Below are 144179 nucleotides of genomic sequence, written 5' to 3' on the forward strand. Positions count from 1 at the left end.
ATCATTAATATTTGGATTAATTAATATGACTTAAGCTTTGGGTCATTATCATTACAAAGGGTGGGAACCAAGCATGGGAATTTATAGTGAGAAATAATCTTAGTATGGTATAAGATAGACCGTAAATGTATCATCTACTAGTGAACAGAAAAGGTAGAACTGATAAGTACATTTTATGCGCCACTTGGTTAAATGTACTCTTTTATTTGTGACTAAGTATGCTGAAAATGGAATCCACGATTTTCCATTTTCTTCTAAAAAAATCAAATGTTTCTAAAGTACGCAAGTGGTTGCTATGAACTGTGGTACTCATTCTGTCACCATAACCTACCAACTGATACAGAGGGACCATCACTTGGTCTCACCACCACGTGAATAAATTGATAATGAGGTCTCGCGCTAAGCCTCTATAGAAAATAAAAACATGCAACAGGAAATGTGATATATGAGTAGGATCGATGTGGACTTCTCTGCATTTTCACTAGATCAATGACTCCCATGTAGGCTAAGCTTTTCGTACCTACCTTCATGCATTACTAAACTACCAACTGGGTAAATTGCTTCAATTTCAGGCAATGCCAGCAAACTACAAACATCTATATAAACAACCTTGACAACCCACCTATGGTTAAGACACTCTACAATAGTGAACCTAAAGATTAGAGCCATATAGAACTGTTCGAACTTCCTGAGCAGATGCTGATAGGTTTCGTCCATGGCTGTAATTACTTCTCATGATTTTTAATCATCAAGACAAAATAAAAAAATTGATGATTTTTAATCATCATGTAAAAAAAACCAAATTTACAGAAGAGGTGGTTGAATTATGTTGTCTATTGGGAGGAATAAAATCTAAGGATGAACTTCAGGCTAAAGAGGTGATTGATGAAATACTGTTTAAATATAGAGATTGATATAAGGCCATAGCAGAAGGGAGAAGAATTCAAGACAGTTGTGTAATGGGTTCTGTTAGAGCACTGCTCGGTTGAACCCACCAAGTGTTGGTATGTCAATATTGGTTGTCATATTTAGTTCCAAAACTCGAGTCGTTTAATATGTAAACTATAGTAAACTTCGATAGGTTAGACTAGAAATGATAGAAGTATTGTGCTCCAGTTACTCACAAAGATCTGAAGATGGATTGAAGACAACAAAGACATCATCCTTCAGCTTGAGGTTAGTAACTATGACTTGACTTGTTCCATATCTATCTTGTGTCTTTCAAATCTTAGATTGAAAACATAACATGCAAAACTATATTTTGATGATCAAAGTGTCAAGGAATTTATTGAATTACGAAGTATAATGTTTATCTTTTGAACTTCGTAGATATGACATCGATATAATCTTTTAGATGCTATTATGACTATGTATATGGGTAAAGGTGAAGATTTCATCCTAAGAAACAATGTTTGCATTTGTTTAAAGGAAGTAAATTCATGAACTTGTTTTATGAATCGAAAGGGAAATCGCTAGGCTTATTGGTATTGTTATTCATTGCATATCTTTTGAACTACCAATATGTGTGATTAGTATAACCGTTCATAAACATGTTTATGTATCTTGGTAAAACTAATCATAATGCCTGACTTTTGTATTGGTATGACTTTCATTAGTGAAACCGATCTTAAGTAATCACCTGAGATGGTATGATCATGTGCAACCGAATATAAGTTTATACTATAAATATGTGGGAACCAACCCTATGGACATGTGAAACAAGGGGGAACCGATCCTATGAACATGGTGCAATCGGCCACAAGAAATCTCAACCCAATCTGAGCACGTTTTGTGTTTTTGACACAAAAATTTATCTAAAAATATCTTTTCGAATTTTCTATTATTCTAGATACCGAATATATATATGGTTAATGAGGATACGTGAATAATGTCAACATTAAGATTTGAGCATCTTATTTACAGGAATTATGAAAACCGAATTTCGTTATTTATTGCATATCTTGAGAACATTTTCGGTTTTGGAAATTCCTTGGTGTCCAAACTTCCTTGATTTATAAATACCTAAGTTTGCATATATAGCAAACTATCCTAAGATCCAGCAAAAATACCTAGTTGTGTTGTTACTGGTGAATCCGCCTATTCGGAGAGGAAAGTACCCTAATTAGGCGAAATCTCTTACGACCGTTCACTTAAAGACTTATGTGGGATCAAGAAGCTCTATTAGTACCGTTGGTGGGAAACTAGATGATTGCATTGCTATTTTAGTTTTTGATTATTGATTTGATTGATTAACGGTTGTTGAATCTTTGATTGCACCTAGTTTGTTTATTCTTGAGAACCTTCTCTTCTGATATAAGGCTCACTCAAACTAGATCAAGGATTTAACGTTTCTACGGATCTAAGCTTTTATAGATCCGTAAGATAGATTCATTGATTTTCCACTGTTAACAGACTCCGTTCTGTGTGACAAATCAATAAGGAATCAACTTTTTTGTTGCAGGTTGTTACTTTGAAGATTAAATCGAAGATTGAAGACTTTGAAGATTTGAAGACTTTTGTTCTTGAGTTTTGATCTTGGTGTAACTTTCTGTGACTTGATTTTCCGGGATTAAAGAGGTTGTTTATTTTCAATAAACATAACCCTCTTTAAGATCAACAAGTAGTTTGTGATTTTATCATAAACCTTGTAATCAAGACTGATTATTTTGGTAATCATTGTCTTGTTTGATCTTGTAACCGAGGAACTTCAGATCTGGTAGCAGGTCTTAAAAATAGAAGATCCTTAACTGTGCTTATATCATATATTTCGGTATGGTGATTTATAAAGTGATTTTTGTTACCACACAGTTTATCCTTTACTGTTTGGAATACGATCCAAAAGAATCTTGTCTTTAAAGATTGAACCATTAATAAGATATATTAGATTTAAATCCTAAAGAGAACACCTGTTATGCTAGGATATCTAGTATCAAATATCTATCGAGAACTTCGGTTCTGCTAGATATTATCAAAACAAATATCTATAGAGAACTTCGGTTCTGCTAAATATTATTAAAACAAGAATACTGCTGAAGCTGAGTAACTAGGATTTTAGTTTACTTAGTATTGTCTACACAAAGTTGCAGGTTTACTTTTTGTAGCGTCTTAATTCATTGAGTATTCAAATCTGGACTAGGTCCCGGGGTTTTTCTACAAGATTGTAGTTTTCCTCATTAACAAAATTCTGGTGTGTGTTTTACTTTATTTACGCATTATAATTGTTTTTATATTATAATTAAAGTAATTACACTTGTATGTTAACTAGGAACTTGATATTTATCTTATAAGGTTTCGGTTATACCGTACTATTATCAAGTGAACACTTTGTTGTTGTATTGTATCGATTTCATATCCATAGACAATCACACAAAGTGTATTGGTTTTCTCCACTTTCCTTTGATATTTAATTCACGAGTTAGGCCAGTCCGGACTAACCCTATATCAAGTGGACACTGTGTTGAAATATTCCTTGAGTGATTGTATCTCCAAGAGGTTTATACAAAGTGGGTCTTGTATAGGTTGTGATCAAAATAAAAGATTGTGGTGTATTTGGGTACCCTCGTCTTTTCAGGTTCAAAAATAATCTCTTAGAATATAAGAGGTTTGAATACTTATGACAAGCATATTGTTGTGAAAGACTTGATAGCTGCTCACATATGTATGGTGTGCTCTATTCAAGAAACTAAAATTCAAAACTTTTCAAGCTGGTTTGTGAGAAAACTGTGGTACGATCCTGATTTTGTATGGGAATTCATACCACCACAGGGAAGTGTTGGCAATAGTGGTGGCTTATTAACTATATGGGACTGCGCGCAGCTGGATTTACTAGACAAGAGAATGGGTTTGAATGATATCTTGTCTTTTCGATTTAAAATTAATGGTTTTAAGTTTGTTGTAACCAATGTTTATTCTCCTTGTGATTTTAATACGAGGGAAGCTTTTTGGAGGGATCCGGCTGAGATCAGAAATTGGTAATCAGAAGCTTGGTGCTTTTCAGGTGATCTGAATTCGGTGCGGAGTGATGAGGAGAGGAATAAACCAGGTGAAGACGTTAGTAATATGAACTTTCTTAATGAGTTCATTGCGGAGAAAGAGTTATTAGATTTACCTCTTTATGGTGGTCCTTATACTTGGAGCAACAAACATGCTGACCCAACTCTTTGCAGGCTAGATATATTCTTAGTGTGCTCTTTTTTTGATGTTAAGTTCAGGGGTGCAACACAGACTGCGATGGTTCGAACAATCTCTGACCATAATGCACTTATGTTGGACTTGATGCCAGACTCTCGAAGCTATTATATCTTCAAAATTGAAAATCACTGGCTGCAACATCCAGACTTCATAAAACTGGTGGAGAAATGGTGGAATTCAATGGTCTTCATGGGTACACCAGGGTATGTTTTATTTTGTAAGTTACAAAATCTGATTTTTTTTATAAAATACTGGAGTAGGGAGGTGTTAGGTAATGTCAGAAAGGAAGAAGATAATATGTTGGCGAAGATTAAGGGTTTAAACTTGATTGAAGAGACAACTCAGCTCTTAGAGGTGCATGGGTAATGATAGAGCTAGCTTGTTGGTGAAGTTGAATACTGTGAAAGTTACTAGAGCTAGAATGCCCTATCAGCGTGCGAATGTGAGGGGTTTTAAGGAAGGTGACAAGAACATGAAGTAGTTCCATAGCATTGCAAACGCGAAGAAAAGGAGGAATTGTATGACGAAAATTGAGGTTGCAGGTGCTGACGTGTTTAATCAGGATACAATAAAACTGGAGCTTCAAAACTACTATGAAAGGTTATTTACAACTTCTTCTTTGGTTTCCCCTTCTTTTGAGAATATGACGTTCAAGAGCAGTGATGAAGAGCAACATGCTTGGCTAGAGAGGAAATTTGATAAGGAGGAGGTTCTAAGTGCAATAAAGAAGTGTGGTGTGAATAGACTTCCATCATGGATTTGAGTTTTCTAAAGTCTACAAAGATGGATGGAGCTTTCTAAAGCTGAGAGGTCCAGAAGGATTTAATCTAGAATTCTACAAAGATGGATGGAGCTTTCTAAAGGCTGACTCTAACATCATGGCAGTTGTGAATGATTTTTACAACAAAGGTAATCTGGATTGGAGTCTCAACATGTCTTATATTAAACTAATTCCTAAAAAAGAAGATTCAACAACGGTGAAGGATTTTAGACCTCTTAGTCTCATAAGTACTTTCTACAAGATAATAGCTAAGCTTCTCGCGGAAAGGATGAAGGTAGTTATGTATGGTTTAGTTTCTAACGAAGAAGGTGCTTTTATCAAAAATAAACAGATTCTAGACGGCATATTAATAGCAAATGAATTAATTGACGGTAAATTGAGACAGAAAAATACCGACATTCCTTGCAAGACAGATATGGAAAAAACGTTCGATAATGTTAGCTGGCCTTCGTTGTTTGCAATTCTGAAAAAAGAATGGGTTTGGTGAAAAATGGATGAAATGGATTAGTTGCTGTGTGATAGGAGCGCAATTTTCAATTTTGGTTAACGTGACAACTACTAATAGAATTAAACCTTCAAAAGGGATTCAGCAGGGAGATCCGCTGTCACCCTTTCTTTTCCTTTTGGTGGTGGAAGTTTTGTCTATTTTGCTTAATGAGGAAGTGGCAAGGAACATGATTAGTGGATTTCAGATGATGGAGGGCGGTTCCATTGTTTCACATCTTCAGTTTGCGGACGACACATTAATTTTTCTCAATGCTTCTAAAGAGGAGGTAAGAATACTTGTCATAATTCTCTTAATTTTTGAGGTGCTGACTGGTCTTAATCTTAATTTAGAGAAAAGTTCCGTGACAAGTATAGGGGCGGATGATGTAGTTCAGGAGCTTTATTTAGAGATTGGTTTCAAGGTTGATTTATTTACAATTACCTATTTTGGCATGCCAATTGGAGAACACAGGAGGAATATAGCTATTTGAGACGTAGTCATTCAAAAAATGGAGAAAAAGATGGCGCCATGGGAATGGAAATTTCTGATTAAGGATGGTAAGGTGATTTTAATAAAAACTGTCTTGAAAGTATTTCTACATACTTTTTATCTTTATACTTTTTACCAGTGAATGTAGAGAAGAAGCTTAATAAGATAATGAGAAGATTTTGAAGGGGTGGAGATGGTCAAAATCGAAAGATGAGTTGGGTTGATTGGAATTCAGCTTGTAAACCAGTGAAGAAAAGAGGTCTGAGAATTAGAAGCTTAAGGATGATAAATAGATCCCTTTTGGAAAAGTGGCACGCTAGGTATTGCAATGAGACTACATCTTGGTGGAGGAAGTTAATGTGCGAAAAAACTATGGCAGCTAATGAGTTGGTGTTCCCAAGTCACATTAGTCAAGCAATTGTAAGAAACATGTAGTTTGAAATTTTGAAGGCTAATTAATTCAGATTTCTTTGACTCGGTTTCTATACAGGTGAAGAGTGGTAGATCACTATGGTTTCGGCATGATTGGTGGATCGAAAAGAAAGCGTTCAAAGAAAAATATTCAAGGCTTTACAAGATAAGAAGGAAGAAGAATGCAACAGTTGCAAGCATGACGAATAGTACTTGGAATTTTGAGTTTTCTAGGATGTTAAATCCGGCGGAGAGAATTGATCTTTTGGAGATTAAATTTGACCTAAGGAATGTGATTTTAGAAACTGTCAGAGAAGATAGATATGAAGGTGAGTGCACAGCGAAATCTATCTATATTAAACTTACAGAGACAAACGTGGTTTGGGAGTACAACAGAATTCTAAAAACCAAGCTTGTTCCTCCAAAGGTGCTGTTTTTTATTTGGGCTTCATTATACGACTCTATCCCAATTCGGAGTATGCTACAAATCCAGGGACTGCAACTACAATCCAATCTTTGCGTTTTTAGTAATACACAGGTGGAGACAGTCGAGCACTTTTTTTTGCATTGTAGTTGGGAAAGCCATATTTGGTGCAGTTTTCTTACCTCTCTACAACTCCCGTGGGTCTTGCCAAAAGATATTAAAGATTTGATATTGATCTGGAGTGCTTATGGGGTCTCTCAAAGGAAGAAAATAGTATGCGCAGCTTCTTCCATTCTCGATCTTTAGGGTGCTGTGGTCGGAGAGAAACAACATGGTGCATGAAGGAAGATTTAATTCCAAAAATGAATTGGTGAATGCAGTGAAGCTGAATATCTATTTGTGGAGTATGGATACGAAGATTTTTCGTGACTTCTCGATGGATCAAATCACAAATAACTGGGACGTGGTGATTCTTTTGTAATTGAAGTTTTTTTCCCTTGCTGGGTTCTTCTGTAAATATTCTTGTTTCCTTTTTCTTTTTTAATATATCCCTTTTCCTGAAAAAAAAAAAAAACAAATTAACACAATTTCTACGTTACTAAGGTTGAACACGGTAAATAAAAGATTATTCTGGTTTCACTCTTTTGTTTACTGCATGCATAATACTTGATGTGGTATGAAATAATAAGGAACACAAAGCATACTTGACTGCTTACTTGATATTTGTGGTAACAGAATCCGTGTTTGGTTCCTCTCACTTCTAGAAACCCATCAATAAAAAAGTATATATTCTTAGCCCAAAACACAAGATGTACGGTTGAGATTACTAGTTTTAGATTGAATTTAGTTTCCATATTTTATGTGAGACTAAATTAGCCTTTATCCCTTATATATTATATATACTAATAACAGAATTTTAAAAAATTTCATTGATTTACGGTCAATTAGGCGTGGGCGATATTTTTGGTAGTAGTGAAAGAAAATATTTACCAAATTTGACGGTGAATTAATTTGACTAAGAAATATATTGAAGAAAATATTTCCGCATTAATTGCTTGCATTATTTTCGGTAATGAATTGATTTTGCAGATTTATATTTCATGTTGACTTTTCTTCTTCTCAAAAATCTTTCCACTTTTCACTCCCTATATCAATCAAAAATCTTATTACGATTGTTTCTCTTCCAAATCTTCTCCGGCTAATAAATATCTCTTTCTGGTCTTGTTTTCCATTGTTAGATTTTTTTTCATTTGATCATTGAGAAGAAAAGATGTCAAAGTCTTGAATGGCTTAAGGTTTATTTCATGCTCATTGTGGAAGTAGGTCTGTTGTTTTTAAATTCTAAAGAGATCATGAATGGATATCGAATCTCTCCACTTCCAGGTTCTTTCTCCGTCTTTTGAAAATTATGTGTTTAGCGACCCAAAAGCCATTTTCATATACGCGTTGGTATTATCAGCCATACTTCTACCGTTGTTTAATTAAGAAGTGGGGAAAAAAAAACACCTTCTACGTACGACACCTAACAAGCATTTTTTGTTTTGGATCCATTGATTGAATTTAGAATCAAAACATTCATCATCGAGAAAAGGCCGTTGTTGCTCAAGTATTTTCAGCCAACATGCAGATCAGCTCCTTTTGCTACAATTATGTTCTTAAATCCTGACGTTCTTTGTTTGGATATTCTTTTATCACTCATGTTCAAGTGAAAAAAATACAACTCCCACTAGTTTACATACTCAACGACCTGATGATAATTAAAATTCTCAATAAATATATTCTGACATGTGAAAATTTCTAATTATCACTACATTGTGAAAAGTAGAATTTTCATATGTGAAAATTTGCAATTATCACTATATTCTGGAAAGTAGAATTTTTATACGTAAAAAATACAATTATCATTACATTGTGAAAAGTATAATTTTCATAGGTGAAAAATACAATTATCACTATATTCTTAAATTAGAATTTCCTTATTTTTATATGTGAAAAATACAATTATGACTATATTATGAAAACTAGATTTTCACATCTGGCCTTTAATTATGTGAAAAGAATACAATTATCACTACATCATGAAAACTAGAATTTTCACACTGAACCGGGCATGGAAATTAAACAAAAGAAGTAAAAAGGAATAATTTTGGGGATTTAAAAGGAATAGTTTTGGGGAGAGATTTTAGGGATTTTTTTGAATAAATGGAATAAGAGTCAAAGGAGTAATAAAGAATAAATTCGGGGAAACATTTTAGGTATTTTGTAGAATTAAAGGAATAATAGCCAAGAAGTTTTAATTTTTTCTCAGCCTGGGTTTAATAGCCTTGGTCCAGTATAGCATTTCAATTTTTATGTTGTTGGGCTGTGAGGGGTTTTAAGGAAGGTGACAAGAACATGAAGTAGTTCCATAGCATTGCAAACGCGAAGAAAAGGAGGAATTGTATGACGAAAATTGAGGTTGCAGGTGCTGACGTGTTTAATCAGGATACAATAAAACTGGAGCTTCAAAACTACTATGAAAGGTTATTTACAACTTCTTCTTTGGTTTCCCCTTCTTTTGAGAATATGACGTTCAAGAGCAGTGATGAAGAGCAACATGCTTGGCTAGAGAGGAAATTTGATAAGGAGGAGGTTCTAAGTGCAATAAAGAAGTGTGGTGTGAATAGACTTCCATCATGGATTTGAGTTTTCTAAAGTCTACAAAGATGGATGGAGCTTTCTAAAGCTGAGAGGTCCAGAAGGATTTAATCTAGAATTCTACAAAGATGGATGGAGCTTTCTAAAGGCTGACTCTAACATCATGGCAGTTGTGAATGATTTTTACAACAAAGGTAATCTGGATTGGAGTCTCAACATGTCTTATATTAAACTAATTCCTAAAAAAGAAGATTCAACAACGGTGAAGGATTTTAGACCTCTTAGTCTCATAAGTACTTTCTACAAGATAATAGCTAAGCTTCTCGCGGAAAGGATGAAGGTAGTTATGTATGGTTTAGTTTCTAACGAAGAAGGTGCTTTTATCAAAAATAAACAGATTCTAGACGGCATATTAATAGCAAATGAATTAATTGACGGTAAATTGAGACAGAAAAATACCGACATTCCTTGCAAGACAGATATGGAAAAAACGTTCGATAATGTTAGCTGGCCTTCGTTGTTTGCAATTCTGAAAAAAGAATGGGTTTGGTGAAAAATGGATGAAATGGATTAGTTGCTGTGTGATAGGAGCGCAATTTTCAATTTTGGTTAACGTGACAACTACTAATAGAATTAAACCTTCAAAAGGGATTCAGCAGGGAGATCCGCTGTCACCCTTTCTTTTCCTTTTGGTGGTGGAAGTTTTGTCTATTTTGCTTAATGAGGAAGTGGCAAGGAACATGATTAGTGGATTTCAGATGATGGAGGGCGGTTCCATTGTTTCACATCTTCAGTTTGCGGACGACACATTAATTTTTCTCAATGCTTCTAAAGAGGAGGTAAGAATACTTGTCATAATTCTCTTAATTTTTGAGGTGCTGACTGGTCTTAATCTTAATTTAGAGAAAAGTTCCGTGACAAGTATAGGGGCGGATGATGTAGTTCAGGAGCTTTATTTAGAGATTGGTTTCAAGGTTGATTTATTTACAATTACCTATTTTGGCATGCCAATTGGAGAACACAGGAGGAATATAGCTATTTGAGACGTAGTCATTCAAAAAATGGAGAAAAAGATGGCGCCATGGGAATGGAAATTTCTGATTAAGGATGGTAAGGTGATTTTAATAAAAACTGTCTTGAAAGTATTTCTACATACTTTTTATCTTTATACTTTTTACCAGTGAATGTAGAGAAGAAGCTTAATAAGATAATGAGAAGATTTTGAAGGGGTGGAGATGGTCAAAATCGAAAGATGAGTTGGGTTGATTGGAATTCAGCTTGTAAACCAGTGAAGAAAAGAGGTCTGAGAATTAGAAGCTTAAGGATGATAAATAGATCCCTTTTGGAAAAGTGGCACGCTAGGTATTGCAATGAGACTACATCTTGGTGGAGGAAGTTAATGTGCGAAAAAACTATGGCAGCTAATGAGTTGGTGTTCCCAAGTCACATTAGTCAAGCAATTGTAAGAAACATGTAGTTTGAAATTTTGAAGGCTAATTAATTCAGATTTCTTTGACTCGGTTTCTATACAGGTGAAGAGTGGTAGATCACTATGGTTTCGGCATGATTGGTGGATCGAAAAGAAAGCGTTCAAAGAAAAATATTCAAGGCTTTACAAGATAAGAAGGAAGAAGAATGCAACAGTTGCAAGCATGACGAATAGTACTTGGAATTTTGAGTTTTCTAGGATGTTAAATCCGGCGGAGAGAATTGATCTTTTGGAGATTAAATTTGACCTAAGGAATGTGATTTTAGAAACTGTCAGAGAAGATAGATATGAAGGTGAGTGCACAGCGAAATCTATCTATATTAAACTTACAGAGACAAACGTGGTTTGGGAGTACAACAGAATTCTAAAAACCAAGCTTGTTCCTCCAAAGGTGCTGTTTTTTATTTGGGCTTCATTATACGACTCTATCCCAATTCGGAGTATGCTACAAATCCAGGGACTGCAACTACAATCCAATCTTTGCGTTTTTAGTAATACACAGGTGGAGACAGTCGAGCACTTTTTTTTGCATTGTAGTTGGGAAAGCCATATTTGGTGCAGTTTTCTTACCTCTCTACAACTCCCGTGGGTCTTGCCAAAAGATATTAAAGATTTGATATTGATCTGGAGTGCTTATGGGGTCTCTCAAAGGAAGAAAATAGTATGCGCAGCTTCTTCCATTCTCGATCTTTAGGGTGCTGTGGTCGGAGAGAAACAACATGGTGCATGAAGGAAGATTTAATTCCAAAAATGAATTGGTGAATGCAGTGAAGCTGAATATCTATTTGTGGAGTATGGATACGAAGATTTTTCGTGACTTCTCGATGGATCAAATCACAAATAACTGGGACGTGGTGATTCTTTTGTAATTGAAGTTTTTTTCCCTTGCTGGGTTCTTCTGTAAATATTCTTGTTTCCTTTTTCTTTTTTAATATATCCCTTTTCCTGAAAAAAAAAAAAAACAAATTAACACAATTTCTACGTTACTAAGGTTGAACACGGTAAATAAAAGATTATTCTGGTTTCACTCTTTTGTTTACTGCATGCATAATACTTGATGTGGTATGAAATAATAAGGAACACAAAGCATACTTGACTGCTTACTTGATATTTGTGGTAACAGAATCCGTGTTTGGTTCCTCTCACTTCTAGAAACCCATCAATAAAAAAGTATATATTCTTAGCCCAAAACACAAGATGTACGGTTGAGATTACTAGTTTTAGATTGAATTTAGTTTCCATATTTTATGTGAGACTAAATTAGCCTTTATCCCTTATATATTATATATACTAATAACAGAATTTTAAAAAATTTCATTGATTTACGGTCAATTAGGCGTGGGCGATATTTTTGGTAGTAGTGAAAGAAAATATTTACCAAATTTGACGGTGAATTAATTTGACTAAGAAATATATTGAAGAAAATATTTCCGCATTAATTGCTTGCATTATTTTCGGTAATGAATTGATTTTGCAGATTTATATTTCATGTTGACTTTTCTTCTTCTCAAAAATCTTTCCACTTTTCACTCCCTATATCAATCAAAAATCTTATTACGATTGTTTCTCTTCCAAATCTTCTCCGGCTAATAAATATCTCTTTCTGGTCTTGTTTTCCATTGTTAGATTTTTTTTCATTTGATCATTGAGAAGAAAAGATGTCAAAGTCTTGAATGGCTTAAGGTTTATTTCATGCTCATTGTGGAAGTAGGTCTGTTGTTTTTAAATTCTAAAGAGATCATGAATGGATATCGAATCTCTCCACTTCCAGGTTCTTTCTCCGTCTTTTGAAAATTATGTGTTTAGCGACCCAAAAGCCATTTTCATATACGCGTTGGTATTATCAGCCATACTTCTACCGTTGTTTAATTAAGAAGTGGGGAAAAAAAAACACCTTCTACGTACGACACCTAACAAGCATTTTTTGTTTTGGATCCATTGATTGAATTTAGAATCAAAACATTCATCATCGAGAAAAGGCCGTTGTTGCTCAAGTATTTTCAGCCAACATGCAGATCAGCTCCTTTTGCTACAATTATGTTCTTAAATCCTGACGTTCTTTGTTTGGATATTCTTTTATCACTCATGTTCAAGTGAAAAAAATACAACTCCCACTAGTTTACATACTCAACGACCTGATGATAATTAAAATTCTCAATAAATATATTCTGACATGTGAAAATTTCTAATTATCACTACATTGTGAAAAGTAGAATTTTCATATGTGAAAATTTGCAATTATCACTATATTCTGGAAAGTAGAATTTTTATACGTAAAAAATACAATTATCATTACATTGTGAAAAGTATAATTTTCATAGGTGAAAAATACAATTATCACTATATTCTTAAATTAGAATTTCCTTATTTTTATATGTGAAAAATACAATTATGACTATATTATGAAAACTAGATTTTCACATCTGGCCTTTAATTATGTGAAAAGAATACAATTATCACTACATCATGAAAACTAGAATTTTCACACTGAACCGGGCATGGAAATTAAACAAAAGAAGTAAAAAGGAATAATTTTGGGGATTTAAAAGGAATAGTTTTGGGGAGAGATTTTAGGGATTTTTTTGAATAAATGGAATAAGAGTCAAAGGAGTAATAAAGAATAAATTCGGGGAAACATTTTAGGTATTTTGTAGAATTAAAGGAATAATAGCCAAGAAGTTTTAATTTTTTCTCAGCCTGGGTTTAATAGCCTTGGTCCAGTATAGCATTTCAATTTTTATGTTGTTGGGCTGTGAGGGGTTTTAAGGAAGGTGACAAGAACATGAAGTAGTTCCATAGCATTGCAAACGCGAAGAAAAGGAGGAATTGTATGACGAAAATTGAGGTTGCAGGTGCTGACGTGTTTAATCAGGATACAATAAAACTGGAGCTTCAAAACTACTATGAAAGGTTATTTACAACTTCTTCTTTGGTTTCCCCTTCTTTTGAGAATATGACGTTCAAGAGCAGTGATGAAGAGCAACATGCTTGGCTAGAGAGGAAATTTGATAAGGAGGAGGTTCTAAGTGCAATAAAGAAGTGTGGTGTGAATAGACTTCCATCATGGATTTGAGTTTTCTAAAGTCTACAAAGATGGATGGAGCTTTCTAAAGCTGAGAGGTCCAGAAGGATTTAATCTAGAATTCTACAAAGATGGATGGAGCTTTCTAAAGGCTGACTCTAACATCATGGCAGTTGTGAATGATTTTTACAACAAAGGTAATCTGGATTGGAGTCTCAACATGTCTTATATTAAACTAATTCCTAAAAAAGAAGATTCAACAACGGTGAAGGATTTTAGACCTCTTAGTCTCATAAGTACTTTCTACAAGATAATAGCTAAGCTTCTCGCGGAAAGGATGAAGGTAGTTATGTATGGTTTAGTTTCTAACGAAGAAGGTGCTTTTATCAAAAATAAACAGATTCTAGACGGCATATTAATAGCAAATGAATTAATTGACGGTAAATTGAGACAGAAAAATACCGACATTCCTTGCAAGACAGATATGGAAAAAACGTTCGATAATGTTAGCTGGCCTTCGTTGTTTGCAATTCTGAAAAAAGAATGGGTTTGGTGAAAAATGGATGAAATGGATTAGTTGCTGTGTGATAGGAGCGCAATTTTCAATTTTGGTTAACGTGACAACTACTAATAGAATTAAACCTTCAAAAGGGATTCAGCAGGGAGATCCGCTGTCACCCTTTCTTTTCCTTTTGGTGGTGGAAGTTTTGTCTATTTTGCTTAATGAGGAAGTGGCAAGGAACATGATTAGTGGATTTCAGATGATGGAGGGCGGTTCCATTGTTTCACATCTTCAGTTTGCGGACGACACATTAATTTTTCTCAATGCTTCTAAAGAGGAGGTAAGAATACTTGTCATAATTCTCTTAATTTTTGAGGTGCTGACTGGTCTTAATCTTAATTTAGAGAAAAGTTCCGTGACAAGTATAGGGGCGGATGATGTAGTTCAGGAGCTTTATTTAGAGATTGGTTTCAAGGTTGATTTATTTACAATTACCTATTTTGGCATGCCAATTGGAGAACACAGGAGGAATATAGCTATTTGAGACGTAGTCATTCAAAAAATGGAGAAAAAGATGGCGCCATGGGAATGGAAATTTCTGATTAAGGATGGTAAGGTGATTTTAATAAAAACTGTCTTGAAAGTATTTCTACATACTTTTTATCTTTATACTTTTTACCAGTGAATGTAGAGAAGAAGCTTAATAAGATAATGAGAAGATTTTGAAGGGGTGGAGATGGTCAAAATCGAAAGATGAGTTGGGTTGATTGGAATTCAGCTTGTAAACCAGTGAAGAAAAGAGGTCTGAGAATTAGAAGCTTAAGGATGATAAATAGATCCCTTTTGGAAAAGTGGCACGCTAGGTATTGCAATGAGACTACATCTTGGTGGAGGAAGTTAATGTGCGAAAAAACTATGGCAGCTAATGAGTTGGTGTTCCCAAGTCACATTAGTCAAGCAATTGTAAGAAACATGTAGTTTGAAATTTTGAAGGCTAATTAATTCAGATTTCTTTGACTCGGTTTCTATACAGGTGAAGAGTGGTAGATCACTATGGTTTCGGCATGATTGGTGGATCGAAAAGAAAGCGTTCAAAGAAAAATATTCAAGGCTTTACAAGATAAGAAGGAAGAAGAATGCAACAGTTGCAAGCATGACGAATAGTACTTGGAATTTTGAGTTTTCTAGGATGTTAAATCCGGCGGAGAGAATTGATCTTTTGGAGATTAAATTTGACCTAAGGAATGTGATTTTAGAAACTGTCAGAGAAGATAGATATGAAGGTGAGTGCACAGCGAAATCTATCTATATTAAACTTACAGAGACAAACGTGGTTTGGGAGTACAACAGAATTCTAAAAACCAAGCTTGTTCCTCCAAAGGTGCTGTTTTTTATTTGGGCTTCATTATACGACTCTATCCCAATTCGGAGTATGCTACAAATCCAGGGACTGCAACTACAATCCAATCTTTGCGTTTTTAGTAATACACAGGTGGAGACAGTCGAGCACTTTTTTTTGCATTGTAGTTGGGAAAGCCATATTTGGTGCAGTTTTCTTACCTCTCTACAACTCCCGTGGGTCTTGCCAAAAGATATTAAAGATTTGATATTGATCTGGAGTGCTTATGGGGTCTCTCAAAGGAAGAAAATAGTATGCGCAGCTTCTTCCATTCTCGATCTTTAGGGTGCTGTGGTCGGAGAGAAACAACATGGTGCATGAAGGAAGATTTAATTCCAAAAATGAATTGGTGAATGCAGTGAAGCTGAATATCTATTTGTGGAGTATGGATACGAAGATTTTTCGTGACTTCTCGATGGATCAAATCACAAATAACTGGGACGTGGTGATTCTTTTGTAATTGAAGTTTTTTTCCCTTGCTGGGTTCTTCTGTAAATATTCTTGTTTCCTTTTTCTTTTTTAATATATCCCTTTTCCTGAAAAAAAAAAAAAACAAATTAACACAATTTCTACGTTACTAAGGTTGAACACGGTAAATAAAAGATTATTCTGGTTTCACTCTTTTGTTTACTGCATGCATAATACTTGATGTGGTATGAAATAATAAGGAACACAAAGCATACTTGACTGCTTACTTGATATTTGTGGTAACAGAATCCGTGTTTGGTTCCTCTCACTTCTAGAAACCCATCAATAAAAAAGTATATATTCTTAGCCCAAAACACAAGATGTACGGTTGAGATTACTAGTTTTAGATTGAATTTAGTTTCCATATTTTATGTGAGACTAAATTAGCCTTTATCCCTTATATATTATATATACTAATAACAGAATTTTAAAAAATTTCATTGATTTACGGTCAATTAGGCGTGGGCGATATTTTTGGTAGTAGTGAAAGAAAATATTTACCAAATTTGACGGTGAATTAATTTGACTAAGAAATATATTGAAGAAAATATTTCCGCATTAATTGCTTGCATTATTTTCGGTAATGAATTGATTTTGCAGATTTATATTTCATGTTGACTTTTCTTCTTCTCAAAAATCTTTCCACTTTTCACTCCCTATATCAATCAAAAATCTTATTACGATTGTTTCTCTTCCAAATCTTCTCCGGCTAATAAATATCTCTTTCTGGTCTTGTTTTCCATTGTTAGATTTTTTTTCATTTGATCATTGAGAAGAAAAGATGTCAAAGTCTTGAATGGCTTAAGGTTTATTTCATGCTCATTGTGGAAGTAGGTCTGTTGTTTTTAAATTCTAAAGAGATCATGAATGGATATCGAATCTCTCCACTTCCAGGTTCTTTCTCCGTCTTTTGAAAATTATGTGTTTAGCGACCCAAAAGCCATTTTCATATACGCGTTGGTATTATCAGCCATACTTCTACCGTTGTTTAATTAAGAAGTGGGGAAAAAAAAACACCTTCTACGTACGACACCTAACAAGCATTTTTTGTTTTGGATCCATTGATTGAATTTAGAATCAAAACATTCATCATCGAGAAAAGGCCGTTGTTGCTCAAGTATTTTCAGCCAACATGCAGATCAGCTCCTTTTGCTACAATTATGTTCTTAAATCCTGACGTTCTTTGTTTGGATATTCTTTTATCACTCATGTTCAAGTGAAAAAAATACAACTCCCACTAGTTTACATACTCAACGACCTGATGATAATTAAAATTCTCAATAAATATATTCTGACATGTGAAAATTTCTAATTATCACTACATTGTGAAAAGTAGAATTTTCATATGTGAAAATTTGCAATTATCACTATATTCTGGAAAGTAGAATTTTTATACGTAAAAAATACAATTATCATTACATTGTGAAAAGTATAATTTTCATAGGTGAAAAATACAATTATCACTATATTCTTAAATTAGAATTTCCTTATTTTTATATGTGAAAAATACAATTATGACTATATTATGAAAACTAGATTTTCACATCTGGCCTTTAATTATGTGAAAAGAATACAATTATCACTACATCATGAAAACTAGAATTTTCACACTGAACCGGGCATGGAAATTAAACAAAAGAAGTAAAAAGGAATAATTTTGGGGATTTAAAAGGAATAGTTTTGGGGAGAGATTTTAGGGATTTTTTTGAATAAATGGAATAAGAGTCAAAGGAGTAATAAAGAATAAATTCGGGGAAACATTTTAGGTATTTTGTAGAATTAAAGGAATAATAGCCAAGAAGTTTTAATTTTTTCTCAGCCTGGGTTTAATAGCCTTGGTCCAGTATAGCATTTCAATTTTTATGTTGTTGGGCTGTGACGACTACCTGGGCTAAATCCCGGGTTAGCCCAGCTGTAGGTCCGTCAGTGGTCAAAGTAGTTATTTTAGGGAGACTTCCTTAAACCAGGCTAGCTTGATTTTTGGGATTTCCTAAATTATAGGTTTTTGCCTTTTTTCACTGTAGACCAAAATTGGATAATTACTAATAAAAATTAAGATTAATATTATTGTAAAAGGTAACTGGTAATTCTAAAACTAATTTTGAGTTTACAATATAGGATATCTTAACGGCGGATTCCTAATATTAAAAAGTTCAAAATTGGGCTAGAAATATTTTTCCCCATTATTTAAGTATACTGTATTTTTAATATTCCGGTGTCATTAATTAACAAAAGCATGACTCTTGTCGTGGATTTATTTTGCAAGTTATCAAACTACTCGCACTGTGTGGGCATACTTTTAGATTGAGTTTGTTGTGCATCATTTTATGTCGAAAGAAATAAGGAATCTAATACTTTAGATTCACGGACTTAGAACATCCACATCTTCATTTAACATTGGTTATGTGATTTTTTTTTGAACGGTAACATTGGTTAATCTTATTGATAGGTCTATTATACCCGTGCAACACGCGGAGAAGAACTAGACATACGATGAAGAAAAGTGAGAAATATTGGTAGAAATTGTGCATTAGAATCAGGACTGATAGTTCTTCAATAAAGAGCATATGGAAAACCATGACTCGTAGTTGGTTTATTTTTCACTAAACTTTCTCCCCTAATGGCACTTAGAGCAGACAGATTATTTTTATAATTAACAAGCCTCCGCATCAGTTAATTTAGACATCAACTACCAGGACTGTCAGATGGTTTAGTCTTTTCTCTCTAAAAACATCAAAAGTCGAAACCCAAATCAATCTTAGAAATGTGGTTTTCTGTTCGAATGATATCAAACATCAATAATATGAGAATATTTCTTGAGTTTGAATAACAAATAGATTGACGGAGAGAGATTTGAAAGAAGGCGAAGATGATGAAAGTTCCATATACAACTTCTTTCATAACGTTATTTAGTCTTGGATTATTATTTGGTTTAGGACGGCTGAGAGAGCTATTCAGAAAATTAGTTGAATGGTGGAAAGACGGTAATAATCTACATGTAGGTTTCTTTTTCTTTTTCTTCTGCATGCATGTGCAATAATTTCTTGTAAATTATAGTATTTAATTAATTATTCTAACATGTGTAGGGATACCCACCGGTTTCTTTAGGTTTCGAAGATTTCTATTTTAGACGTGTGTATCTTCGTGCTCAGGTAATTCAGTGATGGAACCGCAAATCTGTGTTCGGGTGGGCTGATTTTTTTTCTTTTCAAAAACCTTTTATTATATTCATTTTAATTGCGATGACTAAAAATGTGATTAAGTATTTCAATTGCAACTCTATTATAATGGTATCTCCAAAGTCTTGCACCTATCCCTCCATGGTTGTGTTTTCATAATTTTATTCATTCATGTAATGTCGCTTGAAGATATAAAATATGAAAATCACAAACAAAAACAAGTCCAAAAATCGAACAGATAGCTAAAAACAGTTTGTTGTGAGGTTTCATCTAGCATGTGAGAAATGAGAATGTTTGGATTGGAAGGCCATAGAGGATGCATTGCTTACTTCGTTCTTTTTTCTAAAACCTTGATATTAATAAGTTTTTTCCAAGTTATGATTAGTTTAAGCAATATCCAAACACTAGTAAAAGGTATCTGAGTGCTTGGTAACAAGCGTCTGCATGTAATACATCCGATTGGTGCCGGTAAAAATTGGAAAACTTAAAGAAAATAAAAGAAACCAGAGTATGTGAAAATTATGAAATGGCCGAATGGGCTTTGTTGTAGCTGGGCTAATACAAAACCATGCCTGGGCTAAGAGAAAAATTAACAGCAATTAACAATTACTAGTGGGTGAGCATTTGATCCGAAATCCGTGGTTTCACCCGGCCCAACCACATTTTTGCGGATGCATATCCGGACCGTTCACCAGTGGATTGGATGCGGATGCAATTTTTGGGATCCGACGGATTTTGGATCTGATACAGATGCACTCTTAAAAATTCGTTGGACATCCACATCCGTTAGAATTATTAGGCTTAAGCTAGAGAATAAAATTAAGTCATGTTCTTCTCTTTTTATTCCTTTATCGCTCAATATTTAAATCATTTTTGTTAGTTTTATTTTATTAGTTCAAAATTTTAATTACACAAAAAGTTCATTGAATCATCCGCTTCCAATCCGTGCATCCATTGGATGCAAATTTATTGGATGTTGGATTGGATGCGGATGCCAAATTTGAAATCCGTCATCTATTGGATTGAATACGAATGAGGAAAAAAAACGGCCCATAACGGCCCATCCTCACCCATAACGATTACAACGTCTCAGAAAAGGTTCTACACATTTATTTCTTTTTTACAAATTTACTCGGACTACGGCCCGGGTACGCCACCCCCTCCTTCCGTCCATAAGTCTTGGTACGTGTGTTTGGTTGGTGACTTGGTACAACTATTCTAAGGTCCTTTTTTAAAAATATATTTTTGATTTGGTCCAAATACTTATTATTTGGTCCTAAGGTGAACAATACAAAGAGCGGATGATATCATCATATGGGGTGCTAAAAGTATTTCTTTATTTCCTTTTTTCCCTTATCTTCATAAAATAACTAAAATATATGAAAAAACAAATATCTTTTCAACCATAAGCCAAAACATAATAAATTTTATATATTCAGAAAGTAACATTGTTGATAAATTATCGAAGCTTTTAATTTTTATGTTATCCTTTATTTAAGAATCAACTACAAAATGAGCTGTACAGGTTCATTATACAAAATGAATTAATTGAATAAATTAACTGTCTAGCTAGTTCATTCTACTTTTACAAAGTGAACTGCTTGAATAACTATCAAATGAGTTCGTTTCGTAAAACGAACTCATAAGATGATCTACCATGCGAGTTCATTTTACAAAATGAAGTAACATACGAGTTCATTCTACAAAATGAACTAGTATAATGAACTACGATTACGGGTTTATTCTATCATATGAAACACCATTTGGAGTCCATTTTACAATATAAACACCTATCACGAGTTCAATCTACAATACGAACTACCAATTTTGAGTTCATTTTACAATATATAGACTCCATAATGAACACTTATTACGAGTTCATTCAACAATATGAACTATCATAGTTAACAATCATTACGAGTTCATTTTACAAAATGAATTGTCATTCCTGCAATATGAACTACCATTAATATGAGTTAATTATACGATATGAATAGTATCACGAATTCATTCTACAAATAAGTTTCAATTAGGAACTACCATTACGAATTCATTCTTCAAAATGAACTATTATTACGAGTTTACTCTAGAAAATAAACCGCTACTATTACGAATTAACTATCATGTAAGAGTTCATTCTACAAATGAACCGCTAGAACTATCATGCTCTAAAATAGTGTTCCTTTTTGGATATGAACTACCATTATACGAAAAACATTAAACTGAAATTTCCCCTTTTTAAAATGGGTTTATTATATATCTGAAACGGTTACCATAGTTCCTTTGGTTCTATGATTGGGTACCAACCCAACATTATTAAGAAAAATGCTTATAGCGCATTTGTATACCAGAAGCAGAAATGCTTCAAAAAAAAGGTAAACTTTTTGCTTCTAAAAGTTGTTTTAGAATAACATAGCCAAACTGATTTCTTGCTTTTTTGATTTTTAATTAAAAGTTAAAAAGTTACTTTTGAGTACACGTGGAAACACCCTATTAGCAATCTGGGAAACTTAAGTTTGGATTTAGGAAAGATTCACGATTATGGAAAATACAAACTAGCTAGTGGTGTTTTAATAATATCAAGGCTGATATAGTTTTTGTAAAATTTCCATTATTGAAAGGATTGTGTTAGTCGGCCAATTGCAAGCGCTCCTCATGCTTGGATTGATGTGGTTGAGCGTTACTCTGATGATAGATTCAAAACACTCAAGTGAGTTTCCTACTTTTGTTTACAGACTTCTTATTTACGTCCAAGGGTTTATAAGAAAGAAACTATATATTTTGTTGTAAATGACAGTAATGCAGTCCAATTACTTGCATTTTGTGCAGACGAACCACGAACACGAGTAAATGTCTTAACTTGGGATCATACAACTACCTTGGGTTCGCAGCATCAGATGAATACTGCACTCCACGTGTTGTAGAGTCTTTGAAGAAATTTTCTCCAAGTACATGTAGCGCTCGCGTAGATGGTGGTATGTATAATAAATTACAACTTAACATTTGAATTTCTAATTTATATTTACTCGTGATGCTCTGGTTTTATCAGGAACGACAATATTACATGTGGAATTAGAAGCATGTGTTGCTAAATTTGTTGGAAAGCCAGCTGCTATAATAACTGGTATGGGATATGTCACAAATTCTGCTGTCCTTCCAGTCCTGATTCGTAAGGTTTGTTTACATGCAATTGATTAATCTTGACAGTACTTCGCGTAGTTGGCCCATCTAATACTGAGTCCTAACTATTATCAACCCAGTAATTCCCTCAACCGTGCTATTATTTTTCATTAATGTCTTCCGCAGGGTGGATTGGTTATTAGTGATTCCTTGAACCACAACTCCATTGTTAATGGTGCTAGAGGATCAGGAGCCGTAGTGCGAGTTTTCCAACACAACAGTAAGATTCTGCTTTATTTTTGGGTCACAACGCTGCTAAAGTACGTACGTACTCTTCAAATCGTTGCATGCATTTATTATTTAAGTTTTTGATCTTCACAGCGCCGTCCCACTTGGAAGAAGTTTTGAGGGAACAAATTGCTTTTGGACAGCCTCGCACACATAGGCCTTGGAAAAAAATAATTGTCGTTGTAGAGGGGATATACAGCATGGAAGGAGAGCTCTGCAAACTTCCTGAGATCATACAAGTCTGCAAGAAATATACGGTTTGTCACTCTGTGAACTATTCCGAATTTCCTTGGTGTTTTTATTTTTTATTAATGCTGTTCTGGAAGTCACCTTTGGTTACAAATGTATTGATTTGGTAATGAATGAAAAGAACAAAAAAGTTCCGCATAACTGCATGTTCATTGACATGAAATTATAAGTTCAACTGTTCCCACATGGTATGAAAACATTAAGTTAACTCCGGTAAGTCAAACTTGATACCTTCGATATCTAAAGACGAGAAATTTATCCTCAATCAGGCATATACTTATTTGGATGAGGCTCACAGTATTGGGGCAGTTGGGAAATCCGGAAGAGGAGTTTGTGAGCTTCTAGGAGTGGATACTGCTGATATAGACATAATGATGGGAACTTTTTCAAAATCCTTTGGATCATGTGGTGGTTACATAGCAGCATCCAAGGTTCCAATGCCCCTTAAATAGTTTTAAGGTTTTGTTGAGTATTTTCTGAAAAAAGTGCCTACAATGAACAGCCAGGTGTATTCTTTGTTAATCCGATATAATGTGCATCTTCAATTCCAGGAGATTATTGAATATCTAAAGTTCTCATGCCCTGCTCATCTGTATGCGACTGCAATTTCACCACCTGCTGCACAACAGATTATATCTTCCATAAGGGTTATTCTTGGGGAAGATGGTTCTAGTAGAGGTTCGAGGATGACTTGTTCTCTAAAAAAAAAAGTATTTTTTACAACAGAATATTAAATATAGATTAATCATCATCTGCTAAATTATGGCATCTGAGAATTTTGGATTTTTTGTCTGCAGGGGCTCAGAAACTTGCACGTATTCGTGAGAACAGCAACTTTTTCCGGTCAGAATTGGAGAAGATGGGATTTCAGGTTTTAGGAGACATAGACTCTCCAGTAATGTCCATCATGCTTTACAATCCATCAAAAGTCCCTGCCTTTTCTCGAGAGTGCCTTAAACGAAATGTCAGTCCCTGCCTTTTCTCAAGTTCGCCTGCTATGATCTTTGCTTACTTATATCAATGGTGGTATTGCAGGTCGCGGTTGTAATAGTTGCTTTCCCAGCAACTCCACTATTGTTGTCGAGGGCACGTATTTGGATATCTGCTTCTCACACCAGGAAGGACCTATTAAAAGCTCTAGAGGTGAATAGATTGTTCATTATGAAACAGTTAATTGGAAAGTCGCTTTCCATAACATGTTAGCCTAACTAGCAAAAAATGGTTTGGAGTAGGGTTCATATCCATTTATCTATGGAATATACATGTTTATGATTATAAATTGATTCTTGTCAGGTTATCAGCGAAGTTGGTGACCTTGTGGGCGTAAAGTACTTCCATGCTGAGCCCAAGAAGCAGGATGACGGCAGGGTAAAGATGTCACCCATGACCCAAAGCCTCAGAAAGGGAACTCGTCCCGTGAACTATAGTTTTCCCATCTTTTTGGAAGATGATTCATGCCGTATTACACTGTAATGCAACTTCATCAATACAGTTTCACGACATTTGTCATTCGGTTTACTAGCTAGTTTCATTTTAACGTTATAGGGAAATTAATACAGCTTTTAAAAAATCAGCAAATTCCATGGTCATTCGGTTTTACTAGCTTTTCTTTTTAATCTGTTATAGCATCCGACGTACCTTGGCCCTGGTCATTGTGAATATTAACATGGTTAGGCGATTGATGCCTATGTCCTTGGATGGAATCCCATAGGGAGAGATTTTATTGATATGATGATTACAATAATTCTTGAAAGGTTAGCAAACCTAGAATTCCATTCTTTAGTTGGATTTTTGGCCTCTATTTATAGGCAAAAAATCATAATCTAGTTCCATAATAACCTCAGATTTGTAGTTATCCAAAATAACTACCTAGATTTGTATTTATCCATGAAGATCCATGCCTATCTTCCACATATTTATGTTTATCTTGGAAGATCCTTGTATATCTTCACAATATTTGTATCTATCTTGGAAGATTCTTATTTATCTCCCAAGATTCGTGTCTACCTCAAAATGACTTTCAAAAGAACGATTTTTTGGGGACCATGATTTTTTTGGAGGGACCATGGTTTTATTAGGCCAACCTCCCTATACTTATAAGGGGTGTCCTAAAGTTAGGTAAATACACATTTATCCTTTATTTTAATTTAAATTAAAACTAACCTAATAACTATATAAATCTAATCATATACATCTAGTCTAAATAAATCTATTAATCAAAATCAAAAACAAAAATTAGAGGGAAATCAAAAAAATTTAGTTTTGAAAAAAAAATATTCTCTTCTTCTTCTCTCTTTCCTTGACGTTCCTCGTTCGATTGAAAAACCGATCAATCGTTTTTAATTCGTTTTTTGATAGGGTAAATTGAGTAGAAATCATCAAATGATTGGGTAAATTGAGTAGAAATCATCAAAATATGGTTTAAATGGAAGTTAAAGTGGCATGTTCGGTTAGGAATAGTTTTAAAAAAAAACTAGTTTTGTAATCGAACATTCTGAAACCAAGAACACGAAGAACACTTCGGTTATCAAGAATTTATTTTTTCGTAACCGAACTCGCAAAAAATAGTTTTAACCGAACTCCTCATTAAAAACCAATATATTGTGTTCGGTTGGTTCTCTTAATAATTCTACTTCTTTTAACAAAAAAACAATCTGATTTTCTAATCTCACTAATTATCTTTAACTTAATCATCTCACTAATCATTACACTAACTATTATTAACACTAACTAATCATTGCCCAAAATTAATCAGGAGGGTAATTTAGGTATTAATATAAATATCTAGATAAGGGGTGACCTAGATTTACTTCTAATGTCTTTACCCAAAATAAAACCATGGCTCCCTCAAAAAAAACCATGGTCTCCAAAAAAATCGTTCTTCTATAATAAACAAAGTGCATTTTTTTTTCCTGAAACAAGTGGACTTCAATAATAAGCCAACTGGACTTCTAAAATAAACCAGTTAGGCTTCTATAATAAACAAAGTGGATTTCAACAATAAGCCAATTGACTTCCAAAATAAGTAAGTTATGCTTTCATAATAAACAAATTGGACTTCAATAATAAGCCAATTGTATTTTATCAAAATAAACCAGTTATGTTTCCACAATAAACAAAATAAACCTCGATAATAAGCAAGAATCCATTTTTTATTTTATTATGGTACAAACGTCGTGCATGTCAAGTGAAATCGTTTTTGGTGAAGCATGCTTAATTCTTAAGATCCATCCACTCTTTCGGGTCATCAATCCTCTAAAGTTCGACAAATTCTATAACATCAATAAATATTAATTTAATACATTCTAGTGTTTCATGGCAGTCTTAGAATGCAGTTTTAGTGTTACATGGCCTTTTAGAATGCAGAATTGTCTGATAGCGGCAGGCGGGAGCATAGTGCCTGCGGTTTTACTAGTAAGACGTAATCTAAACTTCGTCAACATAAATAGCTGAGATTTTTGGCTACCATTTCCTAAGTCACCGTGATGCTTCATGATTCACTTGATGTTAGCTTATAGCTGTTAAATAATACCACATCTCGCCTAGGACAATCTAGGTCCCATATTTAATAAACTTCGGGCAATTCTAATCTTGCAAGCCGGTTTTCGAGGTTAGTTAGGTCCGAGGATTCCTAACATGGTATCAGAGCCAGACCCCTCTCAACGCTATCCATATCCATCAGTGTTCTCGTGGTTTCTGTACCACTCATCAGTCAGTGTAGGCCTGTCAGCGGCGTGTCATACCATCAGTTCAGCGTAGCCTTGGACAATCCTAACCTTGCGAGCCGATTTTCGAGGTTGGTTAGGCCTCGGGATTCCTAACAATAACTTCCATTGGACCCCTCATCGTGCAAGCTGTGAACAAGTATATATAATTATATAAAGCTAGCTAATTGCATTATATTTCTCAAATTTATGTTTGACATTTGAGTGAAATATGTCATTAACAATTCTTCATCATGATTTTACTCTTTCCATTACCATCTCAGCCAAAGACACATTCTGGTGTTCATCGATGGTGAGTTACTCGTTGACACTCAGCAGCATAATCTATTCTTCATCGACTTATTCTATATCTCTCTCCTAAGTCGCCTTCAACAACTAATCCTAAATTAATCACTCAATATTATCCATTTCAGTATTATTTGGTATAATGTAATAATCATGATAAACACCACTGAATTTTATTTTATTTTTTTGAAACAATCAGCTGGTTAAGTATGTATACTTGGTCATAAGGGTACAGTAACTATCATAAAGTCTATGGGGATGCAATTGAACAATTCCATATGACTGTATCTGATTCAAACCAGAAATTTAAGATCATATGTTTAGGAAAGCCAATTCAGATATTATATATATGCCAAAAATATCAACTCATTGATCTATCTGTTCCTCCAGAGTTGATAGCATAAGTAATTAGCATTTACCTATCTGAAATTATGTTTCCACAACGTCTCTTATTAGTTAAGATGTCTTGCTGGTTAATTTTAGTATCATGCGTTGCTGCATTTGGGGAGGTAAAGCCAGGTTGCCAAGCCAAATGCGGCAATATGAGCATTCCTTACCCTTTTGGAATAACCCCTGGTGGTGAGAATGATAATCGAGCAGCAGGAGGGTGCTCTATTCACGGAGTTGGGCGGGGATATAATATTAACTGCAATACTTCATTTGATCCTCCCAAGGCCTTTATTGGCACAGGTGACGTTGATATTGTAAGTATATCAGAAACCCAGATTCGCACAAAGAGCGTGGTTTCTAGATTATGCTACAACATTGATGGCGAACTGGAGGTAAATGGAACGAATGTCTGGATCAAACTGTACGGTAGCCCATTTACGTTCTCGAACACATCAAACAGGTTTTTTGTGATTGGCTGTAATACGGGCGGGTTTAACCTCGGGTACGATATTCTTGACAAGAAGTATACAAGCCAATGTGTTTCTATGTGTGATAGTAAGGAAGATGTCCGTGAAGGGACTTGCAATGGCAACGGGTGCTGCCAGAGTACCATCCAACACGGACTGAAAAGTATATCAACAAGGGTGGTAAGGAATGAAAACACTACTAATACCCCCTTTTTATCCTTCGATCCTTGCAGTTATGCTTTTGTGGCTGAACATGAGCAGTTCACATTTGAAGCATCAGATCTTCTAAATGTAACTAAAGCATTAGATATGTCAGTCGTTCTTGATTGGGCTATAGGGAATAAGACATGTGAAGAAGCAAAGAAAGATCCGACCACTTTCGCATGCCAGGACAACACTCATTGTATCAATTCAGACAGCAATCCAGGGTATCGCTGCACTTGCTTCGAAGGTTACAAGGGGAACGCTTATGTCAGTCCTGGATGCCAAGGTATATATATTTCGGTGTCGCCATGATGCCTTCTATTTTTCTTGCAAGAGCTCTCAACTGTTGTGATTTTTATAATTAAGCTCTTGACTCAACAGACGTGAATGAGTGTGAGGGTCAAGACAATCCCTGTGATGGTATCTGCATCAATACGAATGGAAGCTTCAACTGTACTTGTCCGGCTGGAAGCCATGGCGACGGGATGAAAAACGGACGAGGTTGCACCAGCGATGCTGTCCTGACTCCAAGAGAACAATTTCCGATAATAATAAAAGTTACTATAGGTACCATCTCTCTTTTTAATTATAAAATGAGTATTAGATAGAATAAGGGATTCTCATACCTGCGACTTTTCAATAGGTTTTTTGTTTTCTTCAATTTTATAAGTAGTTATAAAACTATGTTCTTATGTTGTGAAAGGCGAGCTAAACGCTCGCCTAGATGCCCAAGGCACACGGGGCATAGTTAATAAAGCACCGCAAGGTGCCAAAACGTGAGCCATCACCTATTTTATTTTACTTTCGGGTCCCCTTTAGTGCGTTGGGCGCGTCTAGGCTCTAGACAAGGTGAAGGGTCTGGCGCCTCGCTTCTCCTACCGCCTCACACTTGTTCTACGTGTCTGGAATATTTACTACAACTACTTAAACTGCTGATACTAACTATTATGAATTACACTTCCGATGCAGGTATTGGTTTGGGGATCTTGTTTCTAATTATTGCAAGTTCTTGGATATACTTGATTATAAGAAAAAAAAAGTTGATCGAATTGAAAGAGAAATTTTTCCAACAAAATGGTGGGCTGCTATTAAGACAACAGCTATCGTCAGATGAAGGTGGTGCAGAGACTTCAAGGATCTTTACAGCAGATGAGCTAAAACTAGCTACCAAAAACTATGATGAGAGTCTTATTATGGGAAAAGGAGGCTACGGAACCGTTTGCAAAGGAACCTTGCGTGATGGTCGGGTAGTCGCCATTAAGAAGTCCAAAATGGTTGATCAGAGTCAGATTGAGCAATTCATAAATGAAGTTGTTATTTTAACTCAGATTAACCATCGAAATGTGGTGAAACTCCTAGGTTGTTGTTTAGAAACTGAAGTTCCGCTGCTAGTCTATGAATACGTTCCCAATGGCACACTCTTCCAACATATTCACTCGAACAGTGGGGTGCCTTCAATCTCCTGGGAAAGCCGTTTGAGGATTGCTGTTGAAACTGCGGGTGCACTTACTTATTTACACTCATCAGCTTCAATACCCATTATTCATAGAGATGTCAAGTCTCCTAACATACTTCTAGATGAAAATTACACCGCAAAAGTAGCAGATTTTGGAGCATCCAGGTTGATTCCTTTGGACCAAACAGAATTATCCACACTGGTACTGGGGACGTTAGGATATCTGGATCCTGAGTATTTCAACACAAGCCAACTTACTGAGAAGAGCGACGTTTATAGCTTTGGCGTGGTTCTTGTAGAGCTCTTGACTGCAGAAATGCCCATTTCTCAAGAGAGATCTGAAAAGCAAAAATGTCTTGCCCCCTACTTCATTTCGTTCGTGCAAGAAAATAAATTGTTCGAACTTCTTGATGCTCGAGTACTCAACGAGGGGACTCCAAAACAAGTCAATGCAGTTGCAAAGCTTGCGGAAAGGTGCCTTGGCTTGAAGGGTGAAGAGAGGCCAACGATGAGACAAGTAACAACAGAGCTGGAAAGTTTGAGAGGGGCAGGCAAACAAGCTTGGTCTCTTGTACCAAACCACGAAAAGAAAACGAGCTCACAGTTTGAACCCAAAGACCTCTATAGTGTACCAATAACCGGCTCAACAGCTGGTGGCTCTGGGCAATATAGTTCATATACAGGTGACTCTGGGCAATATAGTTTGAATCCAGATACCATAGTCCAGATTAACATGCCTCGATGATTTTTAATTTATGTAGCTGTGTTGGGTTTATGAGAATGTTGGTTGTACAATGAATAGCAATTTGTGTTAGCTAGAAGTCCAAATATATTGTACATCCTATTTTAAATTGAAGGAATAATGTGTATGTTAAAAAAGAGAGTGAAAGACGAAATTCAATACTACCTTTGTTTGTGTCGAAAGTGTTACTATTTTCTTCATCATTATTCTAAGGTATAATGTATTGTCCAAATGTTAGTGTGTGTGTTTTTGTCACACAAGAAGCTGGAACAGTAGTTGCAAAACAGGATTAGTAACTTAGGGCACTAATCTTGTTGCATATGGAAACTAATCTTGTTCCATAAACTAATCTTGTAGCAGAACCTTACTTTCAAGGTTTCATTAATCTTGTTTCATATGGTATTGGAACAACGTAATAACTAAAGGAAAGTTCTAAAACTATGTTTCTAGAACTCTTCTATACATAGAAGTCTTTGTAATTTAGGAAACTTAGTATACTTGTGTTGCACGTATCTTTAGAAGTTGTACATATATAAATACATAGCACTCTTGTATATTGTAATTCATTCGATTAAGAATCGATAATTCAATCAAACCTTTGTTTATCTTCTCTTCTAACCCTAGTCTGTTATTTAAGCGAAACCTATATCTCAACTTGGTATCATCCTGGTTGTGACCTTCATGTCTTCCGCTGCCTCTACTGTTTTTACAATTTCAACACTTCTTCAATCTTCTCAATCTATGATGGCTTCCTCTGTTTTTTCACAACCTCATCATATCATCACTGTTAAACTCGATGAAACCAATTACTCCCTTTGGCGTGCTCAGTTTTTACCCTATCTTCAGGGATATGAACTTGATGGCTATGTTAATGGAGACAAACCCTGTCCACCTGCAACTCTTGAAAACTCCCAAAACCCTAACCCTGAATATGCTCCTTGGCTGAAACAAGATCGCATTCTTCTAGGATGAATCTTCTCTTCTCTGACCCCTGTTGTACTACGACAAGTTCATCGTCTTACCACATATCGTGAAGTTTGGACCTTCCTGGAATCTCTATTTGCTTCTAAATCTGATGCACACATCCACCATCTTGAATGTGAGCTTCGTGCACTGAAGAAAGGGTCTCTTTCTATGAGAGCCTATATTGATCGAGCTCGTGATCTTGTTGACAGGCTTGCTATTGCTGATACTACTGTGACTAACACCGAATTACGTCACTGTTTTCTTGCTGGATTGGACTCCTCTTATGATGCTATAGTCACATCTCTCACCACCTCCATGGGAACTATGAAACTTGAAGATTTCATCACATATCTTCTCACCTTTGAACTACGTGTTGAACAACAAACAAAGATGCTGAATTCTACACCTGTTGTTGCTGCTTCTTCTCGGAATTTTTCTTCTCAGAATACTGGTCTTCTACCACGCTCTAATACCGACACTTATAATGCTGGTGCTCTACAGAGTACTGTTTGTCAGTTATGTGACAAACCTGGACATCTCTCTCCTATGTGCTGGAAGCGTTTTGATCGTAATTTCAATCCACAGCCTCCTCGACGTAATCAACCACCACAGTCACTTGCTTCTCGTGCTTATGCTGCTGAAACACAAAGATCCTCCTCTTTTGCTCCGTGGGTCCCTGACAGTGGTGCTACCGATCATATTACGAATGATCTATCTAGATTGCACCCTTATTCAGAATACACAGGTCCGGATGAAATAAATATAGGTAAGGGTTCTTCCATTCTGATTACTCATGTTGGTTCCTCAATACTAGGTACTCCTGGACGTAAGTTATATCTCAACAATACTCTATTTGATCCTCAAATCTCTCATAATTTATTATCAGTCTCTCAGCTTACTACTGATAATGATGTATTGTTTGAGTTTCACCCTGAATTTTGTATTGTGAAGGATCGATGCACGGGGAAGGTTCTTCTGCGCGGAAATAGGGTTGGTGGTCTCTATGATCTTGGTGGTTCAAACACTTCTACGACAAGTCTTGTTGGTGAACGTGCTAGCTTACAAAACTGGCATTCTAGATTAGGACATCTTATGATGCGAACTGTGCGTCATGTTATTTCCAAATTTTCTCTTCCCTTTCTAGTAGAAAACTAAGTTTTTGTTCTTCTTGTCATGAACATCGAAGTCATAAGTTGCCTTTTTCTTCTAGTAATACTATTTATTTGAATCCTCTTGATTTGATTGTCTCGGATGTTTGGGGTCCTTCTCATATTGTTTCTAATGATGGCTATCGATATTACATTATTTTTATTGATGCTTATTCTCGTTTTACATGGATGTTTCCTCTTACTCATAAATCGGATATCTACTCTATATTTCTTGTTTTTCAAAAAGATGTTGAGAATCTCTTTAATCGAAAGATAAAGATTTTTCAATCTGATAATGCTCTTGAATATCGTAAGCTTACACCCTATCTTCAACAAAATTGGATCTTTTATCGATTCTCTTGTCCGCACACCTCTGAGAAAAATGGATTAGTTGAACGTAGGCATCGCCACATTCGTGAAACTGGACAAACATTATTGTCTGCGGCCTCTATACCAACTTCTTATTGGTATGATGTGTTTTTTACTGCATGTTATCTAATGAATAGGGTACCTTCATCTGTTCTTGATAAAGCATCTCCGTATGAAATTTTGTTTGGTTCCCCTCCTGATTACTCTTCTCTTCGAGTGTTTGGATGTCTTTGTTTTCCCCATCTTCGTCCTTATAGAGCTCATAAGATGGATCCATCGTCTTCTCCCTGAGTGTTCATTGGTTATAGTCCACAACATAAAGGCTATAAGTCTCTTCATATCCCAACTGGCCGTGTATATGTTAGCAGGCACGTAGTTTTTGATGAGACCACCTTTCCGTTCTCGGCATCGGTTGAACCATCTCCAGCATCAACTTCTACTGATCAGGTGATACCAACTTCTCCTTTGCACATCATATCCTCTATTCCGGTGTCTGTTAATTCCAGTCCATCATTGACAACTACTACTTAAGGAATAGAGGTACATGATGTATTAAAACAAGAGAAACCATCTGAAGATAATATTCTTTAGTCTACTCCGGTGTCGTCTGCATCAACTTCTGCAGAAGTATTGTCAGATTCGTCCTCAACATATAATACTCAAGGGAATATTCAGTCTCAAGAAAATTGTATAGTGCCAACTAATACTAATTCGCAGTCTACCAATGCTCCGGTAATTCAGTCTCACACTATGGTTACTCGAGCTAAAGATGGAATTTTTAAGCCAAATACTTTCAGGTATGCTCTTATCAGTGATTCTCTTCTTGAACCAACATGTTATTCTCAAGCTCAAGATGATCCTAACTGGCGTAAGCATATGATAATGAATATAATGCTTTGATCAAAAATGGTACGTGGATATTAGTACCTTATCATCCTTCCATGAACCTGGTTGGCTGTAAATGGGTGTATCGCATAAAGCGCAACGCTAATAGCGAAATTGAGCGATTCAAAGATCGCCTTGTAGCAAAAGGAAATCATCAACATGAAGGTGTTGATTATGGTGAAACTTATAGTCCTGTGGTGAAACCATGCACTATTCATGTCATTCTTACTCTGGCCTTATCTCATAATTGGTCTATTCATCAACTCGATGTTCAGAATGCGTTTTTGCATGGTAATCTTGAAGAGGAAGTCTACATGAAACAACCTCCAGGCTACACGGATCTTAATTTCCCAACTTATGTCTGTAAACTTCAAAAATCACTTTATGGACTTAAGCAAGCACCACCGGCCTGGTATCACAGACTCTGTGCTTTTTTGCTTCAACTGGGGTTTACTGCTTCTAAATGTGATTATTCACTGTTTATTCAATGGGATGTTACTGGCATTATTTTTCTTTTGGTCTACGTTGATGATATCATCCTCACTGGATCCAATACTGCAAGGTTGGATTCTATTCGTGCATCTCTACACAAAGAATTTGCAATTAAGGATCTCGGTTCCTTATCTTACTTTCTTGGAATTGAAGCAACTCGTAACTCTTCTGGTGTGTTTCTTACAAAAAAAAGGTACACTCATGATCTTCTTATTCGAGAAAAAATGGATGGGGTTAAGCCGATTCAAACTCCAATGAGCACTTATGGAGATATTTCATCTGATCACAGTACTTTATTAACAGATTCAACAGAATACAGAAGTATAGTAGGAGCATTACAATACGTGACATTGAATCGTCCTGACATATCTTATGCTGTCAATAAAGCTTGTCAATTCATGCATGCACCAACATAATTTCATTGGGCATTAGTTAAACGAATATTAAGGTATCTTAAACATACTTCCACTTATGGAATTCTTCTCAAGCCAGCTGATAATCTTCAGTTATCTTTCACTGCCTACACGGATTCAGATTGGGCAGGTTCTTTAGAAGATCAGCGTTCTACCAGTGGATACTGTATCTATTTAGGTGGTAATATTATTTCTTGGAGTGCTCGTAAATAGAAGACGGTTTCTCGATCTAGCACTGAAGCTGAGTACCGAGGACTTGCGATTGCCACTGCTGAAATCATGTGGATTCAATCTCTACTAAAAGAGTTACAGATTTCTACACAATCTCCACCCATTCTGTGGTGTGATAATCTTGGAGCAACCTATCTTACTATTAATCCAGTCTTTCATGCTCGAACAAAGCATATAGAAATTGATTATCACTTTGTTCGTGATCCAGTTACTTTAAAACTTCTTGATGTCCGATTCATTTCATCTAAAGATCAGATAGAAGATATTTTTACCAAGCCACTCTCTAAAGATCGTTTCAATTCACTTAGATTCAAGCTTACAATTCAAGATGACCCGTTACGCTTGCGGGAGTGTATTGGAACAACGTAATAACTAAGGAAAGTTTTAAAACTATGTTTCTAGAACACTTCTATACATAGAAATCTTTGTAACTTAGGAAACTTAGTATACTTATGTTGCACGTATCTTTAGAAGTTGTACATATATAAATACATAGCACTCTTGTATATTGTAATTCATTCAATTAAGAATCGATAACTCCATCAAAGCTTTGTTTATCTTCTCTTCTAACCCTAGTCTATTATTTAAGCTAAACCTATATCTCAACTTATGGAAAAGGAATCAAGTAGTGAAAAATCTCAGGAATCATGGATCAAACAGTTCAACGAGCACCACAGAAAATAGCAAAAGAAAATAAATCCGGCAAGGCAATCGAAATGCAAAACAAGGAAATGACAATCACATATCCAAATTATCTAAAAGCTTGTGACTATGTTAAGCGACAGAATTTTAAAGACAACGTTGCTAAAGTTATGTAAATGTTGTTGATTGATGATCCTTCACTTGTAAGCTCTTTTAACTTGAGTAAGCAATCAGTGAGAACGTTACTGACAGCAGTACAAGCACCCTCTAGTGCTTCTTTATTTGGGTGTGGTTAGCTGTTCGTGAATAGTGTTGGCAGCCAATCTATAAGTTGCTTCCGATGGATGAATGCCGTCCCAGAACAAATACTCGGAAGGGTTTGAACAAACCGGAGTAAAAGCATTACAGAAAGGTCCCATTTCCAGAAAACCAGTTCCACAACATCCTCTATTTGTTTCTACAAAACCTGGCACAACCCAGGAACAAAACTCACTTCAATCTCTACATTTAGAAAAGGAAAAACCATAATGCAAAAATATGAGGGTTCAAACATACCGTATTTTTGTGGATTCTTGACCATATCTAACACTGCATCGTAAGTATTTAGGAATGAAATGTGGCTACCAGGAAGCATTTCTGGTAGTTTTCGGGTCAAGTTCTTGAGTTTTGCATTGTACAATTGAGTTTCTGCATTCTCATTTTCGAGGCATTTTCTATCATGGGAACCTTTTGCAGTTATTTGGATTGGTACACATCCCAGTGGAGCCAAGCCAAATAATGCAAATGTACGACATCCAAGATCGTAGAGTTGCTACAGAAATACAAACAAATAAAAACCAATGAAGTTTCCGTATAAAGCTACTAATCGCAAAATTAGAATGGATCAATTATTACCTTAACTAAACTTCTTTGCTTCTCTATGAGAAAATCATGATACCCAGAGATGTTAAATTCAATCCGTCTAGCCGGTGTATCGTAAAAGTTGAAAATAATGTCATTAGATCCTGCAGAAATCATAACAAATGCACCACTGATTATTTTGTTGGCCTCTTCTTCTCCTACCGCCATTTTGAGTCTCTGTATATACTCCTTAAAATATGTCACTTGCACCGCAACTGGAATAACCCCTGACAATGCAGTTGTTAATTCGTCGAAACCTGATCCAGCAGACGCAAAACTGACTCCAGTACGTAAATCATCGTCAGACAAACTAGGATCTAAATAAGGTGGAATAAACTCTTTGATACCAAACAACGATGCTAACATGTCTGGAACCAACTTTCCATTTGAGAACCGTCCCGTGGAAGTACCGCTGGGAAAGTCTCGACCATATGGATAGTGGTTGCTCCTGAATGTTGTCAGGATGAAGTTGTTATTGCCGGGATCAACAGTCGAATCACCAAAGACTAGAATTGCAGGGAAGGTAGGCTCCTTTGAGTCATGACAAGTACTTGAACTTACTAGCAGCATTAAGCTGAAGAAGATCAAAATTGTTTTCATGTTTGAAGACTAAAAAAGGTTTACGAGACTGAAATATGTTTGAGATCGAGGTTTTATATACAGAAATCCATGACGTACATGCATAAGCTGAAATTTACAATTAATATTAAGTTTATGTAGAGAAATCAATGACGTTTGCTTGGAACGTCGGGAGTAAATGGTCATTGAATGTGCTAAAGAAACTGAAATGCATGCATTAGCTAAGCCGCGATTTTGGGATGGCCATTTGACCCAACCAAACTCATCCCCGTGGGTATCCGTCGCGTTTGAGTAGGGTTTTACCCGCACAAATGGGGATGGGATCGGGTATGAGTAATACCCGAAGCCTAAGCTACGGGATGGGGTGGGGACGGGATTCAAGGTCCCCGCCCCATAACCGCCCCGTAGCTTTCATATTATAGGGGTTTATACTTTTATGCATTAATTTGTACCGAATTTTTATACTTCCACCACTCAGTGGAGCTTTTTTTCATTTATTTTATTCTTGATCGCAATTTTTATATTTATCAATTGCTCTTCTTTGTTGTGATCAGACACATTCTCTAAAAGTTAAAATAGTGAAAATGATACTATAATGAAAGGTAATGAAATGGTTAGCATGGAAGAAGATAAAATGAGAAAGGAAAAAGTAGAAACACTAATAAGTCATCTAATAAAGGTTTTTTTTTTTCATTTTAAGATGGATTTCTGTATCTAAAATTTTAGATTTATGTATTAACACCGTGTTACGGGTAATTCATGAAAAACCCGTCCCATACGAGTATTTCCCATATCCGCCCCGCCCCAATTTATGTGAATAACGGGACGGGTATGGATATTTTTTTTTTTACGAACGGGGCAGTGACCGGAGATTGGCATACCCTCCCCATGACCATCCCTAGATTTAAATGCATTTTGAATATTTAAATATATGTCATTGACTAGCCATGATGTTAAGTACGACCATTCTTTTTTTTCTTTGGCATAGTATTTGTGTCCATTTTTTCAATTTTCTTATAGAGTAGTTACAGTACAAGTCATATGATCACATTATAACCACAAGAAACGGGGCAAGCATCCGTAAAACTATGAGCTAAATTCATAAAGAGAAGAAGCAACTAAGCAATGTACAAAGGAAACACGTACACCAATGAAAAAGAGCATTAGATTCAGATATGCTATTACCTTTCAGTTATTTTTTTGCTTTCATTATCTTACTCCGTTTCATCATTGTCTGAAGTTTTGTCTTGCACTTTCTCTTCATTGTTTTCAGCATCATCATCTCTACAGAGATAGTCATCTTTTCTCATGTCTTGCATTTCTAGCCATAATTGGTGTAGCCGTCGTATTCTTCTATCAAGAGTATCGATAACGTCTTGCACTTTATCTTCATTGTTTTCAGCATCGTCATCACTGCTGATATAGTCGTCTTCTTTCATGTCTAACATTTCTAGCTTTTCTTGGTATAGCGATCGTAGTCTTCTTTCATTACTTTCTTTTGTTGCTGCCGCGGATATATAAGTACCCGAGTTTAGGGAAACCAGGCTCTCCAGATAGATAGATGTGCAATGATAGTGACAGTCTACATCCTCGTAAAACTTAATAGTAAATTTTTCATGTTCTGGGTCGTACAAAATCAAATGAAAACCAGGATGAACATTATGAATTCCGAGTAGAATGTGACCATTCTCTAATTTTTGTAACGGAATCAAATACGCATCGAATACAAAAATCTGTTCTGGGTGAATGGTGAAAAGTTTAACCCAAGAGTCTTCTGTTTCGTAGTTCTTAAACTCCCACAACTCGCAAACTTCATCATTATTACCTAATAAGAAAAGAGACCCTCCTAACACACAAAGATTTGTTTCGCCTATTTCATCTGACCAGATAGGCAATGCTATCTCTTGGATAATCTCTTGTTCAAAATCAAAAGAAATAATAACTTTTGTGGCTCCATTTTTCACAACTTTGGTATTTGCAATCCAGTGAAGAGCTCCATTAACAGGCACTCAGGCCATTTCCGGTTTTGGACGATAACCGACGTCATAAGGGATTTTCCCAATTCTTCTCCACGAATTTGATCTTAATGTGTACACCTGAACCTCAGACCAATAACCCCAAAAAGAATCACAACTCACTAGATTCACCACTTTGAAATCCTCATTCTTGTAATCGTAACCAAATCCATATTCAAAACGTTTGTGGCCATTTAACGACTCAAGCGGTGTAGCTGGTAATATCTTATATTCATTTGTGGATGGATTCCAAATGCCCTTTGATCCACAGAAACGCAGCAAACCAAGCCATTACAATATCCCAAACTTAAAACTCCATCATCTTCTTATTTAAGAGGATAATCAACATTTACAACACGATTATCAGTAAGCGAAATTGGATCATAACATATGGTTTTGATGCTATATCTTATACCCAAACAACGAAACATGAGATGAAATTTGTTCGTTTCCATTGCATGTTTTGGTGCATTTTAACAAATTTAGTGTCTTTCAATAAGTTGCACCAAGCTTTGTTTACGCACCTGAATCGCCCAATCGATTTCACGGGCAACCTAAGCAATATGTCTGACATGATATCTTCTGGGATGTTCACCATCACTGCAATTGAAACAAACATGCAACCTATCAATTTCAACAACTGAATAAAACGATTACAAACCAAAAATTTATAAAAGGTCATTTTCTATGTTCTAAACACATGCACCAACATACTCTTCTTCAAGTTTTCAGTTCTAAATATTTAATATCAACAACAAAAGGAACAACAATTAAAACGAAAAAATACCACACGCATGATTCTCAAAAACATAATAAAACACATAGCAAAATAGAATAGAATTTCGAGAGAGAGAGTACCAGCATCAACTACAAGAATAAAGGCTGTGGAATTTCTTCTCGAAGACAATTTTAATGTGGGGAAATTAAGCTGAGTGAGTGTTTTTGTCTTTGGAAGCTCAAATGGGGATATGAATAATGACTAGTGAGGCAGAAGGAGGAAAAACCAAAGCCTTTTTTGTTGGAGAAAAGGAAAGGCCTTGGAAAATATTTATTGGTGGGACATACGGTGCTTAATATGGGCCGTTGATATCTTAATCAATGAACCTGCACATATCGGTAAAACAGTGTGCAGTAGAACCGTTCACGATCTCTAGATAATAGTAAGATTTGTTTGTTGCACATATTGGTGAAACTCTATGTTGCAAGGACGCCTAGAGATGTGATGTAACCGTGTGGGACATTATGGACACGTCATACCATGTGTCCCATAAAAATCGATATGGGATACTTTGTCGATACTAATCCCATAAAAATCTATATTGGATACTTTGTCGATACTAATTGGGCACTTGACACGCCATAAATAATTTATTTTTATTTTTCAAATCAAAATAAGCTAAATGTGAAGCTGATTTATTATTCTTTTAAAAATTATTTTATTGGTATATATAATTAAAAAAGCTTGATCATTATTAACATTATTTAATCAGTAATTAAATATTTTTTAAAAATTAGTTTATTGTGTATTGTCGTAAAATATCATTTTATTGGTATATACCATCTCCGTTTCTAATATAAAGGTGGAGAAGTAAAATTCTTTAGTCTCAATAGATAGGAATAAAACCAATTTCAATGTGGTTTCTTCCATATTTATCCTTATTAAAGAGTATGATATTAACAAGCTTAGTTAATGTCTTTGGTAATTCCCAAAAAAATTATACTATTTTAATATTTTAGTGGGATAAAAACTCTTATTTTATTGATATTTTCCATGTTTCCTAGACAAATATATTGGAATTGATGAGGGTAAATCACGCAACATTAGAGAAATTTATAAAAACAAATATATTGGAATTTATGAGGGTAAATCAAGCAATATATAGGAGACGGAGTGAGTATAATCTAAGTGACATGTCCTCGTAACCCGTCTTTTCGAGATTTGGCGTGTGTCTATAACCGTGAGTGTCATAACCGAGTCTCGTGTCCGTGTCTATACAATATATCAGATATGGGTGGGTACTTATCAAATACAATAAATGATGCTGATCTTAATTAAAATTTTAATAAATTACTAGGTTTTTTTTCTTCTTTTTTGGATTGGAAGAAAAATTTATTTGTATATTGGACATAACTTACAAAGTAAGTAAAAATATTTAAACTAATCCCTGTAATAAAACTCTCCTAATTCGTGTTGCCAGCCAAACACCGCCTACCTTATGTAAAAGCCTCGGTCCTTCCCTGCATAATACCAATCTAAAAGTGTAAATTGACCTAAAAGAGGAAACCATAACACAAACACATGTTACTCCATAACATGGATTTCTTTCATGGTTCCATCCAATATAAATAGTGCCAGTTATATTTTCTATGGTATTTATTTTTTTCGTTCTTCTACTTCGTTCAGTTCAATGGCAAACGTAAACCTAACTCTCGAAAAGTATCCTTCTTATAATACCTTCTCGGTCTGTAACGAGATAAACCTTGATGCAACCAGCAGCAGGTACGATGATGGTAGCTTCTTCACCTGTGAGATTTGGGTAGAAAATGTTCCATTAAACGCAAAATTCAAAAACATATGTTTTCATAACTACTGTACAGATTGCGTCGCCAAGTATATCCAAGTAAAAGTGAGTCAAGACAACATGTCACAAATCAAATGCCCTAGTACCAACTGCAGTGTTGTTTTGGATACTCTGTCATGTCGTTCAATCCTCTCAGGAAACGTATTCGAGAAGTGGTGCCGTGTTCATTGCGAATCCGCAGTACTCTTAGAATCATCAAAAGGTGGGTTGCTTATGGAAGATCTTACTGCCCTTATCGAGATTGTTCTGAATTGGTTTTGAATGAATGTGTTGAAACTAATAGTACTACCAAGGTGACTAAATCAAACTGTCCTAACTGCAAAAAACTCTTCTGTTTTCATTGCATGGTTCCGTGGAAAGAGAACCATCGTTGTACTGATAGAAGTGAGACTACAATTGACATTGACAGTAATGATGTTTTCTTCATTGAGAATGTTAAACACAACAAGTGGGTACGGTGTCCGTCGTGCAACCATTATGTTGAGCGCAACCAGGGATGTAGTTCCATTACATGCAGGTAATTAAGACTTTTGGAGTAACATGTGTTTGTGTACTTCAGTACTTGATAATTAATCTAAATTCTGTACAATAATGATTCAATATTCTACTCTTAATTGTCTGTTCTTATCTGTTTTCTTTTCTCCTTTTGCAGATGTAAAACCAGATTTTGTTATAATTGCGGAGAACGGATTTGTATATGCAAAAACAGACTACGATGCTGGCAAATTCTGATATTATGCATATGTTTCCTAGCCATGTCACCTCTTATAGTGCTCGTTGCTATTTGCGGCTTGATTATTGTCGGAACGATGAGGTTATTGATTCGCTTTGGGGTAGTACCCCCAGATCACGATTTAGTCCAGGGCTTGCCATGATACAGGTAGACAACAACAGAAGGAAACACAAGCATGATTGGTGATCGTTTCCACTACCTGATTATTTTTAATTTTGTTTTTAATTTTTTTAAGCAATATCCTAGTGTTTTGATCATATGCAACTTCAAAAAAAAAAAAAAAAAATTATCGCTTTCTCGATGTACAAGAAATTACAGGCTGCTATGAGTTACCAACAAATGTATGTAATCCGCCTCAAATTGACCTAAGAGATGTTTATTCAATAATCATATACAAAGCTCTTGGTGGTCTCCTAAACCTGTTAGTAGTAAAGAGGAATGGAACCTCAGCTGGCTTGGTTGGTGAAATTATATAAGCTAGTTTGGGCAATCTACCTAAATCTATGAATTTCTTATTTTAGTTTTTCCTCAAAGCTCACTAGGAGATTTTATTCATAAAAAGAAGAAAAAGGAACAAGAGGGGGACTGGACCTGACCTCGAGAAGGGGAAAGAAGCGGATTTTCCCAAGGTTTCTCCGAACATAAACTTCTACAAGCTGTGGTTGCAAACGTCTGTAGCTTTGTTGGTGATAAAGATTTCTTCGTTGGTCTCCGGGATTTAGTTACGTTTCTTTAACAAAATCACTGAAGAACATGTGCAGAAATTAAAGAAACTTGGTTCGGAATGCGATTAACCAAACAACATACTGGTTCATAACACCATCTTTCTTAACTCCTGGAAGCACAAACATACTCGTTGGTGACGGGTTACCAACAAATCACAGACACGAAGAGCATAATCGGAAAAGGGAGAATATCACAGAAATAATAGGAATAGGTTGTATGGGAAAATAAATTGTTTACTTTATTCTTCCGTAGTTAAGAGCTTGAACATAAAAGAACAGAAACAGTGCTATATTTCCCAACCACGTATTCCCACTATATCTAGGAGTCCAATCTCCCATTTCTGATCAGCCGTCAAGATACTACAAAACCCATTTCTACCGTTCCAGCTAAAATGAAACCCAGAGCAGCAGATCTCCTCTTATATAGAAGTGTACGGGTGGGTATACGAGTAAGACAGCAGGCCGATGATATATAATAGCAATAAACTAATAAAGGAGTATCAGAATAGAAATTACTGGTATCTTCATGCGTGTCTGGCAGTAGATGACATATAATGAATGAGAGATTTGGCATATTTCTTGCCTTAGGCTTAGGGAATTACATAAAAATATTCTAAATTAAATTCATGATTAAACCGGTTGATCAAAGTGAAGCATGTGAAGGCATAAAATAAGAACCTTTCTGATGAGCCTGGAACAATTAAGAGCTCCTGTGCTTCGTGATGAAACACCTGAATCAGTCTTTGGAAAACATAAAACTCATAAGTAAATCCATCAAACAAGATACCTGGAGTATAAGCCTCTATGGTCGAACTAGATCCACATCATGAAGAAAATAAAATAAGACTCTAGTTTTTCCGCACTAACACTACCTTACATCAAGTATATCCAGTTATAAAAAGTACGTACTAATTTGAAAGGAAATAAAAATACTACTAACTACTACTAACTACCAGAAAGAAAAAAAAAACTTATTAACTGGAACAACATCCGAACTTTGACAGATTCCTAAACAGCCACTACTGATTGTTTGTTACGAAAGAAACACATATACATACAAATAAAAAGGTGACGTTTCAGTTCCTTTATATTTTCGGCATTCATTATCTTACTCTTGTTCATCACTATCACTGGCATCATCAGCATCATCACCGCCGCTGAAGTAGTCATTTTCATTCACATCTTGTATTTGTATACACTGTACCCATTGTTCTCTTTTTTCATGACTTTCTTTTACAGTTTTCGCAGATATATAAGCACCGGAGTTCAGGGAAACCAGGCTCTCCACATAAATAGAAGTGTAAAAATGGTGACAACCCACTTCCTCATAGAACTTGATATTAAATGTTTCCTGTTTTGGACCATACATAATCAAATGAAAACTAGCGTTAACCGTATGAAGTCCTAGTAGAATATTACCATTCCCTAATTTATTTAAGGGCGTCAAATATGCTTTGAATCCAAAAATATGTTCCGGGCGAATTCTGAAAAGTTTAGTCCAAGAGTCTTCTGTTTCGTAGTTCTTAAACTCCCACACTTCATCATCATTGCCTAATACGCATAGAGACCCATCTAACACACACAGACTTCTTCCGTACATTTTATCTGTCAAGTTAGGCAATCCTATCTCTTGGATGATCACTTGTGCTAAATCAAAAGAAATGATAACACTCAAAGCACCTGTGGTACGTTCAACAATCCTGAACAGCTCCATTAACAGGCACCCGTGTCATACCAGGCATTGGATAATAAACATCATAAGGGATGTTTCCAGTTCCTCTCCATGAGTTCGATCCTAATGTGCAAACTTGAACCTCAGACCAAGAATCCTCAAAAGATTTGCAGCTCATTAGACACACCACTTTGAAATCTTCAATCTCGTAAGCATAACCAAACCATATTCAAAACGTCTCATGCCAAATCCATACTCAAAACGTCTCATGCCGTTTACGTTTAGTGACTCAGTTGGTGCCACCGGTAATTCCTTATATTCATTTGTAGCCGGATTCCAAATGCAAACATGACCTGTCCCAAGCCGTCGCTCGTACACAAACCAAACCAATCCATCACAATATCCCAAACATTTCACTCCTCCAGATTCATATTTAAGGGGATAATCAACATTCACAAGACCATTATCTGTAGACAACGATGGATTATAACCTATGGTTTTCATGCTATAGAATCCTGACGTACCATAAGATGAAATTTGTTCATTTCAACTGCATGTTTTAGGTGCATTTTAACAAATTTAGTGTCTTTCAATAAGTTGCACCAGGCTTTGTTTACACACCTCAATCTCCCAATCGATTTCACCAGCAACCTAACCAATATGTCTAACATAATATCTTCTGGGATGTTCACCATCACTGCAATTGAAACAAACATGCAACATATATCAAATTCAACAACTGAATTCAATGATAAGAAACCAAAAATTTATAAAAAAAGGTCATCTTATAAGTTCTAAAAAACAACATACTCTTTTTCAAGATTTCTGTAGAAAATCTGATATGAAAGACTTAATGAAATAACACAAAAGTAAACTCAAACAAACTTCTCTCTTAATTGATGTGTTTCGACTCATGGCTCAACAACCTATTTATATGATTAATAAATTTGACTCTCAAGTGAAAAGACTTTCCTAAACAAAATTAAACTCTAACAAGAAACTTCTAGACAATTCTTACGTGAATAAACTCTTAAAACCAGTAATACTTGCAATCCAAGTAAACTTCTAAAAACCGTACCATGGATCAACAACGCTTGTTTATCCATTCACTTCATGTCAACTGTACCAGTTGATCCAACCGCGTTCTGTCAACTCTCATAGTTTATCCATACTATTATATCAACAACACTTGTTGATCCCTTCTGTCTTCTTCATAGTATCTTGGTTTATTCTTCAACATCCTCCCTTAGACCAAGATACTCTTTGCTAATCATTCCAAGCTTTGCACGTAATTAAATGAAACTGTTAGACTTCAAAGACTTGGTGAAAATATCAGCCACTTGCTCTTCACTTTCAACAAACTCAACAACTATCTCCTTATTGCTTAAATGTTCTCTGATGTAATGATATTTGATATCAATATGCTTACTTCTTCCATGAAGTACTGGATTCTTAGTTAGTGAAATTGTCGACTTATTATCACAAACTATTGTTGTTGGTGTTGTTTGTTCTTGAAACAATGACTTCATCATCATTCTTAACCATACAGCCTGTGTAGCGCAGTTTCTAGCAGCTATATACTCAGCTTCTATTGTAGATAGTGAAACAACTTTTGCTTCTTAGATGACCAAGAGAAAAAACCAGTTCCCAACTGAAATCCATAGCCTGATGTACTTGTTCTTCCTTCGCTATCTCCAGCCCAATCACTATCAATAAAACCAACCAGTTTTGGATCTTCTGAAACAGTATAGAAGATTCCCATGCTTGTTGTTCCTTTTACATACTTCAGAATTCGTATTGCAGCTTGTAAATGTGATTGTATAGGAGCTTCCACAAACCTACTAACCTACCCAAATGCATACATGATATCAGGTCTTGTAGAAGTCAAATATCTTGAACATACAACAAGACGTTTAAAATCTGTTGGAATACACAAGCTCTCCTGATCCATCTTTTGTCAACTTCAGTCTTTCTTCTACTGGTGTTAAAATTGGATTACAATTATCCATCTTGAAACTCTTCAAAATTCCTTCAACATACCTTTGTTGATTAATAAAAATTCCTCTTTCAGTTTGTTGAACTTCAATACCAAGAAAATATGACATCAAACCAAGATCTGTCATCTCAAACTCTTTCACCATATCCTCCCTGAATTCTATGATCATCTATCTGAATTCTATGATCATCTTTGAACTATTTCCAGTAAATATGAGATCATCCACATATAAATATACTATAATATGACTGCCAAGACCATCATCTTTCAAATACAAAGTATGCTCATGTGGACATCTTGTAAAACCTTTCTTGAGAAATAAGAACCTTCTTGTATACCAAGATTTTGGTGCTTGTTTCAGAGCATACAAAGCTTTGTTTAGCTTGTATACTTCATTCTCCTTCCCCTCCATAATGTAGCCAGCTGGTTTCTCAACATAAACTTCTTCTTCCAATACTCCATTCAAGAATGCTGACTTCACATCCATCTGAAAAATCTTCCAATTCTTTTGTGTAGCTAAAGCAATAATCATTCTTACTGTATAAAGTCTTGCAACTGCAAACACTTCTGAGTAATCAACTCCTTGTCTTTGTCTATATCCGTAGAAACTAATCTTGCTTTCAATCTTTCTTTTTCACCATTTGACTTATATTTTATTTTGTAAACCCACTTGACACCAATAGGTTTCTTTCCTGGTGGAAGTGTTGTCAGTTCCCAAGTGTTATTCTTCTCAATTGACTCCAATTATTCATTCATGGCTTGAATCCAACCTTGTTCTTTAGCAGCTTCTTCATAAGCTACAGGATCACAATCTCCAAACAATCCAAAGTTCACTATATCATCATCATCTTCATCATCTCTTGTTAAAACATAATCATTCAACCTAGCAGGTGATATATTTTCTTCTTGGTCTTGTATTTTCTTGTTGTGTTATTGTTTCAGTTCTTTCTTCCTCATGTTTTTCTTCAACATTGTCTTGAGCTTGTACGTCTTCTTCAACTACAATTGGAACAGTTCTGACAACAGTAGGTGTATTAACATTCCTTGGTGATCCAGTGTTATTTGAATCAACATTCATTGTTGATCCAATGTTATGTGGATCAACATTCGTTGTTGATCCATTATTCCAGTTCCATTTTGAATCTTCATTAAAGATCACATCTCTACTTGTAAACACTTTTCCTGCTTCTGGGTTGTATAATTTATATCCTTTGGTTACTGAACTATAACCAACAAGCATACACTTCTCACTTTTGACATCCAATTTCTTTCTTAGTTATTTGGGTACATGTGCATATGCAATACACCCAAAAACTCTCGGATATCTTACACTTGGTCTTCCACCTCTCCAAGATTCTTCTGGTGCTATGTTGTTCAAACTATTTGTAGGACATCTGTTGAGTAAATACACAGTTGTGTCAACTGCATAACCCTAAAAAAAATTGGTAAATCTTTTGTTCTTCTTATAATTCTTGCCATCTCCATTATGGTTCTATTCTTCCTCTCTGCAACTCCATTTTGTTGTGGTGTATATCTTGCAGTTAGTTGATGTTGAATGCCATGTTCTTCCATAAAATTGTCATCAACAGTATATTCTTTGCCTCTATCAGTTCTCAAGGTCTTGATACTCTTACCAATTTTTTTCTCAGCATAAGCTTTGAAACTTCTAAAATCTTGAAATGCATCACTCTTTTGTTTAAGAAAATAAACCCATGCCTTTCTACTAAAATAATCAATGAAAGTTATAAAATAATTATTACCTCCATGTGAAGTTACTTCAATAGGACCATACAAATCACTATAAACAATCTCCAATTGTTGATCAGCTCTTCTAGCTTTGTTGATTGGGAATGGATCTCGGTGCTGCTTTCCAAAGATGCAATTTTCATATCTTGATTCTGGTACTGGTAGCTGGGCAAAGAGTACCTAAAACTACAACCTATGTTTTACCTACAAGTATACAGGGTCTTGATGAAGCTAGTGTGCAAGTAGGGGAAAGTCCACAGGGACAAGGAGGGTAATATGTTGTTTTCTAAGTGATTTCCTAAAGAATTCTAAATGGCAGTGATATGGGAGGGACTAGGATCTTGAATCCACCCTTTTCCTAAGCTAAGTCCTCCTAGTTCTAAGAGAGTCTTGTTCCTTGTATAGATATTAGTGAAGTTCTAGCCTCATCTAACTATCTAGATGGCAGTTGAGGTTCTATGCCTGCTGCTTATCAAAGGATGGTCTTAGGAGAATGGTTCAGTGTCTCTAAGATGATCCTAATCCTAGTTCTAGATGCCTTCTCACAATGCAACTAACTATGGATTAACCTCTTAGATAGCTAAACAATCCTGAAGGATATTCTAATCGCAACTAAGGTGTTCCTACAAAGTACTAACTGTATGATTAAAGTACAATTAGTCAAAGATATGAACAACAATCTGTTAAGCATGAGTTGCAACACATTCAACATAGAAATAACCTGACTACAATGGATACAAGGCATACATTGTGAAAGTAAAATGCTGACATGTTTAGATTATATTTATCCACAACATTATATCACAACAAGAACACTGTCTAGAATATGAACAACTTAACATCAGAATTGGGGTTTCATCTAAACCCTAGACATGAAATCAGAACATAACAAACATTGTGCAAAACAATTGAAAATAACACAGTTGAGGCACTGGCTAGTACAGTCCTCTTGGGTGAAGCTCTGGCTAGCCCAGGCATAGTTACAACACAAACCCACAACCCATATTTATACCCAAATTAATCAATTAGGGTTTACAGAGAAAATCCCCAAATACTCAAATTAAACAGTTCAAATTAGGGTTTTTACAAAAATCAAAATTGACATACCTAACTCTCTGAAATCACTCAATCTTCTTCGACCCATGCCTTTATTCCTTCTCCTGCGTCTACCCATGCTCTAATTACAACTCTATTTCAACCTATTCTACCAATTTCACATCTAGGGTTCATGAGATTGGTGAGGCGTGAAATTGGTGGAATAGAAGTCTATAGAGTTGGTGAAAGTGGTAGTGATGATGGGTTTTAGGGTTGGTGTGTTATGATGAAGGATGGTGGTGGTTGAGAGGCTGCAGACGGAGTTGGTGGTATTGGCAGCGACGACATGGGAGGGAATGGGTGAAGAAGATGGAAGAAGAAAGTTTGGATCGATAGTCTTAGGGTTAAGGCATGTTTGGCTGATGGGTATAGAATTGGGTATTAGGGTGTTGAGCGGTTTCATCAAGTCTCGATGATTCGCGAAGCTGAGCCGTGGGATGCGGAAATGATAGATTGATCTAACAGCTACAAGTGAAGAGACTGGTATCGACCGTCGGATTTCTAATACAACGAAACTGACGGCTCAAGATGGAGTTAGGTGCTGTAGTGTTAGACAGGAGCTTCAGACTTTGATGTACTGGCGATGCTGCGACCATAGGATGCTGAGATGATCCAATCTGACGGCTAGAAAGGGAAACGGGTATGGATATAGGAAATGGATTTGGGTGAGGGTTTTGGGCCTTGGGTATGCCAAGCCCATATCTTCTTTAAGAACAATTCTTCCTCTTCAAGCCCAGTTCTAGCCTTCTGGTCTTGCGCACAACATTCTTCGTGGCTTCCTTGTGTGATTCCTCTTGGCTTCCACCACTTTTCTGCTCTTTTCCGCTCCGCAATTCATCCAAACTTTATTTGGTACCTAAAATGCAAAATTAATTAATAAAAATATTTATTCTTGAAAACAATGAATGTAGAATTAATGCACAAAAGATGAGTTAAATGTCAAGAAAAATATATAGAAATATGCACTTTTTAGCACTCATCAGGTACCTCAATAAAGGGTAAGGCTGACACCATCTCCTTCTTTGCTAAAGTTTGCAAACTGTTAAAGTTCACATGTCCCATCCTCTTATGCCATAACCAAGAATTATCATGAACACTGCTACTGTAACAACTTTCCTTTTGATTTTGGATATTCAAAGGAAATAACCTGTTCTTGGTCATCTAAACTTTATCTATCAACCTTCTTCTTCTATCTCTAATGAAGCATAAACCATTATAAATATTCATAGAATATCCTCTTTCAGACAACTGACCCATACTCAGCAAATTTTGATGTAAACCTGGAACATAAAATACATCCAAGATGTATGCTTTTGAACCATTCTTAAGAACAATTCCAATTCTTCCTTTTCCCATAACTGGAATTGTAGAACTGTTACCAAACTTTACTGTTGATCTAACAGACTCATCAAGCTTATCAAATAAATCTTTTCTTCCACACATATGATTGCTACAACCAGTATCTAAATACCACTTTTCTTCCTTCTTTTCTTCTTCTTCTTCTTCTAGACTTTCTGCAATATTAGCTTTGAAATTTGCTTTGTAATTATTACTAACTGTCTTTCTTGGTTTTGGACACTCAGTAGCAATATGTATAAAATCTCCACAATTATAACATTGTATTTTTGATCTATCAAATGGCTTCATATAACCTCCAGCATTAGGTTTTCCTTGATTGTTTCTCCAGATAACTTGTCTCTGAAGTGCCTCTTTAACTTGTTTTGCAGCAACTATTTTCTCTTGTAATCTTTGTTCATAAGCTTGTAATGAACACAACAACTCATTAAGAGTCATAGTTGCAACTGTGTTTCATTCTTCTATGGAAGTAACCTTTGATTCAAATTTCTCAGGCAAGCTTCTTAAAATCTTCTCTACAATGGTTGAATCTTCTATAGTATCACCATTAGCTTTCATCTCATTGACAAGGTTTAATGTTTTTGAGAAAAAATATGATATTGTTTCAGTAGTTTCCATGTGCAACAATTCATAATTTCTCTTCAGAATTTGTAATCTAACCTTCTTTACTTTGTCAGTTCCCGTGTAGTAGCTTACCAAACCATCCCATGATGCTTTAGCTTGATTAATATAAATCACTCTATCCATGAGAGATTCATGAATACCTTGATGAAGAATGTATGTGGCTTTAGAATTCTTCAGTCTATTTTCAGTTAATAGGGTTTGCGCATCTCCTTCAACTACAACTTCTTCAACTGGTTCTACATAACCATCTTTCACAATATCCCATACCTCTTGGTATGTGAAAATATTCTCCATCTGCAACCTCCAGTGCTCGAAGTTTTTACCTTCAAACACAGGTACCTTAATTGAACATAAAATTGTCATCTTTTTCAACTCAACAACTCATACCCACATCCCTAGAATCTGATTCCATATGTAGAAAATATGATATCAAAGACTTAATGAAATAACACAAAACTAAACTCAAACAAACTTCTCTCTTAATTGATGTGTTTTGACTCATGGCTCAATAGCCTAATTATATGATTAACAAACTTGACTCTCAAGTAAAAAGACTTCCCTAAACAAAATCAGACTCTAACAAGAAACTTCTAGACAATTCTTACGTAAATAAACTCTTAAACCAGTAATACTTGCAACCCAAGTAAACTTCTAAAAACCGTACCATGGATCAACAACGCTTGTTTATCCATTCACTTCATGTCAACTGTACCAGTTGATCCAAACACATTCTGTCAACGCTCATAGTTTATCCATACTATTGTATCAACAACACTTGTTGATCCCTTATGTCTTCTTCATAGTATCTTGGTTTATTCTTCAACAGTTTCAGTTCTAAATCTTCAAAATCAACAACAGAAGGAAAATCAATTAAAACCTAAAAAAAACCAAATAAATAATACAAATTGTGGCTAAAAAGTATAAACTTGTGAGAGAAAGTACCAACATCAGAAGCAGGCATGAAGGCCGAGGAATTTCTTCTTGAAGACAAATGTAACGGTAGAGAAATTATGTTGAGCTACTGCTCTTATCTTTGGAAGTTCAGTGAAATGAATGAGATAAAAGGTGGAAAACTCAAAGTTTCTTTAATCGGAAAAATGAAAGGTTAATAGTCTTAAGACAAATGTTAACATTTTATTCGTGGAATTGTCTGTGCTTAATCTGGGCCGTTGATGACTGTTGATATTATCAATCAGAATTGAACAATAGCTGGGATCTACACACGTTTGGCTCTAAAATCACTAGTTATAGCCTACGTACCCCGGTGGATTCTTACCTCCACTCTAGTTAGTGTGAATTTAGTTTTCTGTTCATAAAAAAAAAAAAGTTGAGGCCAAGAGCATAGCTCAGTGGTATCCCATCAACTCCGATAAAGAGGAAGTCAGGGGTTTAATTCTCACCGTAGTAGAGGTTTGTATTTAAATTAGTTTTATAGAAGGGTTTGGCGGGGTTGAGTCTAGCAGTGGGGCTAGTCCAGCTGGCCGGTTTTGAGTAGAGGCTTCGATCCGGCTTTAGCTTATCAAAAAAAAAAAAACATGCTTTTAATATAAATTTTTCTTCAAAGAAAGAAAGGACATGCTTTCAGAAAATATTTTCAATTTATTTTATGTTTTTATAAACAAAAAAATGAGAACAATATATAATTGTTTTTTGTGTCTTTTTTTTCTTCTTCTTTTTTCAGAATAAAGTAAGAGATTGCGGAGATGACTGCAAGTGAGCTATGACCGATATCACTATTTCTTACACGAGTCTTTCCATTTAATCTGATTAATTATTTTTTTTTGGTTTTCAAAACCAAATTTTATCCTATCAAACAGTTTTTAAAAAATGAAAACAAGGAAAAAAAGCGTATATTTTTAAAACAGTTAGAAATTTTTTGGAAAACTGTTTTAAAAAAATGTACCAAACACACCTTAAACTTTTGCTATGTAAAGAAATATTTTGTGGGTGACCCTCTATTCACTATTGAGGAGAATCCAGTAAAGACTAGACTTACTTTTCGAAAGTCCCGGGAAAGCTTAGATAAGTCTCTCGATCTTAGTTGTTACCTAAATTTCTAAGTATTAACACGTAACCTAACAGTTGTCGTCCTTTTATGTTTTAAACTTTAGAACTTCTCCAATGGAATATATGTGAAAATAATGTTTAAATCCATATAAGATAACTATTTATTTTTTCTAAAATTCTTCTCCAACCCAACTTCTTAAATCAATGTAAAGATGACATGATTTACTATTTGACAATGTATATTCAAAATCATCTGTACATTGGTTTAAGACATCAGGGTTGGAGATTGATTTTAGAGAAAATGGATGTGTATCCTAGGTGGATTCTGATATTAGAGCTTCTCCAATGGAATGTATGTGGAGAAAAAAGTCTTCATTCACATAGGATACACAATAATTTTTACAAAAAATCTTCTCCAACCCATTGATGTGAGGATGATATGGCAAAGAAAATGTTAGACATCCTCTAAGTCAGCCTCTAGTATTAGACATTCACTTAGAGGATGTCTTCTCATCCTAGTCACATTTTTGTTAATAAAAATCATTAAAAACAAAAAAAATAAAAATAATTTTAACCAATCATATGCCTACAAATAAGTAAAAGAATGATAAAACATTTTATGGGTTGGAGATAAAACTTATTTACTCCTAATATTTAAGAATTTATACCTAGAGGATGTCTTAAAAGTGATGCCACATATGAAAAATCTACATTCACCGTTGGGGAAGCTCTTAGTGTTAGACATTCAACTTGACAATGTCAACCTAAAGATAATTCCAATATAATAAATAACCATTTTTAGTTTTAATAAAATCTTAAAATTACTAAAAATAAAATTGACATTTAACAAAAAAAAAAATCACAAACAACACCATTGGAGATCAATAGTTTTTTTCACTTAATTAAACTTATGAAAAAATTGAAATGAGGATATCTTGTTTGCGTTTCCACCTATGAAATACATATAACAACTTGGAGATGCTCTTAGAAGTGTAAACTTCCATTTTGTATGTAACAGAATTTGAGAAATAAAAATAGATTCTCTTTCTTAGCTTCTATCCTCTTTCTTACGGATTTTTTTTTTTAATCTCATTAAATTTCATTCATTATAAAATAGAGTTTACATGGACTTCAAGAATATCATGATTAAAGATTGAAATACAATTAAAAGGTACTAACAAAGAGTAATTCGTGAAAAGAAGTAACGAACTACCAACAAGAATACCAAGCAATCCGAAAATTGAAAGAATGCTCTTGCGATTATAATCCAACCATTTTGATAGAGTTTTCTCTTCTTGAAATAAAGATGTTTTCATAAAAATATGAGAATAATATGTCCAAAGTCTTGAATCTTGATCACCATACTTGAAATTAAATCCAAAATCTCCATTGAAATCGGAAAGAAACGCTGTGAAAGTCTTCTCAAAACAATGGAGATTAAAAACAAAAAAAAGAATTTAACCTTAACTACTAGCTATCTAAGAAAACAAAAAAAAAAAGAAAGAAATATGCTTAGATCTAGCCCAAAATCGACTATATGAGCATCAAGCTTCACACTAGCTAATGAATATTTTTCTAATTTTTTATAAGGAGCTGGAGATGACAGAGAAACTTAGAAGGAAATTTTCTGATGTTTTGTCAAATCAACTCTCTCTTCCAGAGTTAGTGGTGCCAATCCTAGTTAGTAAGTTCGCGAATGATTCGCGAATCATTCGCGAATTTTTCCGTATCACGAATTTTACCGTCTTATTCGCGTACGTTTGCAACTCCGAGCCCAAATCGCGTATTATGTGGCATTCCCGGATTATTCGCGAACCGTTCACGAATTTTACGTATTCCGAATGATACGTCCGCTTAATTCGCCATAAATTCTTTAGCTTTTACTTTTCAAAGACTCCACTTTTTGGGCTTTACTGCCTTCCGAGCATACACGACCGAATATTAGACATGTTGTAATTTTTATGAAACAAAAACGACTGAAGAGATTTGAAGGTGAAGGTGAGAGAGATCTCAAACTCACAAACCAAGCATCTAAACCACCATACGACGTCCTCTTGGATAACTAATGTTGTATATATTATTGATATCATCATATTAAGTTTATTTTTTCTTTAAATAACTCACATATATGCATAAAAATTGGTCTATGACCTTATAAATACAAATTATTTGTTATATATAGATACCGAATTTTCAGAACCGAACTCACATTTATAAATCGAATTATACACGTACGTATGCCGTTCCGAATTACTGACGAATCACGTCCCGTTGACCGAATTTTGGACCGAATCTGGATTTTACAAAACCGTATAATACTCGTACGTTTGCCGTTCCGTACGTTTGCCGAATCCCGAATTGCTAACTAGGGTGCGAATATGCTACCACTGCTATATACGACCATATATCCTCCCTTTTTAGTATTACTATGAATTAAATTCAGTTATAAGTTTTGTTAGTGATCAAATAACTTAGGAATGCATAATACATTACCAGCACGAGATGCTCGTTGTAATCAAGTTGTTATTACAGACAATTCTTTCTGATTGGCGAAAAACTGTGTTATCGATAGACAAATTTGTTCCGATTGGCGAAGAACTGTGTTGTCGACAGACAATTTGTTCCGATTGGTGAAAAAAAAAGATTGGCGAAAAACTGTGTTGTCAATCGACATAATTTTTTTTTCTCAAATGCTTTCTGCTTTGTTTCCATTAATTATGGTTTTAAGCCTTGTACTTACCTTATTGTTTTTGTTATGACTAGGATATCATAACAAGCTGTGGTTTCAACTTGTGCAATTAAATTGAACCTTATACCAATTAAGGCATATATATAGCAGAATATGTTAGTTTGTACTTATGGGTAAGTATGGGAAACGTGAAAATCGTGACTTCGTGAAAGCTTATGGGATGCTGGCCATCACTGCAATTGAAACAAAATGCGACATATCAAATTCAACAATTGGATTCAATGATATGAAACCCAACATTTATAAAAGGTCATATTTTAAGTTCTAACAGCGTCCACAGTGGAAGAGTAAACCCAAATATTTGGTCTTTTGAACAGACATAGTGGAACGTACTATCGATCAAATTTTGATCAACGACTAAAACCCAGAGTATATTTGGTCTGGGACCAGAACTAAACCCAAATATAGTCGAGCGTTGGTATACTTCACGCCCCACCACCAGGCGGACATATAGTGCACGTCCCGCATCAGGTGGACGTATATTCCACGCCCCACATCAGGCGTTGGTATAGTCTACGCTCCACATGGGGCGTACGTAAAGTCTACGCCACATTTTTTTTTTTTTGTATGGGGCGGGCATTATACCCCCGCCCCATTCTTTGTTTTCAAAACCATTTTAGTGGGGCGGGATTTATACCTGCGCCCCAATTCTTTCATTTTTTTTTTTTTTTTAGAATCTACCCAATCAGGCGTTGGTATAGTCTACGCCCCACACTAGACGAACGTATAATGTATGTCTGACCAAATTTAGTCTTTCCACCGTAGCGTCACACACCATACTAAACCCAAAATTTGATCTTTTTTTCTCTCTTTGGTCTTTGGTCATACTCGCACCACTGCAGTTGCTCTAAGCAAACCAACATACACTTATTCAAGTTTTCAGTCCTAAATCTTTAATATCAACAATAAAAGGAAAATGCTTCAAAAAAAAATCAATTAAAACCTAAAAAACCCACATTGTTGCATAAAGGTTGGTTAGGTTGCTGATCCAGCTGGTAACATATTTACTTGTGGGGCCCACAAAATTAGCAAAGGAAAGACACTTACAAATTAACGTGTCTCATGTAGTGGAATACTTATCCCTTTTCTTAGTCGGCTAATTCTCCTCCACGTTTGTACTTTGCCTATATATGCATTTGTACTCGTACTGGTTCATCACTAGTTAGTGCGCGTTTTGAAACTAAATAATAAGAACTTCATTCTTATTTCAGTACTTATTGTACCTTCTTTGAATTAATTTAAATAAAGAATCTCCGCCAAGAAAGTAATAATGGATCTGATGGAACATTTCTGGTTCAACTTATAAAACGTTATCAACACGAATCGCTCATTCCACATACCTACTCGTTGGATTCTGCCGTATACGGAGTTGGAGTTCTTGGCTAAATACAGAAAAGATTGAACAAAGTTTTCTTTCTCATCTTACATATTTTCTTTTAATTAAAGGCAATATGTATATAGCCATGTACTTACTTAATTGGTTTCTTTTGGTCACAGGTAGGGACGGTTGATGACAACAGATCACGTTAAGTGATTAATTAAGTCTCTTTGCCAAAAGTTCATATACAGACATATACCAGAGCAGCATATGTAGTTGTAAAGGTATAGATTAATTTCTTTTGTTCACGTGTTTTATGATACCGTTGGTCTAGAGTACCAATGAACCAGGGATTTGCTGTATCATTAAAATGGATGAATAGTGCAAATTTAATTTTCACCTGCTCTAGCAATCTCTGGATTTTACTGAACCGTTCCTCGTGAAGTTGGAAATGGTTGGAAATTGGAGCGGACACATAAAGGTTAGCTCATGGTTAGCCGGTCTCTATCAATGGCCATTAAGTGACCAACAGTTTGATATTGAGACAATTTGCAGAAAGTGAGCTCATCTGTCTATTGTGGTAAAATTAATATTTTATCCCCAAAAGGACGGTGAAATTTGAGATTTGCTGATAAGAATGGTACTGTATGCTTGTAAATTTGAGCTTGTAAATTTGATATGTATATTTTCTTCGATGGATTTTATGGTAAATAGTTCGGCTTGATTTTAGAGAAGATAAATGCACCGTATAAAATGTTGCGATGAGCAATAAGGAGAACCGCATATTTTGCGCTCTTATGTGTTCCCGCTAGCTTTACGGCGTGCATATATGTGCCTATTATATGCATCGGCGAGCTTTAAAGAGCTAGTGCTTAATTTGTATTTTGTATATGTTGTTACAACAACAATGAGAGATGCATATTTTAATTACGTCTCGTAGATATACAAAAGTCGAGTGATAATGAGTGCCGAATTTCTTTCAATGATATTTAGAGTTAATATCATGTTTTCTCGTCGCCCGAGCTATTACCTAAAATCATGAACTTGGTGAATTAAATTTGCAGCGGTGCCTAAGCAAATAAGCCTATTTTTGGCAAAGAAGGAAAATATAATTGTGGTAGACATATTTGAGTATGGGAACCACAATAGTTATCAGGTTTGAAAATCTGGTAAACTTGGTACCACCAGAAGTGGAGAATACGAGACGGTAGCATAATGATTGGGTAAATAACCCATCTCTGAGCCTGGTAAAGCTCTTCTATCGTTGTGACAGATACGATACGTGCATCTGAAATGCCGTTTATTGTTGTTGATCTCTGTCGGTCGTCTTGGAAGGACTAGAACTGATGTTGAGATAATGTATATGCTCATATAATTTATTTTACAGTTTACTGTTAATTTTACATGGCAATCTAAATTCTTAAAATTATTCCAGCTGGACAGTAAACGAGAGAGGAAACCTAATCAGTTACCTCTCCTAGGTTGCGTGTTATTATTGTTTTCTGCACCCAGTTGCTCCCTTTATAGGTCGAGTCATGCAGAACTGAATGTTCTGTTGATGAGACATCCCGCCTAAGGATCAGGGGGAAAATAGTCGACGACATTGGTTAAATCCAATTGTGTCTCATCTAAATTCTCACACCGAGAAATGCCTGAGGTGTTAGAGACTGCTCTGTTGCTAGATATAACAAGAGTGCGCTTGCTTGATACGTCGTAAGAAAGTCCTTGCAAGGCATGCCATGGAATCACAGCGATTGTTTCGTCTGAGAATATGCTTATCAGCATAGACGAAAACCTCTTATATGAGGTATGCCAATCTAATCCGATAACGCCCATATTCTCTTTGATTGATGAGTTGATAACTCCTGACGAGGAGCGTATCCACATAATTTGCGTCGATATCTCAAGGAGAAAGATATCTTCATGTTCAGATTTGGTACCAATGGATTAGAGTATCGTCTTACTCGAGAGAATGATGTGAGATCGCTATTAACTGGTTGTCGATAATATTCAGAGTAGATACTGAAATCGTTCTGGATAGATACCCCCTTTGCAAAGGAATTATCGACAAAGTTTATATGATTAGCAGACATGGATCTTAGTTCATATTGAAGTGTTTTCTCCCTTTTCTACGCTCTCGAAACTTAGTCTTAGCATCAGTCACAAATTTGATGCTTATGTGAAAGCGTAGTGAGAAAACTAATTGAGGTCGCTTGTTATGCAGTACCACCCGTTGAAAGTGAGTTTCTGTAGATACTAACTAGGTTTATGGAAGTATGGTCTGGTAGTCATAAATGACTCGACATGTCACCTAATGGTAACTGTGTATCTATACTCATATAGATTTTAATAAAACTCTTGTTTGTCATCCGTTGATGTTGTATCATCCTAGTAATGCTTTAGGCATTGATGGCGAGCACATTTGATGTTCTTGTGCATTTTGAACTTATTACTCATGTAACCATTGTCATGTTTTTCTGCTTGAGACGTGCTATATTCCACTGCTGTTACTACTTTATTACAAGAGATTGCAAATCAAATTGCTTCCTTGAGAAGCTTTAAATGTAATAGCAAGTGTGTCACTTAGAACACAACTTGAGCGTGGATGACTAGTTGACTTGAAATATTCTGCACCTCTTAAAAGGAAGAGCCAGTCACAATCATTGAAAGATAGTGCTCTCAAAGAGACTATCAGTGGAAGATCTAATTTCTCTGAGCATAGTTTTCCTAATAAGAGAATGTCTCTGCAAAGGCTGTTGTAGATGATGGATTTTCAACAAAGATCAAAACCGTAAAATCATGATACTGCATGTTTCTGACATGGCTTCAAGGATCCATGTGACGATTCGTGTTTTACGAAGTATGATGAATATGTCGCTCGAAAGGCCTCCCCGGAGTGTTCGACACCGGGAATTTCATCATAGCATCTATGTAGAATAACGTAATTGGGCGGTTCTTCGTAAAATTGAGAGCTTAACGCCTTCAGGATGCCGGTGACACTCATTGTTCCCTGACTACATAGAGGAATTCGCCTCTACTTAGAAGAACAATTGGGCGGTTCTCCGTAAGATTGAGAGCAATAACGCCTTCAAGACGGTGATACTCATTGTTCCTGACTATGTAGAGAGACCCATGTATAGACTCAGGCCGTCCTCCATACATGAAATGTTGAGAGGGCAAAATGTCTTCGGCACATTAAAAACACTCGCTGATTTACTGACTATACGCAAGATATTAAATTCTAGGTCATATTCACCACTGAATCCCTAGAAGATAATCTATCTCATCTCATTACTCCTATTTCATGATCGAAATGGTAATAGATAAATGTATTATTCCGATTTCATGATCGAATCCACGGCTGATCTCATGAAATGGTAATTGATATTACTCCGATTTCATGGTTGAATCCACGGCTAATCTCATGAAATGGTAATATCACCACTTATTTTATTACTCCGATTTCATGATCGAATCCATGGCTGATATCATAAAATGGTAATAGATATTACTCCGATTTCATGGTCGAATCACCACGATCCCATGGAATTTTAATATCACCACTCATTTCATTACTCCAATTTTATGATCAAATCTACGATTCCATGGTGATGAAATTATCATTTATTATTCTGAATCCATAGTCCATTCCGCTACTGATTTTATGGATTGATAATAAATAACTACTCATCTCATTACTCAGTTTCATGAATTATTCTCCACTGAATTTCATAAATCAGTAATAAATACCCAACAACCGGGCATCTGGAACATCACTGAGTAAGCCCCACGAAAATGGTGCCAGTGTACTCGACAATGATGCACGACTGAGCACCCGGATGCACGAACGAGATTCCAAAAATATGAAATAATGAGGAATCCTTCGCAAAACAAGAGAAAACAATGAATATTAATAAAATAATAAGAGGCGCCCAAGGCCGGGCCCACCAGTCGGCCGGCCGGCCATGCCTCTCCCATTATTTTCCTTATTTTTTGTTATTTCTTGAACTCACAAAAAATCCTTGGTTTTATCAACTTTCCTTGTTTTTGCAAAACTCGTGAATTCTTTATAACTTGGTGGATTCACGAAATAATATTATAAAATAAGGAGAGGTGTCCGGGACCGGGAAACCTAACCGGCCGGCCATGCCTAATCCGTGGCCGGTCCCACACCTCACAATCCTTAGCTTTTTATAATTATTATTTCCTAATCTCACGAAACTCCTCCGTTTCAACAAAAACCCGTGGATTCTCCATAACTTCAAGGATTCTCCATAACGTCAAGGATTCATGAAAAATAATAAAATAGGGAAAGGTATGCGGGACAGGGCAACCTAGCCGGCCGGCCATGCCCTAGCCATGGTCGGTTCCACACCTTGCAATTCCTAATCTTGGATAATTATTATTTTCCTCAATTCATGAAACTCCTGGGTTTGAGCAAAATTCATGATTTCTCCATATTTTCTCAAATATTGCTCAAATCACAAAAAACCAAAAGCCAACATAGTTGCACGACTGGCTAGCCTCTCACGACAATTTTATATATTAAAACACTTTTATTTTAATATTTTCAAAATATTGATGAATTGAGCATACATGCTTATTCCAACAAAAATTGAGAATTCTCAGTCAAGATGAAACTCTTCTGAAAATTCACTATGTTGCTCGAACGCGCATCAAAAATACCGAAACTTTCAGTATGGAAACACGGACACCACGAAAACACGTGCATGCCTCCACGACCGACCAGAATCATTCCTAGGGCTTGCACAAAGCCGGTCCCACATGTTTTCATAATTCTGACCTAATTTGTTCAATTGCTCATACTGGGCCCGAACTCTTTCCAACCAACTGGAGCATCCTTCAAATGACCAACAACTGGTCTCGTGACCACCAAGAGCCGGTACCATGATCTCTTGGTCGGTACTCATCTCTCATACCTAGGTTTTGTCACCTAATGCTGAATCCAGCAATATTTCAATAAATGATGAAACCTGCATTTAATCATCGTTCTTTCACCAACTCTCAAACTGAGAACCCTGGTGCGTGCTCACTCGAACACTGGGCATCACATGGACGCTCATCATCCCATGTGGTCGGACCCTCTTCACTCATGACCAATTTTCATCAATTCACCAATTGTTGAAGGATTGATCAAAAATTAGGGTTCCGAACAAACACTCCACAATCACCATTCTGAGCAATTTCAAACACAAAATTATGTTGATTCAGCGATCAACATCCAAATTAATAATATTCGGTAATTCACAAATATTTTTGATTAATAGTTTATTGGGTCATGGCACCAGTAAATAATTCTTTGAGTTGAGCAATACTTGCTCAGTTGCTCGAATATTGATCCAACCATCAATATTCGTTAATTCATAAGTAGTTTGTCGAATTGAGCAACACTTGCTCAATTGCACGTCAAATTACCAATATTCAGTATTTTGTTGAATTGAGCAACACTTGCTCAGTGGCACACCAAAATTATCGAATTCGTCGAATTGAGCAGTACTTGCTCAGTTGCTCGACAAACTCTCGAAATTCGGTAATTGGTCGAGTTGAGAAATACTTGCTCAGTCGCTCTAGTCAGTAACTCATTGAAACCTCAAAGAACTACATGTTCAATCCATGAATCACTGAGCATTCACCACTTATGCTCGATTCAACAAAACTAGACTCACAGTCTAAATCAGTCAACAACTGACCAACTAATACACGTCTTCCTTACAGACTCCACAATTCGTGAAATCTCAATCACGTCACAAATGGGGGGATATCACTTAGGGTTTTGTTCTGCCGGTGTATGGCACGTGGATTCATCCACAACGAGAAATGTGTGTAATTCGTGTAAACGATTGAAGGAGTTAGCAAAGTAGTGGGTGCACGATCAGTCAAGTCTCCGCACGACATGGAACTGACTTTAACACAATCTCCCACTTTCCCACTCTTTCACTCAAGAAACCGTCACACTTACAGGGATCTGTGGTACATCATTCTTGCAATGAAAAAATAAGTATAAATCGAGGACATCAGGATATCAAGGATAGAATATCATCAATCATCGATTATCATCATTATCCGTCAACAACTCGATATAAACTTATTCACAGAACTCAAATTCAGCAGTTCAATAATATTGCAGAAACCTTCAACACACCCATAATCCTTGATCATCACTAATCCCATACAACTCTCAGATTCCCTCCTACATATCAACCCATCTCTATCTTTGCGACCGAATTGACTTTGGAACGACCATTGTCTTGGTTTAGGCCGGAGTCATACGGATTGATTTCCCGAATCTAAGCACCCCCTTTCCAGTCGTGCATCTATGTGAGGATTAACATTTTTCCCAGCTGAGGAGTCTCGACAGCATGCTCGACTGTTCACTTTCCCAAAAAACAGGCGGCCCGTTTTTCCCCATCTACAGATTGGCGACCATAGTGGGAGATTAATCTCTCGGTTGCAATCTTCCATTTTCACAAAGATGGTTGTTCTCAGAACTAATTCAACTACTTCAAACTCGATCCCAAATCTTTCAAATGGTGATATTCTGCCTTCCAGCACTACATACAATGGTGTGGTCGGTGAAAGAACCATGACTCTAGCCGAATTGGCACGGGTCCAAGAGATTCACATTAGGAAAATGGATCTGATGAAAGACACGATGAACCACATACTCGATTTCCTCATCAAGCTGACATCGTAGTTAAGCGGTACCTCCGCTCCGGAGATTCTAGCACTGGGAACTGATTCGTCACCCAGCGATCCTCAAACCAACAGTTTCATCACTTACGAGAAACCGGTGGATCAATAAGTTACGCATCTAATTGAAAGTCTGTGTGAAATCCTCCATTTCTCCAGAGACCAGCGAACCAGCACGTTTGCTGCACTCAACCAAATATCATCCGACGTGCAGTCAACTCCACCATCAGTCGAGCAGATTTCCATGGTTTCTGAACATTCGATCAACAACATCACTTTCACTGAGGAAGACCGCATTGCAGAAGAAATGCGCTTCTACAAATCTCATAACTATGAAGACTCTCAAGGAGGCAAAAATTCCACAAAGCAAGGTCATCCATCATCCTATACTGATGAAGGGTTTTGAAGGAAGCCAGAGTCACACATATGGATATGTTTATGTGGATCTCAAGGTAGGACCGATTCAATATACTGTCAAATTCCACGTGATTGAGAAAGATCCGGACTATCACATAATACTCGGAGGACCATGGCTCCATGACAACAAGGCCGTTCCCTCGACGTACCACCAATGTATGAAAGCCTTGCTCAACAACAAAATCGTCCGCATTGAAGCTTCGATATCTCCTTATGCTCCAGTTTATGATGTTGATTTTCTGGCACCCCCAAGAATTCCTGAGCCTCCAGCTACATACAAAGAGATGTACGATTGGGGACTGCTTATCACAATCAATCTCCAAGGAAATGAATTTGAGAGAATGTTGATCGATGTTGTCACTTTTATCAACACTATTCCGCTGAAATCTCTCAAAGTCGCAGGCTTCATCACTCGCGGGGACCTGGAACACTTCATGGAGGATCGAGGAAAAGAAAAGACACCATTTTTCCACCATCATCAACCTCCATATCCTGCTGCTACTCAAATAATTCCTCTTCCGAAGGGCTACACTTCCCTAACGTCCACACTACAACGGAACAGGGAACGCTCGAGAACACGTCTGTCGATTATGGAGGCACTAGGAGAGCATGAACACAACGGAATGATCCCAATCTACAGAGCCTTGCCGGAGAATGTGCGATTCTAGACTTTTCAAAACTTCATGAAGCAGGAAAGCGATCAGCAACTACCGCGCATGCTTTACTGGAAAGAGAAAGACTTAGACTGAGAACCTCGTGACACTCAGCGTCTCTTCAACAGACGATACAACCTCCAACCTTCGAAGCCTTCGAATTGTACTCCCAATCAAAGAGTACACCTTCGATAATAACGCCTCTAACTTCAGGACAATATCTCGACGTGACACACTGGTTCAACACCGAAATGATCAAAGTATAGATGAATTTTAATCGATAAGCCTTCACTATCCCATGATAATACTTTTGAAGCAGATGCAATATCATTCATCAATGGATGCTATTCCTTCAACTCTGCTAAGTGAATGAGGGATGCACTGGGGACTTGATTTTATTGGAAATATCAATTCAATATATTTCAATAAATGTTATCCACATAACAAGTCATTGCAACCTGATGTGATTCCATGAAACGTCGTCAAACGGAACCTCTCTATATCAAAAGCCCCTGCAAGACTGGGGAAATTTCTCTCTTCACCAATCATATCCATAATGAAGACTTCTGCTGCTATCTATCGCACAACAACATCGATTCCATGACGAAGCCACTTCACAGTAAAGTCATATCATGATAATTTGGGTTGAAATCCTAATACACCTTCATCTTCGGAATGCTCAACTCACCAATTAGTTCGTGCATGCTCACTAGATGGAAGAGCAAAGACTATCATCTTCGGTCTTTGTATCAACTCCAATCATAGTATCGGCATCAGCATATGGAGGAACTCTATTCATGGTCTCAGCATCAACAAGAATTTATGGAGAACTTCCAGTTGTAATCTCAGCATCAGTCTCGGGCGCAACGGCTTCATCAACTATCCATTCTCTATGGATCGTACTTCTTCAAGCCCTAATGATTCATATCAAGGTGTGTATACTTGAAAACATGGTAACATGAACGTATTCCCAAAGCTTACACGACAGACGGGCACAAACCAAAGTATTATACAAGATGTTCTCATCGCCTCCACAAATGAGATACAACACACTTCAGGCTATGGGTTTACAAAAACGTACCAATAGGTGGGGAATGGGACAATACTTCCTCAATGACAGATGTTCGTCTATGTCTCTTATACAACATACTAAAAGGGCGCATCAATCGGACATACGAGCTGCAAGATATGGCCTTTACCGTCAGGTCTATGAAATCTGAAAAATTTGTACGGGATTACAGATTACAAATGTGCATGCTTCATTGGCTGACCTCTGCAACTCCAAATTGAGTGATTCTTTCCTCATGTGATAAATCAGTCTCTCAGCTTCAAAAGTTGGGGTCAATCATCGAATTCCGACATCGTATGAGGTTCGTACAGCTTCCAGAGCAAACAACATGCAAGAAGCAATTCTTAGACGGGATTCATGACTTCCACAGGTGATTGGTGTCCACCGGGTCATTCTGCTAAGTCCTTCATCAAGGTACCTCCAACTTCGACCACCTAGTGGTAGGTTTTTGAAAGACCTACAAATTATAACCGCAAGTGCACGGTGTCGATTGTAGTATGTGTGTGCAAATACGGGTCATTCCACAGGGACTAGGGTGTGTGTTGAAATCTTCCTAAGCTAAAGTTATCTAAACAAGTAACTAAGTGGCAGTGAGATAGTGAACCAAGGAATAACTGTGAAACAATGGCATGAAGCCAAAGGCAGTGAAGTAAAGAGCCAAAGAAACAAAGTAAAACAGTTGTGGTAACACTACTAGGGTCTTGAATCCACCTTCCTAATCCTATGCTAAGGCAATATTTATTCAAATTATGTTCTTGTTCCTTTCCAAAGAAAACTCCAAAGAATGATTTATCAGTTAATCTTCCTAACTCACCCCTAGCATAGGCTGTCTTCTTACAGCACAACCTATCACAGGCTAATTTGGTTCAATTAGCTAACTCTCATTCTTTTCTCAATTAAGCACAGTTCTTATTCTATGGTGGGATCTCAAATGGATAACTTATCAACCAACTTCACTAATTCCCCCCTAGCATAAACTGTCTTCTTACAGTACAACTTATCACAGGTTCATTTGATCAATGTAGCTAACTAGCATCTCTAAAGCAATGAAGCATTATAAGAACAATAATATGAACTTGAATTATCTTAACATGTGATTAAGGGTTTCATCCAAACCCTAGCAGATTAATTTAGAACATGAACTAAAATTAAATTCTACAACTTGGTACACCGGCTACTCCGGGCATAGTTAAAATTACACCCCAAGCACTCAATTTATACATGCAAGCATAATCCCCAAAATTCCCAAAAATTAGGGTTTCACCAAAAGTGAAATTAAAACTCACCAACTCTCTGAAAATTGATTCTGACTTCGACCCATTCTTCCCCTTGGTCCTTTGCTCCATTCCCATGTGTCAATTGCTACTCTAGACTCGCCTAATCGATTGATTTTTCTTCTAGGGTTTCAGAGAAAGGTGAGAAGAAATATCAATCAAATAGGGGGCTATAAAGAGGGGGTGATGATGTTCGAGCAGGTGGAGTTGGTGGTTTGGTTGATTTGAGAGGAGATGGTGGTGGTTGAGGTGGTGGTTATGGTGATGGCGGACATGAGTTTTCTCTGCAGCGGAGTGGAGGAGAAGATGGATTCGATGGAGAATAGGATAAGGGGTTGTTTGGTGCGGGGTATAGGGTTAGGTTATTCGAGTGTGAGGCGGGCTCATCAGATTTCGATGTTAGGCGAGTGGTAGGCGTTTGATCGATACATCTGAAATGCATCCAATGATAAGATGGAACATGGCCTTCAGCGACCGTCGGATGAAGAGATACAACGAAACTAACGGCGTGAGATGGAGTTAGGTGCTGTAGTGTTGGTCAGGAATTTCAGACTTTGATGCACGAAGAGGAGGCGACCGTTGGATGATGATATGGATCCAATCTGACGGCTACATGAGAAGTGGGTTATGGATTTGGGTTTTGGTTTGGGAGATAAGTTGGGCTTGGGATAATTCTGAGCCCATTTCTTCTTTAAGAACAATTTCTTCCTCTTCAAGCCCACTTCTAGCCTTTTGGTCTTGTGCACAACATTCTTCGCGGCTTCCTTGTGTAATTCCTCCCGGCTTTTCACCACTTTTCTGCTCCGCAACTCATCTAGTCTTTATTTACAACCTAGAAATACAAAATTAATTAATAAAAATATTTATTCTTGAAAACAATGAAAATACAGAATATGGGATAAAATGTAGAATTAATGCACAAAAGATGAGTTAAATGCCAAGAAAAATATATAGAAATATGCACTTTTTAGCACTCATCAAATACCCCCAAACCTGAATTTTACTTGTCCTCAAGTAAAACAAAACTAAGGAAATCCTACCTATACCACTGTCGCTGGTTTCTCGAATGCATTTAGCGTATGCACTAAGCCTTTTAAACCACTAAGTGTCCCTAGTGGACGAGTGAAGTCTCGTGAAGGTTTGCTTAGAACGTACCTACAAAGTTCTAGGTCAAAATATAAGCTCAGATTCCATCAACTGTGACATGTGCAAGTCAGTTTAAGCTCACAGCAAAATGGAGATGTCAATCTAGCTATCAAAGGCACAATCCTAGCACTGATAACAAATAAAGACATGTGATAAGAGTGTAAAGTGTATCTACACATGTGTAAAGAAAGATCGGATGTTATGACTACTAATCACCAAGAGATAGTTTCTCAGGCTAAGAACCGAGGTCGAAATCTAGCTAGCTGTCCGGACTTTACGAGAATTGTGAATGAGTTGGAGGTATTTCACAATTACTCGCGTTGTACATCAATGGCATACACCCTCCTTGCTTATTACAATGAAACAACAAAATGACTCTTTACATGACTCTTATTTACATTGACTACTCTCTTTTATTTTTGGAACAAGAGAGAACTATTGTCTTTAACATGACAAAACATGGAATAAATAAATACTTGATTTTTTATTTATTTATTTATTTTTATTTTATTTTTTTTGTAAGAAATAACTTTGATCTTTACAACATAGTGACACTTTTGATACATGAACAAAAAGAAAAACATAATTACATGACTCTTAGCAAGAGGTGGCCCTTATCGAATGCATCCGGTCAAATTCTATGGTTGCTTTTCTTAACGTATCCTCCAACTTCTATCCCAGCCAACCAAAGAACAAGCTAGTCAAGTCTCATTCAGTATTCTAAAGTGATTGGCAATCTAACTTCCTATCAAACACCTTGAAGATCGAGGCTATACATGTATTGGTAGATCGTGCGCGTGCAAGTTTCTTATCACATGTGAATTGTGCTAGAATCAGGGTGCCTAAATATCTAGACTAAGACTCCTAAAATTTACATATTTGCACAAGAGTCAACATTTCAAGGTAAATGAGCTCCATTTTTATGATTTTTTTTTTTTTTTTCAATTTTTTTAATTTTTTTAAAAAGAGGGAGTTCTGTTTTTCGATTATAGCATGATATCGTGGTATCTACTTTTCACCCCCAAACCTAAACTAAACATTGTCCTCAATGTTTCAAAAGATAAACATGATTATAACACATACCATGAGAACGATGCTAAGTGTAGAAAAAGGAAAGAGATTACCGGATATTGGCGAAAGCAAGTTTTGAACTCCATTATTCAAGGCAAAAATCCAACATATGTCAGCCGAGATCATATTGGATTAGCAAAATATATACAAAATGAACAAAAGGATTTTAAAATTTTTTATCTACTGGATTATATACAAAAAATTCACCATACACTAACAATCTAAAGAGTTGAGGATCAACCCAAAAGACGAAGTGTAGAAATATAGAAAGTTTCAAAACACTAAAATTGGACTTAAATGGGAGTGAGAGTGAAAAACCGAATGAATCACCCCTAAACCTAAATTGTTCAACAGATTTACTTTTAAGCACAAAATCTTTTAATTTTAGGGGTTCAGGATTCAAAAGGTCTAACTCATAATGGACTGTTTTCGGGATGGGCAAAGAAATGCATTCCAACTGTGGCTCTTTAAAAGTGTTATATTTTGAAGCAAAATAGTCCAAGAGGACTTGGGAGGCACACAGTTCCAATCCTAGATTGGGAATTTTCAGAAAAGTTGGTTTAAAATTTTTGTTGCAAACCAAATCTAGGTTGGGTGGAATAATCTCGATTGGAGATTTAGGTAAGAAAGTGGGTACATCTAAATTATTTTCATGGGTACGATCAATAGTACCAACACATACTTTTCCTAAATCAGAAACAGGTAAAACATGCTCACATTCATCGAACAAAACATCAAGACCTAAATCAGTATCATGATTGTTCGAAGTACTCAAATCATCACCGGAAGAAATAACATTTTGTGACTTAGGCAAGGAATCAGACACATCAAATTCGTCCTCATGCATAATAAAATTAGTGTCTACAGAAGATTCAACTATTCCTATGTCATGTTCATCTTCACCAAAGAATTGTACAAGCCCCATATTAGAATCAAAATCATATGAATTACAATGAGTATCAGAAGAAACAACATTCATGAAGGTTGAGGCTGAGAAGCCATATGTTATTGAGCCAAAAGGTTCCACAATATTTTCAGCAAAAACATGTTCTTCTAACATATCATTATCATCATAATCATCATCATGGTAACATGCATATTGATCCTCATTAAAAGTGGTGGTGTCCTTAGTCGATTCATGTTCCTCTAAATCAGGTTCATATTCAATATCATTTAGATGAATGGGACTGGACACTTCATTAGGGACAACATGCATTTCCTCATGAATTTCCTCCTTTTGTAGTTGAAGCAAAATCTGATCTAACTTCGCCTGAATGCGTGACATAGTTCTATCAGAATTTTGCTCACCGAGTCTGAGAGCTTCTACGGTGGAGTCTAAATTCATGGGAGTACAAAATTCTTCATGTTCAAATTGTGGTGAATGGTACATGTGTGCATGGTCATTAGGGTTTACAAAATATTGATCACAACCTTCGAAAGGTTGATTATGGTCCCAATGACTACCGGCCTCACAATTTGTGGGCATTTCATAATTTGGATTTTCATGGTATCCCCTAGATTTCCTAAATTCATGCAAAACATAGCAATATTCATCAGGGTGGTCTAAACCACCACAAAAGGTACAAACATGCATATTAGGTTGGCTAGGTTGATACATGGGTGAATAGTTATACAGGTTTGCATATTGAGGCTCATGACCTTGAAAAGGTCCATAATTATAATCCCTATAACTATTGACATCATGGTCTGTGGGAGGCTCATAAGGTGAATCTTGCCCGTAAGCATCTCTAATAGATTTATTCCCAGAGGCAGACCAAAATCCAGACATGTCTTTGTTTTATGAAATAATCACACAAATCACAAAAAAGTAAGGCCCAAGGGAGATGATAAAAATTTGGTTTAATTTGGGAGCAATTTTGGTTTTTGAAATTAGGAGCAAGCCCACATTGGTGGGAGAAATTGCTTTGTCAAGGGAAGGTGAACTAAGCCTACAATGTGTATGCAAACTGAAGCCCAATGTAGCTTTTGAAATAGCCTAACTGTTGCTTGTTTGGTCTGAGGCCCAGTTGGGCTTTCAAAAGTTCAGTTTTTCTAATTTAAAACTACAGGCCCAAATCAGTCTAACACCACAAGCCCACAAGCAATTAAACAAACAAGCCCACAAGAAATTAATTACAAACCCAACAGAAAAATGGAAAAAATTATTACAAGCCCACAAATTAAAAATGGAAGCCCACAGGTTGGGTTCTCTTAATGGGTTTAGGCTTACTTGCTTAAGCACAGCCCAGCTGCTCAGTTAGGTTGCAAAAGCCCAGTTGGGCTTTGGATCATCCTAAGCTTTTGTTGAAGCCCAGTTGGGTATTTCAGTTGCAAAGCCCAGTTGGGCTTTGTTCTTTTTCAGCTGCTTGGAATCAGCCCAGTTGGGCTTTGATGGCTCAGTTTAGCACCAGGCAGCAGGGGTTGCAGCAGACTTGGCCTGGCACCAGCAGGAGAACCAGCAGGAGCACAAGTTCTAGCAACAATAGTGCAGCACCAGCTCCACAGCAGCAGTTCAGGCTAGCAGGTCTCAGGAGGGGCAGTTCAGCAGCAACTCAGGGGCAGCCTCAGCAGCAGCTTCACCAGCACTTGCCTTGGCATCAGCAGCAGCAGACAGCAAGGAAGAAAAGCAAAGAAAAAAAAGATAAGCACAACCCAAGCTGGGAGCACTGAACAACAGAAAAAAAAAAAAAAAAAAGAGTAAGATGAAAGGAATACACTAAATGCAAAATGCTTACACTAAGATGATTACACTAAATGCAAAAACTCCAACTACACGACACCAAGTCCCCGGCAACGGCGCCAAAAACTTGGTAGGTTTTTGAAAGACCTACAAATTATAACCGCAAGTGCACGGTGTCGATTGTAGTATGTGTGTGCAAATACGGGTCATTCCACAGGGACTAGGGTGTGTGTTGAAATCTTCCTAAGCTAAAGTTATCTAAACAAGTAACTAAGTGGCAGTGAGATAGTGAACCAAGGAATAACTGTGAAACAATGGCATGGAGCCAAAGGCAGTGAAGTAAAGAGCCAAAGAAACAAAGTAAAACAGTTGTGGTAACACTACTAGGGTCTTGAATCCACCTTCTTAATCCTATGTTAAGGCAATATTTATTCAAATTATGTTCTTGTTCCTTTCCAAAGAAAACTCCAAAGAATGATTTATCAGTTAATCTTCCTAACTCACCCCTAGCATAGACTGTCTTCTTACAGCACAACCTATCACAGGCTAATTTGGTTCAATTAGCTAACTTTCATTCTTTTCTCAATTAAGCACAGTTCTTATTCTATGGTGGGATCTCAAATGGATAACTTATCAACCAACTTCACTAATTCCCCCCTAGCATAAACTGTCTTCTTACAGTACAGCTTATCACAGGTTCATTTGATCAATGTAGCTAACTAGCATCTCTAAAGCCATGAAGCATTATAAGAACAATAATATGAACTTGAATTATCTTAACATGTGATTAAGGGTTTCATCCAAACCCTAGCAGATTAATTTAGAACATGAACTAAAATTAAATTCTACAACTTGGTGCACTGGCTAATCCAGGCATAGTTAAAATTACACCCCAAGCACTCAATTTATACATGCAAGCATAATCCCCAAAATTCCCAAAAATTAGGGTTTCACCAAAAGTGAAATTAAAACTCACCAACTCTCTGAAAATTGATTCTGACTTCGACCCATTCTTCCCCTTGGTCCTTTGCTCCATTCCCATGTGTCAATTGCTACTCTAGACTCGCCTAATCGATTGATTTTTCTTCTAGGGTTTCAGAGAAAGGTGAGAAGAAATATCAATCAAATAGGGGGCTAGAAAGAGGGGGTGATGATGTTCGAGCAGGTGGAGTTGGTGGTTTGGTTGATTTGAGAGGAGATGGTGGTGGTTGAGGTGGTGGTTATGGTGATGGCGGACATGGGTTTTCTCTGCAGCGGAGTGGAGGAGAAGATGGATTCGATGGAGAATAGGAGAAGGGGTTGTTTGGTGCGGGGTATAGGGTTAGGTTGTTCGAGTGTGAGGCGGGCTCATCAGATTTCGATGTTAGGCGAGTGATAGGCGTTTGATCGATACATCTGAAATGCATCCAACGATAAGATGGAACATAGCCTTCAGCGACCGTCGGATGAAAAGATACAACGAAACTAACGGCGTGAGATGGAGTTAGGTGCTGTAGTGTTGGTCAGGAATTTCAGACTTTGATGCACGAAGAGGAGGCGACCGTTGGATGATGATATGGATCCAATCTGACGGCTACATGAGAAGTGGGTTATGGATTTGGGTTTTGGTTTGGGAGATAAGTTGGGCTTGGGATAATTCTGAGCCCATTTCTTCTTTAAGAACAATTTCTTCCTCTTCAAGCCCACTTCTAGCCTTTTGGTCTTGTGCACAACATTCTTCGCGGCTTCCTTGTGTAATTCCTCCCGGCTTTTCACCACTTTTCTGCTCCGCAACTCATCTAGTCTTTATTTACAACCTAGAAATACAAAATTAATTAATAAAAATATTTATTCTTGAAAACAATGAAAATACAGAATATGGGATAAAATGTAGAATTAATGCACAAAAGATGAGTTAAATGCCAAGAAAAATATATAGAAATATGCACTTTTTAGCACTCATCACCTAGGTATTTACATCAATTTTTCTACCGGGGTCCTCTATCTAGGTCTTGCCAGAAGAAGGGAAAACGAAAAGAGAGATTTAACAAAATACTGAAAACTGTCGGTCCACTGATCATGGCGATAAGTCTCACAGTCCGAGACTCATGACACCATACTCTCATGCGCTGATCATAAAAGGAATGCTGCCACCGGGACATGCAATCATGGTCATTACATCACCCCTCTTGAGAGCAACCTCAGTTATGGTCCCCTGAGCAGGATTTCAGAAGTGATGTTTCTACGACTAACAGAAACAAGGGTGCTGCAAGCAACATGCTCATGTATAAATCAAGGGGTTCTGATCTCAAATGAATCAATGACATCAAAATCCTTCATCAACCGTTCAATACACAAGCGATTGGTCTAAAGGCACAACAAGAGTGTCTTTACAACAAGCCCGTCTAAGATAATTTTACGCTGCCATATATAAGACGACTGATGTAGTTTTAAAAGTGGTAGTAAAGTTCGTTCAACTCGGACTCGATAAGATTGGGTTCTAGACTTAAAATAAAAATAGAAAATATATATACAAAAGGTTTGTCACAATGTCGAGAGAGACTGAGACTCAGGATTCCACCAAATTCCATTCATGCGACTCAAATAATAATTCCAATCAATTATAGTTCAAATAATAAAAATATGGACTCTTATTCTTTGCCAAAAATAGATTTTTGAAAAGAAATGACTGTAAATCAAAAACATGATGTATCAAAAATACATAGACCAAGCATACACCATCAAACGAAATCACACACATTCAATAAAAATCATAAATCGATTAAAAATTAATGAAAATAGTCATAAAAGAATTATTAGAATTACCACATGCGTGAAATAGGGCTTCCTCCGTCATCCCAGTGTTAGGGTTTAGCTTCTCATATCAAAAACAGGCTCAAAAGAATAAATCATGGCTCAAAAGTTGTTTTTATTGAAGAGATGATATGATTCAGTGAATATGCAACGACGTAATGGCGTTACAGAGTTCACTGTTACAGGAGGTGTGGCTAACTGAAGATAAATGTGGTTGTTCAGCTGTTACAGAGAGAATACTGTAGCAGTGTTGCGAATTTGAGACGTTGTTCTTCGTTCTGCAACGCTTGTTCTTCAGCAGAAGCAGAGACAGGCTTCCTGTAATCTCTAATTCTCGCCTCCTGAGCTTTCCTCTCGACCCCAAACTCTCGACACCCCCTCTACATGACCCAAACAATCTATTTATACACCACAGGACGATTAAATCTCTCCCAAATCGCTTCGAAATCTCTTATTTCCTTCCTTGGCAGTCACGACAATAATTCCTTCCAGAAATTGTTTTACGTGTTTCTGAGCTCTCCCACTTATATCAAACTCTTCCTTAGATAGAATATGTACCTCTGGAACGAATTTCTTGCCTTTAATCTCTCTGAATATCCAAAAACAAACCCAACAGGACCGTGTCTCCTTATTCACCTCTGTTTCCCTTTTTCGGCCATTCCAGCCCAATTCGATCGATCCAATTGCTTCTAGTAAACTTGTATAGCCATGAGAAGTCCAGCCCAATCAATTTCCGGTGTTGAATCTCTTTAAAACTGCTCCAAAAATCGAGTCCAAATTTGCCACGCGTGAACTCATTTTTTCCCGCCAATTTTCTAATTTGAAACGTGAAGAAGGAATTCCCCCTATCATATGTTGTTTTCCCTTTAGCAGCTGCCTGGAATTAGGTTACCCCTTAGTAATTAGGTTACCCCTTATCCAAAGTGAGAGTCCGAATATCAAATGTCCTCACAGGTGCCTTTAACAACTTTTCGAGCCAATTTCGCCGCAAAAACTTATTTCTCCAAAAACACCTACAAAGAGATAAAATACCGAAATAAGTACAAAAATGGGTACTAACAATATACACAATAGAGATGAAAATAGACACATAAATGTGTCTATCAACGACGAACTGGGAGAAATCGGTGATGAATCTAGCGATGGGTCACATACCATTCTCTTCGCATGGATGTCCTCTAAAACATATCTAAAATTCACAGCAATCGGAGATACGAGAAAAAAGATGTAGCCAAAACATTGGACAACATACAAGCTGAAAATTTCCTGAAAACCTCCTGAAAGTTTACTGTTTCGTCAATTTCGGCCCTTAGAAGTGCTCAAAATCCGAAAAGCTTATTTGATAAATCTTGGAAATTTTCTGGGCATGAGGATACATGGATAGATCGCGAAAATCCGACATCGGACGAGGATTCTACAACAATTTCAATAAAGATCTAACTTCTGAATCTTCTGATTACGAATTATGACGAAATTCTTCCACATCTAAATCAGGAGCTACACCATCAACACAAAGCCGAACTTCATCTTCAGTCGATGGCCTAATCTGTTAAAGTCGGCGGTGCTTCTCTGATGAGGGACGACTCCCTGATGATCGAGAAACATACAATGCGTCAGCCTTTCAGCGTCTCTGAAAAGCCGATTCACCTCGGCATGAGCATCTTCCGAATTCTTCATATTTGACTTAATATTTTTGGAGCATTTCCGGAAGATCCAGAAGAGTGGTTGTAACCAGAAGTCACCATTATTGAGGGGAATGGCATGGAGTCATGGATATACCAATAACAAACACACAACAAAAATGGTAATCCTCAACTCTTACCTATTTACGGTTTCATGAACTTAGTGATAATGACGTAAAACCCTCGAAAAACTTGCTCGCTTATTCAAACTTGCCTAGACGAGCAAAATTCATTATTTAAAGTCAGCACCTGACTTTTCATGAAACTATGAATAGTTCACATAACCTTTCATGTGAACATTCACTGATTTTCTACATGTGTACATATACTATAAAATCGCCAAACTCATACATACATTATGTCATCACGAATACAATTGTTTGCTTCCAGCAATTGCTCAAAAATCATAAATTGATTTCATAAAACCGTGAAAAATCCACGTAAATTTTTACTGAGTGAACATCCACTGGTTTTTCGAAAATTGGACAGACGTCCATTCAACAATTACGAAAACTAACATACAGATATTATTTCACCGTGAATAATTGTCTACTTTCAATAGTTGTTCAAAATCAAAACATTTATTTTACAAAAATATATAACGTGAACTCATGTAACTTTGAAAATATGTATTTTCTTGGTCCCTCTCGTGAGCATCCGTCTTTGAAACGAGAGTATATTTTTCAAAAAAAAAAAAATTTCAGGAAAGATCATAGAAAATTTTTTATTACTAACAGACGCACGTCTATTCAAAAAAAAAAAACTTTTCTCTCGTACGAGCATCCACCTTTGAAATGAGGGTTTACACACTTTGTGAAATCTCACATATTTAAAAAATAAAATTTTGGTTTTCATGAAAGCTCATAGACAAAATTTTATGTCATTATACTCAGGTCTATTTTGTTTGTTTCTTAAACTAACGAACGAACGTCTGTTCCTAAAACAAGGATTTCCTTTTTGGGCCGAGCCCGTAAACGCTGAACTGACCAAAACTGGACTTTCAACCGACCAAATCAGAAGTGACTTTTACTATCAGGGTTCTCATCTGTTCATTTGCTCGTACATGACATCATTGGGGTAAATCGAGGATTCTGAAACTACCTTTGTAGACTGAGTTCAACCTCTGATCTCGTCGACTGAAAATCACTATTTAATGCTTACTGCGGAATATGACTATTCCTCACTAAGCAGGGGACTTAATGTAGATGGTGGATTTTCAACAAAAGTCAAAACCGTAAAATCATGATACTGCATGTTTCTGACACGGATTCAGGGATCCATGTGACTATTCGTGTTTTACGAAGTATGATGAATATGTCACTCGAAAGGCCTCCCCAGAGGGTTCGACACCGGGCATTTCATCATAGCCTCTATGTAGAATAACGTAATTGGACGGTTCTCCGTAAGATTGAGAGCAATAACGTCTTCAGGACGGTGATACTCACTGTTCCTGACTATGTAGAGAGACCCGTGTATAGACTCAGGCGGTCCTCCATAAATGAAATGTTGAGAGGGCAAAACGTCTTCGGGACATTAGCAACACTCGCTGATTTACTGACTATGCGCAAGAGATTAAATTCTAGGTCATATTCACCACTGAATTCCTAGAAGATAATCTAACTTATCTCATTACTCATATTTCATGATCGAAGTGGTTATAGATAAATGTATTACTCCGATTTCATGATCGAATCCACGGCTAATCTCATGAAATGGTAATAGATATTACTCCGATTTCATGGTCGAATCACGGCTGATCTCATGAAATGGTAATATCACCACTTATTTTATTACTCCAATTTCATGATCGAATCCTCGGCTGATCTCATGAAATGGTAATAGATATTACTCCGATTTCATGGTCGAATTACCACGATCCTATGGAATGGTAATATCACCGCTCATTTCATTATTCCGATTTTATGGTCAAATCTGCGATTCCATGAGATGGTGATGAAATTATCATTTATTATTTTGAACCCATAGTCCATTCCGCTGCTGATTTTATGGATTGATAATAAATAACTACTCATCTTATTACTCAGTTTCATGAATTATTCTCCACCGAATTTCATAAATCAGTAATAAATACCCAATAACTGGGCATATGGACCATCACTAAGTAAGCTCCACAAAAATGGTGCGAGTGTACTCGACAATGATGCACGACTGAGCACCCGGAAGCACGATGTTGCTCGAACGCGCATCAAAAATACTGAAACTTTCAGTATGGAAACACGGACACCACGAAAACACGTGCATGCCTCCACGACCGACCAGAGTCATTCCTAGGGCTTGCACAAAGCCGGTCCAACATGTTTTCATAATTCTGACCTAATTTGTTCAATTGCTCATACTGGGCCCGAACTCTTTCCAACCAACTGGAGCATCCTTCAAATGACCAACAACTGGTCTCGTGACCACCAAGAGCCGGTACCATGCTTTCTTGGTCGGTACTCATCTCTCATACCTAGGTTTTGTCACCTAATGTTGAATCCATCAATATTTCAATAAATGATGAAACCTGCATTTAATCATCATTCATTCACCAACTCTCAAACTGAGAACCCTGGTGCGTGCTCACTCGAACACTGGGAATCACATGGACGCTCATCATCCCATGTGGTCGGTCCCTCTTCACTCATGACCAATTTTCAGCAATTCACCAATTGTTGAAGGATTGATCAAAAATTAGGGTTTCGAACGAACGCTCCACAAATCACCATTCTGAGCAATTTCAAACACAAAATTATGTTGATTCAGCAATCGACATCCAAATTAATAATATTCGGTAATTCACCAATATTTTTGATTAATATTTTATTGGGTCACGGCACCAGTAAATAATTCTTTGAATTGAGCAATACTTGCTCAGTTGCTCGAATATTGATCCAACCATCAATATTCGGTAATTCATCAGTAGTTTGTCGAATTGAGCAACACTTGCTCAATTGCACGTCAAATTACCAATATTCAGTATTTTGTTGAATTGAGCAACACTTGCTCAGTTTCACACCAAAATTATCGAATTCGTCGAATTGAGCAGTACTTGCTCAGTTGCTCGACAAACTCTCGAATTTGGTAATTGGTCGAGTTGAGAAATACTTGCTCAGTCGCTGTAGTCGGTAACTCATTGACATCTCAAAGAACTACATGTTCAATCCATGAATCACTGAGCATTCACCACTTATGCTAGATTCAACAAAACTAGACTCACAGTCTAAATCAATCAACAACTGACCAACTAATACACGTATTCCTTCGTGAAATCTCAATCACGTCACAAATGGGGGGGATATCACTTAGGTTTTTGGTCTGGCGGTCTACGGCTCCTGGATTCATCCACAACGAGAAATGTGCGTAATTCGTGTAAACGGTTGAAGGAGTTAGCAAAGTAGTGGTTGCATGATCAGTCAAGTCTCCGCACGACATGGAACTGACTTTACCACGGTCTCCCACTTTCCCACTCTTTCACTCAAGAAACCGTCACACTTACAGGGATCAGTGGTACATCATTGTTGCAATGAAAAAATAAGTATAAATCGAGGACATCAGGATATCAAGGATAAAATATCATCAATCGTCGATTATCATCATTATCCGTCAACAACTCGATATAAACTTATTCACAGAACTCAACTTCAGCAGTTCAACAATATTGCAGAAACTTTTAACACACCCACAATCCTTGATCATCACTGATCCCACACAACTCTCAGCTTCCCTCCTACATATCAACCCATCTCTCTCTTTGCGACCGAATTGACTCAGGAACGGCCATTGTCTTGGTTTAGGCCTAAGTCATACAGATTGATTTCTCAATCTAAGTACCCCCGTGTAGTGGTGCATCTGTGTGAGTATTAACATTTTTCCCGGCTGAGGAGTCTCGACAGCATGCTCGACTCTTCACTTTCCCATAAAACCGGCGGCTCATTTTTCCCCATCTACAGCTGTGAAACCTCAAAATGAGAGGATTTCCATAAGGCATGCATGCAATAGAGAATTTTGCGATCGTAATTCAATGCTTATTGATTACATAGTCAAAATATCCACTGATACTACTGTAGGTATTGTTGGTTTAAACCACTCTCTATGGAAATGTCATCAAAGGTATGATTGGTTAAACCAGAAGAGATCAAAGCAGAATAACAGTTTCTCGCAAAAATGCATAAATTTGGTATTGCATCCCGAACACTTGATAATGTGAGCTACTCTTGGCCACAAACGGGTGTTTGCAGTTCCAACATCTGATAATGTAACCCCTAGTGGCTACAAGTGAGTGTATTGCATAGTGATAAAAGTAAAGTCAACTAATGGCACAAAGTCTTTTACAGGAACCTGAGATGGATTTCTTTGTAACATATTCCATATTATGCTTATAATACCCAGGGATACGCGAACCATTTTACATGTTCATAAACTATGCATTTACTAGATTTGAAATATACAACATCTATTTGATTGGACCTCCTGAAGAATCTCCAAAGCACAAAAATGCTTAAAGCAGGAATTCGAGATGGAAAATCTCGGTAAAATAAGGTCTCAATTTGATTGAGCATTGTAGCTAGAAGTCCTTTAATTTCGTCAACCATAAATATTTAGACATGTTTAAATGGATAATCTAATCATTCGATCTATTATTTTTAAGATTGATCGGCTTACATCTCAACAAAGGAGATGTATCACTATGTGGCTTGTATTACACAAAAGATGTGTAAACTAATGGTACATTAAATGAGATATGTTATAGGTACTTGATATTGGGTCTGTCGTAAACATGTAAGTCTGGTTCTATCCACCACTAATATCGATATATTGGTCCGAAGAAACCTCCTTTATCTTCGTGGTACCATTGAGCTTGATCTTTTATATAAAAGATCGATGAATGTCTCCCACAGAGAAAAGCTAATCATACTGTTTAAGTTTTGATTTTTGGAAGTTTTGTTAAAGAAGCTAAACATTTTCCTAGCTAATAGTCTGGTAGTAGAGGATACTTGTTCATCCTCTGATCGATTATGATTGTTCAGAAAAAGATAATGGAGAGTAAAAGGATGGCACAACAAGATGATCATTAAGAAATTGCACAAATTAAAGATACATCAGACCAAGTTTTTCAACTAAAGGAAGCTGAAGCTGCTGAAGTCATTAGAAGATGGCTCGTGGTCTCTATGCAATACTGTCGAACAGAATGATCAACTAAGATTCCTACTCATCAGGGGGAGTAAAGCCACAGAATACTATGGATATTGGGTATATAGGACATTACGTCGTGTACTCTTTTTCCTTAGTCAAGGTTTTTTCCCATTGGGTTTTTCTTGTCAAGGTTTTAACGAGGCAACGCGTGTCCGCTGCTATCCGCAGTTCGGCATGTTGCACTCTTTTTCCTTCGTTCTAGTATTTGTCCTTATGGATTTTTCCAGGCAAAGTTTTAACGAGGCAACATCTGCGGGTCATCATTGTTCTGAGAACTCATGTTTTCCTATGTTCAGGTTTTTCTCTCTCGATTTTCCTAACGAGATTTTTAATGAGATAACAATCTTAGAACGGTGATCACCATCTAAAAAGAATATATCCATAAAGGTTTTTGATAAGAGACGTTCAGGTTTTATCCCAAGTGGTTTTCTTGACACAATTACGACAACAAGAGAAAATCTGTAACGACCATCATCACGAAGCTCCAACAGCTGTACTATTTTTCCTTCGACCAGTTTTTATCCCTTTTGGATTTTCTGGCAAGGTTTTTACAAGGCAATGAATTTTGCTCGGATTTTACCAGCAAAACTTTAATGAGATAACATATATAGCACGATGGATCATCCAAGGGGATGTTGCATAAAGGTTGGTTAGGTGGATGATCCACCTGGTAACATATTTAATTGTGAGGCCCACAAAATTAGCAAGGAAAAGACACTTACACATTGACGTGTCTCATGTAGTGAAATACTTATCCCTTTTCTTAGTCGGCTAATTCTCCTCCACGTTTGTACTTTGCCTATATATGCATTTGTATTCGTACTGGTTTATTACTAGCTATTGCGCGTTTTGAAACTAAATAATAAGAACTTCATTCTTATTTCAGTACTTATTGTACCTTCTTTGAATTAACTTAAATAAAGAAGCTCCGTCAAGAAAGTAATAATGGATCTGATGGAACATTTCTGGTTCAACTTATAAAACACATAAATAATAATACATATTGTAGCTAAGTAGAATAATAAACTTGTGAGAGAAAATAGCAGCATGAAAAGCAAGAATGAAGGATGTGAAATTTCTTCTATAAGACAAATGTAAGGGCGGAGAAATTATGTTTTGTGACTGGTTTTATCTTTGGAAGTTCAATGAAATGGATGAGATAAGAGGAAACACCAAAATCTTTTTAATCGAGAATATGAAAAGACATAGGATGTCAAAATCTTGGCAAATGCTACTCCGCACGACAACATGGGAAGCTTCTATCAGCTAGCAGGCTAATTACCCTTGGATGGCTATCCATGAATATCCTAGGCCGTTCAATAATTGGTGAATATCTATCAGTGGATTTAATTGTAAAGAATTATTTGCTTTAATTTAAAAAATCTTTGCTTTAATTTAAAAAGGGCGTTGCTTTATATATCCCGAAAAATATTAATGATACCGCCATTAATTAGTTAAGTTAGTTATAATTTGGTTTACCCGAAAATCTCGAAATAGTTTGAAGTTTTTGATACTGATACCCCCTTCTGCAAACTTTGTTATATTCCCATATTTGTAACCCTAAAAAAATAAAGAAATGGAGACTTGCAGCCAGGATGAAAGATCAAAATTAGTTAGGATTAAAACAGCTGCGGATGCTGGTAAAGCATGATAGTGTTGCTCGTAATCTTAGGAGTCTTGAAGCTAAAATATCTCCCATGATCCCATCTTCACTTGTTAATCCACCATTCCACTCCAAACAACATCTCATCGAATAAAAAAAAAAACGCAAATTCAAAATCAAACCCAAGTTAGTAACATTCAGAGACCCACTAGTAGTACTGTTAAATTTTTAGCGCCACAAGATTTTCTTCTCCATATTTGATTCAATATGTTCCTTTAGACCCTGATCAAAGATTACCATAGTGATTGTGCTTTTTCTTATGTGATTGATCAATTGATGCTTGTTCTTTAACCTATTAAAATTGATCTGACCCTCTTTAGCTTACCTTTTTTTTTCTCTTATTCAGCAGAACTTTATTTAGTTTAATGAAAGTAAAGGATGATGAGATGACGAAAGCAATATAGTATTATCTGAAAATTTCAATTTTCTTTTTTCAATTTCTGTACGTATTTGATGTTTTTGGAGGAGATGTTGAGATGTTGAATTTGTATTTTTATTTCATAGGTTAGTGTGATCGAAAATTAGAGTTTTTATTGTGTTGTTCGGGAAATCAGGGGTATAAATTGTTGTGACTGTAATAATAAAACACTCAACAAAGATGTTAGAAAGATGTTAGAATAAAAAGATTAATTTCTGGAAGGTAAGTAAACACGCAATTGGACTACAAACAGAGGACAGAGTCACGTGTTCAACACGCTGTCCTTAACACGTTATTTGACCGGTACGTCTCAAGAATGAGTGATGCCTATACCCTGTGGACAAGTTCGTATCCAGGATAAAACTGCCCGTTGCAAGCACTGTTAGCACTACAGTACTTTCCCACTCTTACGACCTCAACAACGAATGCGCACGGAATGAAAAATAAAGGACCACACAGGGGGAGAAGACGAAAAAGAGGATAGTAGCTCTTCTGGACACAAAACGAAATGAGAGAAAGTGATCGCTTTATATAGGGGATAATAGAGAGAGGTCTCATAAACGCGCATTAAAACAATTTCAATTAATTCATATTTTTCCAACGGTTTTAAACGTTCATGCATCACTTAATATCGATTTGAAACGTTCATGCAAATTTACGTTTGATATAAAACGTTCATGCATAAACATAATGTTGCCCAAAGAATTATATTTTTTTCTTCCAAATATTAATTCGATAATTCAAACGAAAAGCCAAAAAATATAAGTCTTGACCCGAACCCGAACCCGAGCCCGACCCGCCCGCCCGCCCGAACGGACGGCGGCTGCGTGCGTGCTTCGGTGCGAAGCACCGCGCGTGTGTGAAAATGTGCGATTGCACCAACTAGCCCATTGCCTAAGTCCTCTCCCTCGCACAAAAGTGCTAATGACCCAAGGGACACTCTAATATCAAAAAATTCAATACTTATGGAGAGGTATCATCTTTAATTTTCCCTATGTGGGACTAAAGGTTCATTCACAAATAGTGAAAATGAGCTAGTGTCCTTAGTGACCAATAGATCCTAAGTTCCAATCCCACCAAGACCAAAAAACCAAACGATTGTATAAATTCATTTTCTCTAACAATTCCCCACATGAATGAAATACCGATAAAAAAATCAGAAAACGGAAAGCGAGAAATACCACTTAGGCAAGAGGTGTCCATGAGGTCTTCAACCTTTGCTTAGTGAGAAATTGCCGAAACTACTTGATGGACAGTGAACGCGATGTCTTGAACTACCATCGTTTGGTGTAATCCGCGATAATAACCACGCGTGATATCTCTCTAGGTGCTGTCGAGTTCGTGTCATTGTGTCCTTTTTGGCTCTGGACAAATCCCGTTTCTCAGAATGCTCTAGAGAATCAGCTCTTTTCTCATAGGAAGTGACCCACTACCACATTCAGATAGGTGAGTTCTATCAAGAGTGTTTACTGCTACACCCCACTTCAATCTAAAATTGAAACTATTGAACTCATTAAGACTTAATAGAAAGTCATCCTCACATGCAGTCACACTATCACGTCTACACCATAGGGAAGGGGCAGAGAATGAATTCTCTGATAGTGTTTACCTTGACCCGCCACAAATTAGTTTCTCATTCGAAACCTTGATCTTGGGATCTCCAGTCAGCAAGGTTGAGTATCCTTCATGGCAAGTTTATTTAATGAGCCTAAGCCCCATCCCCTTAGATGCATTACTAACTATCTCCTTGGACAAACCTTTCGTCAAAGGGTCCGCGATATTCTCCTTGGACTTAACCCAATCAATGGAAATAACGCCTTTTGAGATTAGTTGTTTTAGGGTATCGTGTCTTCTCTTTATATGTATAGACTTCCCATTATAGTAGCTGTTTTTAGCTTTAGCTATGGCAGCTTGATTATCACAATGTATAGATATAGCCGGCACAGGCCTATGCCAGAGAGGAATGTCTTCTAAAAAGCATCTTAGCCAAGCGGCTTCGTCTCCTGCTTTATCTAGCGCAATAAACTCAGATTCCATAGTGGATCGAGCTATGCAGTTCTGTTTGGAACTCTTCCAAGAAACAGCCCCACATGCTATAGTGAAAACATATCCACTCGTAGACTTAGACTCCTCTGAGTCTGATATCCAGTTTGCATCACAAAATCCCTCAAGGACGGCAGGATACCTTTCATAATTCAAACAAAAGGTCAACGTGTATTTCAAATACCTCAACACTCTAAAAAGTGCATCCCAGTGTTCCTGCCCTGGATTACAAGTATACCTACTTAACCTACTCACAGCATAAGCAATGTCTGGCCTAGTACAGTTCATCAAATACATCAGACTTCCTATAACTCGTGAGTATTCAAGTTGTGATACTCCATTACCTCTGTTCTTTTTGAGTTTACAACAAGGATCATACGGAGTATAAGCAGGTTTACAATCAAAATGATTGAATTTTCTAAGCACAGTTTTAACATAGTGAGATTGACTAAGACTATAACCATTAGCATTTCTCCTAATTTTCATCCCTAAGATTACATGTGCAGGGCCTAAGTCTTTCATGTCAAAGTTCTCATTCAGCATGTTCTTAGTGGAATTAATTACATCCATGTTTGTACCAAGTATAAGCATATCATCAACATACAAGCATACAATCACACAGGCATCATTTACAAGCTTAGTATATACACACTTGTCAGATTCATTGATTCTAAAACCACTAGAAAACATTACATGATCAAATTTTTCATGCCATTATTTAGGTGCTTGTTTCAATCCATACAAATATTTTTTCAGTTTACAAACTTTGTTTTCACAACCTTTCACTACAAAGCCCTCAGGTTGTTCCATGTAAATTTCTTCATCTAATTCACCATGTAGAAAAGCTGTCTTTACATCCATTTGATGTATTTCTAGGTTATGAACCTCGGCTATAGCAATTAACATCCTAATGGAAGTAATTCTCGTAACGGGTGAGTAAGTATCAAAGAAATCTACACCTTCCTTTTGTTTGTAGCCTTTGACTACTAACCTAGCCTTGTATTTTTGAATAGTTCCATCTATGTTACGTTTCCTCCTGAAGATCCATTTACATCCTATGGCCTTACACCCTGGAGGTAAATCTACTATCTCCCATGTATCATTTTCTTTGATGGATTCCATTTACTAATAGAAGACTCTTTCCACCACGGAGCTTCAGAAGAAGTCATGGCTTCTCTATAAGTCTGAGGATCAGACTCTGCTAGTGTTATGAAGTCAGGTCCAAAAGAGGTTTTGGTTCTAGCCTTTTACTCCTCCTAAGATCAAATTACTTCATCTTCCTCTAAAGGTAAAGTCTGACTGGTTGAAGGAACATCTAGGGGATCAACACCTCTCTTACGATAGTCAGATTTTAAAGCAAAAACATTTTAAAAAACACAGCATCCCTAGACTCCATAATAGTATTCACCAATTTAGAAACATCAGAATTCACAACCATAAATCTATATGCAGGTGTATGCTCAGGATACCTATGAAGACACATCAACAGTTTTGGATCCTATCTTGGTTGCTTTAGGTTTAGGGATCTGAACCTTAGCCAAACACCCCCACACTTTAAAGTATGCTAAGAAGGTTGTCTACCTTTCCACAATTCATATGGAGTTTTATATGATCCTTTAAAAGGTACTCTGTTCAGATATAGCAGGCTGAGAGGACAGCTTCCCCCACAAGTTCGAAGGTAATCCTGAACTAATTAACATGGCATTCATCATCTCCTTAAGGGTGCGGTTCTTACGTTCAGCTACTCCATTCGACTGAGGTGAATAAGGAGGGGTAACCTTGTGTATTATGCCATGTTCTACACAGAAAGCTCCTATAGGAGTTATGTACTCTCCACCACGTCAGACCTAATGGTTTTAATGGTAGTATTCAATTGGTTTTCAACTTCTAGTTTATACCTCTTAAATGCTTCTAAGGCATCATCCTTACCTCTAAGCAATATATATGACAGTACCTAGTACAGTCGTCTATAAAAGTAACAAACATTTCTTGCCACCTCTAGTTTGAACTGATTTCATGTCAACTAGGTCTGAGTGGATTAATTCTAAGGGTTTAGAATTTCTATGAACATTTTGCTAAAAGGTTTTCTAGCATACTTTGATTCTACGCATATTTCACATTTGTGTTCCTTTTCCAAACTAAATTTGGGTATGCAGCCCACATTGGATAGTTTAAGGCATTGACTTATTTACGTGTCCAAGTCTACCATGCCAAACGTTCAAAACTCACAAACATAAGCAGAAGAATCATTATTATTCATTACAGCAGAGTTTACATTAAGCTTATACAGACCCTCAGTCTTATAACCCTGCCCCACATGATCCTTACCCTTAGTTACAACACATTTCCCAGATTCTATTACAATTTTAAAAACCTTATCATCTAAAACAGCAGAAGAAACAAGGTTTCTTCATAGCCTCTATGTAGAATAACGTAATTGGACGGTTCTCCGTAAGATTGAGAGCAATAACGTCTTCAGGACGGTGATACTCACTGTTCCTGACTATGTAGAGAGACCCGTGTATAGACTCAGGCGGTCCTCCATAAATGAAATGTTGAGAGGGCAAAACGTCTTCGGGACATTAGCAACACTCGCTGATTTACTGACTATGCGCAAGAGATTAAATTCTAGGTCATATTCACCACTGAATTCCTAGAAGATAATCTAACTTATCTCATTACTCATATTTCATGATCGAAGTGGTTATAGATAAATGTATTACTCCGATTTCATGATCGAATCCACGGCTAATCTCATGAAATGGTAATAGATATTACTCCGATTTCATGGTCGAATCACGGCTGATCTCATGAAATGGTAATATCACCATTATTTTATTACTCCGATTTCATGATCGAATCCTCGGCTGATCTCATGAAATGGTAATAGATATTACTCCGATTTCATGGTCGAATTACCACGATCCTATGGAATGGTAATATCACCGCTCATTTCATTATTCCGATTTTATGGTCAAATCTGCGATTCCATGAGATGGTGATGAAATTATCATTTATTATTTTGAACCCATAGTCCATTCCGCTGCTGATTTTATGGATTGATAATAAATAACTACTCATCTTATTACTCAGTTTCATGAATTATTCTCCACCGAATTTCATAAATCAGTAATAAATACCCAATAACTGGGCATATGGACCATCACTAAGTAAGCTCCACAAAAATGGTGCGAGTGTACTCGACAATGATGCACGACTGAGCACCCGGAAGCACGATGTTGCTCGAACGCGCATCAAAAATACTGAAACTTTCAGTATGGAAACACGGACACCACGAAAACACGTGCATGCCTCCACGACCGACCAGAGTCATTCCTAGGGCTTGCACAAAGCCGGTCCAACATGTTTTCATAATTCTGACCTAATTTGTTCAATTGCTCATACTGGGCCCGAACTCTTTCCAACCAACTGGAGCATCCTTCAAATGACCAACAACTGGTCTCGTGACCACCAAGAGCCGGTACCATGCTTTCTTGGTCGGTACTCATCTCTCATACTAGGTTTTGTCACCCTATGTTGAATCCATCAATATTTCAATAAATGATGAAACCTGCATTTAATCATCATTCATTCACCAACTCTCAAACTGAGAACCCTGGTGCGTGCTCACTCGAACACTGGGAATCACATGGACGCTCATCATCCCATGTGGTCGGTCCCTCTTCACTCATGACCAATTTTCAGCAATTCACCAATTGTTGAAGGATTGATCAAAAATTAGGGTTTCGAACGAACGCTCCACAAATCACCATTCTGAGCAATTTCAAACACAAAATTATGTTGATTCAGCAATCGACATCCAAATTAATAATATCGGTAATTCACCAATATTTTTGATTAATATTTTATTGGGTCACGGCACCAGTAAATAATTCTTTGAATTGAGCAATACTTGCTCAGTTGCTCGAATATTGATCCAACCATCAATATTCGGTAATTCATCAGTAGTTTGTCGAATTGAGCAACACTTCTCAATTGCACGTCAAATTACCAATACATATTTTGTTGAATTGAGCAACACTTGCTCAGTTTCACACCAAAATTATCGAATTCGTCGAATTGAGCAGTACTTGCTCAGTTGCTCGACAAACTCTCGAATTTGGTAATTGGTCGAGTTGAGAAATACTTGCTCAGTCGCTGTAGTCGGTAACTCATTGACATCTCAAAGAACTACATGTTCAATCCATGAATCACTGAGCATTCACCACTTATGCTAGATTCAACAAAACTAGACTCACAGTCTAAATCAATCAACAACTGACCAACTAATACACGTATTCCTTCGTGAAATCTCAATCACGTCACAAATGGGGGGGATATCACTTAGGTTTTTGGTCTGGCGGTCTACGGCTCCTGGATTCATCCACAACGAGAAATGTGCGTAATTCGTGTAAACGGTTGAAGGAGTTAGCAAAGTAGTGGTTGCATGATCAGTCAAGTCTCCGCACGACATGGAACTGACTTTACCACGGTCTCCCACTTTCCCACTCTTTCACTCAAGAAACCGTCACACTTACAGGGATCAGTGGTACATCATTGTTGCAATGAAAAAATAAGTATAAATCGAGGACATCAGGATATCAAGGATAAAATATCATCAATCGTCGATTATCATCATTATCCGTCAACAACTCGATATAAACTTATTCACAGAACTCAACTTCAGCAGTTCAACAATATTGCAGAAACTTTTAACACACCCACAATCCTTGATCATCACTGATCCCACACAACTCTCAGCTTCCCTCCTACATATCAACCCATCTCTCTCTTTGCGACCGAATTGACTCAGGAACGGCCATTGTCTTGGTTTAGGCCTAAGTCATACAGATTGATTTCTCAATCTAAGTACCCCCGTGTAGTGGTGCATCTGTGTGAGTATTAACATTTTTCCCGGCTGAGGAGTCTCGACAGCATGCTCGACTCTTCACTTTCCCATAAAACCGGCGGCTCATTTTTCCCCATCTACAGCTGTGAAACCTCAAAATGAGAGGATTTCCATAAGGCATGCATGCAATAGAGAATTTTGCGATCGTAATTCAATGCTTATTGATTACATAGTCAAAATATCCACTGATACTACTGTAGGTATTGTTGGTTTAAACCACTCTCTATGGAAATGTCATCAAAGGTATGATTGGTTAAACCAGAAGAGATCAAAGCAGAATAACAGTTTCTCGCAAAAATGCATAAATTTGGTATTGCATCCCGAACACTTGATAATGTGAGCTACTCTTGGCCACAAACGGGTGTTTGCAGTTCCAACATCTGATAATGTAACCCCTAGTGGCTACAAGTGAGTGTATTGCATAGTGATAAAAGTAAAGTCAACTAATGGCACAAAGTCTTTTACAGGAACCTGAGATGGATTTCTTTGTAACATATTCCATATTATGCTTATAATACCCAGGGATACGCGAACCATTTTACATGTTCATAAACTATGCATTTACTAGATTTGAAATATACAACATCTATTTGATTGGACCTCCTGAAGAATCTCCAAAGCACAAAAATGCTTAAAGCAGGAATTCGAGATGGAAAATCTCGGTAAAATAAGGTCTCAATTTGATTGAGCATTGTAGCTAGAAGTCCTTTAATTTCGTCAACCATAAATATTTAGACATGTTTAAATGGATAATCTAATCATTCGATCTATTATTTTTAAGATTGATCGGCTTACATCTCAACAAAGGAGATGTATCACTATGTGGCTTGTATTACACAAAAGATGTGTAAACTAATGGTACATTAAATGAGATATGTTATAGGTACTTGATATTGGGTCTGTCGTAAACATGTAAGTCTGGTTCTATCCACCACTAATATCGATATATTGGTCCGAAGAAACCTCCTTTATCTTCGTGGTACCATTGAGCTTGATCTTTTATATAAAAGATCGATGAATGTCTCCCACAGAGAAAAGCTAATCATACTGTTTAAGTTTTGATTTTTGGAAGTTTTGTTAAAGAAGCTAAACATTTTCTAGCTAATAGTCTGGTAGTAGAGGATACTTGTTCATCCTCTGATCGATTATGATTGTTCAGAAAAAGATAATGGAGAGTAAAAGGATGGCACAACAAGATGATCATTAAGAAATTGCACAAATTAAAGATACATCAGACCAAGTTTTTCAACTAAAGGAAGCTGAAGCTGCTGAAGTCATTAGAAGATGGCTCGTGGTCTCTATGCAATACTGTCGAACAGAATGATCAACTAAGATTCCTACTCATCAGGGGGAGTAAAGCCACAGAATACTATGGATATTGGGTATATAGGACATTACGTCGTGTACTCTTTTTCCTTAGTCAAGGTTTTTTCCCATTGGGTTTTTCTTGTCAAGGTTTTAACGAGGCAACGCGTGTCCGCTGCTATCCGCAGTTCGGCATGTTGCACTCTTTTTCCTTCGTTCTAGTATTTGTCCTTATGGATTTTTCCAGGCAAAGTTTTAACGAGGCAACATCTGCGGGTCATCATTGTTCTGAGAACTCATGTTTTCCTATGTTCAGGTTTTTCTCTCTCGATTTTCCTAACGAGATTTTTAATGAGATAACAATCTTAGAACGGTGATCACCATCTAAAAAGATATATATCCATAAAGGTTTTTGATAAGAGACGTTCAGGTTTTATCCCAAGTGGTTTTCTTGACACAATTACGACAACAAGAGAAAATCTGTAACGACCATCATCACGAAGCTCCAACAGCTGTACTATTTTTCCTTCGACCAGTTTTTATCCCTTTTGGATTTTCTGGCAAGGTTTTTACAAGGCAATGAATTTTGCTCGGATTTTACCAGCAAAACTTTAATGAGATAACATATATAGCACGATGGATCATCCAAGGGGATGTTGCATAAAGGTTGGTTAGGTGGATGATCCACCTGGTAACATATTTAATTGTGAGGCCCACAAAATTAGCAAGGAAAAGACACTTACACATTGACGTGTCTCATGTAGTGAAATACTTATCCCTTTTCTTAGTCGGCTAATTCTCCTCCACGTTTGTACTTTGCCTATATATGCATTTGTATTCGTACTGGTTTATTACTAGCTATTGCGCGTTTGAAACTAAATAATAAGAACTTCATTCTTATTTCAGTACTTATTGTACCTTCTTTGAATTAACTTAAATAAAGAAGCTCCGTCAAGAAAGTAATAATGGATCTGATGGAACATTTCTGGTTCAACTTATAAAACACATAAATAATAATACATATTGTAGCTAAGTAGAATAATAAACTTGTGAGAGAAAATAGCAGCATGAAAAGCAAGAATGAAGGATGTGAAATTTCTTCTATAAGACAAATGTAAGGGCGGAGAAATTATGTTTTGTGACTGGTTTTATCTTTGGAAGTTCAATGAAATGGATGAGATAAGAGGAAACACCAAAATCTTTTTAATCGAGAATATGAAAAGACATAGGATGTCAAAATCTTGGCAAATGCTACTCCGCACGACAACATGGGAAGCTTCTATCAGCTAGCAGGCTAATTACCCTTGGATGGCTATCCATGAATATCCTAGGCCGTTCAATAATTGGTGAATATCTATCAGTGGATTTAATTGTAAAGAAATTATTTGCTTTAATTTAAAAAATCTTTGCTTTAATTTAAAAAGGGCGTTGCTTTATATATCCCGAAAAATATTAATGATACCGCCATTAATTAGTTAAGTTAGTTATAATTTGGTTTACCCGAAAATCTCGAAATAGTTTGAAGTTTTTGATACTGATACCCCCTTCTGCAAACTTTGTTATATTCCCATATTTGTAACCCTAAAAAAATAAAGAAATGGAGACTTGCAGCCAGGATGAAAGATCAAAATTAGTTAGGATTAAAACAGCTGCGGATGCTGGTAAAGCATGATAGTGTTGCTCGTAATCTTAGGAGTCTTGAAGCTAAAATATCTCCCATGATCCCATCTTCACTTGTTAATCCACCATTCCACTCCAAACAACATCTCATCGAATAAAAAAAAAAACGCAAATTCAAAATCAAACCCAAGTTAGTAACATTCAGAGACCCACTAGTAGTACTGTTAAATTTTTAGCGCCACAAGATTTTCTTCTCCATATTTGATTCAATATGTTCCTTTAGACCCTGATCAAAGATTACCATAGTGATTGTGCTTTTTCTTATGTGATTGATCAATTGATGCTTGTTCTTTAACCTATTAAAATTGATCTGACCCTCTTTAGCTTACCTTTTTTTTTCTCTTATTCAGCAGAACTTTATTTAGTTTAATGAAAGTAAAGGATGATGAGATGACGAAAGCAATATAGTATTATCTGAAAATTTCAATTTTCTTTTTTCAATTTCTGTACGTATTTGATGTTTTTGGAGGAGATGTTGAGATGTTGAATTTGTATTTTTATTTCATAGGTTAGTGTGATCGAAAATTAGAGTTTTTATTGTGTTGTTCGGGAAATCAGGGGTATAAATTGTTGTGACTGTAATAATAAAACACTCAACAAAGATGTTAGAAAGATGTTAGAATAAAAAGATTAATTTCTGGAAGGTAAGTAAACACGCAATTGGACTACAAACAGAGGACAGAGTCACGTGTTCAACACGCTGTCCTTAACACGTTATTTGACCGGTACGTCTCAAGAATGAGTGATGCCTATACCCTGTGGACAAGTTCGTATCCAGGATAAAACTGCCCGTTGCAAGCACTGTTAGCACTACAGTACTTCCCACTCTTACGACCTCAACAACGAATGCGCACGGAATGAAAAATAAAGGACCACACAGGGGGAGAAGACGAAAAGAAGAGGATAGTAGCTCTTCTGGACACAAAACGAAATGAGAGAAAGTGATCGCTTTATATAGGGGATATAGAGAGAGGTCTCATAAACGCGCATTAAAACAATTTCAATTAATTCATATTTTTTCCAACGGTTTTAAACGTTCATGCATCACTTAATATCGATTTGAAACGTTCATGCAAATTTACGTTTGATATAAAACGTTCATGCATATAAACATAATGTTGCCCAAAGAATTATATTTTTTTCTTCCAAATATAATTCGATAATTCAAACGAAAGCCAAAAATATAAGTCTTGACCCGAACCCGAACCCGAGCCCGACCCGCCCGCCCGCCCGAACGGACGGCGGCGCGTGCGTGCTTCGGTGCGAAGCACCGCGCGTGTGTGAAAATGTGCGATTGCACCAACTAGCCCATTGCCTAAGTCCTCTCCCTCGCACAAAAGTGCTAATGACCCAAGGGCACTCTAATATCAAAAAATTCAATACTTATGGAGAGGTATCATCTTTAGTTTTCCCTATGTGGGACTAAAGGTTCATTCACAAATAGTGAAAATGAGCTAGTGTCCTTAGTGACCAATAGATCCTAAGTTCCAATCCCACCAAGACCAAAAACCAAACGATTGTATAAATTCATTTTCTCTAACAATCCCCACATGAATGAAATACCGATAAAAAATCAGAAAACGGAAAGCGAGAAATACCACTTAGGCAAGAGGTGTCCATGAGGTCTTGAACCTTTGCTTAGTGAGAAATTGCCGAACTACTTGATGGACAGTGAACGCGATGTCTTGAACTACCATCGTTTGGTGTAATCCGCGATAATAACCACGCGTGATATCTCTCTAGGTGCTGTCGAGTTCGTGTCCGTTGTGTCCTTTTTGGCCTGGACAAATCCCGTTTCTCAGAATGCTCTAGAGAATCAGCTCTTTTCTCATAGGAAGTGACCCACTTCCACATTCAGATAGGTGAGTTCTATCAAGAGTGTTTACTGCTACACCCCACTTCAATCTAAAATTGAAACTATAGAACTCATTAAGACTTAATAGAAAGTCATCCTCACATGCAGTCACACTATCACGTCTACACCATAGGGAAGGGGCAGAGAATGAATTCTCTGATAGTGTTTACCTTGACCCGCCACAAATTAGTTTCTCATTCGAAACCTTGATCTTGGGATCTCCAGTCAGCAAGGTTGAGTATCCTTCATGGCAAGTTTATTTAATGAGCCTAAGCCCCATCCCCTTAGATGCATTACTAACTATCTCCTTGGACAAACCTTTCGTCAAAGGGTCCGCGATATTCTCCTTGGACTTAACCCAATCAATGGAAATAACGCCTTTTGAGATTAGTTGTTTTAGGGTATCGTGTCTTCTCTTTATATGTATAGACTTCCCATTATAGTAGCTGTTTTTAGCTTTAGCTATGGCAGCTTGATTATCACAATGTATAGATATAGCCGGCACAGGCCTATGCCAGAGAGGAATGTCTTCTAAAAAGCATCTTAGCCAAGCGGCTTCGTCTCCTGCTTTATCTAGCGCAATAAACTCAGATTCCATAGTGGATCGAGCTATGCAGTCTGTTTGGAACTCTTCCAAGAAACAGCCCCACATGCTAGTGAAAACATATCCACTCGTAGACTTAGACTCCTCTGAGTCTGATATCCAGTTTGCATCACAAAATCCCTCAAGGACGGCAGGATACCTTTCATAATTCAAACAAAAGGTCAACGTGTATTTCAAATACCTCAACACTCTAAAAAGTGCATCCCAGTGTTCCTGCCCTGGATTACAAGTATACCTACTTAACCTACTCACAGCATAAGCAATGTCTGGCCTAGTACAGTTCATCAAATACATCAGACTTCCTATAACTCGTGAGTATTCAAGTTGTGATACTCCATTACCTCTGTTCTTTTTGAGTTTACAACAAGGATCATACGGAGTATAAGCAGGTTTACAATCAAAATGATTGAATTTTCTAAGCACAGTTTAACATAGTGAGATTGACTAAGACTATAACCGTTAGATTTCTCCTAATTTTCATCCCTAAGATTACATGCAGGGCCTAAGTCTTTCATGTCAAAGTTCTCATTCAGCATGTTCTTAGTGGAATTAATTACATCCATGTTTGTACCAAGTATAAGCATATCATCAACATACAAGCATACAATCACACAGGCATCATTTACAAGCTTAGTATATACACACTTGTCAGATTCATTGATTCTAAAACCACTAGAAAACATTACATGATCAAATTTTTCATGCCATTGTTTAGGTGCTTGTTTCAATCCATACAAATATTTTTTCAGTTTACAAACTTTGTTTTCACAACCTTTCACTACAAAGCCCTCAGGTTGTTCCATGTAAATTTCTTCATCTAATTTACCATGTAGAAAAGCTGTCTTTACATCCATTTGATGTATTTCTAGGTTATGAACCGCGGCTATAGCAATTAACATCCTAATGGAAGTAATTCTCGTAACGGGTGAGTAAGTATCAAAGAAATCTACACCTTCCTTTTGTTTGTAGCCTTTGACTACTAACCTAGCCTTGTATTTTTGAATAGTTCCATCTATGTTACGTTTCCTCCTGAAGATCCATTTACATCCTATGGCCTTACACCCTGGAGGTAAATCTACTATCTCCCATGTATCATTTTCTTTGATGGATTCCATTTACTAATAGAAGACTCTTTCCACCACGGAGCTTCAGAAGAAGTCATGGCTTCTCTATAAGTCTGAGGATCAGACTCTGCTAGTGTTATGAAGTCAGGTCCAAAAGAGGTTTTGGTTCTAGCCCTTTTACTCCTCCTAAGATCAAATTATACTTCATCTTCCTCTAAAGGTAAAGTCTGACTGGTTGAAGGAACATCTAGGGGATCAACACCTCTCTTACGAGTCAGATTTTAAAGGAAAAACATTTTAAAAAACACAGCATCCCTAGACTCCATAATAGTATTTACACCAATTTCAGAAACATCAGAATTCACAACCATAAATCTATATGCAGGTGTATGCTCAGGATACCTATGAAGACACAGTCAACAGTTTTGGATCCTATCTTGGTTGCTTTAGGTTTAGGGATCTGAACCTTAGCCAAACACCCCCACACTTTAAAGTATGCTAAGAAGGTTGTCTACCTTTCCACAATTCATATGGAGTTTTATATCCTTTAAAAGGTACTCTGTTCAGGATATAGCAGGCTGAGAGGACAGCTTCCCCCACAAGTTCGAAGGTAATCCTGAACTAATTAACATGGCATTCATCATCTCCTTAAGGGTGCGGTTCTTACGTTCAGCTACTCCATTCGACTGAGGTGAATAAGGAGGGGTAACCTCGTGTATTATGCCATGTTCTACACAGAAATCTCCTATAGGAGTTATGTACTCCACCACGGTCAGACCTAATGGTTTTAATGGTAGTATTCAATTGGTTTTCAACTTCTAGTTTATACCTCTTAAATGCTTCTAAGGCATCATCCTTACCTCTAAGCATATATATGACAGTACCTAGTACAGTCGTCTATAAAAGTAACAAACCATTTCTTGCCACCTCTAGTTTGAACTGATTTCATGTCAACTAGGTCTGAGTGGATTAATTCTAAGGGTTTAGAATTTCTATGAACATTTTTGCTAAAAGGTTTTCTAGCATACTTTGATTCTACGCATATTTCACATTTGTGTTCCTTTTCCAAACTAAATTTGGGTATGCAGCCCACATTGGCTAGTTTAAGCATTGACTTATAATTTACATGTCCAAGTCTACCATGCCAAACGTTCAAAGACTCACAAACATAAGCAGAAGAATCATTATTATTCATTACAGCAGAGTTTACATTAAGCTTATACAGACCCTCAGTCTTATAACCCTGCCCCACATGATCCTTACCCTTAGTTACAACACATTTCCCAGATTCTATTACAATTTTAAAAACCTTATCATCTAAAACAGCAGAAGGTGAACATTTCTTTGCCTTTTCCTACAACCGCAGCTGCAGATGAGTTACCCATATAGAGTTTCTCTCCTTACCCTACCTTATTGTAGGAGGTGAACATTTCTTTGTTCCCACAGACATGTTTGGTAGCCCAGAGTCTACCCACCAGTCTCTCACATTTGTTACCAAATTTACTTCAGACACCGTGCCAGAAAATTCATCTTTGTTGTTTTCAACCAAATTAGCATTATTTTTCTTTTTAATGTCCTTACGGTTTCTACAGTGAACCGTCATATGGCCAGGATTTCCGCAAGCATAGCAATCACCCTTAATTTTATTAATGTTATATTTAGGTTTCTGAAACATACCTTTCTTTCCTTGAGGTTTCTTGGAGTTGTTTCGGTTCTTATCAGCATTGGAACCTTTGTGTTCAGTCACATGAGCTTTGTAAGACATGTCCCTTGAAGAAGATACATTTTTGTCCTTGGAGCACAACAATTCTTCAACTTGAATTTTCTTACCCAGTTCAACCATAGTAACTTCAGCAGTTTCATGTCTCAGATTCTTCTTGTACTCGGACCAGGAAGTAGGCAATTTCTCGATAGCAGTAGACACTTGAAAAGTTTCATCAATCACCATACCTTCCGCAAGAATTTCATTCATAATTTGCTGGAGTTCAAGGAATTGATCAACCACAGATTTGTCATTCACCATTTTATACTCATAAATCCTAGCTACCAAGAATTTCTTACTTCCGGCAGTTTCAGCTTGGTATTTCGCCTCCAAAGCAGCCCATAAATCTAAAGCAGAAAAGTTTTCTTTAGCATTGTAAAAATCATACAAAGCATCCTCTAAGAAATTCAGAATATGATTTTTAGACATGTAATTGTTCCTCTTCCATTCTTCTAAAGAAGACTCACGACCAGCATCATTCAGCGATTCATCAAAAGGTTTGAGAACATAGGAATCCAACTCATGGTAACTTAGAAAGAATAACATTTTTGACTGCCACCTCTTAAAGTCTTTTCCAGAAAACTTTGCAGGCCTTTCTACATCGTTCTTACCCATTGTTACAAACAGAAAACAGAAATATCATGTTAAGATTGTTGCGATTGTAACAATAAAACACTCAAGAAAGATGTTAGAATAAAAAGATTAATTTCTGGAAGGTAGGTAAACACTCAATTGGACGCAAACAGAGGACAGAGTCACGTGTTCAACTCGCTGTCCTTAACACGATATTTGACCGGTACGCCTCAAGAATGAGTGATGCCTATACCCTGTGGTCAAGTTCGTATCCAGGATAAAACTGCCCGTCACAAGCACTGTTAGCAGTACAGTACTTGCCCACTCTTACGACCTCAACAGCGAGTGCGCACGGAATGAAAAATAAAAGACCACGCAGGGGGAGAAGACGAAAAGAAGAGGATAGTATCTCTTCTGGCCACAAAACGAAATGAGAGAAAGTGATCGCTTTATATAGGGGAGAATAGAGAGAGGTCTCATAAACGCGCATTAAAACAATTTCTATTAATTCCGATTTTTTCCAACGGTTTTAAACGTTCATGCATCACTTAATATCGATTTGAAACGTTCATGCGTCATTATGTTTGATATAAAACGTTCATGCAAATTTAAGTTCGATATAAAAACGTTCATGCAAATTTAAGTTTGATATAAAACGTTCATGCAAATTAATGTTCATGCATAAACATAATGTTGCCCAAAGAATTATAATTTTTTTTCCAAATATTAATTCGATAATTCAAACGAAATTTTGCCAAAAAATATAAGTCTTGACCCACACCCGAACCCGAGCCCGCACGCACGGACGGCGGCGGCGTGCGTGCTTCGGTGCGAAGCACCGCGCGTGTGTGAAAATGTGCGATTGCACCAACTATCACATTGCCTAAGTCCTCTCCCTCGCACAAAAATGCTAATGACCCAAGGGCCACTCTAATATCAAAAAATTCAATACTTATGGAGAGGTATCATCTTTAGTTTTCCCTATGTGGGACTAAAGGTTCATTTACAAATAGTGAAAATGAGCGAGTGTCCTTAGTGACCAATAGATCCTAAGTTCCAATCCCACCAATACCAAAAAACCAAACTATTGTATAAATTCATTTTCTCTAACATAAATCTTAGCATATATGATGGTGTAGGTAGATAATTGTTAGGGGTATACAGATAAAGGGGCATTGTTAGTATTTTTTGGGTATATAAAAGAACACCCTTTAAAAAAACCAGAACACCTTATGTATGTTTTAATATTTTAGGGAAAAAACGATTTACTCCAAAAACGCATCAAAAAGTACGGATTAGTCCATCTCGAGTTAACTAGGTACAATTTAGTCCAAAAATCATTTAAAATAAGGAAAATACACATATAACCTTCCTCCTTTACAATTTAATCCAAACATTACAATTCAAAGTGACTCATGATGATGTCAGCAATTTTAAATAATATAAAGAAAATTTAAAAACGATTTATCTTTCTAACCGTTTGTCCAAAATTCGGAAAGCTCTTTCCGAAAGCTAGAAAAAGAGTATCCATATGAGTATAAAATTTTTATTTTTTAAAAATATTACTTTTTACTAGTATACAAAACATATATACTTCTACAAAAGTCAAGAAATTCCAAAGACAAGACAAGGAGCACCAGTTTGTACACCACACACAACTTGAATCATCCACCTAAACACCACCAAGAAGCATGCTATTAAAGTCTAATACATAACAAGTACGTAAACACATAACGCTATTAAAATTAGAAAATCCAGAAAATCTTCCATCTACAAAACCTTCTCATTGTTCTTCTCCACTTTCTTGAGCACCCTCGAAAAGTACCTAAACAATAATAGCAATCATGTTATTAAAAACGTCTCATAACATCGAAAAACAACAACTTAAGATTTCATCAAGAATTATTTTTTTCATATTATTGATAGAGCACAATGCAAAAATCTAACATCCATACCCACAAAATAGACCATATATTATTGAGATAGCACAATGGCATACAACTATGTACACACCTAAAAATCCAAGTAATCCAACATCCATACGCGCAACACAGGTCATATATATTATTGATATTGTATAATGGTGTACATACCTACAAAAATCCAACATATATACCTACATAAAAGGCCATACAATCACAAGAGAGCTTAATTGTGTACAACTGACCATGCACTGCTAGTATAAAGCATCCTTTATTGCATTTCGAAGATCACTAGGCTTACACATTATCATTCTTCTGAGCATTATGTAAGACTGAACTAAGATCGGACCAAGGAGACCAGCATATTAAAATTACAAAAAAACCTCTCTTTGTCACTGTGGTAAAATATTCAAGTTAGGTTGGACGTGGAAGCTCAGCAATTATTTTGCACGTTTGCTATCAAACAAAAGTGGAAACAGATTAGAATAGGATTATCTGATCAAAAAAATGACAAGCCTATATAATGATGATACCAAGCATAAGCTTGTGGAGCCATTATTTTCACGTGTACCACTTTGTACACGCCTATAAAACATGCATGAAATCGCACATTTGGACTTACTTTTTTCATGGAAAATACACTGGTGCACAAGTATGTACACACCTACAAAATATGGATGAAATAAAGCATTCTTACCCACAAACATGCTACTTCTGATTGGAAATAGACTGGTGCACCAGTTTGTACACCAGTTTAGACTCTCCACGTAAAATAAACAAACTCCTGACTCCTCATCATAATACCAACCAATTCGACTAAAAGTATCCAAAAGCAACAACATCCATAACAAACCCCTTGAATGTCATAAGGTCACTGTAGTGGAAAAGTCAGAATGCAAATATTAGTTTTATAGTTTCTGGTACATAATCAATGAAGAAACAAAGTGCACAAATTACAACCAGTATGATAAAACTGGTGCACTAAAGAGTACTCTACGTAAAAATGGTGTACAAATAACTACACCTCGTACAGTGAAGTGCCAACATTCCTATTGTTTTCTCATTTCCTTTCACTTGCCTACTAGCTCCACATACCTAATTTAGATAATTTTAAGTGTTCTAAGAAGTAATATACATTAGTGGCAAACCTTGGAAAACAAATTAAGAAAACAAAACCAAACCATGCTAGGAAAAATGAAAAGACAAAAATTCTAAATTCTCATATACAAATTCAAGCAAAAAAAAAATAAAAAAAAAATCTTATTAATATGGGGAGAAATGAGCACAAACTGAAATAAACCTAAGATGTTCAACACAATAGTGTCTCACATCTTGGCTTTCTTTGGTATCCTACATAACTTAGCAAAACATATTTCGTCAGAAAAATAACAGAAGTCCATGTATTCTTATAAGAAACAAAATATTCGAAAAATTAGAGATCAAAATACTTACTTGGCAGCCGGTGGAGGTGCAACGGCAGCAGGTAACTTCTTAGCAGGTTTATGGAAGAAATGATCTGCAAAGAACATTTTGAATGTTATGCTTAATATCGGAACATAAAGTCGGTGGACCAATTTAAGATATCTCAATGTTTTTGTAATCAACACAAAGGAAAACTACTACGTGTGAACTCATGTTTTCAGAGTAGGTGGCTAAACTTCAAAAAATAGGAAATTAACATGCATCAGTCTGTCCCTAATAATCCCTAATAACATGCACACAAATTGCATGTCAAATTTCAGTTGGTTCTGAAACGATTTAAAACTTTAAATATAGAAAATAATTAATCAATTAGTTAGAGTGCAAGACTACAAGTCAAGAGTGATTGTTTAATGTTTACGGCCTGTAGGATGACGCTAGCTCGGCTGAAAGGTCTACTACCTTGTTAGAGTACTTTTTCATAGTTTACCAAGAGTGACTGTTTAATGTTTTTTCGGTCAAACATTTCCCTTTGATGTGGCATATCATTTTTTTTTCTTTTGTAGGCCGGATTCCTTCCAATAAATACCAAATTAAAGAGTATACTTTCATTTCTCGTTTAATGACCAAAGTGCCACATTCGCAAACCTATTAAAGCTTCATATGAATGAGTATATTAAAGAGTTTGGGTGAAAATGAAGATGTCCACTACCCACTACTATGATAGAATAGTGTGTTACTGTGTGCTCAATTCTGTGAATTTTTTGAATTAAGCTTAAAATAAAAAAAAAAAAAAAAAGCAAAACTAAATGGAAGATTTATCAAGATCGACAACCTAAAATAGTTCAGTAGATCAAACTTACGACGACGATGATACTGACTGTTGTTGGCTCCATCAATAAACTCCACCTACTTTGAATTCAGCATAAAATCAAAACTAAAAGTGTACAATAATATACACATGCTATATAAACTAAAGGTTAATAAATACTTTATCAATTCATCTCCACTGATGAATTCCAGTGTGTTATTAAAGAAAGCACACCTGATTAGCAAACAACTCACACGGATGATAATTCTAAGATTTGAATCACGTACAAAAAAAATCAACATCTATTCTTAAAATAAAGCTTACAATCAAAATTAAAGAACTACAAATGAAAAATCAAAGCGACAATCAAACGAATTACCTCACCCTATTATCACAATGAAAAAAATTGTATGAATTAATGATCATTAAATCAATCTGTTACAGATTCAAAAGCTTCAATTGAAACAAAAGAATCGATCAAATAATCCTCCAACGAAAGAAAAAATCAAACCTCAAAAGTTAAAATATGATGAAACAACAACAATATTGAAGAAGAGGAACGAAAGACATGAGAATAAAATGAAAATCCGCAAAACTAAAATTATGAAAATGATTTGAAAATCCCTCTTTTGTCACCTAAAAATCTTAGATCTGAAAATGTTTTCTGGAAAACATATTTTCGAAACCACCAACCACACCACCACTTGTTAAGCATCCACTGTAACTGGAATCACCATCACCATCTTCAGCAGATCTAAAAGAGGAAAAAATACGAGGTTTGCACGATGAATGAAAAGTTGAAAAAAGATATCTGGGAAGAATATTAGACTGGGTTTGATAGGAGGGTTATTTTAGTCATCATCAAAATTAGTTTTGGACTGAACCGTTCGGATTTGGACTGACTCGTTCAGGATTTGGTAAATTTGGACCTCCTGGTACCAGACCTGAAGGGCCAGGACTAGAATGTCTAAAACCTAACAATTTTGAGACTAAATGTCAATTTCTACTTTAATAATTCATTATAAGGACTCAGCAGTCTAAAAGACTAGACCAAGTGATTCCTATTCTCTCGCAGGAGGGTTTTTGCTTGTATCAGTATTGACACACATAAGAAAATCAGATCTCACCAAAAAAAAAAAAAAAAAACTTAGAACTTCTTTGCTTCTTATTAGTCTCAGTGACTATCATTAACCCTAGAAAGTGCATTAAGACAAGCAAAAACGGAGTTTAAGTGGTAAATCTTACAAGTTTTTCTATTGCTACGAGGAGAAAAATGATTTTATAAAGATGTTACAAAGAATGCTAGTGGTTTTTTACCAACATTCAGCTTTTCTTTTATGTTTCCATTAAACAACTAACGAATTTTACAGATGCCTAAAGCACTAACTGTTCATCACAACACTCACATCATCATCAACTAAGTACTCTTAACTTTACTTCCTTTGTTTATCCACTGTATCCAAAAGGAGGCAAACAGAACCTAAGCTAGTGCGGTAACAAGAAGGGGAAGAAAAATCTAAGCCAATCGAAACGAATTCCATACTAAAGGCATAAATTGAGTAATTCATAAATATAAATTATGATTGAGGTTCTACGGGAAAATATATAAGTTATTTTTATAGTTATCGCTAGCTGTAACATTGGAAAAAGCGAAATAAAAGATCTAGATATATCCAACCGCCTGCACCCGCTAGCTTAAAATGCTAGTATGCACGACAGTGCGGAAGAGCAATGTAGTTAATATCCGTTTATTTCGGTCGGGACCGATACACTGGTACGACTTTATATTGGGGATATTATCGTTGAAATATCGGTATAATATCGGTTCCAATTTAGAGATTAAAATTTTATAGCAAACATTTTCTTCACATATTTTCTGTTAAGATGTAGCAGATATCATCAATTTTATCAAAAACACAAAAGAATAACTTCAATAACTTTAAAGTTCACTACCTAAAATGATAGTTAAACAAGTTCAAATTAGAGACATGAGAGTAACTTCAACAACTTTAAAGTTTACTACCTAAAATGGTAATTAAACAGGGATTTGTACGTTCCCGTCTTTGAAAAACCTAAAATACTTTTAATCTTCACCTATAACGACTAATTTAACCGGTACCGAATTTTCAAAAAAATATCGTATCGGCTCATATCAGCCGATATTATCCGGAAGATATCGTATCGCTGATATATTCCTTATCATATCGCTTCAGAACGGTATCCGATATTTCGCCGATATATCGGCCGATACGGTCGATATTGACTACATTGCCAAAGAGCACAGCCCTAACATTTCATTGGTGGAATTTACGGTGCTTAATCTGGTCCGTCGATGGTCGTTCACTATCTATGAGAATCCAACAATTGTCGTGGTCTACTCAGACCGACTTTAAAAGAAGACTCCAAAAAAAGCTAGCTACAACTACCGCCTTTCCTTTTGGGAAAGCAATAAGGAATTTTTTTAAGGGTCTTTTAGACTGGATTTGTCAATGCGTAAAATATTTTCAATGTGCTTTTAATTTAAAACACTTCTAAAATTTCCCAATTTTTAAAAGCCGGGATAAGAATTTTTAAAAGCTCTAAAAACATAAGCTTTGATCCAATCTTATTTTAACGTATGATTTTTCTTTTATATCCATATTATATTATCTAAATGACCAAAATTTCTCTTAAATCTTTGATAATCAATTTCTTATTCTCCATATTATATTCTTTAAAGGTTGTTATTTTAAATCTATGTCACATTCTTCAAATATTATTATTTTCACTTTCAACTTGTATTTTATATACCATTTCAATTAAAAAATAATAATAAATAAGAACCAATATTAAATAAATATTTGATTTTAGTACAGTTTTTTTTAACCCAAATAATATCAATAATAAAAAATGGTTATTCAAAATATATATAAGTATCTAATATGTTTAAATCCCATAAAATTGAATAAAACCATGTTAAAATATTATGTCTGGTTTTGTCATTTGTTACAACTACAATAAGTGAACCTATATTTTACCAAACATAATTTGATCATTTTCTGAATCAGCTTTAGCTTTTAGTATCTAGTTTACCAAACACTTAACTATTTTTTTTTACACAGCACAACAGAAAAGCGCTTTTACAAAAACCGCAGCATTACCAAATTAACAAAACCTTAGTTGCGGCATTCTCATAACCACAAGGTCCTACCAGACCCAGGGATACCCGTCTTATTTCTTGACATTTCCTCTCCCAAGAATTACTGGAGACGGGATATCAAGAAATTTTATACACGAGCTTAATACCAGTTTATTACTAAAATGCGCCGGCAATAAGTATAGTAGAATTAATATTTTCTTTCATTTTTATTGGTAAAGCTAGAGACTTTGTGAAGAATGGAGAACAATATAAACAACCACTGTCAAAAAAGGCAGGAAGAAGAAAACAACCCCTACGGCCAACAAGAGTTAAAATAACTCCAAAAAGACAGGGTCTCTCTCCCTCTTCCAGTAAGCGAAAAAAACTACCATATTCTTCTTTGTTTTTCTTTTGATTTTCCCTGATTTGATCAGATTTTTCAGATCTTTTGGGAAGATCAAGGTTAATCTACTTAGTTTGTATAGTTTCAATAAAACAAATTGTTGTTCCAACAATTTTTAGGGTTCTTTTTATTTTCTTTTTTATCAATCAGATGGCTTATGTATGTTATCTTTATTTCTTATTATATGTTGGTATAACGGTTTCATATAGCCTTCAAGGTGATTCTATCGATTGTTTCAATCATTTTATATACATCTTCGATGGCGAATCACATTGGTTCATGATGCATAAATAGCTGAATAATTAGTTTCTTCTTGTTTCTTTCGATTTATATATTCTCTAGTACTGTGAAGCATGTTTGTGATTACTTGAGAGTTGTATGTTTTCATTGAGCACCCCTTTTGGGATGATATGCTCACTCGTTCCCACTTTAGTTTCAGTACCAGAAGAAATGGTGCACGTGAAGATATTCGTTTTCGTAGTTTAAAGCGTTACCGAACTGTGTTACATTTATGAATCTTTTATATATGTGTATCCTTTATTTATCATAAAACACCATACTAATATATTAATATCATATGAGAGTTCTTCATTTTTAAATATCAGAGAGTTGGGTTAAAGTTGGTTTTAGTTCACATTATGAAATTATGATTCTTAGAATTGTCAATTTGGAATTGATTCTTCAATTAGGTTGTAATCCTATCATCTAAGTAGGTTTATGATTTTGGTCTTCACATGCGCTCCTTTATCTGAAGGAGGTTTAGGTACAAAGAAGCTTGAAGATACCGACAACGCTTTGCTGATGAGATTGTTATGGAGAATTCTTCACAATGAATGTGAATGAGCAAAGTTCTTTAAATCCACATATGAAAATGCTCATATAAGATGAATTTCTCATTCTAAAAATCATCTATCGAGACTGGAATTAATTGGATTTTGAACTCACTTGACGAGGATATATACAAGATGAATTGTACGAAAAGGTGACTCAATTTCTGTTTGATATGGTAAGTGGCTTGTTGATTCAAGACAATAATTGGTTTATTTACAGCTCTCTGCTGAGTATAATTGATATTGACGTTCTCCTTATTATTGCAAGGAATAGTGATAAGAGAATTTGGAGTAGTAACCTTTTTGGAGATTTAAAGACTATGGATGCTTATAACAAAGTAAGACTTAATAGCAACAGTTCCAGTTTTTATAAACTTCTCTGGAAAACTTGGATTCATCCATCCATATTTAGTAATATATGGAAATTATACAGACATATATGTGCTATTGATGAGAATATGCAGACTACATGCTAAAATATGGTTTCGAGATATTGTTTTTGAAGTGCACATACTGAATCTCTTGACCATTTTCTTTGGAATTGCTCTTTCAGCTTGCAATATTGGAATTGGCTGGGAAGTATTTTTGATTGTGTTAATCCTCATTCATTCTCTGACTTGGTGGTTGTCAATAAGAGAAAGAGTCTTATCACCAACCAAACTTGGATTATTGGTTCCTTCATTTTGATTGTAGAAATATGGCTTGCAATGAACAATGGGTCTTTGAAGCTGTCACTCCGTCTTCTGATAACATCAAGAAAAGAGTTATTCAGCTAACTCATGAAGGTAGTATTAGATTAACTGGTAATATGTCGAATACTGAGCATGAGAGATATATTCTCAATCTCTTTAGAATTCAGGGTAAAAGACTGAATCTTTCTAGCATTTTAGATTGATTTTTTAGATTACCTCCTGCTGTGATGAGACCTCGAGAGATAATCCGAACGATACATGGTATAGTTTTCTTTGCAGAGATCAATTATGTAACTTCATTTATGTTGAATCTAGTGGTGTGGGTTTTGCAACAAACTATGTTGCTGAAATCATTACAATTATCAGAAAAGTCGAATGGTCTGTACATAATGGCTTTTTGAATCTCCTTTTGCAATCTGATTTTATGTTACAATTAATAATCCGAGATTGCCTTGGTTTTTTCAAGCCAGATGGAGTCGCGCCTATCTATGATTTGTTCTATACAATTCAGGCATGGGTTTAGAGAAATAAATTTCTCTGCAGATCATTTCTCCAAACAGGTTTCTCGGCTTCCAAAAGGCCAATTTATTCAATTCCATGCTCCTCCTTTGTTTCTAACAAGACAGGAATGTCTGTCAGCTATTTACTTCCAATTCGGTTAGTTTTTTTTCCTGTTACTTTAGTTTTGGCCCGGTTTGTACAATTTACCGGGCTTATTGCATGTGTCATTAATTGTTATTCTGTTTTTTGTTTTTTTATGTATTCCTCGTTCGTACTCCTTTTTCCTTTTAATATAGTGGCTTTTTTAGATAGTATTTTTTTGTAACCTAATCAATTATTTTCATAAGGTGATAATAAATTTTTTATCGTACTATAAAACATTTCAAATTCAAAAAGTAAATAAATTCCACATCGAGATAGCAGCATGCCCTGCCCTCCTTGGCCTGCTTGTACAAGAAAGAAAGAAAAATTAGAAAATAAAAGGGCTTTGGGTATCAAATTAGCTATCCAGTTGCTTCAAATAAAAAAAAAAAAGAAACCTATCCGGTTTGAAATTTTTATAAGCTCAAACACATCTGTTTTAATTTTGTTTGGGCGGCTCGACCAGGCCCAATCTAACTGGAAATTTATTACATAGATGTTGCCTACTTTAGGAGAGACCCTATTAGTTGAGGATAAATATCTAAATTCTATAAATACCCTAATGGTGGGTTTGGATGTAGAATTTTAAAGACGGGATTTACGGGTTCATGGGATTTTGTGGAATTACGTTTCCTTCGGTATGTTTGGTTGCCAAAATCCCTGGAATCATGTTTTCCATGGGATTCAGTTTTCCAAAAAATTCTCTATATGGAGTCCGACCCCTCCCCCTAAGATTTGTTGTGAAACTTATTGTGGGATTTATGGACCCACCTTTTCTAACTTTAAATCTCATATGTAAACAATTTTTAGATTCTAAGTGTAATGTCAAACAATATATGAACTTTAAAACAAGATAATTCTATGAATCATATGAATTTTAAATGAGTTATCAAACACACGGGAGACACTACAAAAAAAGTAGCTTCTAGGGACGGCTGGGACGGTGATGGCCTGACCGTCCCTAATAGTCATAAAATATTTAAATCAAGGCTAAATTATGTCCGTCCCAAAAAGAAAACATGGCCAAATAGTATTAGTGACGGTGGAACAGGAGACGGTACATAAACCGTCCCTAATACCTCTTGGGACGGTTTTTTGTCCTCTTGGGACGTTTTTTGGCCGTCCCAAGAGGCCTTCTGTTTTGTAGTGAGATTTACATGAATCCAAGAATTTGTAATCCCTTATAAATCCTGGAAATCTTGAATTCTTCAAACAAAGTCACCATAAACCTTTTTATTCCACACAATAGAATTCTTTTTCTTCTTTTCCTATGTATTTTCCGTCTCTTTTCTATTCATAATACATTCTATATTTGCAAACTTCTTCTCATGCACGAACATAACTGAAAACGAGCTTCACAAGATTAGACACCATGCAATGAAAGAAATCTTCGAACAAGTTCTATGAGCGTGAGATGATCTGAGCATAACCAGATTCCGGTAATAAATTTGTTTTCGCACCATCTCCTTTAGCAACTCAAAGAACGAAGAAAAAAAAAGTTCCAAAATCAATCTCCGGCCAGATTAGGGTTAAGAAACCCTAATCACCATTAAGAATCAATTTACCTGCAACAACAACAACTTCTTCAACATCGTTACTTTCTCTACACCCAACTCTATCTAGAGCTCAATCTCTTCTTCTCCAAATGGCTTCTCTTACTTCTAAACTCTTTGAAGTTTCCCCAAATCTAGCATCATGGTTCACGTCTTTTCGTGGTTCAGTTCCCAGTTTCTTAGCTTCTCAAACCCTAACCCTACCTCCACTTGAAACTTCTCCTACTTCTCCTAAGGAAATCATCTCCCTATTCACCTGTCTTCAAACTCAACTCTTTGAATCACTTGCTGAGCTTCAAGAAATTCTTCATCTTCAGGAGGCTAAACAGAAAATTACTTTAGAGATTAAAACAAAGGATGCTGCAATTCTTGCTTTCGGGAAAAAACTTAAAGAAGCTGAACATGTTCTTGATCTTTTAGTTGATGATTACTCTGATTATCATCGACCTAAAAGATCGAAAACCGAAGGTCACCGCAATTCTGATGATACTGAAATGTCTTGTATTCCTACTTCATTGAAATTGAATGATATATTATCATATGCTCATCATATTAGTTATACAACATTCGCACCACCTGAATTTGGGGCGGGGAAAGCTCCGCTTAGAGGAGCTCTTCCTCCTGCCCTACAAGAAGAACAAATGCGTGCATCGCAGTTGTATAATTTCGCTGATCTTGATATTGGATTACCTAAGATCCAAATAAATGAGAAGAATAAACTTGGCGATTTAGCAGCGGTTGAAGGTTTAGTGCCACCACAGCTTACAGTTCCATCAGGTGAGCGCCCTGGAATGATGCCAGTGGAGCTGCCAACCGATTTTCAAGTAATGCAACCAGATGTACTGAAACTAGGGAATCCTGTTCCATTGCCCGCATTGGATGATTTTGTTCGGGGTAAAGTTGAGGCGCAACAACCACATTCACTGCCGGTTCAGAGTCTCGAGCCAAGACAAGTTCCGTTTGTACAACTTGATATCGACCAGGGTGATAGCAGCAGTGAATATAGTAGCGAGGGAAGTTCCGAGGAAGATTAAGTGGCGCTCTTGAAGTATTCTGAATTAGTTAATCTGCACATCCATAACATGGAACTCATGTAACTGATCTGTAGCTAGGCTACTCTTCTCACGGCGTAAGTAGGATGTGTAGCATGCCGTGTAATAAGGTGTACATGAGTCTGAAAATTGGAGATCATTAAGCGTGTAAAGTTTTTTTCCATGATTAACTAACGCTTTGGTGAATTATTAAGATTGAGCTCTCAGCTTCAAAATCAGGAGATGTTACTGTGTTTCCGATAGCTCCTAGCTCTTCACAATCATCCCAGTCCGTTGCTAATCCTGGAATTATATTTGAATCAGTGATTTGTAGCCTTCCTACGACCATTAGATCATAATCTACGTGAAGTGACCGGATTGCCCAAACTGTTTCCGCACAATCTTTCACCTCTACTTCTTTATATATCAAAGTTGCGTCATACATTGCATTAACGTTAAGCCTAAAATTATCTACCAATTCATCATCAAGAAACTCATGTCTCTCAACATAATTGTAATAGTCAATAACTCCGTCGGATGGTAAACTTGCAGGACCACGAAACCTAACAAGAGTAACGAAAACTGATGGATTACGAATCATGTTCATCGCGAAAGCCAATGCTTCACGATCATCTGGGCCACCAAAAAAGAATACTATCACACGGTAAGGCATGTCAGGCAAGAAGCGAGTTGACTGTCCTTGGAAGCGAGCAGAGAGTCCTTGGTAATTATTACAATTAACTAAGATCCCGACTGAGCATGGGGAGCTTCGCAACAGATTTTGAAGAAGGGTTTTGATAGAACGATTAGAAATATCTGGTCTTGCAAGATCATCTTGCCTGCAGAATGGGAAGATTGTGAGAGCAGTCATCTTGTCAACTGACAAAGTGCATATATCGTTGTGCATTGAAGCATACGGAGAGATGGTAGAGAAGGAATGAACCGTAACAAGGTTCTGGTATCGGTTTTGGAATTGTTGGAAAACATTGATTATCCTTTCCGATTTGGTAGGGTTTGATGTGGAAGCACGTTTACGCAATGGGTGGGCAATAAAGAGAGGAGTAGAACGACCCACGAGTTCAATGAGATGGAGGACGTACACGGTGAGGGGGTGGAGTTTGGTAGGGTTAGTGGCTTCAAGGAGTCTAATAATGCCTAGAATGTCATCTTGGCTGTGAACACATGCAAGTACACGAAAATCTGATATGTTTTGGTTTGACTGCAAGATTGACCTTCCTTTGTAGGTTAAGTATTTCGATGAAGGGTCGTAGAGGTATTTCACGGCGGGTGTAATAACTGCTACTAGCACTATAAGTGTGAGAACCATTATTGTATCTGAAGCAATTACAATATCCTGCAGAATAAGAAAAGAAAAACAAAACTTGTTAATTACGGATTCAAGTTGAGATGCTATTTTGCAATAACTAAAAAAAAACTTAGTGTATGAAGACGCACTCTTTGATATTTTAAATCTAGCCAGGTGCTAAGTATGGAAACCTCGACAATGCCTTTAAAGTTCATAATGAGTCCAAGCAGCAAACTATCTCGTGCAGACACTCCAAGAAGCACAGCTGGGAGGAAAAGCCCGATAATCTTTCCAAGGATACAACTGAGGATGACCAGTAAAACCCGCCATAGATACGAAAAATGAACTTTATGAATGTCCGTCCTATATCCGATGATACCCATATGAAGAGGCATGAAGAATACAGAAACAATGCGTAGCTTGTCAACTAGAGCAGATCCTAAAGGTGGACCATCAGGTATAGCCAAACCAAGAAAAAAAGCCCCAACTGTACCATTCAATCCACAATATTCACTAGCTAGACCACACAGTGGAACTGAAATCATTAATAAGGAAATGTAGATATCATTCACTGGTCTTCCTTCAGGTGTATTCTTTACAATCCATATCCCTGCCGGCCGCACAATAAAATATATATAAATCAACGTCCCCAATAAGAGTGACACAACAGTTAGTGCCTGTGTTGGGTTTCCATCCGCGGTTACATGGAGATATAAGGTCGTAAATTTTTCACTCATATGAAGAAAATCAGCAACCATTGCTATTTGAACTGCTAAATTACCTAGTTCAGAGTTAAGAATGGTGAGATCATTGAGTACATAAGCGATAACAGGGAAAGAAATCATGCCGAATAGATTTACAATTCTCGTAGAGGTGGGAAACCCTTCAAAACCAGGTACACGATAATTTTTGAATCTATGTGAAAGTAGAACTCCGGATATATAAGAGCAGAGGATACAACAAAACCCGATGATATACGTTCGCCACCTAGCTCTCTTTAATATTTTGGGATCCATTTGAACTCCAACTTTAAACATAAAAAACATGGAACTGAATTGAGCAAGCATGTCTAGTGCTTGAAATCCTTCTACAGCGAATACGAAATGTGTTATCCCCATAGGGCTGCCGTTTTTTATTTTAAAAAGCGGATAGCCAAGAATCCATGGACTAGCAAGTACACCTCCCTATACATATTATATATCTGTATGAGCAAATAGTCAATAACAATAAAAATGTATGCACTCGAGAAAACAATTTAAGCACAATAAGCGTACCAGGATTTGAGAAACAAGTAAGGGTTGATGGAACCGTGACAATATGATGTGCACTAGATGAGGTGCAAGAGAAAGTATTGTAATTTGCAAGCAAATACTTGGTAGAGGAGCAAAACCAGAAAAATTAGATAAATGTTCATAAAATAACCCTCCTGAGCCGACTTTTCCTGGAATTGTACATGCACGATGGTTCTGGAGATTTTGCGCCATACCTCTCTCCCGGTATACCTCTAACGCACCAGAAGAGGAGAAAAGAAGCAAAAGGGAAAGAAAACAGATGTTTTCCTTCTGTTTTTCGTCTTCTGAGTTTTCAATGGAGGGATTGCAGACCAAATGAGAGAAAGAAAATTGGAAGCAAAATAAGGTCGAATCAATCCATTGATTATTTTTTACTATTATCAAAAGTAGTGGATGATATTCAGCCTGGCAACTCCAAAAATAGTGTGCAGTTTCGGTGGCACCTGAACAGTTTCATCTGGTTTATCTTTTAGAGAAACTTCTACCTCCACTTTTAGTGGCAGTAAATCTGTTGGGTCAGGATACTCACCCGTGTAAATCATAATTTAAGACCAGAATTAGACAAATGAAATAAAAACATTAACAATAAATTTCCACCTCATTATGGCGTGAGCGAGGTACTCATCGACAAACAACTACATGTATGGTGCATGCGTTATTTTATTTTGATGCGATATACTGTATAAATTTTATTGATTAACTAGCTTCCGGAGCAAGACCCAAAGAAAGTTGAGACTCTATTACATTAGGTGGCTTTGGAGCCCATCCTGTGCGTATTAGGGCCCTGTGCGAACTTAATAAGATATAAAACTAAGATGATTCATAAACATATAGCTAGGATAAACATAACAAGTTCTTTACTGTTATAAGCTTTGCTTTTATATATATTGTCTAGTTTAACACAAAAAAGGGGTCCAAAAAAATATTGTCGACTAGTTTTTCTAGTATTTACGGTCCGTATCTTTGTAAATAACTTCAACTTCTCCCATCTGTGAGTGTTAGTTAACCCAAATCTATGTACCTGAAAGACATATAAATACTAAAGTTGTTAGCAAACCAAAAATACAAATGGAAGACTTCAAAATATTAATATCAAATTCGAATATGACATGCATATATACCATTCACAAGATCATCGACGGAAATTTAGCCGTCTTGAATTCACTGCTGCGAAATCATCGATTAAGGAGTCAATATCAACATCGTCAAGAAGACCATGCTCAATCGATATCATAGCCAACCCATTGAGTCTTTCTTGGGCCATGGTAGTACGCAAAAACGACTTCAGTATGTTTAATTTTGAAAAGCTTCTTTCTGCCGAGTTGGGTATTTCTTGGGCCATGGTAGTACGCAAAAACGACTTCAGTATGTTTAATTTTGAAAAGCTTCTTTTTGCCGATGCTACTGTAACTGGAATTGTTAAGAGTACTCTATATGCAATAGATGTAATCGGAAAGCTATCTTGACGTTTTAAGAAGTTAAATATACCAACTGCTGTGGTTATTTCCCTTGGTGATACTTCACGTAAAACTTTCAACTCGGTAAACAAATCGTTTGCATCAATATCCGACGCTTCCTTGTGTCTTAGACCAGCTTCAAGATTATCACAACGAGCTTTCAAATGATCATCATCAATTGAGTTTAAAGTGTTGGGTGCAGTAATCAAAAAAAAGGAAAATCAAATAAGCAAAAGTTATTGATACTTAGATCCTTTATAATGGAAGTGATCGATTTGATGAAATGAATGAGATCCCCATATCTCCGCAACAACAACAAGGCAAAACTTTGGAAAAACAGAGTGAGTCACGTGTTCAACACGTTTCCCTTAAGACATTAGCTCCAGGATACACTCAAGAGTGATCCTATAGCCCTCACAGGACGGATATCTCCAGGATAAAACACCCTAATACACCTACTACTACCATATGTAGTAGATGGTCAACTTGAGCTTGGCAACTCCGAAAAACCATAAAGAAAAATCTCGAACGCTTGAGAAAACAATATAAAATATTTTTTTCCTTGGAGGTCCCTCTAAATATAGAGCATCCCCTTTCCCATAGATTTTACAAAAGTAGTGAATTTGTTTGTATAATTGATAAATACAACTTAAGAAGAAAAACTCCCCGATGTGGGACTAAAAGGTTTATATAGTTTCTTAAAACTACTAAAAATTGGAAACTCCACAATGTGGGACTAAAAAGTTTCATCCACAAAAGAAAACAATAAATTATAAAAAAATTTATTAAAACTTTAAAAAATTATTTTTTTATTAATCGTTTTCCAACAATCCCCCACATGAATGAAAACTCAATAAAACGTGAAAACACAGATAGATCTTAGTAAATCAACATTCCAACCTCACGATCCAAACAGACTGATCGTGCAAGTGTTGAAATCATACTAGTCATTTCTACGTCCTCTCCCTCACACAAAAGTGTGTTGACCCTAGGGTCATACTATGAATTGCATAAATCATAATAGTATTGAGAGCTTTCATCTTTAGTTCTCACATGGTGAGACTATAGGTATCTTTCACCAAAGTGAAAAAGCATGAACTAGTGAACCCTTAGTGACCTTTAGGTCCTAAGTTCCAGTAATACCCAAACCATCAAAACGAAATCACATAAAAAGCGCAGGAAATACCATTTTAGGCAGAGGTGTCCACGAGGTCTTGAACCTTTGCTTACTGAGATATTACCGGAATTACTTGCTAGAGACAGTGAACTATGTCTTGAACTGCTAGCATTTGATATAATTCGCGATAACAACCACGGGTGATATCTCCAAGATTGCTGCCAAGCTCGTGCCGTTTTGTCCAATTTGGCTCTGGACATATCATGTTTCTCAGAATGCTCTAGAGAATCAAAGCTCATATTCTCATAGGAAGCGGCCCACTTCCTCATTCAGATAGGTGAGTTTCCATAAAGAGTGTTACTGCTACACCCCACTTCAATCTTAAATTGTAACTATAGAACTCATTAAGATTTCTTAAAAGTCATCCTTCACATGCAGTCACACTATCACGTCTACACCATAGAGAAGGGACAAAGAATAAAATTCTCTGATAGTGTTTACCTTTACCCACCACAAATTAATTGTCTCATTCTAAACCTTAATCTTGGGATCTCCAGTCAGCAAGGTTGAGTATCCTTCATGGAAAGTTTAATTTATGAGCTTAAGCCCCTTCCCCCTCGATGCATTTCTAACTATCTCTTGGGATAAACCTTTCGTCAAAGATTGCGCGATATTCTCCTTGGACTTTATCCAATCAATGGAAATAACGCCGATTGAGATTAGTTATTTTCATCTTTAGCTATTATAGCTTGGCTAACACAATGTATAAATTTAGCTGGCACAGGCCTATGCCAGAGAGGAATGTCTTCTAAAAAGCATCTTAGGCACTCGGCCCCCTCTCGTGCTTTAACTAACTCAATACTCTCAGATTCCATAATGAATTGAGCAATATATGTTTGTTTGTAAATCTTCCAAAAACAAACCATGATGCTAGAATGTAACATATCCACTCGTAGACTTAGACTCCTCTGAGTCAACTATCCAGTTTACATCACAAAGTCCCTCAAGAACAGCAAGATACCTTTGATAAATCAAATAAAATGTAATAGAGTATTTTAGGTACCATAATACTCTACTCAGTGCATATGAATGCTATTGCTCTGGACTACAATTATATCTACTTAACTTACTCACAATATAGGAAATGTCTGGACTCTTACTGTTCATTAAATTCATCAGACATCCTATAACTCTTGAGTATTCAAGTTAAGATACTCCATTACCCTTTTTTTCTTGAGTCTACAAGAATAATCGTACGGAGTAAATCCGGCTTACAATCACACTGATTGTATCTCTTAAGCAAAAATTAAAAATAATGAGAATGACTAAGACTACATATGTTAGATTATTTTCTAATCCTCATCCCTAAGATTACATCAACAGGGCCTAAGTCTTTCAAGTCAACGTTCTCATTCAGCGCATGTTTTTAGTGGAATTAATCACATCTATGTTTGTATCAAGTATAAGCATATCATCAACATACAAGCATACAATCACACAGGTATCCTTAACAAGTTACTTGAAAATATACTTGTGAGATTCGTTAACTTAAATTCACTACACATTATCACATGATCAAATTTTCCATGTCACTGTTTACGTGCTTATTTTATAAACCATACAAAAATTTCTTCAACTTATAAACTTTGTAATCATAACCTTTCACTACAAAGTCCTCAGGTTGGTCTATGTAAATTTCTTTATCTAATTCACGATTTTAGAAAAGCTGTCTCAACATCCATATGATGTATCTCTAATTTGTTTATGACAACAATAACAATTAGCATCTCAACGGAAGTAAATCTCGTCACATGTGAATAAGAATCAAGGAAATATACACCTTCTTTTAGTTTATAGCCTTTAGGTACCAACTTAGCCTAATATTTTTCTACAGTTCCATATACCTAATGTTTCCTCTTAAAGACTTATTTACATCTCATGGTCTTACTCTCTGGAGGTAAACTATAAACCTCCCAAGTCAGGTTCCGACGGACTGAGTCCATTTCACTAAATGAAGCTTCTTACCAGAATGGGGTTTCAGTAGATATCAAGGCTTCTTTACAAGTCCAGGTCTTAGACTAAGCTAGGCATGTTATGAAGTCGGCTTCATAAGAAGTCTCAAGTCTAATTGTTTTACTTCTCTTAGGCTCAACCTTAACTTCATCTTCCTTTAAGATAAGCTCTGACTATTTGAAAATAAATCTAGGAGATCAACAACACATCTTTAATGAGGTACAGGTTTAAGAATAAACATGTTCAAATAACTCAGCATCCCTAGATTATGTAATAGTATTCACGAAAAAGTCAGTAAAATCACACCAAAATATGAAAAATCAGAACACACAACCAAAAATCTATATGTAGAAGTATACTCAGCATACCTTATATGAAGACACAATCAACATTTTTGGTTTCTATCTAGTTCTTTTAGGAAGAGGAATGACAATCTTAGTCAAACACCCCCACACTTTGACATATTCATAAGAAGGTCATCTACCTTTCCATAAATCATATGGAGTTTCATCTGATCCTTAAGGGTACTATATTCAGGATATACTAGTTAAGAGGACTTCCTCCTCCCACAAGACCGCAGGTAATCCTGAACTAATCAACATGGCAATTATTATCTCCTTAGGGATACAATTATTATGTTCAAGGCTTCTAATTGGTTTTCAACTTCAAGTTTATACGTCTTAAGACTTCTAAGGCATCATCCTTATCCCTAAGCAAGTATACAAGATAGTACCTCGTAAAATCATCTACGACCATCTTTTACCATAGTGGTTTTGGGTTGAACTCATGTCAACTAGGCCTAACTGAATTAATTATAAGGGATTAGAATTACTATGAACATTTGTGCTAAAAGATTTTATAGCATATTCATTTCACTTTTGTGTTCAAGATCCAAAATAAATTTGGGTACGAAGCCTATGCTAGGCCTTTTATGCATTGACTTATAATTTTACGGTTCCAAGTATACCATGCAAACATTCAAAGACACACAAAAGAAAGCACAAGAATCAACTATGTTCACTTCATCAGATTTTCCATTAAACTTATATAGACCCTAAGTCCTATAACTGTTGCCTAAAAAATCAATACCCTTAGTTATAACAAGTTTTCCACATTTAATAAGATCTTCAATCTTTTACCATCTTCAAGAGAAAAAGATACAAGATTCTTTCATATGCTCGGAACATGAAAACTTCATTCAGTGTGAGAATATTACATATATGAGCTTATGCTCGACCTTTTCCTTTTATGCAACCTCTGTCGCAGATGAGTTACTCATATAGAGTTTCTCGACATCCCTTATCCACTGATAAGAGGTGACCATGTCTTTGTTTCAACAAACATACTTAGTGGCTCCAGAGTCCACCCACCAGTCTCTCACATTGGTTATTAAAATAACTTCCAACATCATGTCAATGAACTCGTTATAACTTTTTTCAACTAAATTAGCATTAACTTTTTACTTATTAAGGTTTTATGTTGTCTACACTTTACTGCCGTATGGCCAGGAATTTTACAAACATAACAATCACCCTTAATTAAAGTAATGTCGGATTCAATTTTACGAAACATACCTTTCTTATGAAGACTATGCTTAGAGTTGTGTTTGATGTTCTCGCCTTTGTCAGCTTTGGAAGACTTGTGTTCATCCACATGCGCCTGGTAGCCATGTTCCTTTTCAATTTCATGTCACAAACTTCGTTTATACTTTGACCACGGATAGGGTAATTTCCCAATCACCTAATACACCACATCTCACAAACCTTAGTTCAGATAAAATATGAGTTTTGAAGATAATATCTATATTTATAAACTTCGTTTGAACCACCATATCAAAAAAAAACTCATGGTTACCCCATAAAAACTACTTTAGTTAACAACAAAATTCTGCCCGTCAGAATTTTCAGGAACGTTTCTCAGTTTTGTAAAATATCAAAAAAATACTTTTACAACTCCACAAATTCTGAAATTGTACGTGGCTAACTATTAGGATGTCTAATACGTTGTGTCAAAAGGGTTCATCGAAATTACTTCTAGGTTAAGAGATAAACTCGAAACTCTACAGCTAACCAAAAATTCGTTTTTGTTTTTCACTCCACAATTAACATCCATGATTCACAAACCAACCAACCATTTTTGATTATTACAAATACTAATGTCTTAAGATTTTTGGGTGCAGTAATCAAAAACAAGAAAAAATCAAATAAGCAAAAATTATTGATACTTAGCTCCTTTATAATGGAAGTGATCGATTTGATGAAATGAATGAGCTCCCCATATCTCCGCAACAACAACAAGGCAAAACTTTAGAAAAACAGAGTGAGTCACGTGTTCAACACGTTGCCCTTAAGACATTAGCGCCCGGCTACACTCAAGAGTGATCCTATAGCCCTCACAGGACGGATATCTCCAGGATAAAACACCCTAATACACCTACTACTAGCATATGTAGTAGATGCTCAACTTGAGCTTGGCAACTTCGAAAAAACCATAAAGGAAAATCTTGAACTCTTGAGAAAAAAATATAAAATATTTTTTTCTCTTGGGGGTCCCTCTAAATCTAGAGCATCCCCTTTCCCATAGATTTTACAAAAGTAGTGAATTTGTTTATATAATTGACAAATACAACTTAAGAAGAAAAACTCCCCGATATGGGTGTAAAAGGTTTATATAGTTTCTTAAAACTATTAAAAATTGGAAACTCCACAATGTGGGACTAAAAAGTTTCATTCACAAAAGAAAACAATAAATTATAAAAAAATTTATTAAAATTTTAAAAAATTATTTTTTTATTAATCTTTTTCCAACATAAAGTATCCGAACTAAACAAAAAACCAAATATGTCGTCACATGCTTTCTATATTGCTCAAACCGTCTTTCAAGTGAACTAATAGCTTGATCAACAATCTGCAAGAAAAACTTAGCTCGAAAAGATTCTTCAGCTGATTGGATTGTTTCCTCACACTTTCCAATCTCATCAAAAAATTATGTTCGATGAATTATACGACCCACGTGAAAATCAGCTTCAACTCCCAATTGATTAGCAATATCTTTGGCAGTGGTTATGGCCTTCCCAAATTTCATGTCTCTATAATTTTGAAAATATTTTAGAAGTCCTTTCACTTGACGCATAGCATCATCGATAAGCATATCCTTAAACTGCAATGATTTACTATCCAAATTTTCAGCATTTAACAAATCATACCAAATCACCATGCTTAATAGAAACTCAAAATTTCCGACACTATGTTTTGCCAAATTTTTTGCTTTAAACTTAGCTGCAGTATCCTTGTCATCACCATTATCTCCTACCTTAAGCTATGCTTTTCTTATATCAAGAACTTGAAACCTAACTTCCTTCACACTTTCAATACGAGATGGGAAAGTCACTTATCATACCATAAGTTTAATATATTATGCCTTCGGCTAAACTTAGCTAATTTGTTCGCCGATTTATTACAGACTCTTGGAATAAAGCTACATTTTTCCATTGTAGTTAATTATTTAAAGACTCAAAGCATCTAAAAGAAAGGTTTACTTCTCCTAAGATTGTTGATATAGTGCACAATACTTTGAAGGTCTGTTTCAATCACAACGTGTGTAAATTGCAAATCCTAACACCATCTCGCTGCTTTCGGAAAGGCCATACATTCTTCTTCTTCTGAATCACTAATTCCCGCTTTCTCTCCATGTACCTGTAAAGTCACGTAAAGTTAGTCTAATACCAAAGGAAATAAAACTTATAAGTCGGATCTTCCAAATATTTCAGTTTACTAACTCCAAAATTGCTCAAAACAACTATCAAATTAACAATTAATATTCAATTAAAACTCATATTATTTTTCTGGCAATGCATCTATTCGACTATTTCAGGCCTCAGTGTTACTGACACTTCCATGGCATATCAGAAAGTGACCAACTCAGTGACCACCTCTCTCTCTCACCCAACATATCATACATATGCTAGTGTTATTATGAGAAAGGAACTTGCTTGATACATCCGGTTAACATGAGCTTTATCCTCTTCCGGTTCCTACATACCATATCTAGTGAAATAAAAAAAGAGTTAAAGAAACAACGATCAGAAGACGCACCAGTATTGGAGTTAGTTTTTTACTACGATAATTTAGTAATAAAATAGGTGTATAAAGGCTTCTTATCCGGAGTAACTCATATTTTTGACCTAGCAAAAAAAAAAAAAAAAAAATTAGTAACTCATATTTAGTTTATGGTTTTGTGTAAGTTTGTCAAACAGTGTAATGAATCCTTTTTAGGGTAATTTAACATGAGAGTTACGTAAAGTTTATCCTGTAATACCTCCACGGAGAATACCATACCGACGTTAATTGATTTTTAGTAAAACAAAATAACTCTTCAGGATAAACCTAGTGGATGGAAAGATACTCGAGTTTTGCAAGCTCCGCAAGATGAAGGCCAAGGGACATCAAAGTGAAACATGCAAAGTCATAAAATAAACACCATTCTGATGAGCTTGGAGTGGACATAAGTGCTCCTAATGTGCATCTAGATGGAACGCCTGTATCATTGTAATACAGTGAGTTCGAAACTCGCCAGCATCAAATTCTTTATCGATAAAAAAGCATCTAGATGGAACAACTGTACTGTTTCTGGAAAATATTAAATAAGTAAAAGAACTAAACATTGCTCAACGGGTAAGTAACTTTTACTCCGTCTAAGAACAAGCGATTGAAAGTAATGTCAAAAAAAAATGACACAACCCTAGCTACTGTATTACTCTTCTTTGCATTCTCCTGTTAGTATTATTGTCTCTAGCTTCTTTCTATTACCAACTAGCACATTTTGATAGAGTAGAGTTTTCTCCCCACTTTGGTAATTTCAAGGAACATTTTACATTGTGAATTGTAAGTGTTGGAAAACTTTACCTTGAGTGCCAGACTTGGTAATGTAAGAATGCAAGCAATCGTATTACTAAATTTCTGCCTCATGAATTTGGATTCGATTCTGATTGAGATATATCAATCAAATTGTACATACACACAATTTAATACAAACCATGGTTGTCAAACAGATATAAATTAAGAGATAAAATGTAATAATGAAAATAAGCAAAAAAATAAAATAAAAAGCAAACAAACAAACAAACTCTTTTGCATATTGAGGAGAGTAATCTTTTTACTTAGAACATCTAATGCCCTGTAAAAATTTCTCAAATTTCTCAAATTAATTTCTAAGAGAGAACAAGTCGATGCCTTAAGCTACTTACTTCTTTGCTTCAAATTAACTTCCGGTATGAAGATAAATTTCTCAAAGTCTTATTTATTTTGGGTTGCTTTTGAAGAGGGAATTAAAAACTTCGCAAACATGTTGGGGTGCAAGAATGCTAAGTTTCCTAGCATCTATCTCGGTCTTCCCTTGGGAGACAAGGTGGGAGGTATGCAAAAATGGGAAGAAATTATTGAAATTTTTGGAAAAAGAATTTCTCATTGGAACGCGAAATCCCTTGGGAAACGAAACTAGATTTTAGGAAGATATTTGGCTTGGTGATGGAAAACTATACGCTATGTTTCCTTTGGCATTTGGATCCTCAAAAACCAAACAGTTTGTGGTGGCGAGTATGTATGAACTTAAAAAAGGTGGTGTAAGATGGAAATTTATGTCTAGACAAAGATACTCTCAAAATATCTCAAGAGAAGTCTTAGCTATATCAAATCTTCTTTTTTCTATCTCTATTAAAGAAGGTGTGATGGATACCCGAATATGGGTTGGAAGTGATCATGATAAATATACAGTCAAGGGTGGAATTAGAGAAGAAGGGGATCAAGGTGAGCCGGTTTATCCAACCAAAAAATTGTGTGGAGCCATGAGTACCATCATAAAATCAATTTTTTTCTTTGGCTTCTTTCTCATGATCGGGTAATGATGATGGATAAACCTTTAAGAAGAGGTATGAATGTCTCTAGTGAATGTCGTTTTTGTGAAGAAGATAATGAATCGAGCTTGCATCCGTTCTATGAATGTTGGAGGATCCGGAGAATATGGAATTATTTTGATGAAGGGTGCCACTTTAGATGGACATATGACCCTAGTGCCACTACATCTATAAAAACTTGGAAGTTTAATTCAGGAGATGAAAAGCTTAATCGAATATGGAATAACATCCCGGTTGTTATATAGTGGTGCGTATGGAAAGAGCGAAATGCAAGAGTCTTTGATAACAAAAAGAAAAAGAAAAGTTTGGTAAGCCTCATTAGAGATATCAAATTACAATCTTTCTTTTTGGTCAAATCGAATACAAGGATGTTGGGGCTCACGGAAAATATGGTGATCTCTTTATGGGATTCATTATATCGGCCTCCGTAATTTTTTTGTGTGTTTTATCTTGTGTAGCCGAATCCCCTTTCGGTTCCTCTTTTTGTTCGGTTGTAATCATTGGGTTGAGCTGCCCCACTTAAGTGCCTCTTCTCAATGAATTTTCTATTTGACCGATCAAAAGAATAAAATAATGCCATTTATACAATCCTATTACAGAAAATTGATAGATGTCTCCAACACTCAACAATACCTTGATGTTCTTCACGACACTTCGAATACACCAACAGCGAATGCCAAAATTGTAGCACAAAACTCCCTTTACACTCTTAAAGTGTTTCCATGAAGTTGTAATACCAAAATTTATTTTAGGTATTTTAACTTCTCAATGAGAAGGGTTTTTATTTTGGGTGAAATTTTAGAAAAGTAGTTTCAATTCAAATGGTAGGACACAACTGGTGAGATATACCCGTTAGGATTCATAGGTTGGGAATAGACGCAGTTTCTATTCACCACTTCAAAATGGATTTTGGGACCCATCCAAATCCATATTTTCTACAATAACGAAGATTCAAAGCCAAAAACAATCTTTCCTAGTGTAGCACAAACATTCTAGTGTCTGCATTAGAGTTTCCTTTTATTTATTTTTCTATTTTTCTTTTATATGGCACAGCTAGGCCACTCAACTGGAGAAGACCTAACTAGCTGGACTAGCTGCATTACTAGTCCAAGCGCCACCCCAACAACAAGACCCAATCTCAATTATATCCATAGAGGAAATTGGAGAAAATGGGGATCCAACCTTCCCTACTGGGAATCGATCCCCATACCTCCCAGTCACACTATGAGCTAAATGGGGTGCCTTAAGGCTCTTAATCAATGTACCGGACAATTGTTGGGAGTCTGCATTAAATTAATTATACGATTAAAATTTGTAATTTTTGTAAAGACAATTTTATTCAAGTGGGGGATTGTAAGAAATGTGGATTTGGATGGGCCTCCGGATCTATTTAGAAGTGGTGAATAGAAATATGTATATCCTAATCGGTATATACCAACAGTTATGTCCTACCATTTGAATTGAAACTGTTTCCCTAAAACCGTAGCTTTGTTTCATCGAAAATAAAAACTTCTCTCATTGAAAGAGAAAAACACAGAAAATAAGTTTTGATTTTGCAACTACATTAAAACTCATTAAAACACTTTAAGTGTTTGTAAAGAGATTTTTTTGCTACAGTTTTCGCGTTCACTTTTGGCGTAATTCAAAGTGTTGCGAAGAACATCAATGTGTTGTTAAATACTGGAGACATATGTCAATTTCCTAGAACAGCATTATATACATTGAATTAAACTTCTAAGTACGGAGATTATTTGTCTCAATATGCAAAAGAGTTTGTTTGTTTATTTTCATTATGACATTTCATCTCTTCATTTTTATCTGTTTGATAAGTATGTTTTGTGCTGAATTGTTTGTATATACGATTTGATTAATGTATCGCAATCAAGTTGGAGCCCAATTAATGGGACATAGACTTTGTAATAGGAGTGCTTGCAATCTTGAGATGACTAAGTCTAGCACTCAAGTTGTTGGGTTTTTGTTTAAACGAACTCTGGGTCAATTGAGACAAATTTGGTACTAAGTAATTTGTACGCTTTCAATTGTGCAACAAGTAACCAAGATTGAATATTAAAATCCAACGATAAATAAAGTAACACTCTAGTTTCCCCACTTAAGAGTAGAATAGTCTGCTTATTAAATAGCTCTAGCATTTTAAACGACTCTAGTGTTCTCACTTAAGAGTAGAATCTTAAATTTAAAACAACTTTGGGATAAATTCACTCGGTTTTGGTTACTTTATTCGGATCCATAAAACTAGTACAGCCACTTGTTGCAATATTGGTTTTGAAGTTTTCTATTTCTCAAAACTGTGTAGGGATGTATTCATTGAGATATTTATAGTATTACAAACGTACATAAATGAGAAAACATAACAGAACTGCTAAGGAATAGGTGCCGCTGAACAATAGTTAGACTAGACCTAGTAATCTGTAGAATAGGTAAATTACAGTTGGTATAACAAAAGAAAATGAAGACTAAATATATGACAACAGGATGTGTATGTGGCAAGTCGTACATGATGATCTTAATACCCCTCAAGTTGGAGCGGGAGAGCCTGAACGAACGCCCAACTTGCCTACTAGACGAACAAACCGTGGAGCTCCCAACGGTTTTGTGAAAAAATCAACCAGCTGATTAGAGGATTGAAGGTGTCGTAGTAGATTTAATTCACCCAAAATATTTTCACGAACAAAATAATAGCCAATCTCAATGTGCTTAGTACGTTCACGAAATATTAGGATTTTGGGCAATGTGAATTGTTGCTTGACTATCACAGGAAACAGTGATAGGAAGAGGACATGTAAAATGCAAGTCTTTGAAGAGATAAAATAACCATCGAAGTTCGGATGTTATATTTACCAAAGACTGATATTCAGCTTCAGCTGATGAACCAGCCACAGTGGATTGTTTCTTAGATTTCCATGAAATAGGACTGTTACCTAAAGTAACAAAATATCCAGTGGTAGAATGTCGTGTCATAGGACATCTTGCCCAATCAGAGTCTGTGTAACCATGGATAGAAGGATAACTGGATGAGGAAATAAATATGCCATGTCCAATTGTTCCTTTGAGATATCTGAGAATGCGATGAGCAGCATCCATATGAGCGAATCTTGGATGTTGCAAGAATTGACTCAGATAATTAACTGAGTATATAATATCTGGTCGTGTTACCGTGAGGTATAACAAACGACCAATTAAACGAGGAAAGCAGCTTGGATCGGGTAATTTCGTACCATCTGTAGGAAGCAACTTGAGTTTCGCATCCATTGGAAAAGTTGATGTACGAGCCCCTGTGATTCCAAAATCCTTAAGGATATCAAGAATATATTTTCTTTGACAGAGACATATACCCTTGGATGAGCGAGAAACTTCAATGCCCAAATAATACTTCAAACAACCAAGATCCTTGATTGAAAAATGAGAAGCGAGACGCAGTTTGAGAGAATTAATGAAGTTATCATCTGTGCCAGTTAAGGATGCACATGGTCCGGTACGGTACGTATTTCTTATGGAACCGTTCCTTATACTTGGTGTTCACTGGTACTTCATTTTGAGGACCGGTACTTGTACTTGTACCTCCGGTACCGGGTTTTACATATTAAAATCATAATTACGTAATTAAATTGCAGTGAACAAAAAAATTATGCAATTTCATAGCTTAGGGTATCAGTTAACAAGCATTCATTCCATTATACAAAGCAATGGAAGAAACATCAATCTTCTCATTGTTTTCTCGCCTTAACAACACAACATCAACACTATTATCTACAGCTCACTGCACTTCAACTTCATTCTTCCATTCACTGCCTCACGTTCTTTCCCTGTAAAGCATACATTCACAAACTCTTTTAATCTCTATCACTCCAATAACAACCACCAGCAACCCATTAATCCCTGTTAAGAACTAAATCTCATTTAACAAATTATTAATGGAACCCAAATTATTATACCAAAACCATTCATCTAAAATCACTAAAAACTGTAGAAAAACCAAATCAATAAAAATCCCTCTGAAATCTAAACAAAAATCATGAAATTGGAATCATCAATTACTGCAATTTAATCAAGTGATGTAAAAGAAGAAAATCTAAATTTAGAAGAACCCTAAATCAACAGAACAAGGGTTTACTCAAAAGTAAAAACCCTAATCAATCTCAAATCAAATTAACGATTCTAACCCAAATCAATCCAACAAAAATTGAAACATGCAATTACTTCGTAGAAAAAGCAGAAGAGGTAGAATAAGTACCTAATATTAACCGGGTGATGGAGAAGAAGAATAACTAAACCAAAAAATCCATTCTTCAGTATCTCAACTCCCACCCACCATTAACATCTGAATCTGTCTCACGGTAAGATGGTAGTTACTTCAAATCAAACCCTACATTAGAGAAAAAAGACGAGGATGCGAGAGAAAAAAAGATGAAGAAAAATGATGAGAGAATAAATTACTCGATAGTTAATAGGAATCTTAAAACTAGGATGGATGGTTATAATTAGATAGTAATCAAAATATCAGCGGATGCTAATGACCGGGATATATGGTCCGGTACAGGCCAGGAATCATTAGAAACCGAGTACTTGTACCGGTAATACATCAGTTCCATTCTCTATTATCGTTCCCTGTACTTGCTGGTCCGGTACGGTTTCGGTTCTTTTTTCCGGTTCGAGTCCGGTACACACCGGTTCTGGGACGGTTCTTGTGCAAACTTAGTGCCAGTGATGATAATATCATCAACATAAACAAGAACAAAAATAGAGGTTGTACCTCGATGATATGTGAAGAGAATTATCACATAATTATTTGGTAAAACCTTCAGATAATAAAACTGAAGAAAGTTTTGCAAACCATTGACGAGAGGCTTTCTTTAAACCATAGAGAGCCTTTCTGAGTTTGAAAACTTTAGACTCACCTGGACGTGCCATACCCGGGGGAATACTCATGTAAATTTCTTCATCCAGATCTCCTTGAAGAAACGCATTGTTAACATCAAGGTGTTGAAGAGACCATCTTTTAATAACTGCAACTGATAATAAGACACGAACAGTAACCATCTTAGGTACTGGTGCAAAGGTATCATAGTAGCCTATACCTTCTTATTGAGTGTAGCCTTTGGATACTAGTCGATCCTTGTAATGTTCAACGGTTCCATCAACATTGAACTTGATTTAAAAACCCATTTGCAGCCGATGGCTGTTTTACCAAGTGGTAAATCTACTAAAATCCAAGTATTGTTGGCTTCCAAAGCAATGATTTCTTTGGCCATGGATGCGCGCCATTTGGGACATTTATTTTCCTGAGATAATGATCTGGGTTCGTCAATTAGAATAACTTAAGATAAAAAGGCTTTGTGTGAAGGAGTGCATTTGTCAAAGGACAAAAAAATTGTCATTGGATACGGCGATGCGGATGCATCCGTAGTGGAAAACAATGATAATCCTTTAAATAAGATGGTGGATTAGGATAACGGGTTGGATGAGAGTTTATTGCTGATGATTCAGTCTCTAGAGAGGTAGTTACCTGACTAAGTAGAGACGTTGTTGGTTGGCCTGGAAATATGGCAGGTGACGGAACTACTGGAGGAAGATTAATATCTGTAGGAATTGGTCCTGCAGGATGTACAGGTGATGTGATATTCATGGAATTACGTGTAGCAATAGATTGGTGTGCAGCGGAATTGCGATAAGGCATGAAAGGATCGAAATGCTCATAATGAGGCTGAGAGATTGGGATAGACAGATGCTCAGAACTTAGAATATCACTGCGTGATTGTGACTGAAATATGGATTCATAATAGAGTACTCGGACTGTTGAATCTCAACATGAACTGATGCTGATGGAGAAGCAGAAATATCTTTAAAAGGAAATGTATGTTCATGAAACACCACATCACGTGAAACATACACATATTTAGAAGACAAAACGTAAATTTTGTAACCCTTCTAGCCATGTGGATATCCGATGAAAATGTCGGGCTTAGCACGTTGATCGAACTTGTCAAAATACAACCAAACACACGGAGATATGAATAATATGGTTGGTAATTCAAAAGCAACTCATGTGGAGATTTATGAGATAATATCGGTGTTGGTAATTTGTTAATTAGATATGTTGCAGCTAAAACGCAATCTCCCCAAAATTGAATGGGTAAATTAGCTTGAAAACGCAAAGACCTTGCAACATTGAGCAAGTGACGAGGTTTGTGTTTAACAATGCCATTTTGTTGTGGCGTATATACACAACTGGTTTGGTGGATAATTCCATTTTGATGGAAACAGGATTAAAGTTCTTTGGATTTGAACTCGGATCCATTGTCAGACCTGAAAATCTATAATTGGGGAATAACTAATGAGTGAATACCAAAGGAGATGCTGGTTATTTTATGGCCAAATTGCGTGACAACAAAAGAAAAAAAAATATTTGAGAAACTTTAAAGTTTCGGATTTCACCTTCATTAAAAAGACCCAAGTACATCTAGAGTGTCAACTACAATAGTAAGAAAATACTTGGCACTAGTTAAAGAAGGGGTAGAGAAAGGTCCCCAAATGTCAGCACGAATTAATTGGAAAGGATGCTTAGACAAAGAAACACTTTTATTAAACAGAAGTCGAGATTGTTTTGCTCTGAGGAATACATCACATAAGTGGTTAAACGAAGAACGAATGTAAAGAAATTTGCGAGACAAAAAATTGAAAAAATCCATATTTGAATGGCCTAGACGACAGTGCCATGTGTCGACTGGCTTATTTGCAGCAAAAGAAGAAACTGATGGTTGAAAACTGAAATAATAGAGGTCAGCGATGCGCCTACACCATCCAATATTTGTTTTCGTGTGAAGGTCCTGGAAGATGCAAGACTCATGTGAGAATTGAATACAACATTTTTCTATGCTTGTAAGTTGACTTACAATGATCAGATTGGACTTAAAACTTGAAATGTGAAAAACATTAAGCAATTAAATATTGGGAGATAAGTTTATTGTCCCAATATGAGTGACAGATATATTTGAGCCATCTGGCAATTGAACCGTGATTGAGTTCATAACTAATGTATAAGATGAAAAACAAGAAAAGTAGAACATATATGATGAGTCGCACCACTTCCATACAGGAGAAGAACAGGTTAGATAAATACCTGCAAAATTGGCATATGAAGTTACGCCAGTTTCAGCTGAATTCGGTTCAAGGAGAGAAAGAAGCCTGGCGTATTAAGAAGCACTGATATTAGGAGCAGCTGGTGCAATAGGAACAACAGAAGCAGCATAAGCTGGAGGAGCATTGTCTCTTGGTCTTGGAGGGTCTTTGGGATAGCCATTGAGTTTCAAACACGTTATCCGAGTGTGACCATGCTTATTGCAGTGCTTGCAGAAAGGTCTTTTCCTTTTGTTAGTACCACTGCCATTACTATGAACGGTTCCAAGTTTTGAAAAAGATCTCGGATTTGATCGTGCATAGTTTGAGTCACTGCGAGAGACATTCAGTGTTGCATATTCAATTTGAGTAACAGAGGATGAGTTAATACCTTGTTGCTCCTCCTCCTGTCTCACTAGGTTGTACAGTTTAGAAGCAGACGGCATGAGCTCCATCTACAAGCATTGGCTACGCAAATTAGAGAAGCGATTGGGAAGTCCCTGTAAGAATTCCATTCATATGTCTTGGGTGTGATAATCCATAAAATCCTTTCCTGCACCACAGATGCATGGCACAGGAGGTATGAACGAGTCTAGTTGATCCCACAGAGTCTTGATTTAGGTGAAGTACATCGCAACGTTCAGATTCTCTTGTTTCAGGGAAGAAATTGATTGTTTCATGGAAAAAATCTCTGGTGCATTGGTATGAGAAAAACGGTTTTTAATATCCAACCATTGTGCTCGTGCAGATGGGAACGACATCACACTGGATTTGGTAACTGGATAAACGGAGTTTTCAACCCAGCTACCAACTAAATCATCTGCTCGAGTCCAATGGAGCAGATCAATTGGATCTGTCGGTTTGGGAATGAATCCATCAATGTAGCCTAGTTTAGCTTTGGCACTTAGGGATTTTATGATTTTTCTCTCCCAGATGCAATAGCTATCATCAGTGAGAAGAGGAGTGAATATGACAGTTGTGGGGTTGTTAGCCGGATGCACATAATAGGGACTCGATTGAGGAAGACCTGAATCTCTATTAGGTGTTGATTCACTGGTTGATGGAGGGATTTGGGCGTCTTCACCAGACATGATGATGCAGTTGTAGAGAAAAGAAAGAAAAAAAAACTGAACCCATTTCTAGATTACCATGTTGCAATATTGGTTTTGAAGTTTTCTATATCTCACAACTGTGTAGAGATGTATTTATTGAGATGTATTTATAGTATTACAAGCGTACATAGATGAGAAAACATAAGAGAACCGCAAAGGAATAGGTGCAATCGAACAATAGTTAGACTAGACCTAGTAATCTATAGAATAGGTAAATTACAGTTGGTATATCAAAAGAATAGGAAGACTAAATATATGACAACATGATGTGTATGTGGCAAGTCGTACATGATGATCTTAATACCACTTCCACGGTGGGAGGGCCCATTCCAAGAAGAATTTGAAGATGGGGTATGTCTGCGACTACTTTCGCCACGTTTCAGAAAAAAATGATATTTTCGTCTTGTTTCAGAAAAGGTGATATTTTCACTCAGTTTTAGAAAAAATGATACTTTCGCCCCCTTTAAGAAAAAGTGATACTTTCGCCTTGTTTAAGAAAAAGTGATACTTTCGCATTGTTTCATAAACGGGCCGAAAGTATCACTTTTATTGAAATGGAGTGAAAGTATCACTTTTTCGGAAACAAAAAATTAGTCGATCCATAAACCAAAATATGGTTGCATGATATGTTATGCATGGTGGTTTGCATAATGACTATGTATTCAATTTTCGAAAATTGTGTCTAAAGTGAAAATATCACTTTTCTTGAAACGGAGGGAGCACATACATAATTTTTTTTTGAAGCATGTAGATACATTTTATTAGTTGCAATGGAAAATTAGTTGATGTATAAGCCAAAATATGGCTACATAGAGTATTATGTATCCTTTCCGGTGGTTTGCATAATGGATATACATCAAATTTTCTAAAATTGTGCCTAAAATGATAAACACTTCCGAATTTTTTGTAAAAACTCTAAATTTGATCATGTTGTTTGTGTTCGTTGCGTAGATCTTTTTATAACCTTTCCAACGAGATAAAATTTGTAAGATTCCAAGACACGGATTTTCAAATATGTTATATTAAAGTTTGCTTTCCAATTATACCCCTAAAAAATAGGATATAAAGAATACTAAGATCCGTAAGGAATTATGTGAAAAGGCTTCATCAAAAAAAAGGCTCACCAAATTTAATCTTTTTATTAAATTTAACATTTTTGTTAGGTTTCAATTTACAAGAAAAAATGATCGTAAAAAGACTCCCTTTCCTTCGGACCCTTTAAACACTCCTGTCGGTAGGTCCAATTATGAATCAAAAATGTGAATTAAAGAAAAATGAACAAACTTACAGACCCTCTTAGATGTATAGGAACACAGCTAATCAATTGTGAATCTCGTTTTGCATATTACCAGAACCTTCGGGAAAGTAAGGTGCCCCAGATGTAAAAGTCAATGGAAAGTCAGTAAGAAACCAACAGAATTCTTAAGTTAACAAGTATAATAACGACGGTTCATTTGATAAAGCCTAGTTCCTGGGAACTCCCTATCCTAACAGCAAAGTACTAAATTACCCAGCTAATACCAATTTAGGGATGCAATGATGGAGACATAGAAGTACACCAAACTACCTGGAGGTTCCAATACTTGGGAGGCGAAGCTGAAGTAACTTGCTGACCAGACTGACTCAAATTCTTTAATCGTCCAAAATACCTGGAAGGGACAGTACTTGGTAATTAGTTCATCCTGATATATAAAGAGGTGTATTGGATTAGGATTTAAGTGGACATTTAACGATCATAAAAACTCCTAGGTATTCAATTAGAATTTATAATAAATCATTTAATATCCTTGATATTCAATTTGGATAGTTTTAGATTCATCAAATATACTAAGTATTCAATTTATTTAAGATTCCTTTGGATAGTTAAGGACCAAATTATATATAGATACTATAATCTGGATGGGACAAATGGTGACCAACGACGGCCGAAAAAAGATACAATCATGCACCATCATGCACCAAAACAACTCAAAGTGTGCTCACATCCTAAGCTAAGGTCTTTTGTGAAATATGGCACTTCCCAACTTCCCATAAATAGGATACGATCAGGTTTGGGAAAAGGGGACTTTTCTTTTCCCCTTCTTCTTCTCCCCATCGGCAATTCAGTTCTATGCTTGCAAAAATGTAACCAATCAAACAGATAATAAACTCATCATTTATCCTCCCGTGGATGTAGGCATAGCCGAACCACGTCAAATCAATTGTGTGAATGTCTCTTTTATTTACTTGCACTTAATCATTTGCCTGTGATTTTTATCTACATCTTATGTTATCTGCTGTGTTATCACTTTTGATCAATTGGTTGTGATACTAGATAAATGGTATTCACAATATATATGGATTATTATGGATATTTGTAGGCAAAATATGTGTGCTATTATCTCATATCAATATCAACTCACACCACAAGAATTTCATGGATTCTTATGGATATTTTGTTTTATTATCCCATGCTATGTTTTTCCACCGCCACCGCCCACTACCGCTTACCGACCAACGCCACCACCATCACTGACCACAACCATTGACCACCAACTATCACCACCGAAATAAATCACCGCAGCCACCAATCACCACGACCACCACATACACCGCCCACCACCAATAACAACCATCGTCACTAACACCTGCCCACGCCATCACCCTTACCTCTGACTTATGGATGGGTTTTTTTGAAAGAGAAATATGCTGCAATTTAATACAAATCTAAACGAATCCCAATTAATCTATTATAATCTAAAATGATATATCCATAAAAATCTTAAAAGAAACATTATAAATCCACTAGATTCAGACATACTAGTATCCATTTTTATTCGTACAAATCTTGATCCAACACACCCTGATAATTTGATCTTATACAAATACTATAGGTCTAACAAAAACAAGAATATATCACTCCATAAAGGAGAAATAGAACTGATAAAGAACTAACTGTAACAATACCAGGATAATGTCAATGGAATGCTTCATTAAAGGGATAATGCCAATAGCAATAGAAATGGTTCTTCATTATCCAATTTCAATATGCAACAACCCGTATAGACGGAGATTACCTGTTCAATATACGTATGTGCGGATATTATTGAATACAATGAACCTTGTTGCTTGTTTGTCTAATCACGCCTTCTGTTTCTTATTAATTTTAATTGAATGCATTGATTTTGAACATTGTGATCCTATTTCGTTCAACGAAATTAACGTGCTCTTGTGAGAAAATACGGGAGGAAATTGTTCCTTAAAATCAATCAACCTTTTTGAGCCAGATGCTTTTGGATCATAAATATCGAGATAACTTGAAGTGGCTGGTTATATATTCAAAATAATAAAGTTGTTGGGGCAAGGCAAGAAAAGCCAACTCACCAACCAGCATGACGATCTATGTGCATTTTAGAGAACAATAAATGTTGAATAAGATTTTTACATGTTTTGGATATTAACTTGTAGTGTAGAACTGATTCAAAGGATATACAGAATTCATCATCGGGTATTGTTAACTTGTACACCCATGCACAAGTTAATTACCTTTAAATAATATTATTTGTTCCTTGTAGCTGTCAACGATTTTGGGAATCACAATAATTCTTGTTTAAGCAAATTTAATATTGGAAAAAATGCTTTTTCCTGTTTTATCCTTTTACTAAATTTAATTTATTTAGTTACTTATAGAAAATCATCATCATCTCCTCCTGCTTAAAAGAAAAATCGTTAAGACTAATTAAAGTTTTCATTTTCTTATCTCATAATCATCATCCCCGATTTTTTCCTTCCACCAGAGAATCAGTCGGAAAATCTATTATTTTATTTAAATAATTTTAAGATTCACATGGTTCAAGATTAATATTTGTTAGGGTTTAATACAATCTTTACAATATCTTGATCTAGATCATATAAACTAAAAACTTGAAACATATAATTTAGGGTTTTGATTAGAATCATCAGTCATGCATCATCCATCACAATTTCATAAACAAGAAAAAAAAATCTTAAATCTGGATCAGAAAAATTGTGATATCAATTTTTGTTTTCTAAATTAAACCCCAAATCCGATTAACCAAACCCCAAATACAAAAATCTATCTTTGGGTATGCAATTTTATTAGTGCTATAATTTTGTGCCATCATGAACTCTGATAAGAACTGTGATTAAAAAAGCATAAGGAGAGAAGAGAAGAGACGAGTCACGAAACTGAGAGGAACAAAAGAGCAAGAAAATTAGTTTATTACTATAAAACTCGGGGGTATATCTGGAAGTTGGGTTTTTACTTTTTAATGCTTTTCTTATTTACCGAGAAAAAATTAAAAAGTACAGAGTACCGATAAGAAGTTATGAAAATAACAACAAGAAAACCCAATTATACCCTCTTTAACTTGTGCATGGGTGCACAAGTTAACAAGACCCTTCACAATTCATATCATCAAAGGCAACATTCAGCATCACTCTGTCGACTGCTTCCCCCTCTCTCATAATTCTCCTTTGAAATTTCAAATGGATTGCTCACATCCTGATTGATTGGCTTGGGCTTAGGCTGATTGAAGAATTGAATCAACCTTTCCACCGCAGAATAAACCAAGAGATCTTGCACAATACCTGGTGCCCATTCCTGTTGCAAACACTCTTCAACCTTAACATTCACATTGTGCTGCATATCTTTCAAATACCATGAAAAACTTTCTTGGAATCCTGGAGATTCATATCCTTGAGGAAAAGCAATCCCATATAGCAATCGATCAACAACATATTCACATGGATGCCAGTGAATTCGTGGTTCAATATCAACCTCCAACATCACTTTATTGCATTTCTGCTTCTTGTTAATTTCATTTTAACCCACGCTGGAAGACCTAAACATTATTCTACTAATCTGAGACTTAATGAAGATGAAAAGAAGGGAAAGAAAATGATACAAATTTCGTCCAAAGGAACTAGTTTTATAGTTGAATATATAGTTTGGTCTTGGGTCTCTTCAACATTTAATGGCAGTGTTTCCAAAAAAAACCTATCTCTTCAAAAACCTATACCCTATAAGCAACAAATTTTTCTCTATACCTTTAACTGTTATCTTTATTCTCCTGTTGACAGATGGCGTTGTTAATCCGACTAAGCTGCCACTTTTCACCTGGCATATTTCGGTGTACTTAGCTGACTTGAATACCGCACATGACTTTCGCACATACATCATTCAGAAATACTCTAATCTGACTGGAATTTCACATAACACTGCTGACTGGCTCGCTGAATCATTGCAGTCTCAAGTCATACACAGGAAAAAGTCATGCTTGGGTGACTATAAGGCTCAACAACTTTCAATCTGGTTTGTTTATTTTAACACTTTAACCTGGCCAAACTAGCTCTATACATGCAATAATACATCTAAACATTTTGTCATAGTCATATTTTTCACCAACAAATTTCTTCACAGCTTTTTCTTTCTATTAAAAACTATAATCCTTCTTTAACCTTAGGACTGATCTTGATGCTACTAGATATCTCACATTTTGGAATTTAGCCTTATGTCAGGATAAGTTAAATAAAAACACACCCTGTAGAATAGATCACGGGTATGCTAAACATTTTAAATTGTATACTCATTTTGCTCTTATCTTATGGTTCATAGAAAGGTCGTTCTCACAAGCTCAACTAGTAGTCAAATTGTGCAAACAACTCAGTGCTCACCAGCTAAATCTATACTGTCTAGATTCAGAGGACACATGGGAATTGTACTTCTTATATACTTGGTTTTGGAGTTTAGACTCTAGTCATCCTCAACTGTCAACAAAAACAAAAAGTACCACACTCAAGTTAGATTTTTCGGTATCAAATTTCAAAATAAAGAACATGTTCGTCCCACTATCATAGTCTTCAACATCAATACCAAAATCAACACTTTCATCTTGAGCTACTCTTCTAAAGAATCCATGGTCTCAACCTCTGGAAGCAAACCAAATAATTCAATTGACAATCTGGTGGAACAAATGAACTCCACCCTTAATATCCGTGAAGACCTATTTCCAATAGTCTTTATTAATTCTGAAAACATCCTACCTAAAAAGCAAGAGAGCTGGAAATGGGTGTTCATTGGAAGGCTTTGTAGCAAAATCTCTCACAAAACCATAATTATCTTTAGATTTATAACTCCAACTGGGAACTTAGAAGGGATGATGAGATAGCTCTTTGGAAGAAAATAAGAAACTATTACTCCATCAGGCTTGGTAGTGTTGAAGATTATAACATATTCATACAATGAGGAACAAGAGATATCTTCAACGAACTTATTGTTCTTACTGAAGTACCTCCATCAGGACATGATTATACTGATGAAGCCAATTTTTATGCTGTCAAAATTTGGATCCTAGTTAAAAGAGTACCTAGACATATCATATCAGATATAAAAAATATTCTCCAACCTGCTGGAATCTTCCAAGAAGCAAAAAGATCTTGTAGCAGAGATGAAGATGAGAAGAATATAGAGGCCCTATTAACCATAGAGACGAGAAGAATCTTGGGTTACATCGAATTCCATTTCACTTGGATTAACAGAAGATTGGGAAACCAGTTGAATGAACAGAGGTTAGACAGAGGGTTGGCTATTAATGCTTGGTTAGAAAAAATTTCCAAACTCTACCATTTCTAATCTACCATCTATAGGATCTGACCACAACCCAATTATTCTCAACACCAATTCCAAATGGAAACAAGGCCATGCACATTCCTTTCAAATTCTTTGGTCCTTGGCTCAACTATTAAGATTCCAACGACATCATTGTTGAATATTGGAAAAAATCATAAAGGCTCTTTTGCTTTTAAAATATCCAGAAAACTCAGAGATGTTAAAGTCATGGTGAAATTATGGAACAATGAAACTTACGTAATATCAATTCTCACCTTGAAAACGGCCTCCAACACCTTGATTGGGTGACCAAAAATCAGTTCAACATCAATAGAGGAAGAGATATTAAGTAAGCAAAAAAGATTGTAGAGAGAGTTTTGGCGAAAAAAAAAAAGAAGAGATCAGCTCATAAAATTGGGAGATAGAAACACCAAGTTCTTCCATGACTCTGCCAAGAAAAAATATAGAAGAAAAAAAATTGACTCTATTCAAAAGGAAGATGGTACATGGATTCATAATATCAAGGACATTACCAACTGCTTCACCAACCACTTTTCTAATATGACTACTGTTGAAACTATTCACATAAACCAGTCCATTATCAACCTCATGCCTTCCACTATATCCTCCACTGAAAATATAAACCTTCTCAAAGACCCTGATATCTCTGAAATCAAAAACATTCTCTTTTGCATGACTGGAGACACGGCCCAGGTCCAAATGGATTTCCTCCAAACTTCTTTCAAGACAATTGGGAAATTGTTGGGGAAGATACTACTACGATAGTTCAAAACTTCTTCACTTCTGGGTTCTTTCTAAAGGAAATTAATTCTACCTTTATATCCCTTATGCCAAAAATCGAACACCCGACATTCCCCTACCACTTCAGGCATGTCTCTCTATGTAACACTACCTACAAAATTATATCCAAACTTCTTGCTCAAAGACTTAAACCTCTCCTCCCTAAACTCATATCCCCTTTTCAATCTGCCTTCATTCATGGAAGAAAAGTTTCTTATAACATTGTCATTGCTCATGAGCTCGTCCATCATATGAATGCCAGATATGGGTAAAAATGACCAAAAGTCATTATGGGTATCCAAATTGACATGTCAAAGGCTTTTGATAGAGTCAGCTGGGAATTCCTTATGAAAATTATGGCTAAAATGTGCTTCAGTTCTCAGTAGTGTAACCTGATCATGCAATGTATCTCTACTACTAACCTTGTTGTTCTTGCGAATGGTTCTCCTAGTATATTCTTCAAACCCACAAGAGGCCTCATACAAGGTGGTCCTCTCTCACCCTACCTATTCCTTTTCTACATGGAGTCCCTTTCCAAATATCTTATACATGCTGAAGCTCAAAATATGATTCATGGTGTCAAATTGAATATTGATGCTCCTATTATTAGTCACCTTCTCTTTGCTGATGATTGTATGCTAATTTGTAAAGCGAATGCAAAAATATTATCAAAGTTCTTCAGGACTTCATTCACTCTTCAGGGAAAATGATAAACTTTTTTAAGCATGGCATCTTGTTCAGTAAAAATAGTGATCTTGGCATTGCTGATAGCATAATCCAACTCATGAAAGTTTAGAAGATTGATATCAAGGATTAATATTTAGGTTACCCTCTCTTCACCAACAAAAGCAAAGTGCAAGACTTCAAATCATGCATCGATAAATTAAAACTCAGATTAGCTGGATGGTAAGATACTCTATCAACTACTGGTAAAGTTACTATGATTCAGTCTGTTACCTATAATTTAAGCATCTACCAAATGAACTGCTTCAATCTTCCAAAGGCCACATGCAAAGAGATTAAGGACATTCAAAGATATTTCTTTTGGAATAAGGACGAAGATAAACCTAAAGGTCTTTATTACATAGCTTGGAATGTTGTTAACAAACCAAAACATCTAGGAGTCTTGGGTTTCAAGAATATGGAATATTTAAACTCTATGATCACCAAAATAGCCTGGAGATTAATCGCTGAACCTCACTCTCTATGGAGCTTCTCTATGAAGGCTGCTCATTTTCCTAATCATGAAGTCATAATAATGGATACTGAACCCAAACCTCCTGATTCTTGGATTTGGAAAGGTATTATTGAAGGAATTATTAATATACAAAAATACTACATTTGGAAGATTGGGAATGGTCATCTGATTCACATCTGGGAGGATAGATGGTATGATGGTCAAATTTACATCCTCCCAAAACCATCAAATTTTCCTCCAAACCTTAATACTGTCAATCAACTTCTCAACACCAATGGTGACTTGGACTTAGATTTAGCTTTATGGTTCACACAGAATGTTCAGCAGTCTATTTTTCTTAACCTGCGTTTTTAGGGGCCACTCAAAAGGAATTAGGGGCCACCTTTTTATTCCCATCCATTGAAGGAGGTTAAGGGATGTCTTAAAATCAAAAAATTGTCTATATTGTCCTTCACCTTTATACTAAATCTAAACCTATATCCTTTATTTTCATAATCATATCATTCCACTTCTTCTTCTCTTTTCTACCCATTGAAAATTTTTTCCATCATTTTAATTTTGATTGAAAACAAAGATCATCGATCAAACAAATGTTATGATTGATTGTTTAAAATTAAAACTCAAAATTCATTAACCTTAAAGTTGAAACTTAGAACATCAAAAAAAAGGAGTTCAACAAACAAACGAATAGATGATAGTAGTTGTGATTCAAAATTTGGATTTGATTACTTGAAATCAAAAATTTGATCCAAAAATTTTCTTGGATTTACAGTAGCAGAAACATAATCGGTAGATAACTATCTATTTTACCTACCGATTATGGTTGATGTTCTTGGATTTACACTAGCAGAAACATAATCGGTAGATAATAATCTACTTTACCTACCGATTATGGTTGATGTTCTTCGTTTCTTAAGAACATCAACCATAATCGGTAGGTAAATTGATCGATATCTACCGATTATTCTTGATTCTAAAAATTAAATTTCTATGTACAAAAAGTTACGCACAATCGATAGATAATGAACACCATTAACTACCGATTGTGAAAGTAGAAAATTTTGAAATTTTTGTTAAGTTTTGAAAATTTGAATTTGAGGCCATGAACACAATCGGCATATAATAAGCATCACTTATTAACACAATTCACTTCCGATTATGGTAGTACTAAAATTCGAAAATTTAGTATATTCGGAGGTTAAAGTAACACACTTTACTACCGATTATCGTTGTACCAAAGTTCGAAAATTTTAGGATTTTGGCAAAATCATATTTTGGGGCCAATATACATTCGGAAGTCAAATTTACTACCGATTATGGTAGTACTAATATTCGAAAATTGAATATATTCGGAGGCTAAAGTAACACACTTTACTACCGATTATGGTAGTACCAAAATTCGAAAATTTTAGGATTTTGCAAAATCACATTTTGGGGCCAATATACATTCAGAAATCAAATTTACTACCGATTATGGTAGTGCTAAAAGTTCGAAAATTGAGTATATTCGGAGGTTAAAGTAACACACTTTACTACCGATTATGGTAGTACCAAAGTTCGAAAATTTTAGGATTTTGGAAAAATCTCATTTTGG

At 36.1% G+C, this 144179-nt stretch overlaps 12 protein-coding genes and 1 long non-coding RNA gene across 14 annotated transcripts; 7 read left to right on the forward strand and 6 right to left on the reverse strand.

The window, feature by feature from the left end:
- The first annotated feature begins 4662 nt into the window (after positions 1-4662).
- LOC113324845 lies at positions 4663-7327 on the forward strand. Its single transcript, XM_026573130.1, has 2 exons — positions 4663-6021; positions 6439-7327. The coding sequence occupies exons 1-2, from the start codon at positions 5968-5970 to the stop codon at positions 7087-7089; spliced, it is 705 nt and encodes a 234-aa protein (XP_026428915.1). The 5' UTR covers positions 4663-5967; the 3' UTR covers positions 7090-7327.
- A 1387-nt stretch (positions 7328-8714) lies between these two features.
- LOC113324848 lies at positions 8715-11841 on the forward strand. Its single transcript, XM_026573135.1, has 2 exons — positions 8715-10535; positions 10953-11841. Exons 1-2 carry the CDS (start codon positions 10482-10484, stop codon positions 11601-11603), a joined length of 705 nt encoding a protein of 234 aa, XP_026428920.1. The 5' UTR covers positions 8715-10481; the 3' UTR covers positions 11604-11841.
- Positions 11842-13228: 1387 nt separating this feature from the next.
- Positions 13229-16355, forward strand: LOC113324858. The gene is made up of 2 exons (XM_026573144.1): positions 13229-15049; positions 15467-16355. Exons 1-2 carry the CDS (start codon positions 14996-14998, stop codon positions 16115-16117), a joined length of 705 nt encoding a protein of 234 aa, XP_026428929.1. The 5' UTR covers positions 13229-14995; the 3' UTR covers positions 16118-16355.
- A 2651-nt stretch (positions 16356-19006) lies between these two features.
- Positions 19007-24705, forward strand: LOC113324864 (long chain base biosynthesis protein 2a-like). Its single transcript, XM_026573149.1, has 12 exons — positions 19007-19298; positions 19387-19452; positions 22101-22189; positions 22309-22454; positions 22529-22653; positions 22786-22879; positions 22981-23144; positions 23406-23567; positions 23688-23814; positions 23934-24100; positions 24172-24279; positions 24430-24705. The coding sequence occupies exons 1-12, from the start codon at positions 19170-19172 to the stop codon at positions 24607-24609; spliced, it is 1557 nt and encodes a 518-aa protein (XP_026428934.1). The 5' UTR covers positions 19007-19169; the 3' UTR covers positions 24610-24705.
- Positions 24706-27584: 2879 nt separating this feature from the next.
- LOC113324869 (wall-associated receptor kinase 2-like) lies at positions 27585-30547 on the forward strand. Its single transcript, XM_026573153.1, has 3 exons — positions 27585-28493; positions 28589-28774; positions 29177-30547. The coding sequence occupies exons 1-3, from the start codon at positions 27608-27610 to the stop codon at positions 30406-30408; spliced, it is 2304 nt and encodes a 767-aa protein (XP_026428938.1). The 5' UTR covers positions 27585-27607; the 3' UTR covers positions 30409-30547.
- Positions 30548-35675: 5128 nt separating this feature from the next.
- LOC113324873 (GDSL esterase/lipase At2g31540-like) lies at positions 35676-37038 on the reverse strand. Its single transcript, XM_026573157.1, has 3 exons — positions 36446-37038; positions 36107-36362; positions 35676-36017 (listed from the first exon to the last, which is right to left on the reverse strand). Exons 1-3 carry the CDS (start codon positions 37019-37021, stop codon positions 35830-35832), a joined length of 1020 nt encoding a protein of 339 aa, XP_026428942.1. The 5' UTR covers positions 37022-37038; the 3' UTR covers positions 35676-35829.
- A 1206-nt stretch (positions 37039-38244) lies between these two features.
- LOC113336069 (F-box protein CPR1-like) lies at positions 38245-39643 on the reverse strand. Its single transcript, XM_026582062.1, has 4 exons — positions 39570-39643; positions 39399-39453; positions 39069-39303; positions 38245-38996 (listed from the first exon to the last, which is right to left on the reverse strand). Exons 1-4 carry the CDS (start codon positions 39641-39643, stop codon positions 38245-38247), a joined length of 1116 nt encoding a protein of 371 aa, XP_026437847.1.
- A 2100-nt stretch (positions 39644-41743) lies between these two features.
- On the forward strand, positions 41744-42359 carry LOC113336350. Its single transcript, XM_026582258.1, has 2 exons — positions 41744-42125; positions 42280-42359. The coding sequence occupies exons 1-2, from the start codon at positions 41744-41746 to the stop codon at positions 42357-42359; spliced, it is 462 nt and encodes a 153-aa protein (XP_026438043.1).
- A 1834-nt stretch (positions 42360-44193) lies between these two features.
- On the reverse strand, positions 44194-45261 carry LOC113336787 (F-box protein CPR1-like). The gene is made up of 2 exons (XM_026582464.1): positions 44945-45261; positions 44194-44785 (listed from the first exon to the last, which is right to left on the reverse strand). The coding sequence occupies exons 1-2, from the start codon at positions 45259-45261 to the stop codon at positions 44194-44196; spliced, it is 909 nt and encodes a 302-aa protein (XP_026438249.1).
- A 19430-nt stretch (positions 45262-64691) lies between these two features.
- On the forward strand, positions 64692-112637 carry LOC113337851 (mediator of RNA polymerase II transcription subunit 4-like). The gene is made up of 2 exons (XM_026583422.1): positions 64692-65062; positions 111605-112637. Exons 1-2 carry the CDS (start codon positions 64692-64694, stop codon positions 112635-112637), a joined length of 1404 nt encoding a protein of 467 aa, XP_026439207.1.
- LOC113277046 (cation/H(+) antiporter 15-like) lies at positions 110893-115552 on the reverse strand. Of its 2 annotated transcripts, none has more exons than XM_026526308.1 (3): positions 115215-115552; positions 114090-115124; positions 110893-113988 (listed from the first exon to the last, which is right to left on the reverse strand). In XM_026526308.1, the coding sequence occupies exons 1-3, from the start codon at positions 115422-115424 to the stop codon at positions 112822-112824; spliced, it is 2412 nt and encodes an 803-aa protein (XP_026382093.1). In that variant the 5' UTR covers positions 115425-115552; the 3' UTR covers positions 110893-112821. The 2 variants fall into 2 exon arrangements, with proteins under 2 accessions (XP_026382093.1, XP_026382094.1); XM_026526309.1 differs by having other exon boundaries at positions 114090-115141; positions 115215-115353.
- Positions 115553-129362: 13810 nt separating this feature from the next.
- LOC113324880 lies at positions 129363-130150 on the reverse strand. The gene is made up of 2 exons (XR_003347952.1): positions 129983-130150; positions 129363-129554 (listed from the first exon to the last, which is right to left on the reverse strand). It is a non-coding gene; the product is annotated as an uncharacterized LOC113324880 (long non-coding RNA).
- Positions 130151-133481: 3331 nt separating this feature from the next.
- Positions 133482-133955, reverse strand: LOC113339067. The gene has a single exon (XM_026584472.1). The coding sequence runs from the start codon at positions 133953-133955 to the stop codon at positions 133482-133484; it is 474 nt and encodes a 157-aa protein (XP_026440257.1).
- Positions 133956-144179: the final 10224 nt, after the last annotated feature.

This window comes from Papaver somniferum, chromosome 1 (assembly GCF_003573695.1).
Source record: "Papaver somniferum cultivar HN1 chromosome 1, ASM357369v1, whole genome shotgun sequence".
Classification (NCBI taxonomy): domain Eukaryota; kingdom Viridiplantae; phylum Streptophyta; class Magnoliopsida; order Ranunculales; family Papaveraceae; genus Papaver; species Papaver somniferum.

What these genes read in the sequence shown, in the direction of transcription:
- LOC113337851 (XM_026583422.1), top strand. Translation starts at nt 64,692, where the DNA reads ATGAAGACTCTCAAGGAGGCAAAAATTCCACAAAGCAAGGTCATCCAT. An exon ending in CCAGCTACATACAAAGAGAT is followed by an intron (nt 65,063 to 111,604) that starts GTACGATTGGGG and finishes ATCACCATTAAG; the next exon opens with AATCAATTTACCTGCAACAA.
- LOC113336787 (XM_026582464.1), bottom strand. Translation starts at nt 45,261, where the DNA reads ATGAAAACCATAGGTTATAATCCATCGTTGTCTACAGATAATGGTCTT. An exon ending in AGATTGAAGATTTCAAAGTG is followed by an intron (nt 44,786 to 44,944) that starts GTGTGTCTAATG and finishes GGAGCTGTTCAG; the next exon opens with GATTGTTGAACGTACCACAG.
- LOC113324873 (XM_026573157.1), bottom strand. Translation starts at nt 37,021, where the DNA reads ATGCTGCTAGTAAGTTCAAGTACTTGTCATGACTCAAAGGAGCCTACC. An exon ending in AGCAAAGAAGTTTAGTTAAG is followed by an intron (nt 36,363 to 36,445) that starts GTAATAATTGAT and finishes GTATTTCTGTAG; the next exon opens with CAACTCTACGATCTTGGATG. An exon ending in CAAGAATCCACAAAAATACG is followed by an intron (nt 36,018 to 36,106) that starts GTATGTTTGAAC and finishes GGGTTGTGCCAG; the next exon opens with GTTTTGTAGAAACAAATAGA.
- LOC113336069 (XM_026582062.1), bottom strand. Translation starts at nt 39,643, where the DNA reads ATGGTGAACATCCCAGAAGATATCATGTCAGACATATTGCTTAGGTTG. An exon ending in AAATCGATTGGGCGATTCAG is followed by an intron (nt 39,454 to 39,569) that starts GTGCGTAAACAA and finishes TTTGGGTATAAG; the next exon opens with ATATAGCATCAAAACCATAT. An exon ending in CGCTTACTGATAATCGTGTT is followed by an intron (nt 39,304 to 39,398) that starts GTAAATGTTGAT and finishes TGTGGATCAAAG; the next exon opens with GGCATTTGGAATCCATCCAC.
- LOC113336350 (XM_026582258.1), top strand. Translation starts at nt 41,744, where the DNA reads ATGTCGTTCAATCCTCTCAGGAAACGTATTCGAGAAGTGGTGCCGTGT. An exon ending in TGTTGAGCGCAACCAGGGAT is followed by an intron (nt 42,126 to 42,279) that starts GTAGTTCCATTA and finishes CTCCTTTTGCAG; the next exon opens with ATGTAAAACCAGATTTTGTT.
- LOC113324864 (XM_026573149.1), top strand. Translation starts at nt 19,170, where the DNA reads ATGATGAAAGTTCCATATACAACTTCTTTCATAACGTTATTTAGTCTT. An exon ending in GTGTGTATCTTCGTGCTCAG is followed by an intron (nt 19,453 to 22,100) that starts GTAATTCAGTGA and finishes CATTATTGAAAG; the next exon opens with GATTGTGTTAGTCGGCCAAT. An exon ending in ACCTATTAAAAGCTCTAGAG is followed by an intron (nt 24,280 to 24,429) that starts GTGAATAGATTG and finishes GATTCTTGTCAG; the next exon opens with GTTATCAGCGAAGTTGGTGA.
- LOC113277046 (XM_026526308.1), bottom strand. Translation starts at nt 115,424, where the DNA reads ATGGCGCAAAATCTCCAGAACCATCGTGCATGTACAATTCCAGGAAAA. An exon ending in TACTTGTTTCTCAAATCCTG is followed by an intron (nt 115,125 to 115,214) that starts GTACGCTTATTG and finishes TAATATGTATAG; the next exon opens with GGAGGTGTACTTGCTAGTCC. An exon ending in TAGATTTAAAATATCAAAGA is followed by an intron (nt 113,989 to 114,089) that starts GTGCGTCTTCAT and finishes CTTATTCTGCAG; the next exon opens with GATATTGTAATTGCTTCAGA.
- LOC113324845 (XM_026573130.1), top strand. Translation starts at nt 5,968, where the DNA reads ATGGAGAAAAAGATGGCGCCATGGGAATGGAAATTTCTGATTAAGGAT. An exon ending in TTCTGATTAAGGATGGTAAG is followed by an intron (nt 6,022 to 6,438) that starts GTGATTTTAATA and finishes GTTTCTATACAG; the next exon opens with GTGAAGAGTGGTAGATCACT.
- LOC113324858 (XM_026573144.1), top strand. Translation starts at nt 14,996, where the DNA reads ATGGAGAAAAAGATGGCGCCATGGGAATGGAAATTTCTGATTAAGGAT. An exon ending in TTCTGATTAAGGATGGTAAG is followed by an intron (nt 15,050 to 15,466) that starts GTGATTTTAATA and finishes GTTTCTATACAG; the next exon opens with GTGAAGAGTGGTAGATCACT.
- LOC113324848 (XM_026573135.1), top strand. Translation starts at nt 10,482, where the DNA reads ATGGAGAAAAAGATGGCGCCATGGGAATGGAAATTTCTGATTAAGGAT. An exon ending in TTCTGATTAAGGATGGTAAG is followed by an intron (nt 10,536 to 10,952) that starts GTGATTTTAATA and finishes GTTTCTATACAG; the next exon opens with GTGAAGAGTGGTAGATCACT.
- LOC113324869 (XM_026573153.1), top strand. Translation starts at nt 27,608, where the DNA reads ATGTCTTGCTGGTTAATTTTAGTATCATGCGTTGCTGCATTTGGGGAG. An exon ending in TGTCAGTCCTGGATGCCAAG is followed by an intron (nt 28,494 to 28,588) that starts GTATATATATTT and finishes TTGACTCAACAG; the next exon opens with ACGTGAATGAGTGTGAGGGT. An exon ending in AATAATAAAAGTTACTATAG is followed by an intron (nt 28,775 to 29,176) that starts GTACCATCTCTC and finishes CTTCCGATGCAG; the next exon opens with GTATTGGTTTGGGGATCTTG.
- LOC113339067 (XM_026584472.1), bottom strand. Translation starts at nt 133,955, where the DNA reads ATGTCTGGTGAAGACGCCCAAATCCCTCCATCAACCAGTGAATCAACA.